The sequence below is a fragment of the Melospiza georgiana genome, chromosome 3, assembly GCF_028018845.1.
Source record: "Melospiza georgiana isolate bMelGeo1 chromosome 3, bMelGeo1.pri, whole genome shotgun sequence".
Taxonomy (NCBI): Eukaryota; Metazoa; Chordata; class Aves; order Passeriformes; family Passerellidae; genus Melospiza; species Melospiza georgiana.
In genome coordinates, this window is record NC_080432.1 from 32,795,202 (window position 1) to 32,939,380 (window position 144,179).

The 144,179-nt window shown below is 41.7% G+C and overlaps 2 protein-coding genes across 3 annotated transcripts; both read right to left on the reverse strand.

The window, feature by feature from the left end:
- Positions 1-16,059: 16,059 nt before the first annotated feature.
- On the reverse strand, positions 16,060-73,453 carry TGFB2 (transforming growth factor beta 2). 2 transcript variants are annotated; one of them, XM_058020160.1, is made up of 7 exons: positions 73,076-73,453; positions 36,299-36,462; positions 21,646-21,778; positions 21,417-21,527; positions 19,500-19,674; positions 18,789-18,942; positions 16,060-17,016 (listed from the first exon to the last, which is right to left on the reverse strand). In XM_058020160.1, exons 1-7 carry the CDS (start codon positions 73,416-73,418, stop codon positions 16,858-16,860), a joined length of 1,239 nt encoding a protein of 412 aa, XP_057876143.1. In that variant the 5' UTR covers positions 73,419-73,453; the 3' UTR covers positions 16,060-16,857. The 2 variants fall into 2 exon arrangements, with proteins under 2 accessions (XP_057876143.1, XP_057876144.1); XM_058020161.1 differs by lacking the exon at positions 16,060-17,016 and having other exon boundaries at positions 18,857-18,942; positions 19,500-19,562.
- A 13,038-nt stretch (positions 73,454-86,491) lies between these two features.
- Positions 86,492-107,363, reverse strand: RRP15 (ribosomal RNA processing 15 homolog). The gene is made up of 5 exons (XM_058020555.1): positions 107,297-107,363; positions 103,820-104,094; positions 101,916-102,013; positions 100,871-101,072; positions 86,492-87,065 (listed from the first exon to the last, which is right to left on the reverse strand). Exons 1-5 carry the CDS (start codon positions 107,361-107,363, stop codon positions 86,916-86,918), a joined length of 792 nt encoding a protein of 263 aa, XP_057876538.1. The 3' UTR covers positions 86,492-86,915.
- Between the last annotated feature and the right edge of the window lie 36,816 nt (positions 107,364-144,179).

The window sequence follows — 144,179 nt, forward strand, 5'->3', positions numbered from 1 at the left end:
CTGCTTGGTCAGTCCACTCATAAAAGCAGCTGAAAAGTGTGGAGTAGGTTAAGATGAATGTATGTGCCACTTGTACTCCCCTGGTTGGGAGATAAGCACAGTTCAGCATGAGAAAAGAGGCATTTTTATTGCAACAGTGATCCAGCAAAATCAGTCACAAAGGACCTGATCTAAAGTCCATTAACATCCAGTTTTTCCACTGATTTAATAGACCTTTAGTCAGACCTACTGCCTCTTCTACAGTATCCATCTCCTCTGATCTTAGAGAAGATTAGTACAAAGCAAAAGATCCGCACGCTGCCATGAAGGTCATGTGCACTGATCAGCCACAGCATATGGCATAGGCAGAATTTCATGTACCTCAAGCTGACATCAGGAGCAATTTAGAGTTAGAGGAGAGTATTGAATAACAGCCTTTTAAATACAGTAATTATAAGGTCTTTGAAACAAATACTGGCGTTGTGATTTGGGGAGCCTGAGGAATTTAATCAGCCATTCTTGATCTAATTGCCAGTGTGATTTTCGCTCTATCAGATGTGAGTTGTAATTGGTTTTGAAAAGTTTGACATACGATAGGCTTCTGGGCTCTCCTTCCTTAAATGATTTATTTGTTTTATCAAACAACTTTCTAAGCAGAATATGTACCCTGGTCTGAAACTCTCACCCTCTTCCTAGGACACAGTGAAGTAGATGCTGAAATGCCTGGAAGAATAGCTCTGGAAAGCTATCAGAGCTAGTAAGCTCTGAGGTTTTGATATTTACAAAGAGCCAGAAACCACTTTCTGCTAGCATCCAGTATTTTAATTTTAATGGAAAGAAAAATGAATCTTTGTCTTAAATCCCACAGTAGAAGGACAACTTCAGGAAAATGAAAGGAAATGCTTCTTCCCAGAGTGGAATTCATTGCTGCAGGAAACGCTGGAGTCAAATACTATGTCTGGATTTCTACAGGACTACAGTGGCACTACTAATAACAACTGTAATTTCAATTTATGAGTTCAATCCTGCACCAATAGAACTCTTGCAGGATCTGGGCTTAGATCTGCAGATTTTCTGAGGCAGGAACCTGTGTTCAGAATTATCCAAACAGAATTATCCAACAAAAAGGGATAAGAAAGGCTGAGCTGCCACAGGTGTTGTGGGAGGCTCCAGCAAAACCATTGAAATATCAATGGGCTTTGTTACCTGTCTCAGGTAAAAAAAGCTCCTTTTTAAGCTGAGGAAATTGCAAGCACAATTTTGATTCATGGTAATGCATCTCACAGTCTTTTCTTTCTGCCAAATTCAGCATGCTTGCATGGACTTTGGAAAGAGCAGCAAGCTGGTCACATTATTTAGGTCTGATCACGGGGCTGAGCCTCTTCCTCCATGGCAGAAAAAGGGCAAGTGCTTTCTGTCAACAAAGGAGTGCAGAGAGGGGAATGTAAGGAGGCTGTAAAGAAATGTGATGCAACACGACCTGGGCCTGATCCAGAGCTCAGCAGAGCCAATGGAAAGACTCGTAACGAGCCCTGGATCCTGCTCCAGAGGGATTGTAACTCTGCTCTGCAGAGAGCCCAGGACCCACCTTCCCTGGCTGCACAGCAGGCCCTTGTCCCCACGCCAGGCAGAGGCGAGCCCTGTCGAAAGGTTGTTTGTTATTGTTATTGTCATTGTTGTTGTTATTATTGAAAGAAGTATTTTCACAGCAGTGAAGGTCAGCTACAAATGATGACTCACTTGCACCGCAGATCTACACAAATAGCATGTGCTAAGATTACCATCTGGTATAACAATCTACATCACAAGACACCACATTTCCTGTTACCCAGGGTAAGTAAATTTCAAGCATGAGGGAAAATTTTAGCAAGTTTCCCCAAGTACCTTTGCAGAAAGAATAATGTGGCTTACACAGAGGGGGGAAGAGAAAGGGAAATTATGAGGTAAATGCTATTCCCCTCCCTCCTGCCCCCTCATCTCCCAAGAAGAAAAACATATTAAGTTTGCAGTTCTCATTTCTATCGTATTTAAAAAGTCAAATCTATGTAATGAATACCTGTCTGGAGGGAGTCCAGGTGATGCTGACAGTCAGGCTTTCTGGACACTGTGTGAAATGGAGGGTGTATGTTTCACTCTCCATCTCTTTTTTTACTATTTATTTAGTGTCAGGACAGTGCTGTGTGTGCAGCCGCCGTGAAGGGCGTTGGATCTCGGCGGTGCTGACGATGCTCTCCCCCGCACCCGCTGGCTCTCAGCTTGTGCTGGGAGCACAACTGGGCCCCTGCCAACCTGAGACACACCAAAAATTGAGGAAGGGTCCACTCCTTGCCCCTGGTGTGGTGTGAGTGCCAGGGGTGAGCCACCCAGCAGCCCCTCTCCTTGGAGGTGATGGTTGGGCAGCTCTCCAAGTGAGGCGCAGATGGAAATACCAAGATGAATCAAGCTGGTGTGTTTCCATGGATGACAGTGGCCTGGCTGTGGCAGCAGCTGAGAGTCTTGTCCCAGCCAAAATGGCACTGCTGGCAAGGGGGAAAGAAGCTTTCTGTGGCAGTGCTAAGCCTGCACATGCTAGGTGCTAAGGGCCACATTCATAGCCTGGCAAATTTTCCTGGTGCCGCTGAGCATTGCTTTTCCTCTTGCCTCCATCCAGTTTGCCTTTCCCATCACCTGTGTGTGAGAAGGGGCTGTGTCCCTGTTGGAAGATCAGCCCAGGGCTAAAGCCATGTCCCAGGGTGGTACTTCAGCCCCACAGCCTTTGCAGGTGCCAAACACCACATCTCTCACCTGATGTCTCTCCCTCCAGCTGTGGCACTGCATCCCTCTCCTCGAAGGTCCCAGGAGCTGGCTGCTGGCCAGCCTGACGAGGGAGAGGGATGGCTCCTCCTCCAAAGAAGCTAGCAAAACCAGTGGCCCTTGAATTTAGCAGGAGCTGAAAGAAAGACCTGAGCCTCGGGAGGAGAAACAGATAAGTCTTTTCCAGACAAAACAGAGGTGAATAAAACAAATAAATAAATAAATCTGGGCAAGCCACTGGATGCCAGAGGCACTGCACATGAGTGAGGTGGCTGGGAATCCCCTTTGGGATGCTGGCAAAGGTTTCTTTGGCTTCAACATGATGTCTTTTGCCATGACTCAGTGTTGTTCAAAATCAGCTGCAGAGACAGGCCCCGGCAAGGATGAAGGAGATTTCATCTCCTGCATCTCCTGCTCACATTTCAGACAAAATCCAGGCACTTTCTTTCTGACTGTTTGTTTGTTTGTTTGCATGCTAAGGGCTGCAGCCCTGGTGGAAATACCAGGAGACAGGCAAACAACAGAGCAAGAAACACAGAGATAAAGTGAACATAAGTGCCCTTTTTTCCCAGCCATGGGCACCCTTCTTGCCTTTCCCTGCCCTACCCAGCTCATCCTTTCCAAATTTGCCAACCAAAACTCTCCTTTCTGTGACTCACACTTGTTTTAAACCATCTCTGGGGTAGTACTGGTGCCTGGCCACAAGCACACATCCAGCAGGAGAATTAGAGCTGCTCTGTCAAAGCCTAAGACCACAGTCATTTGGGAGAAAGCCCTTTTAAGTGGTAGGACTTGTCTTGGTTTTCTCCACAGCCTGAGCTATCTATGCCTCAGTGAAAGGGCAAAGACCAAGTCTTCCTCTTGCTCCAAGTAGGTTTAGATCTGCTGTCAATGCTGGCAAAACAACTGCTGCTGTCTGAAATAAAAAAGCAGCAAGTAATGCAAAGATCATAAATTGTGAGCAAGCAGAGCCTGCTTGCTTACCTGACAAAATTGGGGTGAATATATGATGTTAACTGACAGACCATTGCATATCACCTTCTGAATCTCCATGAAAACTGCTGCCCTGTGGTGCCAAAGGAGAGATCTTCCACTCTGCATTGGCCATGCAGTCCCAACAGCCTGAAAATGCAGGGACTGCACCTCAAACCATGTAAGATACCAGCCAGCAAACCTGAGAAAAGACTCAATTGTTATAGCTGGATTAGAGCAGGCCATGTTTTTTCCACCCTAAAGCTCCTAAGGAGCTTTAGGGGAAGCTTCAGAGAGCAAAATACTCTCATGAGATGGTAATATACATAAAGCACATAGTGTTCCCTGTGACATGCAGCACCCACTGAATACATGATAAAATACTGTGGTGCCCCCAACCAACACACACCCAAAGTCAGGCCAACAACCCTTTTGCTTCTCTTTCTGTTTTATTGAGGCATGTGCTGACATAAATCAGACCTCCCACAAAATCACTGGACTGAACTAACACAGCAAATGGAGACCCAGCTCAGTGTGCACCAGGACAGCTTGAGATGTGACACAGTTGTGTGCAACTTCAAGTCCTAGTGGGAAAAAAAAAACTCTACAACCCCAATTAGTTTTATAACATCTCTTGAAAGGATGATACACTGGACACCACAGATGGGAAAAATTTTAAATCAGGACAACTGTAGGGCTGTTACATTTGCTGCGAGGCTGAAAACTGGGAGTGGGGGCTGCCTTCTTAAAGGTATTTGCTTAGTTTGTAAAAACTTTGCTTAAATCCATCTCTCTAAAACCTCTGCACGAAGAGTACAGATTTCATTAGTAACCCTGCAAGAATAAAAATGTGACTTCAGCACTTCTGAGTTATTCTTAACATATGAGCCATTTTCTGGAGAATCCAAACCTTTGATCAACTTTATGAGAAATACCTGTGACAGAAAGAAAACATTTAATGAGCCAGAGATGTCAATTATAAGCTTTCAAGCAATTTTATACCCTATATAACGCATATAAACCAATGCAGTTTAAAGCGTATTTTATCATTCTATAAATGTTTGAAATTATCCTTTTTAATTTTTCAACTTTTTTTTCCATTTATTTGTTTCAAGGCATGAAAGATAAACCCTTTTCAAATGTTCATGGTCCTTCATGGTATAAGGCAAAACAAATTAGGAACAAACCAGCAGAAAAGCACAGAGATTGTAAATTTCAAACAAATTAAACACTTCTGCATTTTTTATTTTAATCAAAATTTGTTCAGATGGATAAGTGGCTGATGTTGATTTTGTGTTTTTTGTGATTTGCTTCTTTCTTTAATATTCTCCTTTACTGACCCTTACGCTTCAGGACCTGACCCTGAATCACCAACATTAAGGAGAAACATACCTCTGACTTTAGAGATATAAGAGAAGATTTTAGACATCCTTACTGATTGCTGGTGTCTGTTTTTAGGTGTCTTTCAGTGCCTTGGTTTTTAAAGAATGCTAAATTCTAGTCTCCTGAACTGCACAAGCATTATGTGTCTTGAAAACAGACTTTCCAAATATCTGTTTGCTTTGGTAAGTCTTGATCCTTGAGTTTTGCAAAACTGTTCCATCAGAATGCTAAGAATCTCTAATTATCAGTATAATAAGGAGTGGTAAAATAATAATACTTCAGCCATTTAAAGCTCATGTAGACCAAATTCTACTTTTTTCCATTATCAGTACACTTTGACTGAGAAAGAACAGGATGTTTCCCTTATACAACTAGACAAATGTCCTGGACAGAGAAAATGTTACAACTTCCAATTAAACTTAGGTACTCAAGAAGCAGACAGGCTAAATCCAGCTGCTTTAAAAGGGTTTTCATTCCTTTGCAGTCTCTGGGCCTATCTGTAATACCTTATGCTTCCATTTTGTGAGGTTTCTTGCAAAACATATTAGCCTCCGTAAGAAATCTTCAATTCCCACGGAGAATTACATTTCAAAATGATGCTCCGTGCTAGTAAGCAATATTTTTTCCTGGGCTTCCACATATGGCAATATTTATCTTCAAAGTTTTCCTCTTTGGCTTGTAGGCTGGTTTGCAAACCAGATGGTCTTGTGTGGCCTAATTGTAAGATGATTTGTTGTGTGATTCAGTAGCATTGTTTATTTGTACAGTGGTTTGATGGAATTTGTAAACTGCATAATATTGTTTTACTGTGTTTTCTTTTATGACAGAGCCACATCTTGCTCTGGCATTTATGGCGGCGATTATAATTAAATGTAGTTCTCAAGATACTTTGATCTCTGTTTGCTTGCTGCACTAAACTAGTATCATAAAAGCACAATATTTCTCATTTAAGCAGTTAAATAATGCTGGATTTGAAGACTGAGTGAATGTACCAAATTTTATCTTAAACCCCCCCAAAAATACACCAATCAAACAAATAAAACATTAATTGAATGCTGAAAATCCAGTGGCTATTCAGCAGCATCAATTTAATGATTTATTTGGAGCTAATAATGGAATCACAAAATGGTTTGGTTTGGCAGGAACCTTCAAGATTTTGGAGTTCCAGCCTCCCTGCCATGGGCAGGGATACCACTCACTAAATCAGGTTGTCCTGGGCCCATCCAGCCTGGCCTTGGACGCCTCCAGGAACATCCCCATTTTAACCAGCCCTTTTCACTATGTGTTCTGCAGAGAAGTCTCCTTTGCTTTTTTGGGACAAGAAGAATTTTTCTTTACTTGATCATTGCAAATGGTTAGTTGTATTCACGTAAATATTCCTTAGCTAGTAATATATTTAGGTTTCCAAGCCTATAAGCAGATCTAAAGAGCTTTCTGGCCTTCCTGTTCGGTTTCCATCATGAAAGGTACCTCCTGTTTAGTTTCTGGAAGCAGACTTGAAGAGGGGCGACTGTAACTGGGAACTCAAAAAGCACTTTGGACTATGGACTCCAAGATTAGGAATTTGGAATGTTTCTTTCACTTTTAGGAACTCAGCTTCAAGCCAACACATTTTACTCAAAGACTCATTTGTCTCCTAGCTATCAATGGTCAATGTGGCAAACTGATGGACAAACTTCAACGCCATACACTTTTTCAAGAAACGTCAACATAAGGTACAAGCAAATCAATGCCATGAACTCATGGTATTGATACAGAGAAAGTCAGGAGACAGGATGTAGAATGAAGAGATAAAAGAAACAGATTTGTCCTTTAGCCTTTGGAAGCAGTTCCCTTAAAGCAAGTTGAAAATTTTTGGTATGGATTAAGAATTATTTCAGTACAAAGATGCTCAGCATGTAATCTCCAGTCAGTAATTTACAACAGATTTGGAATAAATCAAAAGAAGCACAGTATTCTAAACAAATCTCCTAATTATTCCAGCAGGAAGTATGGGTGTAATGATGATTCACATGAGAAGTGTCTGATTGACCTTTGTTTTTCATGTAGACATTTGCTGCTCTCATCCCTTTATACAAACACATTCTGTGGCAGATTACCCTTGAAAAGATTTCAAAGGAATAAATCAAGATTCAGAGACAGACACATACCACCAAACAACCCAAGTGCATGAGGAAGCTGAAACTAGACTGTAATGAAGCTACTCCCACGCAGTGCCTGGCCAGCCTAGGGATGTGTCATCATATTTTGTAGTGCCTTGAGAGTCACTGCTCCCACACTTTCCTAAGCAGGTCTTTGGTAAAAAACCTTCTCCTTCTGCCTCTTTGTCTCTGGAGATGCAGAGTACGATTCCTGCTCTTTGTGGTCACTTTTTTGCTGAATGAGATTCCTTCGCGCTTACATTTCTCTTAGGTCAGACAGTGGTTGAACACCAAGATGTGTCTGAACATAGTTTGTCTTCTGCATCTACCTTATTTCAAAGGGCCATTAAAGCCTTATTCTGTTGTCGTGTTGCCACTGCTCAGCAGTGAACAAAGGCCCGACTGCCAAAGAGAAGTGCAGCTAAAAGCAGTTTTAAGAGGGGTCTGTCATCCTTTCCATTAGCTGGTGAAGAGTATTGGCACTGAGGTGTTTGCCCTCTTAATACAGACAGGAAGGGGCAGAGCTCTTTTCAGAGAGGCTTTTCACTAGGACACTTACACAGGAGGACTAGTTCATGCTGCATTTTTTGGGGGGGGAAGAATATTGTCGAGGCTGAAAAGAGTTTAGCTATTTTTTCCTCTTTTTTTTTTTGTTTTTTACACAAAACAAGAACCTGAAATCCTGATGTTTTCATTCTTAAATTCCAAAGAAAAAAGGTGACAGTTGTTTCACTTGTAAGACATTCTTGCTGTATGCCAGAGGCAGGGAGAAAAGCCTTTCCTTTGAAAAGAGCATATTCTCCATTGAAAAGCTACAAAGAACAAAGTTTCACTCCATGGTCTGCTTTGGTAATTCTGCAGACTCAAGTAGATGCTGCTGTGTTAATTCAACACAGCTCATGGTTTCATTATTTTCTTTACAGTCAGGAACATTGAAAATCTGCTTTCATGTTTGAAATGAAAGCTGATATACTCATCTGACTGTGACCCCAACAAACTAGAGCACAAATGACTGAATTCTGCTCTCAAGCTGAGCTGTGTGTGATTGAAAAGTGTAAGGCAAATATACTTACCTGTTACTCTCTGAAGTCAAAGATATCTCAGCAAAGTCTGATAAAACTGTGTAGACAAATTTATCTCTGGGCTGGATTCCAATATCAAAAGGTCAGACTGAAAACTATTTGAGAGCACTATAAGCATAGTGAACACTGAAAAGGATAGTTTTCCCCAGGTTATAGTTATATATTACACCCATGCAATAAATACAGCACAAGAATTGATTCCAGCATTAGAGAATGTTATTTCCAATGCTGCCGGATGAGAGAAAAATGGCAGCAACACCTTGCACCAATCTAAATGATAAGAAAATCAATTTCCTTCTCCAGAATACTGCCATGTTCATCATCCTTCTAGATTTCAAATATAAGCTCAAATGTGCAATAGAAATGCCTTCTTGCAGGCTACTGTGGCAATCAGTGTTCAAACACTTCACGAACACATATGCTTTGTGTGAAGGCTCTAGTAAAATAGCAAACTGAGCCTGACTATTCTTAGGCAAATGACTTTAAAACCTGGTTTGTCCCTTGTTGAAATAGTTGTGCTGTAGTGAAGCTGAAGTAAGAGAGCTGGGAATAAGACCAGTCAGTTCAACCCTGTTGCCTCCAAAAGTAATTTCCTGCATCCAGCAACGCAAGTTACAAACCCAAACTGCTATTATGGAGTAACCCAGAAGTGAATCAGTCTCTGAAATTTCCTTTTTTTGCCTCCCTGGGGCCATACAGCAAGACTGCTAAGAATACATGTAGTGAAGCTGTCCAGAAAGTGGAAAGTTACTTAGCAAATAGAGGGAGTGGCTTATGATTACAGAAAAAAAAAATAAACCTTTCAGCCCAATGTAAATTTTAAAAAGGCCTTTAAATTTATATATACTACTTTAATTTATGTATCCACAGAAATGGATCAAACATGACTTGATTCTTACCTTTTTCACTATGTAAATTCTTGCTTGCAAGTGTATCATGGTTTAAACCAAGCTGGAGATGAGGCACCACACAACCCCCCACTCACCCCAGTGGAATGGAGAGGAGAATCCAAGTGACACTTGTATGTTGAGATAAGAACATTTTAATGGTTAAAAATAAATTAAATTAGAATAATAATGGCAAATAATAATACTGGCAATAAAAGCAAAAAAACAAGTAATGCACAATACAGTTGTTCACCACTCACAGACCAATGCCAGACCCCCTTCCTGAACCCAGACTGGCTGTCCTTCCAGGCAACTCCCACAGGTTATACACTGGGAATGATATTCTGTGGTGTGGAATATCCCTTTGGTCAGTTCAGGTCACCTGCCCAAGCTATGATCCCTCCTAGTTTCTTTTGCTCACCTCCTCACTGGCAGAGCATGAAACAAGGGGGAAAAATAGTCCTTATCCTAGGATAAGCAGGACTTAGCAAAAAGCCCCGAGCATCATTGAGTTATCAACACCAATCTCATTCTGAACTCAAAACACAGCACTTTAACAGCTACTCAGAAGAAATTTACTTGAGCTAAAAACCATGGCAAAGGGGTTTTCCTCTCTGCAAGCCATGACACATATTTTCGCATATACAGATTTATCTAAGGATAAATTTCCCCTGGCAGGGGTCATGGATTCCTCCTACATTGCTCACAGTGCTTGCAGTGGGAGAGGAGGTCTGATCAATGAGAAGGTTGTTTGAATGAGTCCATGAGTATCTTGTGGAGATGAAAACAGAGTATTTTTGCATTTACATGGGCAGCCCACTGTTGAGAGGGCATTTGAGGTCCTGCTTTGTGCACAATCTGGTGTGTTACAGCACTGCTTTAAGGGATCAGGAGCTGGAGACACCTGGGGGTTTAATGCTTGAGATCTCCTCCTCAGTCCTTGGGATACTTGCTGAGATTTTGACTATTTGATAGACTCCATCTGTTACCGCAAAGCAGTGGAAGAACTTTTAACACTGAAATAGGAGATAGAGGCCAGGAGAACAGCAAGGGGAGCTTAGCTACAGGAAAAGTTAATTAAGGTTTTGTTAACAGCTCATTTAAATTGTCTCCTGACTGCTAATGATCTCAAAATGTATCCAAAATGTATCGGTGACTTTCAGTTACTCCTAGGTAAATTCCTACCTCCCTAAAGATACCCCTTTTCTTAAAGCATGAGAAATGGGAACGGCCTGTTGTGCTATGGAAGCAGTCCAAAGCAAAAAGTACAACAAAAACTAGTCCAGTTTTCCTGTGGTGTGATGTAGGGCCTATGCTTATGCTGACAAAAACCTTCTGTTGTGTTCATCTTTCCTGCTCCTCTTTCTGTCACCCGAGCTTGTGTACATCAGATGGCTGTATCTGACACTCAGGATCTGCAGTGATGTACCTTTTGTGTTACACATCATAGCTGGGTATCACGGTGAAAAACGTCACTTCATTTGCTTATTTACAGTCTTCTGGTTTGGTTTTTTTGTTTGTTTGTTTTTTTTCCCCTTTTGTGTGTCTTATGGTAACTGAGGGTTTCATAGAAGAAGCAGAGGAAATAATATATTTCAGAGTATCTCCAAATGCAGCTTTCCCTCCCAACTGTTCACAAATTGATCCAGACCACCTCTTTGAGAACAGGTTACACACTGCAGAGGAATGCATAACTTGCCCATGAACTGCTGCATATTTTGTCTTGTATTTACATTTTTCCAAAGGGGGGGAAAAAAAGGGACTTTTTTTTTTTTTTTCGGATAAAGATATTTTCTGCTTTTGATGGATGAAATCAGTCTGCATATCCTTGGAGACTAGCAACAAGTTTACACTAGGAACTGGAATGAAGCCATCGATTCATTTCACGTGGGTTCCATCAGATGGCAAAACCCCATCTCACAGTCCCACAATGCTGGTCTGTAAATCACTCAAGAATGAGGTGACCTGTAACACTCCTGGCTCTCTGGAAACACCTCGATGCACAGGGACATTTTGACTCTTTCCAACTGCCGTTCATATGAGTGGCAATTATATTTGTGTGCCTTTGCTCTTGGGAGAAAAAACAGAAGACTGAGCTGTGTAGGACTTGCATCTGGCACACTCAGAGCAGCTCAAGTGCAAGAACTTCAGACATATTCAGCTCAAAGCCTCACACACCCCTGCAACAACTTTGGGGATCAAAGTTTGGTTACAAACCAGTAGCAGAGATTGGACCTAACGGGATTTCATTGAAGTGATTCAGGTTTGAACCCTTCTTCAGAGCCCCAGACACTTGATTTTTGATGAAATGTGAACTCACATGTTAACATTTTCGTTGCATCCATCTCTAATTAGCTGGACCAAACAGTGTGTGACAGCTCATGGTGTTTCATTGAACAGCAAGAGACTCTGGTCCCCTTTGCCATTTTTATCTTTTGTTCCCTTTCTCATAGCAAATATTTTTGGAATGAGTTTGTGAATTATTAAATCAGAATTGCGTATAGTATGTGCAAACAGTGCTGAGACCCAAAGATCAATGATCACTGCCATCATCTTGGCTTGGCACTCAAACACCCATTTATAGGAAATACTTGTTTCTTGGACCACCATTTGCTTGAAGGAAGGTTTATACCCCAGGGGTTCTGTATTAGATTCCAGCAGGTTACTTCATTAAATGAGCATATCAAATTTGATTGGAAGTTCTCATCAGCTTTCTGTTCCATTTAATTTTATTTTTATACAGATGAAGAAATTACTGTTACACCCATACCCACTGACAAGCCAACTACATTACTTCACATCTACTTTATAACCACATATAATTACATAACCTCTTGGTTTATTTTCTTCCAGAACTCATGGCTCCTCATAGAATCTGTTCTGTCTGAACTAAGAGGCAGATTTTGGCCTAAAAAACAGTTTTCAAGACATTTACATGGTTTGGTTTTTTTTTTCCTATATTGAATATTCCACATTTATTAACCACAATTCGATTCAAGCACAGTAAGGGCTTCACTAATACAGTCTGGAGAGGCTGTGTTAACAAAATGAAGACAAGCCCAGCATCAAAATACTCTGCATAAATCTCATTATCATGGCAAATCTTCCATCTTTTTAGCTCCATGCTATAAAATTTCTTTCAGCACACAGTGTTCCCTCCACTTTGCTCCTCCTTAGTTACAGGTACCATGACCACTTTCTCACCTACAATGTCCAATCAGCATTCCTCCTCAAACCTTCCTGTTCTTCACTGACTTCAAATACAGCAGACAGGGCTGCAAGGTATTCTCATCTCAGTGTGAGGGCTTCTTAGGGTAAGAATGAGGCTGGAAGATTACATTCATGTCAAAGCACATAGATGGGTAGCTAGACATAGACAGAATAAAAATTGGCATCTGGAAAATTTTGAAGGACTACAGTTTTATGCCCACATAAACTCACTGAAATCAATTAAGGTTGGAGCGTAACCATGGTGGAATTGTCCCTAAGATTGTTTTTAATGCTCATCCCAAGTTACATTCTTAAACATATTGACAGACCACAGAGTCTGTTTGTTAAAATTTATCACAATAACCCTAAACAATCTGGCATAAACATGCTCTTTCATTCAAGCCAAGAAATGCTATGCACTCCTTAGATGCCAGAGAAGGCACCAGGGAGAGCAGTCCCTGCTCTGGGAGAATTTTCACATATAATTTCATCAACTTTAAAAGCAGTGATTCAATCCTGAAATCCTTCCTGCCATCAGTTTTATTTATTCAAGTGACTAGAGCCTGACAAAGAAAAGCTGCAATTCCAGGCTCCTTAATTCTTATTTGCTTAGATAATGCAATTGCAAATTGCAGAGTGTATGGAAATAGAAAACAAACTAGGGAATCCTATTCTATGTCAAAACACACTTCCAAGTGCCACATAGCTGCTCCCGGTAAACTGATATACCGAGGCAGCTGTCTACAGACCAAGACATCCACTACAGTGGCTGAGGGGAGAGCAACCCCCAGAGCAGATATGATCCACCCTCACCCTGGGTGGATGTGCTTCACCTCAGCCTGCAGTGCACCACATCAAGGTCACACGTGCCAAAATCCCACACCAAATCAGGCTTTGCAGGGATTTAACATTCCAGGGCTGAGGAATTGCCTGTGCCAGAAGAATACTGCCATACGAAAGCAACACCAGCATATAATTGAAATAATTTATTTACCACTAGAGCACCACAAAAACAGACATACAATGTGTTAAAATACAGAGTAATCAATCACCAAAGTACAACACAGCTGTCCTTTAAGTTCCTTCCTTTTTTGCCTTTAAACCATGCCATCCATACAGTTGTATTGATGCTGAACACATCAGAAGTGCTGTCCTATCCCACCCAGCTAAGTGCTATGATTCCCCCTCAGCCCCAGTCAGCCCCCCTTGGGTCTGATCTTTCCAGATGCTGAACATTTCCCATCAGATCTCAGGGACTTTGCTCAGGCAGTGGCAATCACCTTGCCAGAATAAGGCACAAAGTCCTTGAGCTGTTGCAGACCCATCTGAAGATCATTTGAGGGGTAGTTACATCAGACCTGAGAGGTGCTAAGGACTCACGTTACCCCACTCTGCAGAGGGGAATTTCACCCATGAGTTCTGCATATTGTAGGATCAGGCCTAACACCTATGGTAATTAAAGGGAAATACATGCCTAATGAACAAGAAAAAATAAATTGTAGGAGCTTTAAAATAGAGAATTTCAAATACTATCAGTGCATTTTGAGGAACACTAGAATTTTTTTTTAAAAATTGATTTTGGGGCAATGACTTACAGAAATAGTGTTCTACGCTTAGAGAAAAACTTCAAATCCATGTTCAAATTTTCAGCTGCATCCAGCACACAGTGAGTATAGTTGGACAACTATGCTATCTCCCATCCCACTTCTTCAAAACTAGTCTGAAAGCTGCATTCCTGTATCAGAGAACTGCAAAAACATTTTTAAGTTTTGTAAAATGTGCTCACCCTTGTTTTCTCTCCTGTCCAACAAAAATACAGTTCTCATACTGAACCTGATAAAACTAATTTTGCTGTCATTATACAGCAAAATCCAGAGTATGTATTACCCTGAGGAGTTTCACTGAGTTCAGTGCATCTTCTCACTGGAGTTAGTCTGGCTCAAGCAAGTGTTAGCAGGACAGATTCTTCACCTGTTCACCTCAGCCCACTAAATAAATCAGAAGTCTAACACACCTTCTCCTCCTGGGCCAGTGGGTGGGATTAGACAATCCCTGGGGCTATGTTCCCATCTAGGCAATAAACACAGGCTCCACAGAAGTCCTGAGGAGCTGCCTCTGCAAGCCACCACGGCACCTCAGTTTTGCACCAGTATTCTGCTGAAGCCAGAGACTGCACTTCTTAAAACTGGAACTGACAACACCAAGCTCAGGAGCGTCCTCCCAACACTGCTCAGGACAATGGCAGAAAATGTCCCTCCCATCCAAGCAGAATCCTTGCACTGAAGGTTTCCAGCTTTGCTCTGCAGTAGCATCCATCACATGAAATGAAACGATTGTGCCTTCTTCAGTATTCTTTTCTTATTTATGTTAGGGGTTTTTTTTCAAAATGAAGTATGCGATGTGGTTTGTTTCTTTTCACTCCCTCTACAATATGAAAACAACAAAACCCCAGGAATCCCCATGTTCCTTTCTCTTTTTTTTCAAAAGAAGCTTTAGCATCAACTCAATTGAGAAAAAAACTGGTAAACTTGCAAAACTCAAGGGTCTGATCCTGCCAATCCTTACACACACCCCAAGAGCCTGAAGGGCCCTGCTGTGCTGCTGCAGAGGCCAAACCTGTGTTACCTGCACAGGAGCAGCCCCACGGAGGAGCTGCAGGAGTGAGTTCCCCGTGCCAGGTGGATGCATCCAGGTGTGCTGTGCTCCCGCTGCGCTGTGCACACACGGGCATCGCCGCTGCCCACGGCCCCTGCACAGCGCTGGGCTCATCCTCTGCAGGGCTGGGACTCCTCTCCTCTCCTCTCCTCTCCTCTCCTCTCCTCTCCTCTCCTCTCCTCTCCTCTCCTCTCCTCTCCTCTCCTCTCCTCTCCTCTCCTCTCCTCTCCTCTCCTCTCCTCTCCTCTCCTCTCCTCTCCTCTCCTCTCCTCTCCTCGCTCCCTGCCCAGCTGTACAATGTCCACAGCCGAAAGGAAACGGGAAAACGGGAAGGCCCAGAGATCTGAACCGCATCGCGATGCAAGCGCTGTGAACGGGGACAGCTGGAGGAGGAGCAGGGAGCAGGGGGGGAGATTGCTTTAATCCATCCTTTTTTATAAAACAGGAAAACAAATGGAGTCAGGTAGCTTATGTCATAATGATGAACAATATACAAAGCACATGTATAGCAATTATTATAAAACATGTATTTGTAGTGCAAGTCAAAATACAGGGACTCTACTCATACTGGCCAGCTAGAGGGAAACACGTGATTCTGAGCGATCAAAAAGAGCCCCAAATTCAAATTCAAAGTCATGAGAGCTGACAGTATTACAGAGTACAAAAATATGGTGAAAATTTACACATTACACATAAAGTACGTAATTTTTTAATAGTTTACAAATAGAGATCTACAGATATGTTTCCAATTAAGCTGGCTTTTACTACCCACCTATTGTAATACTCTAGGTATGGTTACATATACCAAAAGAACAAAAAAATTCCCATAGCATAGCTATACAGCAACATATTAAGGTCTGAAGATTAGACCAGTAAATGTTAAATATTTCACTGGTTTACTAAACTGACATTTTAAATCATTTACAGTAAAAAAAAAATCTTATAGACTTGTCTTTGAGACTGAAACAGAGTGTCCTTTATTAGTAAATCATTCAGTATTTAAAACAAGGGTTTGAGACCTTACAAGAAGTCTCTCTAGGCAGCTGGCATGAAAAATAAGGTATTTTAAAGGCAGAGTTTCTCAGTAATGTAATAACTGATTTCTATTTTAATTGAACTAAACTAACCATTACTTTTCTGATTGTTTTGAGCTCGTGTTCCTTTAGGCTTTATATGTATTTCTGGCAGCTTATTTGGTCTCCACCTTGTCCACATTGGCTGGTTTTCATTTTCCCAATGGTGATACAGAAATGTTCATTTGATAGTTTTTATACACAAATAAATAATGCACTGTTAACTCTATAGCTAAGAGGAATGGGTAGGATGCCTATTGCATAACAATACAGAGAGATCAAGTAAGGCACGGGACAGATACAGCAACTCCACTTCATGGGGTTTTCCTGTTTTTTTCCTTTCACATAGTAACACTAACAAATCTCTTCCAGTGTTTATTTTTTAAAAGGTTTCTTTTTTTCTTTAACTTTGCTTCTTGTCTATCTCACACTATGTGTAGGTGAAATGTAGGAAAAAGCCTTCAATGTTTTGCTTCAGATGCCAGTTTAAAAAAAAACAACAAAACAAACTTTCAAACAGTTCAGACTAGTACCGCTTTTTTTTTCTTCTTTTTTTTTCCTTTTAACACTGATGAATCCGCGTTTTTATTTTTCTTTCTTTCCTTCTCACTCTCTCTTTCTTTTTTCCCTTGGTTATCTTTATTTTTTATAAACACACGTCATGCTGTTTCAGGGATATCCTTTAGCTGCACTTGCAAGACTTGACAATCATGTTGGAAAGCTGTTCGATTTTGGGTGTTTTTCCAATGTAGTAGAGGATGGTGAGGGGTTCCAAATCCTGGGACACACAGCACGGGGAGGCTGAAGCTTCTGGATTTATGGTGTTATACAAGCTGAGTACCTAGAAGTAGAAACCAAAAAAGAGAGATTAAGGCAGCTGCCTCTCATGAGCAAACTGTTTTCTGCATCCCTTTCTCCCACGGCACCTGAGAGAATGCCCACTGAAAATGGTATAAAGATTCCTGGAATTTAGGGGTTTTTATGCTTTTCCACTTCAATTTAGTGATCACAATATGCCTGAATTTCCTAAGGTTTTGTCCATACAGTCTTAAGCCTCAAAGCAGGCAAGTACCTGGAGTCTGCCTCTAGAATGATGCCCTTTGGATCAACAGGCACACCATATTTATGAATACAGAGGAAATAGAAAGGTTTTTATCTGTTTCTTCAGGTTGCCATTTGCTGTTTACAGATTTTGGAATTACAAGTGACCAAAGAGAAGAGAGACCTCCTCAGAGTATAGGCACCCCTCTTCTTTTACCCTCTGCTATGCTAATTAAGTCCATTAATGCCATCCTGCAAGCAGCAGGACTCAAGGTGCAGCTACTCCTGCTGAGAGCCAGATGCATGGAGTCACCACCTATGTCACCCTGATTCCTATGCATGGTTCTCTGCAAGGGAAGTATGTAGGGTTAGCCACTGATGATGCATAGGTGCTCCCGAGGATGCCATTAATGCCTTAGCCAAACGCCAAGTGACCTTTTCCTAGAACTTCCACACAACATTTGCAGCTTAGAGAGACAGAAGATCTGTTCAGGACAGCAACACTAACTACTTTATTAGGCAACTTCTGGCTCCTGGGGCAATTATCCAAACCACATATTTGTGACCATGACAGTTACTCTTCCTCTTTCCTTTAAAAACAAGTGCAGTTCCAAAATGTGTACACCATTACTCCACACCAGCACAGAAACACACTCACCTTATTTATCCCTCTGCCTGCTGACATTGCTAACAGTACAATGTCACAGACAGTGACAGCTAAAAAGGGGTCTGTAAGCTCAGGAAGAACATGGTATCATGGTTTTACCAACCAAAAGAAACTCAAGCTGTCCCTTGGGCTTGGCAAGTTGTCCCTGCTAGCTGACACTGATCTGTCATTTTAAGGGAGGCTTGAAAAAGGGGAGACATCATTCTTAGCATGGACCCGAGGGTGAAATTCTCACTTTATGACAACTGTGATGCAAATGTCTGTCTCTTGCATTTACTGTCTAGACATCCTTAGTGACAGCTGAGAGGAAATTAGCACTTCACAGCAGAATACTACTCATCCTAAGGCATTTGGCTAAAATACCACATCCAATCCCTAAAATAAAAAGTCCCATCTCAGACAACTATGATTCAGTTTATCAGCATCCCATACAAAAAAAGTCCCTCCTTCCCATATAAATTTTCAAAGTGTAAGAAAGAATATGTCTTTTGAAGTAAAAGGAGGACAGCTATCAGTATGGCAGGTCATAAAAGAGGTGATAACCAGGTGGAAGAACTCAGACCTTTTGTTACTCTCAAAGTGCCTCCCTCAGTGAGTGTCTTTGCTGACCAAACTCATCGTGCCATCTTCCACTCATGTCTGTATTGAAAGGCCTTTTTCAAGCCACCTCCAAAGGCTACACACTCACAAGAAGTATTCAATCCAACCATGTGTTCATATCAATGAACACATAAAAGAAAGCAAATCTCTGGGCCAGTACATTTCTCCTGCTTCAACTAGCTTGAGGCCATGAGTGAGTTCCTCTATAGGGCCACATTTCATCATCCTTAGTTACTGAGACTAACTCTGGATACTGGTGCTGATGTCAGTCCCAGAAGCTGAAAATTAGCAAATGCATTACTCACTCTGCTGTGCTGAGTATCTGAGCTCCATAAATATGGGCAGGCTCCTGCACAGAAATTAGCATGGTATCCTTTAGGTTCATGAATCCATTTCCAGCCAAGATCCCTCTTGAAGTCAATATAAAGTGGACGCAGACAGCAATTATCCTGCACATTCCTGGGAAATAAAATACAAACACATCGGTCATAACAAAGACAACGCTGGGAATAAAAGTAATCCAGTTGCTTGCTCCCTGGAAATCATCCTTTACAGAAAGGCAGGTCTGAGTCACAAAAATTCTCAACTAAATCAGATCAATAGTAGCTTATGCTGTAACTGAAATTACAGTTATTGCAGGATGCTTGGACATGGCAGGACTTGCTCTTACAGACGAAGCTAATGGCTTCCCTGGAGGATTATTCAAGTGCTTTTTTCCAGGTCCTACAGAGGAGACTCTGAGTAGGTGAACAAAGTGAAGGTGATAATTTTGCTCTAACTATGGGGCAAATGCATCTGGGAATCATCCCACATGGAACTGAGCTTCTCCTGTCTAAGGTCACAACAATCTGTCTCTGTGGGATTGGAGACCGCTGGGCAGAGACCTGCTGCACACAGACCCCTGAGGATCTGCATTCTGTATAAAGGCTAACTGTAAAGAAACATGATCAACAACTGCATGACACCTCCAGTGTCTCACCACTGTGTAAGAATATGGGATGTGCAGGCATAGTTACCTAAAACAATAGGCAGCATCTAGAGCACGCTTCTTCCGCCGACTGGGCTGTTGCGACTCAAGTCTGTAGGAGGGTAACAACATTAGCAGAAGATGTGGGGTCTTCCCACTGTATTTTTTCCTATTGGACTTTAAAGCTTTCACATCACCACTGGAATATGTGTAGTCATCAATACCTTCAAAAAATACATTTTGGTGATAAACATTGTGTTGCTTTTTCTTCACAAATTAAATAAACCATCTCTTTAAAAAAACCTCAGAAACTGGGCCATGATGGTATCAGCTGGGCATGTTTACTGGGGAAGTGGGGGCAAATTTCAACCCAAGATGCCTAAGATACTCACAGTTCTCATGTTAGCTATTTTATCAACCCTCCCACATTCACATCTGTTTAATGCCATTTCAGTACATTTACTAAAAACGTTTCAATGAGTAACAGAGAAGGTAACTTCAGTCACTGCATCTTGCACGTCTTAGCTTCAAATGCCCCAAGCAGTGATTCTCTTGTTGCTTCAGTCAGAGCAGTACGCCCAACTTTTAGCAGGTATGTACCTTTTAAAACCTTTTAACACACTTAAAGATGCTCTGGATACTGCACCTTCATTTTCCACTCTTACTTCTATCCCATTAGCTTCCACCATCATATTCACTCCTTTATGATACTTGTAAATTCCCCATCTTTCATTACCAGTTTATTTAAATCTGCTAATTTTCCCCAGAAATTAGTTATTCTAGTCTCTTCCTTTATATGGGCATGGAAAAGACACTGATTAAAGCATTTCTTCTTGAAATGGCAATCTATGGCCTCACATTCTGTATTATCTTTTAACACTAACTGCCTTACTAGCTTCTTACCATGGCAATAGCACAGACAAGAGACTCAAGGTATTGGCCTTTCACAGGAGTCACATTATGCCTTTTGTTAACATCCTTTAGAAAATAATCTCCCCAACCAGATAATACCATCTAAACAGAAAGAGATACACTATTCTTCTCTTAACATATGCAATTCTAGTGACCAAACACCATACTAATCACTTTTTAAATGCACACAATGGCTTTAATCATATATACAGTACATGTATTTACTTACAGGAAAAAATTCCAATGCAGTGAAACAACAGTTAGAAAAACTTAATACTTGACAAGGAATATAGCCAAATACTTGGATCACAAGTGAACCAAATCATTATACAGTTCAATTAATGGGAACTTCAGGAACAGAATTTAGGTTAAAATTAGTTCTAATATAATATAGCTATAGATTCATGTGTGCTGGTGGACGGTAATTGTAGTACAGTCAATTAAATATAATTTCTCTTTTGTGATACTGAAAGTTTAATGGCTCAAAAAACACAAGAGAGCTTATACAAACTTCATATATTTACTTTGTATCACTTTGCCTGCTGTCCATAAAGAACACATATAGTCATAACCCTCAGTACACAGTTTTGTTTTTAATGCCCACTCATTCCAAACTTTTCAACTAAGTCTGACTCATTACAGTACTAGGATGGAAAGCAAAAGGATAATTTTGAAAATATTGAGCTATTTTCTCATTACTATCCAAGAGTGGATGGCAAACCGTGCAAGAGTCTGCACAAAATCCAAAAATGTACATATATCCTGTGAGCATGCTGCAAACTGTAACACAGATTTTTAAGGACATCAAAGCTGCATGCATGGAAAGAGACAGCTTTTTCATGCCTTGTGATTTTAGAATTGTTCAGGTGATACAGTTTTACCCTTGTGACTTTAGTATAATTTCTTACCAGCTGAGAATCACAATTCTCAAATGAGCAAGTTTTCAATCAGCTGAATGCCATTTAGAAGGCAGAAATAGCTTTTTATTTCCCTCCTCAATTAGTACATACCACAACATTATAAAAAGTTGGAGTTTTTTTTTTACTTTAATTACCTGCAAATCTTGCTTCAAGCTCCTCACTTTTATTTGGGATGATGTAATTATTGGAAGGCACGAAGGTACAGCATGGACAATGTAAGCTTATCTTAAATCCAAGATTCCTGTCTGCAAAACATAAAAGTGAGTGGAGTTGGTTTTCACATGTGGAATGACTCTGAAATACTCCTGAGTTACTGGAGGAGCAGCTGGGGCAGGAGTGAAGGCAAAGAGCACTTTTTGTCACCTCTGTGATGGAGCCATTCATGTACAGCCTCAGTGACATCAAAAGACAACCATTCTCCTTCAGCTCTTGTCTTAACTACTTTGCTGTCAATATAGCGCTGTCCTGGTGATGATAATTCTTTAGATTTTAAAACCTGAAAGAAACAACAAATAAAATTTCCTACAGGTTAACATTTACCTGGTTGCTTTTAAAATGGACCACTAACATTAGAAACTAGCACAAGAAACTATTACAGCTGAAACCTCTATGCAACAGATGAACATTTGTGCACATTTTCAGAAAGAATCTTCTCAGGGTGTGTAAGGAGAAGAAAAATATAAAAACACCCTAATGAAATCAGCTTAGGCTCCCAAGCAAAACATACCATCACATATTCCTTAGTGAGAGAAATCACACAGAAAGAACTGCCCTGAAAACCTATCCTGTAATACAACTGCTGAAGAGATCACAGTGAACACCAAAAGAAGCTAATTCACCTTCCTCAGTAGTACTTATACTGGCTAGAGCACAAGATGCCAAAGTCCAGGCTGTACAATGTAGTCTGTACACTGAAGAAATTACATTGCTCCCCTATAACTAACCTATGGTATTGCCTTATTCATGCTTTTAGCCTTCCCTCTGATTTTGGGTACTAATCATACATTAAACAGATGGCCATGCATAGATTTGTTCCAGGTGAGGCTGCTTCCATCCAAACTTTGATACAGGCCGTATTTGTATTTTTGTCAAATGTTTCAGCAAAGCTTCCACTGATCGAGGAATAAAAAATACCTGAACAAAAGAAACCCAGGCCCTGCATGACCAGAATTTCAAGTGTCCACAGTCCTCCTCATCCCAGGCAAACAATTCAGTGAGTGCCTTCCCATATACAAGAATAGCCTGCTATTATTTACCCTAAGACAAAAACAATTGGACTTCTGGCTGTTAACAGCTGGTTTCTGGTTTTCTCCTTATTACTCCGTTGATAGTCTTGTGAGGCAGGGAGCTGGAATGCCATGAAACATTTAGTCAACTCCAATCAAGATACCACACGATAACATCACTTTGTAACTTTTGGCATGCCAGCTGTGCGACTTCATTTTTGTTTCGGGTTTTTCCTTTCTTTAAGCACCCAAATCCATCTCCAAATGAGTAACTGACAACATCTCATTGTTTCCTCCTATTTTCTCAGCCCAGAACAACCTGACATCTAGCAAGCACTGCTGTAATAAAATCATGGTGAAACCACATGATACATGTAAAGAAAAATATTTCAAAAGAGGTGTGAAACTATGTCATCGTGATAAAATCAGGCTTTTCGTAATTAAACAGGCTTGAAAAGCTCAGATTCTGTCCAGCATGTGGAGTCAGCATGCAGAGTCTCCCTGTTTATGGCAAGGCAGTGCGGGATCTCTCATAGGCCAACAACGTGGCTCCTACAATAACATTTGTCTTATGAAAAGAACAGCAACATGACAGGCTCTTTGTCTTCTTTCTGATCAACACATTTAGCAAAAAGCCATGAGAAGATGTTGGTTCAAGTCCAGACGATTACTAAGGGCCCCTGGTAGGCAATGCTGAGCTCCCCAGTAGAAACTAAGGGCACTCCAACAGTGAACATTGGGACTCCTTTTTATGAGGTAACCTTCAAACAAAGTGTCTGAACAACTGTTTACAGAGAGTCTGGCAGCAGCAAGGGGACTACCACTGCTCAGAAGTGCCAGAGGGATGAGAGAATCAGTAATCAATGCTGGGAAAGTCCCAGAGAAGTACAAATATAACTTTGCCTTCCCTTTGGTCTTTATCGGGTCAAGTGTTTCTGAGGATGTAATGCAGCTGTCATTCTGCAAGGATGTGTTGGGGCTGGGGGGTGTGAGGCAAATGGGACACAAGAACTTGGCTCATTTCTCTTCCTTTCTGCACAGTCATATCTTTCCAAAGACTCCAGAAACTGCATACCTCAGTTTTGGCAGTGATGTAAGGACTAAAAGTAAGTAATGTGCCAAAAGCAATCTCCTCATGTTAACTATAATTGGTATTAGACATATTCTGAAGACACAGCTGTGCCTTGATATCAAAAATAAATGTATTTATTCCAGTGTTTATCCCAATTGCTACCAAAAGACAGAGTCAAGGGCTGTCAGTGTGTACCTGGAATAAAAGGCATTTGTAAAAGTACAAGAAATTATCACTGTATGTATCCAATGGTCCAAGGGAAATCCATCCCCACTGCTGAGCTGAATGGCAAGAAAATGCTTCTGAGCTGTATGGCACTGTGGGACAGGACGGACACCATGGATTGAAAGAGCTGGATATTATCCACCCTATGGTACCTACAACATCTGAGAGTAAAGTTTCTCTCCATGTTGTTTACACAGCATGCCCAGGAAGAAAATTATAAAGAACGAGGCAAAAAGTCACAAACTAAGTAAGAGATAATTTCCACAACTGACACCATGGGTTAAACAGGCACCGGCAGTTCTTAACCAAAAGGCTGTTAAGTGAGAAGAGTGTTACACTTAGTGAAATTAACTTAAACCTCCTTCTCTTGAGTTAAATATCTTTATAATGTTAGGGTGATGTATGATCTTAACAATCTGAGTACTTATAAACAAGAATGATCTTCTAGTCTCACCATTTCGATTTTCTCCTCTTTTCCTCTTACATTGTTGCAAGTGTGGAAAGCTAATGAAAGATAAAATCCGAGACTGGATCCTCAGAGTCTATTTTCTCCCTCAAATTAATCTGATTAAGTTTCTTTTCCTACACTGTTTTTTATTTCCATCCACACTGAAGCAATTGCACTCTATAAGGGGGATAAACAAAGGGGCTTTTTTGTGGGAATCTCTCAGAAATTTTTACAGCTGCAATATATTCTTCAAATGAGTCTTCCAGAAATCGCTACATGAAATAAGCATTTTAGGCTCTCTCTGCCATTTCTCCACTTTGGTTTGCTTCTTTTTACTTTGCCCTACATTTCTGGTTTTAACCTTCCCCATCAGCAACACACCTTTTTCTTCCAATACACCCTCAAGCCCATATCCTCAAGGAAAAACTTCTCTTTCACCATTCCAATCCTTTCTTCCTACTAGATCAACTAATTCAGCTTCAAAAAAGAATAAAAGCCTCGCAGCTTTTGTACTTGAAAGCTTGTCTACTTCTTCCAACCACACTTACTGGTCTTAGAAGAGATATTACCTTCACCTATAAACATTGCCTTGCCTTACCTATAAACACCACCTCACCTTCATGCTTAGCCCATCACAACCACATCAAACACGGTTATCAGAACTGCTGCTGCACAGCTTGTACCTGCAGGAGCTAAACAAAAGCCTTTGTGCAAAAGTTTTCAGTGCATTGAAAGTACTAACAGAAGGCAGGGGGAAAAAAGAAAATCCACAGAAGAGAAAGTCAACTGAGTTGAGCTTCCCCTTTAATCCTTTCTTACTTCCTTTTGGCACCTTACCCAAACGCTCCCTCTCGAAGAGGTACAAAGAGCCGGGTCTGACTACAGGCCATGATGGGAAGGCGAAGGTTTTCCGCTGGGGGAATCCTGTGCATCACCCACGGCGTGCAGAGACACAGATCCCATCATTTGCATCAGCAGCAGACAGAGTTTCCACAGAGCAGCCCCACCTTCCTCCGTGGGCAGGGACACATCCCAAGAGCCCCAGGTACCGGCAGGGTGATGCACGATGGCTGCGCAGGACCAGCTGTGAGCACGCACACCTGCACACGCCTCAGACACAGCCCAGAGGCAGCCAACACGGGCTCTGGACATGGACATGTCTGCCAGGGATATCTGCTCTCTCGTCTTGCTCCCACTGCCTGTTAGAACAATGATTACACAGGGAACGGACATACACGATCACACACTGGGGATGAGCTGAACTGGGAGAAGCGCTACCAAAGGGTGATCCGCCAGGCTTCTAGGCCAGTATACAGAGTAACTTTCATTCAGTAGCAATGCCCTAATTTCTTAGAATGATTTCAGGTTTTTTCTACCCCATTTTTGTGTTTGATTCCTCCCTTTTACACGAAAACCACCAACTAAAACACTTCTTAATCTTCTCTTGACCAATGCCTTGCACACTGCCTTCTACCCACCTTTTTCAATGCCCACTGCTAACCTACCTCTCATACATTTTATTTCAATTCTGAGGTTTCTTGAAAACACCTGGTGAAAAAATGATCTTACTCCATGAGGAGTCTCTAGATACGACATACATGCAGCTACTGCCAGCAGACCAAGGTGAAACAAACACATGAATAAATGAAAAATGCAGTTAATTGCAGGAAATGGCTCAGGAAGAAGCCAGATGCAAACAAAGCATCGCTCTTTTTTGTACAGCTCCATATGTTTAGGAAGCCCAGCCGGGGATCTTAGTGATGACAGCACTCACATGCCACCCTCATCAGGCCTGCCAGATTTCTGGTATTTTACAAATCCTGTTGAAATATACTCTTAATTCTGCTCAGTCTTCTGGGGGAGAACCTCTGCTTGGCTGGCAGGGACTTGTCTGTGCTCCTCTTCATCCATTAGAGGAGGCTGACCCATGATGTTATCTTGAAAGCTTTTCCCAAATCACCACGACCAGGGCATTCAGCAGTGAAAAAATTTAGTTTTGTCACAAACTGGTTTCAGAAGCATGAGGAGTTTCCAGAAAATACTGATTTGTAAATTACTTCTGTCACTTGCTATGCTTATTTTTCAGACTAACTGGAAAGCCTTGACAGATACATTTTTTAAAAATTTAAGTATCAAGTAGCTGAAATCTTCATTCAAATACTGGAGGATGAAACTGTTTATTTATAGGCACACACATTTATACCCTCAGGAAACTATCACACAGTAAAAGTAAGGATAAGGATTATCTTAGTCTGTATTTTATAAACTGTAAAGTACACTGAGAACACTACATAATTCATGATAACAAACAAAGCAGAATGCTTGCAAAATTAGCAGAAACTCTTTAAAGAATGGGACATACCAAAAGTTAACATGAGCAGAGCAGCAGCACTTGGCGTCAGGGTAATTAAACTGGTTCAAAAACAAACTCGAAAAAACTACTAAGCTCACGACTGTTAAAACAAACATTATTTTGTTCAAAGTTTCCTCTGCCTACTCCCCCACTCATATATTTAGGGAACTAAGGCAGGGGATAACTGAATCAACACATCAGTGTATGCATTCTAGACAATAACCACTGACAGCAGACGCCAGAACAGCCTGTCTTCGTGACTCATTACACAGCTAAAAGGAAAAAATTTGACATGAAGATACACTGGTTCTTTCAAATAACTAGAGCCCCAGAACAGCAACTTGTTTAGCTCATTTCAGATTTGGTATTCTGGCCAATAACTGCTTCTAGTCTTCTATTGTCACCACAATCAGATGCAGAAGAATGGGAAAATTACAATTAAGTATAATTTACAGTGGAATAGTTTTGGCTAATAAATTCACCACCTCCCCAGCAAGCAAACAAAGAAAGAACTGAATGTGGTTCAGCAGTGATGATACACAGGCTGATGCATCAATGACATACATCTGCTGCAGCCAAGAAAACCAAGAGCATTTTATGGCTGGGTTTGGGAATTATGGTCACCAACTCTTTGGAAATATTTCTGGTGACTTACAGTTTCTTAAAACAAGTTGATGAACTTTCTAAACATAGTAATAAGACCATATGGCTACTTAAAAATATCTATCCTATTTCCTGCACTGCATTAGAACTTGAAATGGTCACTGCTATCAGCCAGTGTGGGTTCTGCAGTCACTGAACAGAAGTAAATATGGCATTATCTTGTGAAAACCTGCTATTAATCTGTCTTTCCATTCATTCTGGACTGTCAGATCTCCTCCCTCCAGATGCTGTTGGCCCCCTGATAACTTCCTTCCTTTCCCTTCCTTTCTCTGTCATTTCAAACTCCTGTGATGTTCTTGTATTACAACATCTTGGCAGGCTCACTGCTCTTTCTCTCACTTATCAGTCATTATCCATGATTTCCATTGAAACTTCATGGCCCTTTTAAAAATAATGGAAATAACCTGACATGTGCTTGGTAAGCCTAAAGTAAATAAGCACAAACAATGAAATCCAGTGGTAAATGAGGTGCTTAATGCTGGTTAACATGAGAGCAAAGATAAGTTCAGCTATGCACACCATGGCTGAAAACTGCCATTTAGGATGACCTTTCCTGAACCAGAAGAAACTGCAGGGGACTGCAGCCTAACTCTTTACACTGGAATGACCACATTCCCAAGGTCTGCATACACAGCTGCTGGGAGTTTCCAAATTCCTACATCCGATTCACCCTACTGAGAGATTCACTCACTGCCTGGTTCCAAATTTCAAAGGTCTCCTCGGACAGCTCTCAGGGACTTCAGCCAGCTCTTTCTGAAACTTACAGTTAAAAAATGGCCACGCTAATTATCAATCCTTTCTCATTCCCTGGTTAAATCTGAGGCCTTTGATCCTATTTTGGACATAAGAAAAAGAAAATCCTTAATTCTGCTGCAAACCTCTCCAGTTTATCACTCATTATATGTGAAAACATATGGTGTAAAGTGCAAAGCTTCCATATAGTACCTTTTGCCAGATAATTGGGAACCTACTGGCTATCAAAATCTTAGCTGCTTCTAAGTGCAAGAGACCAGCTTTTTTAAAAAATGTCAGTGAATTTTTAAGCTCTTCTTGTAGCCACTCCTGCAAAGGAGTAATTCAGACTCTGCCTTCAGTGCTATGGAGTTAAAAGGGCTTTACAGTCCCCCTGCTTATCAATGAAGTCTTTCCATTACTTGCAATGGTCTCCGAATCAGGCTCAAACTGAGGGCAGAATCTTTAGAGACTACTATATGAGATGCAGAGCTCCTGCCAAAATACAAAGAAAGGTATGGAGTACTTGCCAAAGTTTGTAAAAAACCCATAGGTCTCTGATCCATCTGCTCAGAACTTGCCAGACACGTTCTTCATGCAAACTTGCAAATAAAAAGAACATATTGCACACATAACCCAACTGCTTTTATATCTGGATGGGCTACAGCTGCAGAAGGATTCTCTTACAGTGCTGGCTGATGCTCACTTAAAGGTAAAAGAAGGTGAAGTGTGAGGCAGGCAAAGAGATGAGCACTTGAGCAGCTCAGAAAGGGAGGGGAAGTCAAGTGTGCCATGGAATCACTGTGACTGACTCCTTGCATCACCCTGCAGTGAGGGGATGAGCTCTGGGAAGAGAATGGATCCTGGGAAGGGATTTCCTCTCCATTTGTTCCCCAAGCAGGGCCTTCCTCCTGATACTGAAGATACATTTGCAGTGTAAGTTGGGGACAGAGCCCTGAGGCTGTCCAGCCTGATTTATGTTTAAGCAGGCAGGAAGACTCTGCATTGTTTAAGCAATAAAGAAGAATGGAGGGTCTGGGGTCCTTCTCCTGGAAGATTCTGAAATATTGAGGGCAATTTCCTGCCATTTGGGAGATTTTAAGATAGCTCCAAAGAAAGATTTTATATAAAATGAAGCAAAACAAAAAAAATCCCGTAAACTTATCTAGCCTTTAGCTTTAACTTGCCAAAGGCACATTATGTTTTATTAAAGTATCAGCAAAGAGGAGCCAAAGTCAACAGAAACAGAGTGGGTTCTCCTGTCTTCTAGCCAAATATCCCAGATCCTGCAGGGTACTCCTGTGTTCATATCCCCTTTATGCACAGGTCTCCTAAGGCTTTTTCTCTTCCTTGGTCCTGTCCCTGACAGAACTATCTCATCTTCATGTACATTTTACTACATTCCGGCATGCAACTTTCTTGGCTAAATGAGTATTTGGACACAGTACTTGCTCCAAGATGTTGTCTTCTTCCACAAATCCCTCCTCTTTCTTCCCTTTCTCTTGCCTGCCTTGTTCCCTCACTTCTCCTTGTAGTCTTCTCTTCCCACCACCTACAGATTTCCACACAAATCACTCCCATTCTCCTCCATTTTCTCCCATCACCTATTCTTCTTCGCGTAGGCTTCTCTCCAACAAAGCTTCACATTGTTTCCTAAAGCTCCCCAGAACAGGAGCACCACCTTCCCCCCTCCAACAGCACATGGCCATAAAGCCAACCTGATGTTCCTCAGCCAGTGACCACCACGCTGAGCTGCTTGCTTCAAACTTGCTCGTGTCCCAGTGTAATGTAGGCCTGGCTACCCCAACAAACCCCAGCCCAAAGAACAGGAACCCAAAGCTAGCTGCTGTTTTCAGACCCATGCCCTGCATTCCCACGCCTCCAATAATGCACAGGCACAACAAATGGCAATACAGCCACCCGTGGCCTGCATTTCTACACATGGCAGTGTCCAGCTGGGAAGGACACACTGGCCCTTGCCAGAAGCTGACAGAAATATTATATATTATATTCCTTCAAGTTGTCTTCAGTAATTGCTCTATTCCTGACAAGAGGCGGGTGCAACTGAGATATGCTCCCAAATTACAGTGAAGATGATGGAGCCCTAAACACTTGCCCTCACACTCACAGAGTATTTGCCAAAGGTACTCTAGATATGCTCTCTAATGTTCTGACAACTTTTTGTAGGGCATATAGCATCTGGAACCAGAAAAGAGGGATTCAGGAACAAGAAGAAAACAGTAATTCAATTGAAATATACTGCAAATGAACTTCCTCTGGTCCTGAGCTGCTGGTGGGGGAAAGTGAAGGAGTTTGGTAGAGTGGAAAGTTATCATATCCATGCCTTATACTGGGTTTGGCACTTCAAAGAACACCTTACATTTGCCATTCAACATAACCTCATAACCCTTCAGAATGCAAGAGTCTGGTTTCAGGATAGCAACACATAAATGGTGAGATCCAAATGCACTACTTTAGATGTGGGTCACAGCCATGGCAGTCAGTTACAACCAAGTGCCCCAGGTGATATCTGTAATACAGACATCCTGAGCCAGCTCACAGACACAAATCCTGCTTCATGGTATTCTCTCCCATGCCATCAGAGACGGCACTTTTTGGCAAGAAAAGAGAGCACAGCCCCTCTGCTCCTGATTATACGGAGATCAGTCTGAAGGATCGCAGTTGCAGTCAGTGTAAATTGCCTCAGATTTGCACTGCAGAGATTTGGCCCAAATCTATGGTAGCTCACTCTAAACATATTCCCCAACTGAAAAACAAGACAAAGCACTGTCTGAATTGAAAGTATTTGAACAACCAACTGTGGTTTAAATTTAAATCTGACTCATAATGGGGTGTGTGTTCCACAGCATCTTCCTCCTCTTACCTCCAAGCAGGGAGAGAGGCCCTGGAGGAAATGGGGGCTACCACTGCCTAGAGGACAGACTGCTCTTCCTAGACCCTGAACAAGCTCCATGGGAGCTCCCGACATGGACTGGGCCCTCCCCAAAATGGAAAGACCAGAGGTCTCCTCCTGTTTGCTTCAGATTCTTCACTGCAATCTGATGTGTCTCGCCAGCTTTAACCTGGCACTGTTCATTTGCCTCAACCCTTGCTCTGATACATCCTGTGGATCCATCCCTCCCATCCACAGCCTCTCAGGTAATCCCACCCACAGCAGCCTCAGACAACGATGACAATAAAACACAGAGCTTCAGCTGCACTTTTTGTGATGCTTTATGACGTGTTAATAAAACATGGCACCACTTCCACAGGAAGTAATTATTATTTGTTATTGTTTGACTGCCTGTACATAATAAAAATACCTTAAACCCAATACCACAGAACTCTCTGAAGGATGTCTTTTTACCCTGTAAGGGTTTCTATTAGTTCTGCTTTGCAGTGGTGCCTATTTGTTTTTAGGAATGCTTATTCATAAAAGACGAGGCTTTTTTTGAAGGGTGCAGGGACTTTATTCATAAATACAGAAGCACCTTAATAAAAGAAAGATGTGATGAAGTCTTCAAAGCAGGCAAGAAAACTGATGAACAAAGACATTCCCATAACAACTGAGCTTTATCTGATCAAATTCCAATAAAGCCTGCATTTGGCATAAATCTTTAAAAACATAGCAAGGGCCACTGGAGGATGCTAAAACTTGTTTATTTAATATTATTTCTCCTCCCTTCCTCAAAAGCACTTTATCCTCTTAATATTTTCTGAAGTCTTGGTGCACGCTGGGAAGCGCACTGAGTGAGCACGGCGCGGTGGAGGGACGGGAGAAGCGCGCCTTGTCCGAGGTCATGCCGCTTCCTTCCTTCCTTCTGCCACTTCCCTCCCTCCCGCTTCCTTCCCACTTTCCAATGTACTCTGCTGATGATCAGCAGCATAACCATCTGATTAAGCCTCTCTTTTGGGCAGAAGAAAGAACAGAAAGGGTAGTGCCTTTAAAGAATTTAATTCTCTGCAGATTCACTTAACCAGAGCCAAGAAGAGACAGAAGCCTTCATACCAGCCTTTTAAAAGTAACTTAATTCCTACTTCTGTGAGTTTTATTATTTTCCATCCTAAGACTTCTTAGTATGTGCGCTGTACTTCCCATCTGTGCAGGAACACACAGATGTGACTGACTAATCCTTAAATACCAAGACAAGTATTCTGGGTGAAAACAGACATTTTCTGCACACAGGGATTACTAATTGCCCATTGGCTTTGTGGATGCATGCAGGGCACCTCCATGAGAATTAATCTCTAGGATTCACTGCCTGGAGAAATCCAGATGGCAGAAAACCTGACAAGCAGATTCATAACCATTCACTCCCAGCATAAATACGATGGGGTGCTCTCTGCTCCAGCTCAGGCTCTGAGGTGGGAATAGGGTCCTGCTGCTGCTGCAGCACCAGGGGCCTGGAACAAGGGGCCACAGCCCTGGCTCACCATGCCAAGCAGCCCCAGACTGCCTTCCTGGAGTCAGTGCAAACAAGGGCTGTAAGAAAACACAAAGTCCCTTTCTGATGTGGTTTGGAAAAGGGAGCCAAGTACAGCCTGAGGAAAGCTTAGCTGAAAAGGTGCAGTTTTGCGTTTCTTCTTTCATTTTAAAGGGTAGATCTGTAAGGTCAGAGGACCACACAAAGAAAGAATCAGGAGGAAAAACAAAATATTTATATTCTGCTTGCTTATTTTTTCAATTTACCCTGCACATCTGTCTCTAGCTGTTCCTAAAACAGTCCTTTAGAATAACGTTGTCCCTTCTGCATCAGTGGTATATATGCTACTACTAAACTGCCACTGGACTAAATCAGAAAGCTCTTGGAGGGCAATCAGAAGATGTGCACATGTTCAGGGACTATCTCAGTGAACCACAAGAGAGCTCTGATTCTCCCCAGAAGGCTTCTGCCTTCTACCCCTCTTCCCCAGAGAAAGATCAGGGGACAAAGGAACAACCATTCCTTGAAACTGCAGGTATGAAAGGAATTTCAAAAACCCTCATCAAGAAGAGCTCCACAACAAAGCAAAACACTAGGCAACCTGAAACTTGGTTGGAGGAGAAAAAAAAAAACCCTAATAATTAAATGTTGCTTATGCAAGATGAAAAACCACACTGTTCCTTCTGGGCACAACAGCCCTGGCAAGCCCAGCACGTATGTCACAAGACAGGAAGCAAAGCTCATGCACAGAGGAGGAGCGGCAGCTGCTCATGCCAACTCCACCAGCAATCCCCTCTGCAAGGCTCACTCCCCAAGGCTTTTCATGCTGGAGTCAGAGATCTGACTAAGTCTTCAGCCCTTACAGAAGATAGCTGCCTCTCCCACTTCCACTGAAATGAGGATCTTCCTGACTCTCCCCTTTTACCTCCCATGCTTGTACCATGTTCACCACTAGACAACTCTTACCTGCATTCTCAGTACATTAATACACAGCCCTGAAGCTCCTCCATGACCACTGGGGCACCAATGCCTCCTCTATCCATACCTCTTCACCTTCATCTGCAAATATTTTCTTCTTTCTAATCTCTAGAATTCATACAGTAACTTTTAGAATGCTTTCTATAGCACTGTTCTATAATACACCACAGAATCACAGAATATCTCACATTGGAAGGGACCCAAAAGCATCTTGGGTTCCTTGTCTCTGACTTCTCCCTGCTTTTGCTTTTCCTGCTAAACACTGCATCCTAATCTCATGTGCTGTGATGGACATGAGCTGCAGGAACATTTAGGGACTCGTGCTCCTGGCAGAAGAGCTCCTGCCAAGGAACTCATGCAGTTCAGACTGCCCACCACAGAGCTGTAATACCCCCGTACAAGGTTTTGGGAGAGCTGCATACAAGACTGCAAGAAACAAACATGACCAAAAGGAAATGATCCAGAGACAGCTTGCCTCTCTACAAGCAAAGGAACAAAGTAACATGCCTAAAATATGCCTGGCACAAACACACAGGGCATGCTGCCTTTGGCTTGCCTGTTACTTGGTGGAGAAAAGATCTAATCCTACAATAACCTGCACTCATTACTCACCTAACACTTCACTTAGTTTGCTCCACCCAGCCTAAAAAAGAAACTGCCTTACTCACCAGCCATATATTTATCCAGGGACCCAAGTACCTGCCCTGGATGCAGATGTCAGTCATTTCCATGGGCACAGGCTTGCTGGAGTCAGGCTCTTTCAAGTAAGCCCCAGCTGTTTCTCATCAGAAGGCAAAATCCCAGCCAAGCAAAGGCCCTTTCTTCCATACCTCTGCTGAACTCGTTGTGTCCCATGTTCCTCAAACACAGAAAGGCAATGAACTGAGCTCAGGCAACCACAGCTGTATTCTTTTCAGGTGGCTGACTAACAGCTCTCAAAAGTAGAACAACAGAAAGCCCAGAGATGCTATCAACTCCTTTTAGGGTGTCTGAGCAGTGAGGTCAAGCCAGAACACACAATTGTTCCAGCAGGCTGCTGTGGCAGCTTCACCGGGACTCACAGAGTATTTCTGTGGGATGGCTGTTCTATACAGGCAACACCAGTGATTCTCAATAGAGGTTCTTAGCTTTAACTTTTAACAAATAACACATTATCTGCTCAGCTTTTCTGCCATCCTGTTCTTGGAAAGAATGGCAGTCAGGTCACAGCCACCAGTGACCACCTGTGGACCTGAACCACATTCAAACGGGAATTAACTTTTCCTACACTTAAACAACTAAACAGAACAATGCACTTTTCCTGCTGCAAGCCTCCATGACTGGCTTCTACTATGACTTCAGTGAGCCCGTGAACCCAAAGTGCCCCCTCTCTCTGCTTCAACTTTACCAGACCAGGCAGGAAAAGCTGAACTTTCAAAGTGAGGGAGAAGACTCAAATTTGCACCCACTGGAGCCAACCTGCACAGTTAATGCAGGCAGTAAGAACAGAGCTAAACAAGGTCTCCACACACTTCTACAAGGTGGTATTCTATCCATCAGGGTTTTCGGCAGAACATGTCACAGGTTGCTGGGACAACCACAAGTTTTACTCAGTATAAAACTTCTGGGAGCTGGGCCTCTTTTAGTTGCTGTGTTTCCCAGTGAGGAGAACTATGCTTTAAATGAAATATGCTCTAGACAGTATTTGCACAAATGCACAGACTCTGTTAAATGAGGTTAAAGGCTTCAAAGTCCTTAAAGATTAAATGACATAAATCTTGTCAACACTCAGGAGTGAGTCATGGGGCATTTTCTTACTCACTCCACAATCCCTGAAGTGTCCACTCCCTCGCCTCAACCCTGGACTACTATACAGAAGCCAGGTTTGAAACTCCTTAGCTTTGCAATTCAGTTTTAATTCCATTTCTACAAGGAAGTCTTAAAAAGCTTCTCCTGAACATGGGCCAGAGACAGGAATTTGACCTCTGTGTAAACTACAGTTCAGGTCAGGTGTTGAGAGACAGAGATCTTGAGAATAACTTTTTTGATGTCTTGTTCTCTCACTTTTTTTTATATGCTGTGAAACACAGAATCACAAAGGTTGGAAAAGACCTCCAAAAACATAGAGTCCAACTTTTGACCAAAACCACCATGTCAACTGGACCATGGCACTAAGTGCCATGTCCAGTCATTTCTTGAACTCTTCCAGGGATGGTGACTACACCACTTCCTTGGGCAGCCTGTTCCAATATTTGACCACCCTTTCATTGAAGGAATTCTTCCTGATGTCCAACCCAAACCTCCCGTGCTGCAGCTCAAGACCATTTCCCTTTGTCCTGTGGCTGGCTGCACAGGAGAAGCCAATCTCCACCTGGCTACACCCTCCTTTCAGGGAGCTGTAGAGTGATAAGGACACCCCAGAGCCTCCTTCTCTCCAGGATAAACAGCCCCAGACCCCCCAGGCACTTCTCACAAGACTCGCTCTCTAAACCCTTGCCCAGCTCTTCTGCCCTTCTTTGGACATGTTCCAGCACCTCCTTGCAGTAAGGGGCCCAAACCTGGACACAGGATTTGAGATGCAAGCTCACCAGGGCTGAATAGAGAGGGGAAATCACTATGCTGCTCTTGCTGGCCACACTATTGCTGATACGAGCCAGGATGTCATTGGGCCCCTGAGCCACCTGGGCACACTGCTGGCTCAAAACTCTGGAGTCCTGGGGCTTTACTGCTAGAAAAAGTTTGCACATTTCAGCTTTGCATGGTTTCGAGTGAAGTCCTTTCTGGGGAAGGCACTGCAGTGAGAGGCTCCCTTGCAGAGAGGGGACCCAAGAGCTCGTCCCCAGCTTTGCTCTGCCGGCTGGATGGGTGTGCAGCAGCAGGGCAGGGGGAGCTGAAGCGTGGCAGGCGCCTCCATACCTGGTACAGCTCTATCCGCTGCTCCGAGACGCGCGCCTTGGTGTTCTGCAGGCGGAAGACGCGGAACTCGGCCTTCACCAGGTTGGAGGCGTTCTTCTCCATGGCCGACACATCAAACCGCACGATCCGGAAGTAAAGGCTGTAATAGCTCGGCGGGATGGCATCTGCAAGAAAGCACCGGGGGTTTATTCCTTTTCTTGGTGACAAAACACACTGTTCCTTCAAACACTTTAATACAACACAGCCCCAGACAGCAAAACACCTGAAGCGTGGTTCGGTTTCCAATGGTCAATTTAGTACTATTAACAATTTAATTAAAATTAAGAAAAGCTATGCCTCGTGTTTTTTATAAGGCTGCCATATTAACAGAGATTAACAACTACTTTCAACTCTACTTCAGGTCATGCATTTAAACCTCTCCTCTTTCAACCTACGGGTGGAAAATCCTGAATACTTATGAACTGAGGAAAAAACATAGCAGTTGGTTCATGGTAAATGCCTTCAGGCTGACAGAGAGTTCACAGGGATCTGCTAAGACAACAAATAACAGCAGCTCATCTGATCTATATGTTTTCTGAAACCCACTTCCCCTCTGAATATGGAGTATGAATTAGCCAGCTTCAGATTTTATTCCATACCTAGTTATTAAAGGATATTTTTGGAACAAAATAGTCATTCTAATTATAGTGATGAGGGCTGGAACAAGAGAGGAAGGAAAAACAAGGGGAAAAGGCAAGCAGACAGTAGACACTATGAACACGATTACTTCAATTTTGACCCCTGGAAAGCAGTAAAAGCCATAAACATAATACCCCTTACTATAAATTTGGTAAAAACAGAAAAAAAAACCCCAGAGAAATGGGCTCAAGTCTCCAGCAACAGTGCCAGACATCTCAGTTTAGGCTTCAAAACAGTGTTCCTGCCTTCCAGTGGTAAACCCTGACCGAGGGTAAGCAGCAAGGCAGTTCTGCACAAACCAGGTAAAGCATTCAGCCATCACCTGAGGCCCTTTCACACTGCCCAGAGCAGCAGCACCAGGAGAAGTTTGCCTGCAGCTCTCCTGCCTGACACCCAAACTCGCTGCAGAAGAGACGGGAAGAGAGTGGAAGGAGACAAGCTCACACTCCCTAGAGGGGAGATGAAATTACTGTAAGGCCTGATAAAAATCTCAGTTCAAATGAAGAGAACAGTTTCTTCTTTTCTTACAGTGTGAAAACTGAAGTGCATCAATTAGAAAACAAAAAGAAAAAGGAAAATTGCTTTTGAGGGCTGGGGAGGCATTTTCAGCTGAGGAAGCACATGTGTTCTCACAGTTACATGTTTAATAACCTGTTGTAGCTCTTTGAGGAAGTTCAAACTGACTATTTAATAAATGTAGCTATGAGAAAATCTTTGATGATAAGAAATAATCTCAGCCTCAACTGCAGATGCATTGTGAGAGATGACAAGTTCTCAAAGCACTTCAAAAAATTCCTCTGAAAGAGTACTTCCCAAAGCAGACCCTCAGTATGATCAAACAGGTACAGCTACGAAGAGGAAACTCCAGACTTCCTTATGATTCCACTTAATTTAAAAAAAAAAAAAAAGGTTCTCAGATTTTCACATCTGCAGTGCTTGAAAATAACCCCCCAGGCATCATAATCACTATTATTGGCTACCATGCTCATTGACAGGAAACTGCCACAATCTCACAGTGAGAACTCAAAGGCAAACAGATGCAAATTACTCCTACACCAAAGCTACTCCTCTCTCCCATCAGTAACATCAGTGCCAGAGTCTCTCAAAACACCAAGAGAAGGGGTTGTGAGAAACATTTAACTGTATGCCACTATGACCTAGATATATTTCGCAAATTCTTATAAAAGCTACTTGGTTCAGAGATTACATCCTTCTTTAAGAGAGAAATAGTATCTTCAGTTTATTTTTCTTGCTGTAGGAAACTCCAAGACTACTACTTGCTTTTCAGCCAAACCTAATCCTACTAGGAATATAATTTGGCATAATAGTATGTATATATAAGATTGATGCTTCCAGGATGAGTTGTAAGTTGTCCTTCCCTGTCATTTGTTTGAGGCATCAACCTACCATTTCGTTCACTGTGGACAAGCCAAACTAGCAGCCCTTCACTTGCCCTGGCACAGACAAACCCTGTCCATCTTGACTTTATTTTAGATTGAAAAGCCCTGTTTAACTGTCAGCTTGGTTTATATTTAGCCTCTTATTCCTAGAACCTTCCTGTGCTATATTTGTAGGCCTTCTTTCCAGTTTCTTTGTTTTAGATGCTGTGTATTACAAACCTCTGAACATGTATCTGAGTGGATATTCCTGAGCCATTCCTGCATTTACATTTTTTCTCTCCTTCATATATAAGGAAGACAGAGAATGAATACTCTTTCAGTGTGCCTGTTTTTGTGTGGCATATGTGCATTTGTATACATTGCAAACAAGTATTTACCTTCCACTGGAAGGCAGGCATGGGAAACCCTCTATGAGTAAGCAGAAATTCTTGTCTTACAGAAGTTTCATCTCTCTTGTAAGACAGTTTTACATCTTTATATATAAACCTCACATAAGAAATTTGATTTCTTTATCATTCATGACAGTATCCACAGGAAGTCAATTGAGGAAAAGGCATTATTCATGGAGAGATGAAAAAAAAGGCTGACTGCATAATTGGGGTTTATTTGAAAATTAATCAACATGAAGACTGAGAAATGAGACGTGCAACTTTCTTTAAAGGAACGCTAAGAACCCCATGGAGTCTACAGGCTTTTGGATTGGCCTTTAAGTGATCTCAGATGCTGCAATTTATCTCTCTTTGTGACTCCACCTCAACCTGACAGTTTTATCAATTCAGATTCAGTTGGATTCCTCTGCACTCCCCTCTGGTTTTCGCCCCATGACTCCAGCAGACACCAGGACGACTCTGGCCCAGCTAGTCTGCAGTCACAGTTACCCTGCTGCAGACTAGACTCCTGAGGTATTCTTTGAACTATTATCATTAATGAGTGGAATTAAATCAATATATTTCCTGTAGCTAGGAAAACACAGATTTCTTTTGTTTTGGTGGGATAGAGAATAGTAAACGCAATGAAAGGTTCAGTTTTTATCATTTTTAAATTAGCCATTAAATCAACCCTCAAAAAAACCTGAAGACTTCCAGCTGTAATAATCACAATCACCACAGCTGAGATGAGTTACACGACACAGCTGGAGAAGGTGAAGGCAGCATCCATCCTCCTCCTCCTCCCTTTAGGCTGCTAAACACCGAGCATCACAAGTATCACAAGGTTACTCTTTTTCTTTCCATCTTTTTTTTTCCTGTCTTGAACAAGCTGAAACTTCACCAGCTGCTCCATGCGGGACAGTCCGAACTGCCAGGTTGAAATGTACTCTGCTGTGTGAGTGATTAAGTGCATAAGGACACGGTGGTTTCTGTGCCTCTCTCAGACTTTGTTCAATATCCAGCATCCTCCAGGCTCCCCTGTGCCAGCAGCCGGGACAGAAAGCAGCCCTGCTCTGACAAAGCAGAAAAACACCAATGGGAGGGTGCAGGAGACCCATCCCAACACAGCCTGCAGTACTGCTCCAGGCTGAACACTGTCCATGAGAGAGACTGGACACATTCTCTGACCAACCATCCAAAACAGCACACAGGCCCCCCAGGAGCACCTGGGAGGAGAGCAAGGTGCAGTCAAGCACCCTGAAACTGAAACAGGGATAGAAAGTTTGTTTCATGCTGAAGATACTCCCCAAACCAGGAATAACCTGCACAAAGGGATGACACTTCTGCCTTGTGCAGTTGTGTTTGATGAACTGAGCCCTGCATTTCCACAGCTTTCCTCACAAGTACTGCATGTACTGACATTTCAGGAGAAACAAAACACTCTGTTTGACACAGCTCTTCTGAGAGTTGAGCTTTGGTTCTGGTGAGGAAAAAGACCTAAATTCAATTGTATCCAAATGAGGCTTTTTTTCCCCTCTGAATTTTCATTTCTGCTATTGAAACAAAAAGAAATCAATTACATGCACAGCCCAAGTTAAGAAATGTAAACAACTTTTCTTTTCTCGTTGGAAGAGGCCAGACAGGCCCCCTTCACACATACACCCACACTGGAAAGGCTGAGAGCTTCAATCTAATCCTTCCATCAAGGGCTTGTAATAAATGCTCCAAAGATTTATTTTTATTCCCTTTTGTGTTTATTAAACTTTGGAGGGTTTCTTTTCCTTTTTCCTTTCTTTCTGGTGCTTTGCCCATTCTTTATTATGGCAGCTACAAAACACGGAGTGCCCTTTTCTTCTCGCTCTCCTTTTTTTCCCCCTCCTCATCTTTCTAACTGCAGCACATGAATGACCGTGTAGTAAGCTTTGAAGCAGCACATGCAAATATTTGTAAGAGTAGCTTGATTGTTATTAAATGCAGTTGTTATGCTTTCCATGCTCTGGCAAGCTTCCCTAACCTCTCTGACTATTAGGACCATTTAGGCTGTTTAGATTTCAGCTCACTGATAGCAAATTCGATGTGTTTTTTTCCAACCAAGCAGCATAACGTGACATGGTTTCTCCCTCAGTGTGAATTTCCCTCCCTGCTCAGCTGTGGGGTCCCTGCCAGGAGCTGGGTCAGGCTGCCTCCAAAGACATGCAGACACGGTAAGTGAAGCAGCATGTGCTGGAAGGATGAACATCTTGTCAGCTCTGACAGCACATCTTTCCAGCAGGATCCCATCCTTCCTGTCAGGCACACTTCAGTCACCAATCCTCTCCTCTCTTCCAGGGAAAGTCTCTCCAAGAAATTAGAAGCTTGTTTAATACATCTGGGCTCCCAAAGCCCATAATAATCACTCTGCTCACCCCTCCTGACCCTGATGTGACTGCAGAATCCTGCTGGAAACTGCCTCTCTGCAATCAAAGGGGACCAAATAATGGAAGCCACAGGTCATATCCAGGAACTGGGACTGGCCCTCAAGGGCAAATCAGTCATACACCACCTTCCCATTACTCTGAACCTCTGTCCCACTATGACACTAAGCTATGAGCACATCCATTAGCTGATCAGTGCTCTTGGATGGAACACTTGTGCCACTCTTCCTCAGGCATCACTTCCAGACTCTTGCCGCAAGGCTTCCAAGTCAGACAGCACAGAAGTAGTGTAAGAGACTTACTCCAGTATTCCAGTTTTTATCTACCAAGTTGTCTCTGAGGTATTACCTTTATCTGTCATCAATCATTTGCTACTGAGGAGGGACTGTGCACTGGAAGTCAGGAAAAAACCCACTGGGAACACAGTAGGTTGAGAAAGAGTAACTACCAAATTACCAGATTTTGGGACATGTTTTTCACAGTTGAACCACTTGCTATTCCTTTTCTGAAACACATTTAAGATCTATGACAATATATGAAAAGTAAACAACCCCAGGACATACCAGGTTGAAAAAAAGGCACAATGAGGCAAAGAGGGAATTTTTGGAGGACACATTTATGAAATTATGTGCTCCTTACTTAAAATCTGACAAGAGCCTTCTGGTTCTGCTGCTGCTTCCTCATTGCTTCACCAAGCCTGACTCAAAAGATGACTAGCCAAAGCAATGACTTCAACAGCAAACGGATCTGCTAGCCAGGTTTCCAGCTACCCAAATAATTCATTCCCTCAAGATACTCCTACTGCTCTGGAGCTTGATGGACTCTGACACTTTTACACAACTGTCTTTTTTACTTTTACATTCTGTAATGGTGAAAAACATCCTGCAGTTGTCTTTGGGTCAAAATGCAACTGGCATAGTAAGGATTCTGAGACATTGTAATTATCCCCTGAAGAATCACAGGATTAAGTTTAGGTTTCAAGTTCTCACAAAGACAAGAAGTAAAACAAACTCAAGTAATTGGTGGTGGTGTAGCAAAGCTGCTGCATACAATTGTTGTACAAAACAGGTTTAAGTCCTGGCTTTGTGGGTCACCATAAAGATGCAAAGAGAAGGGCATCTTATTACATGCTCCCTTAATTTCTGTCACTTCTTCCCTAGCAGCACATTGGAGATGGATGTGAGTCTTACAGTGGGCAACAAACCTTGCTAGAAAAGCTACCATTGCTGTTTTGCTGTTTTAAAGCTGTAACAATTCAACACATTTAATTTTTTTTTTTTTTGTAGTTGTTTTCCCTGGGCTGAGTCAAATTGTGTTGCAAGTTTAACCTCAACTATGTTTAAATGCTGCAGCTGAAACTGACTGCTTTGGATGTTATTTGGGTATGCAGACCATCATTAGAAGAGCTGTAATTTTGCTATATCACTGATTTAAGTGAATCTTATCACCCAGAAAGCCCTCATTGAGATCCTTTTTTTCCACTGGACCTTCTGCCACAATTTCACAATTATTTTCAAGCTACTAGTCTTTGCACACTCAGTCCAAAACAGCACTTAGTATGAAAAAGTCCATACTACTCACACCAGCCAGAAAGAAAGAAGAGAAAATGTCTATCCTGATGGCTTCTTCTCTCCTCCCTCTCTTTCCATAAGGAAATAAAAACCCAGGCCAACATCACACATGTTTGTTTACCTCCTATGAGTGCAACCCCAAGACTCTGGGCTACAGCAGATGCCCCAAATGGATCCCTTCTGGGAAACGTTCCCAGCTATTCCATCACCCAAAAGGCAAAGGAGAGTCAAATCTAACACCAAAGAGAAAAGCTGCAGGAGCATTCCGCTGTATCTGAGATGACCAAAAGCATCAGACAAAGTCTCCAGGATCCCAGGAATGACAGGGAGGAGCTGCTGCCTCACACACTCCTGCTGCAAGGGGAGGGAGAGTTCAGGTGGTGCAGCCTGCCACAGAAAAAACAACTGTCCCCCATCACAGCGAACGTGTTTCAGCAATGGGAGAAAAATAGGAAAACACACATAGTCCTTCCAGACAAGGTACACAATTTACTTTGGAGGAAATCAGTAGTTTGTGTGGGATGTCTGGAGCAAAAAGGTGACAGTTGTGGAACACACAGGAGGACACCTAGAACTAAGGGCTACAGACTGCATGTATGAGTTTACATCTCCAGAGGCATGGTAAGGTAAATCAGTACAGAGATTGCAAAAAACTTGTAACTACTTTAGCATCACAGAGCAGTCCTGAGGCAACTACAAGAAACTATCCTGGTCCTTTACAGTCTCCTGTTCTGAGTGTGTTCTGTTGTGTGAATTCCTTTAGGAAAGTTCACTTTACCCCCACAACTGTGAAGAAAGCAAAGGCTGCCCAGAAGATCATTTCTGCTATAAAACAAAATTCTCTGAGCTTTAACTACTATAACAATCTAAATAAACACTGAGCCTCTCGAATCAACTGCCTGGATCCAAACTTCTGAAGCTGGAGGAGAATCAAAAACTTGTTGAAATCACTGAAACCTCTGGCTAAGATGAAAGGGGAAACTGTCTGGTCCCTCTCAGGAACACAAAACCAGAACTCCAACCCAGGCATATTTGATGTGACCACTCCCAAATACTCCCATTTCTTAAAAAGGAGCATGGAATCCCTCCTAGGGGACAGACTCTCTGGACACAATGTAGCACACAGGCCCCAGGCCTGGAATTTCTTTTCCCTATTTGCAAAAGCTGGAGTAGATGGGAGCAGGTAAACCAGCACCTCACATGACAGCACCTGCACAGTGCTCAACAGACACTTTCTGCCCCTGCCTTTATGACTGCTTGAATGTGAATTTCCTGAAGAGAAATTCCACCATATTCACTAGACCCTCCTCTCCCTGGAAAGCCTTCAAAGCTTTGAAGGAAAGTCTTCAAAGCTCTCCAGGCTGTTGGCTCATTTCCCCTCGTCCATGCTGAAACACAGGGGCTGGGTAGTGGGAACAACTCTGAAACATCACATGAGCACTGTTCTCTTGAGCACTGTAAAGTTTGAGCCATTTGAGCAATGCTCAATTGGGGTAACTTAATTACTTGGGATTATTTTGGAGAGTGGCAAATGCTGAGTTTTCCATTCCAGACCATCTTTCACATATATAAACCTCCAGGCATTTTAGGAAGTCTGAAAGGTCTGACCTCAATTCTCCTCTTCTCAAAGTCCTCTTTACACATCACCTGTCATGCAAAGCATCCGGAGAGGGAATGTAAACACAAACCCTACTGCTATCTTTGTTTCTCAACAAAGAAGTCTTAATCTTGTGGCAGGTTAAAACATATGGGGTAAAGGTACAGCAAAACCACTCTCTCTCTCACACATGAACCCCCTCTAATCTCACTGCTGTGTATGCAACACTGCAATTTTCATAGTGAGACAGAAAAACACATCTTCAGATGTGCCCCTCACTCCTGAGCTGGGTGCCAGCACAGCAAGCCCATGACCATTCTCAGGAGAAGCTGAGCCTTTTCTGCAGGCAAGGTGCATGACAAGCTAACAGGAAAGCTGCTGTGTCTGTCAACGGCAATTAGAACAACCTAAAAAGATGCCAAAGCCTCTCCAAAACTTGAGTAAAGTTTTGGTCCCAGTGAAGTCACCAACCAAACATTCCCAACACTTTCAAAAGGGCCAGGAATTTACCCCTGCAACTGCAAGCACAGAGAAGATTTTCAGCACAAGGAAACTGTCTCCAGCCTTCTCTGTGAATTTATCTGCCAACAAAAGGCCCTTCAGCTTTCAGCAGTTATTTTGTGAACATTCAGGGAAGAAGAACTCCTTTCAAATCCCCATCAAGATCCTTTGAATGAAATCCCAGGTTATCATGTATCACCACTGAAATCAAATATGTAAATAGATGTGTGTTGTGTTTGGAAACGTCTCAGGTATGTACTTCGCTATTCTACTTACACTGGAATGTAGGAAAAATACTCCTAGTGTCTTTCATCTCTCTCCATGAACGGCTGCTCCTCTTTCAGCTAGGAATCATAAGGAAGAATTGCAAGTACAATTGCCTATCTCATCTCAAAAAAAAAAAAAAAAAAAAAAGGTGGGGCAAAAAGAAAAAGCTCACCAGGGAACACAAACCTTTCTCACAGGCAGAGTAAGACTTGATTTGCTGGCACAGTTCAGCTGAGGTTTTATGGCTGCAATGACCTCAGCAAGTGAAAACAGAGCAAACCAACCTTCTGCTGCTCACAGGACTGACCAGCAGTTTTCCCTGTAACAGAGACCTTTTTTCTCTTGCATTTCCCAAACTCCTTCTGCTTGCATGCTACTGAGGAGACCTCTCTGCTGGCAGGCTGAAGAGGCAGACATGATCACAAGTCCAGCTGCACTGCTGCGTATCCCACTGCTTTACACAGGCACTGGGATGCTGACTGCAGGGCCTGAAACCCCCTAGCAGCCACCAGTGCTCCAACCTCCACCCCCAAACCCGAGTCATCTTGAATAATTTTTATCTCAGGAAAACCTTTTGCCTTCTCAACAGCAGATTAGGTGTAAAGTTAGATTTATGTGTGTGTGTTTGAGAAAGTCTATATATGTTTATTATTTTTTTAAATCCTTCCTCTTCCTGACACCCTTCTGATGAATTTCACTTGCACTCACAGCCCATCCAGCAGGATTCAAACTGGCTTCACCACGTTACTACTGTTCCATTTTACTACTGAACTACATTTAAAAAATATGCTTTGTTCAGACATACTTTTATTGAATCCCTCAAATTCACACAGAAAATTATTTCTGTTGTAAATCCATCTTCCCTGTCAGTCTGTGAGGAGAGCCTGGCATGCCTGCACGCAGCTCTGCACACTCTGCATCTCTCCCTCCTCTCAGCTCCAGGGCTTCCACAGGCAGGAGACCAAAGCAGCAGCATCCTGCTGCCCTGGGAGGGGACCTGCCATCCATGGTAAGGTGAGAACTCCTCACTCCCTCAGCAGTGCCCAGAGCAGAGAAGCCAAGCAGCCCACAGGGTCAGGATGCTCCCAAGAGCCATGGGACATTGGTCCCACAGGGCCAGCCTGGCCAGGTGCCACCAGAGCTGGGACCAGGGTGGCCTTTTGGGGACCTCCAGTGTCACAGACTGTGCTTAAGCCTGATCCTTGGACAGAAGCACAGGCATAGGAACCAGGCTTTACAAGGCTAACTTCTCTAAGGAGATGGACTCAGTGCCTCCTTTAAGGCGAGCTGTGGTCACCCATCTGTCTTGTCTGTCTGTCTGTCTGTCAAACCAGGCTGCTGCACTCTGACAGCAAACATGCTCCTCACAGGCTCCGACCTGTGTCTTTAGTGCTGGATGACTTGAGCTGCCTTTTAAGCCCTGAATGCCATCTCCATTTTAATCCTCTGCGTAGAAGGGCTCCTAATCACAAGCTTTGTTACGAAATCCATGGGGATGGCAGGAAATCTCTTGGATATGTCCTAAGGATTTTACTATGCCAGGGCAATGCAACTATACAAAAATCTACTTTACAAAAATGTACTGCTGCAGAACAAAGCTGCACTGGAGAGAAAAAAACAGAACTGGAAAACATTCTGAATTATTTAAAGAACTAAGAAAACTTTTCCCAAATCCAATTTTCTCCAACAGTGTCACAACAACCACAAAGCCGTCATACATGACAAACTCAGTAGTGTTGAAATCAAGGAAATGGCAGCAAAAAGACATTCTCAGGCTATTTCACAATTCACTTTAAGCTGCTGTGTTTATGTGCCTCTCTACCTTAGCAGAGAATAATCCAAATATCACTTCTCTTGATCTCAAGTCCAACGTTATACTTCTCCTCTTATACATCTGCAGGGCAATTCAATCAGCTGGAATTCAATTTAAGTGATGTAAGTGGTAAAACCAGTTTGAATATTTAGCACAGTAGCAGGGCAAGAAGCCCACCACTCTGCTTCAGAGAAAGAGTACAGGCACAGGTTTCCCTCTAAAAAGAATCTTCTCAAAGTCACCCTGTGAGCTTTTTAAGCAGCCATGTGCTTAAAGGATTTCCTGCCTCAGAGCCCGTAGCAGTGAGGGAGCACAGGTTGAACCCAGTCCTCGTGATGCTCCTCAGACTGAGGAGAGCCTGCAGGATCCAATCCTACATGCAGCTCACATGTGGAATGGGATTTTTGTTATTGCTTTCCCAACCTACCCAGCCTGTGTTTTGAAAGGCCTCCCTCAGCAGGAGCACGAGTAGGTAAGAGCGTTCCTGCTGTTGGTGGCCTTGGCTGCTCACACTCCTCATGAGAGAGGTGAAAATGAGCGCCCACCTTCTGCAGAGATTGCTCATTCCACCCTTCTCAGGCTGGCCTGGGGACAGTCCCCTCCTACTAACACTCAGGCCTCCCAGCCTGGATTACATTCCAGGCTAGACAGAGTCATCCAGCCTCCCCAGATTTTTGGTTTCAAACGGGAAGAGAGTACAGTTTCCACTGACAGAAGTTGGTCAAGGCAGGTCCCTTGCACAGAGATGAAATTAAACAGTGCATCCCACAGAAGCCAGCAGGGCAGCAGTCTTTGCTCAGTCACAGATGATACTGAGTAAGAGTACACCATAAACCAAGCTGTCCTAAGCCACTTTTCCTTTTATGCTGGACACAGAAAGAGCAGTGTCCCTATGCCAAAGGTCTGGAGCACCAAGTCCTGTTACCTATGGCTGCAGGTTGCATGTAAGGCAATGCACCTCTGAAACTGTGACCTCTCCTTTTCCTCCTCCTATCTGCATATTTATGCAGCCCCAGAACCACAGTTTTAGGTGCACATCTGTCATTCATCACAGTTGGTGGTAGCTCTTTTACTTTTGCTGCCTCATCTCACATGGAGCTCTCCCACCATTTCATTCCTTTAAACCACTCAGGCATTTTCCCTCTTCAATTAGTCCCTTAAAACTTTCCTTCCTCTTTAAGCTTATGATTATTCTTTCATTAGTGCATTTTGTGGTGCTCTCTAAGGAGAACAAAACAAAATAAACCTCTTTCCCCCCAAAATTACACTGTCATGTTCTGAACAACTTGTAAGAAAAGAAGCCAAGGCACAGACTGATAATGAAGGTAACACTACCAGGTTTCACCCTCTTCTGGAAGAGGAAGAGACTAAAATTGAATATACAGCCATAAACCATAGGAAATCAAATAGGTCTCAAATGAAAGTTGCCCGTGAAAATAGTTTCCAGGTTTATGGTTTTAATTACTACATAAATGAATGGAAAACAGGATTAAGGAATTTGTACAATTGTTACACACCATATTTGGAATCACAGCCTTTTTTTTCAGCTACAATACCATGAAGGCATAATCCAATAAAGTCCAACAGAACTAGATCCAATTTCTCCTTGATACTTAGCTTGGTAGACAAAAGTCTGAAATAATTCTCCAGCAGCACTCCTGTGGGACTGAAACATGCAATATCAGAGTGATTTTGCTAAGCTTCCTCACTTATACTCAGCCTTTGGATTTTATGATTTGCACCCATTAAAAATGTCTATGACTTCCAGTTTTTCAGCTTTGTTCATTTACTAATTCTGTTTCTAAACAAGATTTCAAGCACCAATTGAATCATGGACCTCTACAGAGGTCCTCTGAATTGATAAAGTCATCTGGGAATCAATCAAAATGTGCAGAGGAGTAGAAGTGTTGGAAACTCTTTTTGAAGAATCCATTCATATTTGTAAACACAAAAGCTTGGTGCTTTTCATTCACAGCTAGAGCAAGCCTTTCCTTTTTCCTTCCTTCCTTCTTTTTCTTGTTTTCCTTTTACATGCTGATTTTAGCACGGACAAACTGCCCATGAGTGACTGCTCTTTACACATCTCCATGCAAGTCAGTTACCTAGGGAGAATTTAGTACGCTGTACCACCTCAGTCAAGCTTTTCTTCTACAAGCCTGAAATCCCCCAAAGGCCCTTCTCCTTCACAGGCTTGGTGCTCTTCATCTCCAGCTGAAATGAAATATCACACTCGCAAGGTAACAGGTCTGGAATGTGAAGCATCTCAAGCTCAGCAGTCCCTTCTTGGAGTCTCATTCGTACCTTGTAGCCTAGTGCCAAACAGTATGTGACTGGCTTTATTCAATTCAAATAAAGACGCTGATTCCCATGACTGTACAAACATCTCAAAAAACAAAACCAAGTTAAAAGAAATGCCCTCTAAGAAATGCCACTAAGGGAAGATAAGAGTGCTACATGCCTTGAAAAGAGCAGCATCTCAAAGAGACCTTGCCATCTGGAATATACTCTTACATTTTTGTTATCATCCTTCACAAATCACAGACAAGAGAAGGAAGATAATGGCTGGGGTCTCATACTTTGTCCTACAGGATCCTTGCCTGTCACATTATGAACTGCACAACAGCAAGGACACCCATGGGCAAACTTCTGTCATTCTGTAACTGAGTTTACACAACAGCACTGAGAGTCAGCTGATATTTAAGTATAAGAACAGTCACAAAACAACAACTAAGTCACAATCCTCTTTATAATCAAGCCTTATTGATTGGCACCATGTAGCATATGTTGGCATGGATAAACTCTAAGCATTTCTCACCTTCTAACCTAGGGCTGTGCCCATACAGACTCAGTCTTAACTAATGCTAACTTCCAATGCTCTGTTCAGAACTGCAAGACCCCTAAGGCTGGAAGAGCCCTTCTGACTTTAACATTTGCTTCTACTAATTTACTGGATGTATTAGATGCTTTGTGTCAGCACAAGTTAGAAAGAGACAGCATTTCCAGCTTCTCTCCCATGGGAATGCAATGGCTGGCCAACCCAACAGGCCCAGGTTCTGAATGGTATAACTTGACTAATTTACAAGGTTATGCCTTGCTAACCGAATTCTCATAAGCCTTGGACCAAAATGCCTCTCAAAATTTGAAACAGAAACAAACAAAATGAATCTGAAAAGACACCAGTATTGATCACAGATATTTATGCAAGAACTTCTGACTAGTAGCAAGGTGTACAACGGAAGACCATAGCTTCTCAGACCCTCTTGTTCCTACTTGATCTTTTTCTTTAATCCAATGCTGGAAACATTCTAGGTACTTATGACTAAAAATGTTTTATTCCAACAGTCTCCTTTATAAGCAAACCCACCTTTTTCCAGTCTGATCTTAACTGTGGCCTCCAGTTTCTACTGGTCCAAGCACAGGAAGAGTGAGTAAACAATGGCCTTAATGAGCACATGAGAGCCCCCCCATATCACTCCTCAACAGCGAAAGAATAAAAAAAATCTAAAAAATTTTAAAAATGTACTGCCAGAAAAGCTTGAAAAAAAAGAGGAAAAAAAAAGAAGGGAAAAAAAAAAGATGAAAAAAAGAAATTTGTTTTCCTGAATAATTTCAAGTTAACATAGTAAGATGTCCTAGACAGTTTTCTTAGTCTTAAAACCATCCCATTTCAAATGTTAGTTTATGTAAATCTGGAAAGTTGCCTTGTCTGGAGTAAAATCACATACAGACTGAAAAAGGATTAAAGTTTTTTTTTGTAACAATATATTCAGTTTTTATACTTTAACCTTCTAGTGTCTGAGATGGAAGAAAATTGGGAGAGTTGGGAATAAGGAGAAGGGGTATGGTTCACTGCAATGGCTGCTGCAGGTATGGACTCTCTTTTTGCATTGCACAAGGTAACACAGGGCATTGCAGACATGAAAATGTCATTTTATAGCGTGGCTCCTCCTTGTGACAGGTTAACACACAAGGAAATGGCAGAAGTTCGTATCATAGTGGGCACTCAGCTCTTGTCTGTGCTATTCTTGTCTGTGAGTGTTCAGGTTACAAGGCTAGACTGGCTTTCCTGCGTCCAAATAAAACAGCCAGATTGATCCAGTTGGATTTTCCAAAGGGCAAGATAAACGTCTTTCCCTGAAATACTACAAATACCAATCACTCCGAGCGCCGCCACCTGCCTGAGATCCATCTGCAGAGAACTGGCTTTTGGGCAGACAGCACCACGAAGGGGTTCCTGATTGCTTTGTCCTAGGTGAGCCTCCTCACACCCTGGAGGAGACCCTGTGATAACAGAACCGTGGTGCAGGAGAGCTGGGCGCCAGAGGTACCACAGTGACAGGGGCAGGGACACACACCTCCGGCAGGTACCACCAGGACCACGGAACTACACCCCAGCTCAAACACAGATTGCTTATTGCCTCCTATTTTAACGACAGGTTTTGCTCAATTCATTTCAACTCTCTCCCTCCACCTGAAGTTGCACCTATTTTCTTTTAAATTGTTATGGTAATACCCCCCAAAATTTGCTTTACATTGGCAAGCAACTTTAGTTTCTGCTCTTTTGGGCACGCATAAATGTTTGAGGCAAAACTCTCTAGAGAAAGAGGCGTGCATACAAACAGACACACTTATATGCACACGAAGTAACAAAAAATATAAAAGAATATGTTTCAGACTAAGAAAATGACATCCAACTAAATATTAGAAAAAGATGTTCTGACCATTTATGATTCGGAAGAATCCAAAACTAACGCAGACTCCAGACAGAGATCACATTCAGTGAAAGCGCTCCACAAATTGCATCATACAACACCATGACTGCGATAATGAATATGGATAACAACTACAGGGCCAGCGTCTGCGTTTCTGAAGGATCAAAACGGACTAGGAATGCCTCAGCAGCTTCTTGGAATAAGCTACAGAATGATTTGAAAACACTTTAGTTCAAAGGAGCATGAAAACCATGCAAGTTTTAAATTTTCTGCTCTACATGCATTATTAGTCATACTTCCTACTGGTGGGACTGCACAGGTTACTGAGCTGACCTGTGCCTGCAGAAGCAGGGCTCCAGAAATAAGTCTTTATTATTAAAGACTTATTCTCCAGACATATGACACTGACACAAATTACACATGATACTTAAGTTTAAGGATCATATTCAGAGGGAACAAGCACTGGAAAATAGCTGTGAAACAGGGAACTGTTTGCTGTTGAGTTGGGTGTTTTGTCTGAAGTACTGGTTGCATACTCTGGAGACAGAGTTGTCCTCAACAATGATACAAAAGAACAGGCGCCAGTGAAATATCACACCTATCTATACAAAACTTAGAATGCTTCAGAACTATTCCAGCTCTCCTCAATCCAAGGCTGACCCTCTATCAAAAGCAAAAGCTCCACATTTCAGAGGTGAAACTTCAGAAGGAATTTGTCTTCCAAATGCACATGAATGACATCAATAATGAGGTGACTCCTTTGTCCTGGCTCTGTACTCTTGACACACAGGTACTACCAGCACCTGAGTATCACAGAGACAAATGAGAATTACGGGACACCAGCTAACCACCCGACAGTCACGTCAAGCAACAAAGAACAGTTTTTTGCCACTTTCAAATTTACACAACAGGTTATTTTACATGAACAAATGTATTACTAGAACGCACAAAATGATCCTAAATATTAAAATCTCTGCCAAAAAAAATTTGAAAAAATTATTCAACTGAAAGGACATGGCAAGACAAGGGTTGACGGTGTACTGCAGATAAACAAGCTCTCAGGGCATCACTGCAGCAAAACTAATGTGCTCTCAGACCGCAAGGAAAAGTGAGGTCTGTTACTACAGAAATTAACTGGGATCACACACACACACAAAATATTTCCTTTCAGTACCGCACATCTCTTTCCAATAAGACAGAGTCAAAATGGACAGAAGTCAAAGCTAAGCAAGGAGATCCAATGGCTCCAGGGTGTAATGAAAGGAAACAAAGACTGAATAGTTCATTTTGGAAATAAATTATGAAAGTGCTAATCTAAGGATTACGTGAATAGCACCTACGTATGATAAACCAAATCTCCAGTTAATCTGTGGCACCACTTGCCTAAAGCACTGCAAATACATAATGCCTCCTTCTTCCTTGCCAGCTACCCCAAGGGTGGAGGGAAGGGCACCTGGATACAGCAAGGGAGCCACTGAGACTTGAAGCAAAAAAGGAGAGAGGAAATGTAAAAAAGGATAAACTCGTGCAAAGTAACATAATCCATGGCATCAAATACAGGCCACTGGAAAAAAATAATGCTTGAAAATCTCTGTTAATTAGAAGAGATGAAATACCACTGTCCTGGAGACCAGGGCAGAGTACTGTGCTAGCATGAAACTTGAGTAGTCCCTACCCAAAGAACAAAAGCCCAAAGAATGTAGAAAATTATTTTTCTCGTAAATATCAATTCTATGTCTGGGATAGCAAACCTTGCCAACATTGTACACTGAGTCAGAAAGATGATACAGCCTTATTTTAATTTCTTGAAAAGAGTAAGAAAAAGTTACTTCTTAATTCATTCAGTTATTTTAAAAGAGTAGCCAAAGAAAAAATGCTTAGAAGTTGTTTTCTCCATTCTTTTCATAGCTTCCATTTTTTTGAAAGGGCATCAAATCCTAATTCCATTTTTTTGAAAGAACATCAAATCCTAATTCCATCTGAAAAAAGGAATCAAAATAATAATAATGTGAGATGGGGAGAGCCACAGCTGAGCTCTATTCTTCTCAGCTGACAGCCTCCTGTAGGCACTTGAGTAAAAGATACTACAGAATACTACTGCACATACTACAGATACTACCTATCATTTCACAGGTTGGTTTGGAAAACAAAAACAGGTATGATCGTGACACTGTTCAAATTTGACAAGTGACTTTAACATACAACCAGCAACTCAGTTGGCTGTTTACAACATATTTCAACAGGCTTCCCAAACTTTCTTTTGCTTCTCCAAAAACATAGCAGGCAACAAACCAACTAAAAGGCCAGCTGATGAACCAGGGTCACAGCACAGTGCAAAAAAACCCCAGACACAGACCATGATCAGAGGCAGAGATCCATGCACAGTCTCTCTGATACACACATTCAATCCTTCTTTTTTCTGCCTTTCTTATACAAGCAATGCAGCTCTAGTGCACAGCCTTGCGTGCAAGGGACTATGGACACCTGCACATTCTTCTACAGTTACCTAACCTTCTGCAAATACCTGCCACACTACTCTCACAATTAGGAAAAGATAATTTTAAATACAGTGTCAAGCACTAGAAGATTGGAATGGAGCAATCTATGCTATCTATTAAAAGAAATAAATTAAAATAAAATGGGAGGTGAGGGAAATGAGGGGTAGTGAGAAATTAAAGACAGAACGGGAGTGGAAAAATATTCAAACAAGCAATTTGTTAGCACCTGGAAGAAAACAAGGAGTTGAATAACTGCTCACATGGACTTGTCAGAAGCAATTAGTGTCCAAACAACCTGAAGTGCCTTCAGGACTGGATAACAAACTTTACAACTAGAGGAGAAACCACAGATGACATTTATCTTGACTTCAGTAAGTTTGGACACTGACGAGCCTGTGAGCAAGTGAGGGAAATGGGGTCTAGACACACACAGACAGTAGGCAGGCTGCAGGACTGGGACACTGCCCTGAGCCAGCAGTTATCAGTGGTTCCCGGTTAAAACAGAAGCTCTACCCACCTGGGTGCTGCAGAGGAATGAGATTACTACTGAGCTATCAAACACGGACTAATGAGTTGGGCTGCTCAGCCAAAAAGGGTGTTACATAAAAACAGCCCCCAGCTACCTGAACAGCTGCCACAGAAAGCAGGGGATGACCCATTTTCCATCTTCATGAGGGACAAATCCTGAGCAGGTTTGAGCTGCAGCACGGAAGGTTAGCTCTAGGGATCATGAAAACCATTAGACAACAAGGGCCATGCACAGAAAGCTCCCACTGCATCCAGAGTGAGGGGCAGGCTTCTGAAACCCTTCCCGTGGGAATGATTTTTACAGGATACCAATTACACACACAGAGACCAACTAACTTAAAAATTTAACAATGTTCCTTCAAAGCATTCTGTTTCCTGGGTAATGCACTTGGAAGCCTGCTGCAACTATCCTGGAACTAACTAATGAATCATAGCAGCTCCTTATGTTAAAGAGATAAGCCTTGTGTTAGAGGAATTTATACCAGGATACTTGACATGTATAATAATGCAAGTATAATGAGTAAATTCTCTCTGGTATTAAAACCAAGTGTGTGCTCAAAACAACACAGTAAATAATTATAACTGATACTCTATTCCCTGATTGTGAATTCCCCAAACTAGGACGCTATGCTGCATGACACTTTCCTCCACTGGTGATTCATTATCTTGTGATTCCTTGTTAGATTGCTTGAAAAGTTACATTCAGTGTGAAGAGTGATGGGAGAATTTTTGTAAAATTACTATGACATGCTTTTTTTTTTTTTTCTCTCCTTAGTCTTTGGCATTATTTCATGCTAAACTTTGAACTTGCTCCTTTCATTGATATGCATTTCAAGTTTAAAGTGAAACAGTCCAATAGCTGAAGCCAAGAGTTTGACCTCCATTATAACTGCTGTAATCTTCTGGGAAAATATCCTCATGACTCTAATTTCTCTTTTCAGACTCACCATGCTGCTGATGAGAAATAATAGTTATTGGGGCTGTAAGGCCAAGATTAATGTCTGGCTCTGTAAAAAAAGCCAACTCCAAACCAAAACAAAAAAATGACCAGTAGCAGTGAATGAACACATGAAAACCCTCCATTTCTCATGTGTGATCACTTCCTAGATAAGCAATCTGGATGAGATGATGAACACTCTCACATGAAGAAATATTTAAGATCACATGAAAATCTCTGGTTTCAAGCACGCGTGCCTTTTGCAGCGTAATTGATAATACCACAGAGCATCATTATCTGACTTGTCAGCTTAAATGGGAAGGTCTGTAGAGCTGGGAAAAGCACTGTGAGATCAACAGCGCCTCACGCCTCACCAGGGCCCTGATCTCTCACTGGGACTTCAGGAACTACTGTAATACAAGTATTACAGCATTCTCCACTTTGCCTCAATTGGATAGTGTTGTTAGATGGATGCAGCATGTTTCTATCAAGAAATACTTGGCTGCACTTCTGGAGGAGTGAAATGATCCCTGTAAATACACGGACAAATTGTGGTTGGCCCTTGGCTCCACACATCAGAAAACCTCTCTGTCAGCAGCTGCAATATGGGGTGAAAGTTGGCTAGTGCACTAGAAGGACCAGAATGGGAGCAAAGAAAAGGATCTCTGTTATAGGAGCTGTGGAGAGCCCTGACTCACTAAACATGGGTAGTTACAGCCTCCCCAGCTGCACCCTTCCTACCCATGGATGTTTTACTTAGCACCTCTCAATAACACCAAAGGGAAAAAAAAAGTAACATCCATAGTGAACTTCTTTCTCTATTTTTCACTTTTTCCGGCATAGAAGAACAAGACTGCATTCATGTAGATTTCTTCCCTTTGGTGGCATCAATAAAAGTTTAAAGCTCCTTGTCAAAGGCAATGAAAAGGTTACAAACAACACAGAGCATCTGCCAATGCCCCTGAACTAAGAGCGCTCATGCCCACCTGCTTAGCTGTCAATACCCAAAACCACAACCACTGCCTCATAATGCTAAAAGTAAGATGGTATTTTTGTATTTGTAACAAAATCTCTAAGGCAGAAGGATCCCAAGATCTCATGGGGTTTCCAAATTCCAGGCAGGGACACAAATTTTTAACAGAAAGATTTTGGTGGAGCAAATGCCATTTGCACAGCACACGAGATGTATTTGCTCTTGGTGGCACTGGCTGCTTTTTGTCAAGTCAGCCATCAGCAGTTTCTGCATCCAGCTGCAGGATCATGAATTGCAACAATCCAAACTAGAAGTTGTAAAGCTCACCTCGCCATAACCAGACTTTCACAAAAGCAGATAAAAAAAACCTCAAACAAATTGTTTCTTCCACCTTCAAAAACACATGAGAGCATGAGCAAAGTTTCCCCATGACACTGAGGTTTCGTACAGCTTAAAGATTTCACACCACTTTTGATGCAAGTGCAGAATCAACTCCTCAGGGGAGGAGCTTTGTCACCACTGGTAGGTCAGTTGTGACTTCAAGCAAAATCACGAATCTCTCACTGTTTGCTGACTCCACTTAAGGTTCATGGTAAAAGCTGAACTAGTACAGATATAGAGGAATGTATCACTTAAAAAGGTGGCATGAGGGTCCATGGCATCTCCAGGTAGCACTGAAGTGCCTTAGGAAGAAGGCAAGCAAACAGTTACAGATTTAGGCAAGTCAGTCTTGGAGGCAAATAAAAGAAAGGCTTCTCCATGGGAGTCATTTTCACACTGGGACCTCTTCTGAAACATGTCTGTGATGAAACCATAAAAGGGATAGATACTTCCAAACTTTTTCCCAGAGGCTTAAGGCTTTCTTGCTTGTGTATTTCTGATAAAGGCCCCAGCAATGAAGACCAAGGAATTAAGTTTAATTAGATTTTACCGGGAAACCTGCAACATTTCACTTCACAGAACACTCCAAGAAGTAAAGCATTTGCAGTGTTGCTGACAGCAACTTGTCTGCAGGAGTCCAAAGCCAGAATGCAGTGCACTCCTCCTGCACAAGACTTCACCTCAGCAACAGGGCTGCGGTACTCTGCAACACTCAGTGCCCCCAAAAGCAAACCCACAAATCCAAACATGCCAAGAAATTTGGAAAAGAAAAAAAAAAGGAATCAGAACATTCCAGCACATCCAAACCCACCTATGATAAATAAAATGGAATAGGATAAACCATACTTGTTTTTAACAGAAGAAATGTATGTGGATGATTATACAAAAAGGACACTCACAGCAGGTGAACAGTGATGGTGACCAGACAAGTGGGAGCACCCATCTTCCCTTATGAGCATTTTTAATCCATTGCTGTTTATAAGAGCAAGCTGCATTTTCTCCCTTTATAACTTTTTTTTCTATACAAGTGGGCCTCACTAGTTAGATTAAGAAGTGGGAAGATTTCAGAGTGGTCAGGAAATTTCAGGAGTGCCTTGCAGAGAGTGGAGGAGATGAAAGCAAGTTCCTCCCGCCCCACCTCTGCCAGGAAGCGCTCCTGTTCCCCTGGCAAGCAGCACAGCTGGCTGCCTGCTCCTGCTCGGCCAAGGGTCCAGGCAACAGCCCTTCCAAACTATTCCCTGGCTGCAGGAGGAAATGAAAGCAAGCTATTCTCAAGAAAAGCAGATTGGGTTGTCCAACCCTCTTACTCTGCGGAGAAAAAAAAAAAAAGAAAAAAAGAATTATTTTTACTTACAAGAAGTAAAAGTATTATAAAGAAGGAAAAGCAAGCAAAGGAAAACTACGTTGGGGTTTTTTTTCATTGCAGAGAAGTCAAGATTCTCAGACTCAAAGCACAGGCAACACATCTTTAAACGATTAAGATAAAGACAGCAGACAACAGATGAATGCTAGAGACAGAGCGAAGTGAAAGTTTTAAACCACATTAAAATTGTTCAATCCTTCCTGCTTTGTAACAGTAATTACAATTAAAATGATTTACACCCTTCTGCAGTGCAAATCAGGAACAGGAAAGCACAGAGATTTTAAGCCTCTCTCAGGACATCCCTGCAGCCACTGGAAGTGCCACTGGCTGCCCGCAAGCAGGGAACACACACCTGTCTGCCCATGCAAAGGCGCTCAGCTTTCAACTCCTTCCTCTGCTTCTTCACTGCAGCTGGCCAGGAAGCTCCCAGGCCACTTCTGAAGATCCCTAAAATGCATCATTTACTCCATGGGAAATGTGTCTGCTCACAGAGCCCAGAAACAGCCAGAGATGGACGTGGAAGGATTAGAAGTTGTAGCACAGACAGGAGAGAATAGTACAATAAAACCTGGAGAAACTCCTCTGCAGAGCTTCAAGTTCAGCTAGGCACAAATCCTGCTACCATGGAATCATGGCTAACTCAGAGAGGATTAATGCAGAGGAACTGGTCACTCTCTTTGGCACAGTGACTTGTAAAAAAAAGAAGCTACCTGGATTGCTCCAGGAAGATACTTGCTAGAGTTGGCTCAAATTTAGTGCTAATGAGCATATCAACTCGTATTATTTAAGTACAGATAACGAGCAAATGCCAAAGTCATTTACTAAGTAGCAATCACTAGGATGACTTATGATCCCTTATGCCCTCTACACTATTTTTGGTACAAGTGAAATTTCTTTATAGGTTAATGGCTCAGACCTCTGGGTGGGGTAGGAAGAACACATCCACTAACTACTTTGCACATGGAGTCACCAACTGAGTCAGTGACTTGGAGGTCTCCCATGTCTTGTGCTATTGAACATGGAAAAGAAACCCAAAAATATTATTTGCCTTCCAAAATTCTGGTTTCTGGCAGGAGAACTAACCTCCCAGCTGGAGTGTCTGGCCCCTTGCTTCTCAGAGGAAGGGTTGCCAATGGTGCGAGCCCCAGATAACCCATCCCCACCCACCCTGCAGCCTGGAGCACTGGGTGCCACCTCTCCTCGTGCCACCAAATTCTGCCACACCACATCTTTGCACCTGGCTCCTGAGGAAATATGGTGACTTTCTGATGAGCTGGTCTCTACAGAACCCTGACTTTAGATCGCTGGCGCTTCAACAACTAAGCAACTTCAAAGAGCCAGACATAAGTACTGATTTATTTCTAAGACAAAGCAAGGTGCTTGACAGGTAAGATTCAAAGCTTAGGTAGAAGACAGTACCTCATGTTTGGCACAAAATCGGGAAGTCCCTGATTTTGGGAGAACTGAACATATGAGTTTAGTATTATGAAGAATACAGTCATACAAAGATGATACAATGATGAACTGAACCAAGTGGACAGAAGTGTTTACAGAGAAAGCAGGACAGGAAAATGGACTGACAGCTTGCTGGACAAGTAGAAATGATACACAATCAACAAAGACCACTCAGACTAGAAAATTGTCTGTGAACCATAATAAAACCACAAGAATGCCACCCTAAGAAGATAAAATTAAAAAGTGCAACTACGTATTACCAAAAAGCCTAAAACTAAAACTAATAGCTGCTGAGAACTACTATAACATCAGAAAACAAGAAGTGCAGATAACTGCATGACATGAAAAAACAAATGGGAAGAGCAGCTCCATGGCCGAGAAACTTAGACATGAAATTTACCTTAGTACTGAGAAGCTTAACAGTGATATTCCTCCATTACATAAAAACTACTGAAGTACAGAAATATGAAATATACTTCTGTAGATACAAAAGCTAGGCAAGTATAAGATTAACAGATTTCTTATTTTTAATTCCAGCAGCAACTTAGAAGGCCTTAAAACAACATCGTAAAACAAGTAAGACTGGATAACTTGCATAAGGACTTTTTAAAGAGCTGTCCAGGAAAGAATGGAAATTATTAAAACTAGCTTTCAATCAATCCTAAACACCAAAAACTACCTTAAAGATTTGAGTCAGAATGTAATTGTTCATACACAATCCTAACCAGGCAATCCGTGATATCGCACTTACACAGTCAGCCTTATACTGATCCCAGAAAAAATATGTGAAGTGTGGGAATGAGGATGAGCTCAGAGGAACTAAGGGAGTACAATCCATAGCAGCTCAGGCAAAGAGATCCCACTGGTCTGTACCTTTAAGAGCAAAAGAGACCTTTTTGCTCTTTACCCTGGACTTTACTAGCAGCAATTCAAGCTGCACCAGTGAGTGACATGGGCAGGTAAGACAACTGTTTTAATATAATGTACTTGGGCAGCTGCAAGACATTTAAGCTGGTGCTACATAATGGCTTCATTAGGAAACAGGAACAACAGGACACCAACAGGGCCAGGCAGTAAATTAATCAAAGCCTTGTGTTTTTATGAGACTTCAAATACAATGGTAGACAGCAAACCATTATTGAGAGGAAAGCATCTACAAAGGTCCCACTTTAATGTACTCTACTATCTAATATTTTCATCCATCATCAGGAAGGAAACCAAACCATTACTAATCAACTGCAGATTCAACAATGATATGGGTGTGTTAAATAATGAAGAAGATGCACTGAAATAGAGTGACTTGAATCCTGAATTATCAAGATGTCCATGTTTTTCGGTATGGGAATACAGCTGTAGGACAGAGAAAGTGGACCATACTCACAAAGTAGGAGACTCCATCTGATAGTCAGCATCTCTGAAAAGAACTTGGGAGAGACCCTGGTGGATAATTACCCAAGCATGAATTTTAACTTCTCCTCATAGAGCTCCTGGCAAAGTTACTGCCAAAGTTAGCTGCATGAACTGTGTAGTATTGAATTAAAGGAATTTGCAACATGCATGTAACTTGATAATAGCACAGCCACTCCTGAAATACTGTGTCCAATACTGTTGTCCACAGTCTCAGCAGAACATGAACAAAGCAGAGGAGTTTTAGAGGGGAGCCATGAGAATAACTGAAAAGGCTAGGAAATATCTCATGGATTACATACAACACACTTAACTTTAAAGAGATGTGGCTTGATCCCAGTCTACAGATCTGAAAGACATCTGAAATTGGATAAAGCAGCCCATGCCAAGCTCCTGGCTGCTTATTGCAGGGTCTTCCAGCAGCCATGCCTGCTTACTCTCAGCCAGATCTGTTCCCCCTCCAAAACTTCAATTTTTTGTGGGTACCTACAGAAAGCCCACAGATCTGACAATGGGTCTTCAAAATAGCAAATGAAGGTTTAAACCAGATTCAAATTCTAGAACTTGAAGCTAAACAACTTAAACCACAAAGATACTCATTTTTAGTCCCTGTAATTACTCAATAGAATAATTTACAAGTGTGTAGTGAACTCTCTTTCAAAAATGAATTAATACAAAACTCATTCGCCTGGAATATGCAGGTAGAGAGATCAGAAGACCATAATCAGGGCCTCCAGCTTTTTTAACCTGTCCATTCTATCATAACTCAAAGCTTCCCAGAGCAGTATCAGTCTCATCCTTTCTGAAGTATGACACCAACTGTTGATTAGCAATGAGTGTGAACAGACCTGAAAGCATTGCACCCTGAGAAGAACATCTCATTCTTGCTGAGATGAGCACCTCCTTCAGCTGCCAGGCAACATACAGGCTCAATTAGAAAGCTGTCTGCAGGTCTGGCTGTACTTAAATTAAGGCACTTTATATCCTGCGACATTAAAATATCACCTTATATTAAACAAGAACCAAAACACTTGGATTCATAACCTGAATCAAATAAAATCTCATCCCACCAGGACACAGGAAGTACCACATAGATAGAACACAAACCAAGCTTTTTGCTTTGCTTTTTTGCAAAAAAGAAAACACACAAACCCCCGACAACCTATGCTGGATGTTGAGTCCTTTCAGGCTTTGAGAAGTGTACAGTACAAATATGATACAAAACAGCATTCAGGACATTTCTTATCAGCAAAGCAGATTGAACTGCCTCAGTCTTCATCTGAACAAAAGGCTGGTATTCTCCAAGGCTACAAAGAAACCACTCCTTTCGGTGCTGCTTACAGCCCTGGCCACAAGGACTGTTCCTCTTGCCTAAACAATCGCTGCACAGAATCCAGTTTCAACATCACAGGAAAAAATCTGGAGTGACTTTACTGACTCAAATTAAATTGCTCCAGTTCTTCATCCATGCAAAAAAATGTATCTCAGAAGTTAACTCATTATTTTGTGAGCTTAGAGACACATCAAGTCAGAGAGGCTTTATGTAAAACCACATGCACCTTCATGCTATAAGCACAGCTCCTGTTCCCAAACTCCTTGGCTTTCCAGCTTGTAAACTCAGAATATATCATGTAGCAAAACGACTTTCAGAAATGGTCCTCCTGGCTCTCGCTCCATGCAGAACTGACTTCTAAGATTTTATTGATAACATAAAAACATCTTGTTGGCTTAGCCCTGACCTTTCTCTACAGTCCACTGCACAGAGATTTGCCACATTCTCAGTCAAAGCCTTTAGATTCTTGCCTGCTCTGGGCGCTGAGGTCTGATTTTGCACATGTTTCTAAGAAGCCTCTGGATGTGGAGTGATGAACTTCTAGACAAAAACTCGCTGTAGGGAGGATGATAAAGATATATTATGGCATGTTTATTTGCCAAGACCTTTGCAGTCAGATGGTCATTTATTTTAGACCAGGGAAGATGTGGAATACCTAAGAAGTGCAGGACTAACTCATTCCCCCTTCTCTGCATTCTGCAGTTCTTGCCATATTGCCACCATATGCTGATGCCAGATGACATCTGCCAACAAATGTAGTCCATCAATAAGACTAACTAAGGTGTTTATTTTCAAACGTGGTGTTTGTTTTTCAGGGCCTTAAGCAGAAGAATGTCTCCAGTGGAAGCTCAATAAAGGGCAAAGCACCATATTACAGTAATACACCCCAATATATATTGGAGATGTGGTCACTCCCTGAAACAAAGGAATGCCACTTAATACCTGACAAAAGACTTCTGCAGCCAGTGGAAAGACTTCCAGCAGGCTTTGGACCAGGGCCCTTAATCTGGGGAACATACTCTCAAACAGCAGAGAAGTGGAAAGGTTTGAGTGCATCATGTATAGTTGGCCCAGTGGTGCCAAGTGCGTATGAGGCAGATTCCTATCCAGACTCCACCCCAACAAATACACTTCCAGCCAGAGAAAATTAGGTTTCCCAATACAGTGTGGTAAATAATGGGACTGCAGCTTGGAAAGAATCAAGTTTCTTCAGACACATGATATTGTTGTAATAGACTATGGCCACCTTCATAAATATCTCTTTTACTAGATTTTTTGGGGCTCTTTTCTTCTGTGATTAGCAAGGGGAATGCTAAACTTCCAAATACATGGCTCCTAGCATCAGGGAGCAACGCAAGCTGGAATCCAGATTCAAAGAGGGAGAGAAAGGTCAGGCCCCCAACAATCTGTTCCGAGCCCATCCAACTGGGCCAAAGCTGCTCACTTAGCTCCCTTGCTTTGCACACTGTATATCCTGGCAGGGAGCCTCTCAGCTCCTATCACACCACCAGATCAGAACAGCAGATTGATTTTCAAGAAAGCTGGAACTTGTTCCCTCCTCACAGACCTAGGGATGTATGTCTGCTGCAATACCCTGCCATCATGGGCTGGATAAACATGCAACGAGCACGACAAGCAAAACCTACAGACATCTTTCAGCAAACCTCAGTGTTGAAATGTGGCTACTTCACTTCCAAAGCGTGCATCAAGAAAAATCTGAGCATAAAGCAGTGATTGGCACAAGACATACAAGGCCTTGCTCTGCCAGGGAGGCCCAGAGCCAACTGCTACAGCCAAGAAAACTGGGTTGGATCTCTTGGAGATTGGGCAAGAATGAGAATATCAATGATCTGCACAGATCCAACACATCTCCAGACTGTTTACAATGTCCTATCATATTGGAGAATACAATATATCATTTATCCTTCCCTGAAGGCAAATATCCCTTATATCCCCTGCAGGCATTTGAAGGCAGAAATGAACTGCCAGTGGACCTGAACTTTGGCATTCATAAATTTTGCTTGCTAGGCATTCATTAATTGCTCTGCTTAACTATTCTCCAGTCAGCTGGATCAATTCCTGCACCAAAGCCTCCAAGCACAAAGGGCAGAAACTATGATGCAAAGGGCAGAGCTGCCCCTCCATAGTCAGGGAGAGCAGAGATGTCTCTCAGCTTTGCTAGTCTGGGCCACCCATGAGACCAAGCAGAGATGGGACCAGGAGCAGCAGCCTGCCCGAGGCTCTGGTGAACACCAGGCTCTGATCACCACTTGTGCCATTGTTTCAACCCACTGCTGCATCAGAAGAGGCAGAATTTGCAGCATTGTTTTTACATGCTGTTTGGAAGATGTAAAGTTTTGCAGGTGTTCTTTCAAGTGTACATCTTGGCAGGCCTAGAGATCTTTATGACTGTTTGCCCAAAGCCCAAAAGAAGTAATTTTATACATACTAGACAATGCCCACGCAAATAAGCAAGGACTGCTCTCTCAATCTGGGATACTGGACATCAGCTGTAAACATAACTGCAGGCTCAGGATTAATAAGTATTATTTTGCAGAAGCCTCCATCAAATAAGCAATTGTGAGGTGTTTTTCTGACCACTTCAAAAGAGTCAGTGCTGCTCACACCTATTAGTTTTTCAGCCTTGTGATTACAAAGTTCACCCACAAGGTTGGGGGATTTTGTGGATTGTTTTTTTTTTTTCACCCCAAGGAATGAAAACCAACATGTTCTGATTCCTATCTTTCAATCATCACTATGGTAAAGATATATTACCATCACTATTTCAGCTGAGCTAGCTGCTGAATTGCAAATGCTGTAAGTAAACAAAAACAAGTATAGGAGAAGGAACTTCAACAGGCTTAGCTTGCCTTTTAAAATTCAAAGCAGGGGTTTAAAAGAGATGAAGCCAGGGAAAACATTGGATACTAACACCAGCCAAACAGGGAAAAATAACGAAGTTGTAAGCCTGAAAAACTGAAATGGAAAGAATGACAGATTTACTGCTGCATTTGATGCACATAACCACCGATAGACTCTCCCCAGGAAGTGTTGAAATTACCATCACTGAAATGAATCCAGAAGCTAAAAATTAAATTATCTTTCCCAGAACATTCCAATTTGGGCTTTGGCAACAACAGATGTTTCAATGCTGTGAGACGCATGCACGCGCGCGTGTGCACGCCTGCACACACGCACCGCACCCCGAGCACAGCATCCCCTTTCACCAAGACCTCCCTCCGAGCCCTCACAAAGTCAGCCTCAATTCACGGGCACTCTGCAGAGTCTCTGCCTCAAAGTCTCTGCTCAAATGCACAACTGTCAGATTAAGCAATCCATAAGGAGTCTTACAGCAGCTCCAAGTTATGAATGAATGGTTATTTGTGAACTTGCCTGTCAAGACAGATGCGGTATTTGTCAGTGCAGCGTGGGTTAGATACGATGGGAAGGAGCCAAACAAGCAAAGTGAAAGGTCAGTATCACAACATTTTCCTTCCCCGCCCCTCCTCAGTTTGCCTAAAACTATGCCACAGCTTCTGCTGAAGTCCAATACAGTAGTCTATTTTTATGCAACTTACCACGCTTATTTGAAAAGCAACATTCAAGCAAGAAAAACAAAATAAAAGTGTGCGCAGAGGGAGAGAAGAACAGGAACATTCTGATGCAAGAAAGCTACAGCAGAGGGATAAATCCAAGACTGGCAGAAAACAGCATACCTTTAGAAATGTGGTGACACTTGAATCAAGACCACCCTGTGGAAGCTGAAATACAATGCATTGTTTTCCTTGCATTAAAATGTAGTATTACAAGGATTACAGGTTAATTCATGTTGGAAGTCCAACCTCCAGCTCAAAGCAGGGTCGGCTATGAGGTCAACTTATGTTTTATAATTTATACAGTTATTTTTAATAACCTGAAGTCAGCACCACACTGTACTAAGTATTATATAACAATAAAAAGAGGCTCCCTCCTAAGGGGGATTCAGAGGAAAAGCTCAGCTCTACAATGAAGAGCCTGAACATGTCAATGAGCATCGCACCTGAAATGAGAAGCACTTCTCAGTCACTGTCCAAACTAAAACCTGAACAAGGGAGAGATGTTTCAAAGATCCTCTCCACACTCTGCCATAAATCTGCTGCAGGAGTGCCTGTGAGGTTCAGCATCTCCTGAAACCAAACATGGATGCCAGAGAGCCCAAACACAAGATGTATTTCAGCAGAGCCTGTCTGCTCACGGTAAGCGAGCAGTCTCTCTGCACAGCTGCCTTAACCCATCCAATGGAGCCTCCAACACAAGGAGCCAGAAGCTTTCCCAGTGGCATGAACTGCCACGTTCCCTTTGGAAAACCTGGCTGTTTGAAAGAATGCTCCTTAATCCAAAGAAGCAACTTCTCTACTGTGGACCAACTTGTATAGCATCAAAAACACGTAAAAAACTGTTCAGACCAGACAGGTCTAACAAAGCCAGGTCTAGCACTTCATTTCTGCAAAGCCAGTCCTGTGCCATTCAAGCTAAGAGAACCACAGCAGTGAACAGCCTCATGAGTAACTCATAAATCCAAACACCACTGGTCACACTGGAAGGAGATAAAACACAACCCCTGACACTAAGGCTTTTTTCCCCCAACATTTTATTGTCTTGTTACAGACAAATCTTTCAGTTTCTCCTCTTTACCTTGCAGCTGTGTGCTTTGTGCAGTCGGGTGCCCAGCTGCAATCACTTAACACGGCACAGACAGCAAGGACAAGCACGGGGGAGATGTTTTAAGAAGAAACATTGCTGCTTCAGATTGACTACTACAGGAGGCCAAGTGAGAGTGATGCCGGAGCTAGGCACTGACTATCCACAGCACAGACTGAAGGGGAAGCAAGCAACAGCCTGTGGTGGAAAGCAGGGTGCGAGCTTTCCCTAAACAAACGACCAAGCCAATCCTTTTAATCAAAACAAACCAGCAGAAACATCCGTAACACATTATTACATTAAATAATACCTGGGGAGCAAATCATCCTCAAGCTAAAAGCTGCCTGCTTGAAAACCTGCTGCATGTGGTTTCACAACAGGAACAAAAACATTTGTGTATCTTCACTCATGACTCGTTTTGTCACCATACCCTGGGGTTCCTCTCTTTATCCGTAATACAGGAGCAGTCTAGCACATCACAGCAGCTGCCCAACAGGGCCAGCCTTCTTCAGGATCACTCAAGAGTTTCTTCTTTCCCCTCTAAAATATGCTGTAAAGCATTTCCTTCTCACAGGGCTCCCATGCCCCAGTGGCAGATCTCAACACAGTGAGAGGGATTTGAACTGTCTGGCTTTGTTCATCCCTGCAAGTGCACCATAAATTGGGCCCCAACTCAGGAAGCTAATTAGGCATACACAGAGCCCTAATGCTAATGAGCCTGTTCATGTGTGTGAAGCTCCGTGCGTGTCTCAGGGCTGTGCTGAAGAAGCTCACTGAGAATGACAGCCAGTTCTCACATTCATCCTCTTCCTCAGTGCTGGTGCAGATAGGAATCTCAAGCTGACAGCAAAATGCTGGAAGTAGTAACTTCAAAGTAGCCCAGCCATCCTGATGGCCACTACAGATCTCACGCAGAGTACCAAAGAGGAGCAAGGCTAAAACCAGTATCTAATGAAGATGATGCTCTGCTTCACCAGTATCTAATGAAGATGATGCTCTGCTTTCCTCACTCAATCACCCACTCACAGTAGTCCTGGGCACTCCCTGCACATCTCCGGCCAGGAGCTCCCTGCACATCTCCGGCCAGGAGAAGAAGACAAGGGCACATTTCCAGAAAGGTCTCTGGGACTATAAAACATTCACTGTCAATGGCTGGAGGGTGGGGAGCAGCAGGGCCCTGCTGCATATTCACCAAAAGGGCTTTTAAGTATGGGAACAGGCTGCCCAGAAAGTGGTTGAGTCACCATCCCTGGAGGTATTTAAAAGTATACCTGTGGCACACAGGGACATGGCTGAGTGGTGAACTTCACAGTGATAGGTTAACACTTGTACTCAGATGACATAAAAAGTCTTTTACAAACTAAATGATTCCACGATTCGTTCAAATCTTCTCACTCACCAAACTACAGTAAAAAGTGCCTCTTTCAAACAGACACAAGAGACGAATTCCAGGAGGGTTATGGAAAGGACTTGGGAATATAGCCCTGTCTTGTAGCTCATCTGACCAGGCAGTATTAAAGAGGGGGGTCACGGGTGTTTAGCTTTTCTGTAGGCTTCATCCTCTGGAAGGAACTCAAGGACCATGTATCACTCCAGACTGCCTCCTGGACCTTCCCCCTGCTTCCCAGCTTGGCACCCTGCTCACAGCAAAAGTGGCTGGTGATTCAGAAGCCAGGCAGGAAGCACATGTGGTGCTGCCCTTCATTAGTGCACCAGAGCATGTTATTTTATTATCCCTCTCAGTATGTAGAGGACTACTGTCTAGAAAATTACCCTGTGCCTTTCTAAAGCCATTTGCAATTTCCTGGGGTTTTCCACCTACGAAGACTGCATTAAGTGTCATTCCTTATGGAATAAGGAACTGTTCCCCCCAGGTCCCTCCTTGGGAAAGCCTTCACATTGCTGTCTGTAATACAGAGACTATGCCTGGCAAACACCATCTCCACCAAGAGATGCTTCAGAGCACAACCATAGGTCCAGCATAGCTAGAAATTTTTAAAATAAGTTGTTCCTTCTGAGTCTGTTCCCATATAATTAATAACATGGGAAAGCCTGTCAGGTTGGACTGTGTGCTGTGCCAAATGCAAACACAGGTGAGCTGTTAACATTGTGGTAATGATGCAGTCAGTGCTGGGAGCCGTCTGCAGGAGCTGTTCTGGTACCCTGAAGACAAGGAACCCACATATGTGTAATTGCTGGTAAATTGAGTCCTTGTTGATAAAGCAGAAGCATGTCACTGTGCCCTGACAGCTTATAATGTTGTCTTTCATGGGGCAAATATTCAGCAGAAGGATGGCCTGTGTAAAGCAATATTCATGGGACAGAGCTCCTGAGAAGACTAATCCTAACCACCAGGGCAGGATGGAACCCATAGAGGCTCCTTCACACTATGACAGCTTAAAACTCATGAAAAAACAGGCCCAAACCCAGAAGAACTGTGTTTTCTTAGGCTAGTGAGTACTTATAAACCTATCTTCAAGAATGCAGAAAACTTGAAAATTTACCTGCATTGGCCTTAAGCTATCTCTGCAAACCAGTTCACTGACTGTAGTAGAAATTGCTTTGAATTAAGATGATAGAATGGGCCTTTGCCTCCAAATACAAGTGTTGCCTGTTTTTCTCAAGTATGCCTGTTGTTCATTAGCATTACAATTCACAATCCTTAATTGTGTTGGCATTTAATTTCTGTTTACTCTCAGTGCAATAGCAATCATCACCTAGCTTAAGTATCAGGCCCTAGATATTGAGGGAACAACTGGTAAGTAATAAGCTTCTAGTGTGATCCAGGATTCACAGTAACCAGTTTTAAGCATTTACTCAGGTAACTTTGCCTAGGCACAAAACTCCCAAGAACTCTGTGATGTCATGCTCAGAGAACACCATATCCAGCCTTTCTCTTTAAACTCCTCTGAAAAACCTTTAAATTCTGGACTTAGGAGAAATTCAGACTCACACAGATGCATACTGTCCTGAGCACAAGACATGTTTGACAGACAAAAGCTTTCTGTTTCTTCCAAGTGTCTTTGTAGAACTTTTTCTGACACTTCCTTTGCATCTGTTGCTTTTGGGTCATGCAGTCCCTGACTCACTGAATTTCACCTATATCTCGATGTGTCCTTAACCTCAAGTGGACCCTCAAGCCAGATGCCCGCTTAATTCCTCAATGCAAACTATCACTAAACCTTAGCACAACTTTAGTTTGAGGCTTAAATTAACAGCATGTGAAACGATTAATATGAATAATTTCAAAACTAATCAGATCCCTTCTTTAAATGTTGACACAGTATTATTTATATCCTGTAAATACCTTCTTGACTAAAATTCATCCCAGGAGATTGGCATCTTGCCAGTTCTATTCATATTTACTGTATTTATACAGTACAGTTGGCCAAGGATAATATTTAAGACAAAATATGCCTTAGGGTATATACAGTATCTCTTATAGTTTTCCTTTTAAATCTCTTCATTGCTAAAAATATTTAGTCTGAACTTTAGAAAATGCTCCACGAAGACCTATCAGCGATCTGTAGTGATATATTGGTGACTATGAGTATAATTAGAGCATATTTGTAATACTTGGGTTGTAGTCAGTTTCTGAACATTAACAACTTGTGGTAAAAACTGAACCACTGATCTTTCCCATGCCTGCCTTCCAGCAGCTTTTGACCTCCAGTGCATTCACACTGATCCCCTTCTCCCTCCTACCACTCTCCAACACAGCAGACACTGCAGAGTTAAAAAAATCCACTCTGAAGTGCTGATGAGAAAGTGCCTGTGGCCGCCAGAGCTGCGCTTTCAATTTCTTCCTTTAAAATATGGTGGAGTGATTTCTTCCTTACTGTCTTTTTTGGAAAGGTTCGCTCCATCCAGCATAACTAGAGAGCAGTGGAAAAACAGTTAACCTACTTACTCTGATGTTAGCGACAGCCTGCACAGTAGTGCTGGGTGTGCTGGCCCTCGCATCCCAAACGTCTGATGCACTCTGTTGGTAGATACCTGCAATCTCCTGCGCTCCTCCACAGCCTCCATCCATACCTCACACCAAACCTGGCCCCTGACAGCATTTTAAAAATAGATCCTCTTTTGCCAATACCATCCAATTCACACACCACAGATATTTTAATTTTCTGGGAAGTATGCAGCTGCATTTTGGACTGTTGGGTCTCCGCAGTCTGCTGAAGCAAGGAGGACTGATGTGCTCAGGACAGATGCACTTTACAATTCTCAGAGACTCTCTGCTACAGGGCCAACTCCCCAAACCAAGGCACTGCTAGAGGTCCTCCCAACCTTTGCCCATAGGTGCTCCTCTGCCCCGGGTATGATCTAACAGATCTCAAAACGAAATGCTGACTTCTACCAAAACCACCAGCAAAATAATACAGCACATCAACGTGGAAAACAAGCATGACTTCTGTGTTCTTGCTATGGCTATGAATTATACTGAACTGCTCTGCTCATACCCACTTGGCTCCAAATATGCAGGGGTTTTTTTTAAAAATAAAGTATTTCTTCCCCAAGGGTAACAAGGGTGGAGTGTATTTATCATGGCTATTAAGGATGGTGCCATAATTACAATAATAAAATGGCTCTGACTGCCAGGATGTCCTGTACCTGATGTTGTCATTTAAGACTAAAGGAAGAAAGGGAGGCAGCTGCACAGAGCGTGGGGCTCAGATACCTTGGCTGGCATCCTAGGACTATCCCATGCAAGACAGAGCAAGCCCCAAAGCTACAACTTGCTAAACTAAAAATAAATAAGGGGAAAATGCAATTAGAAACTCTAGGATAAAGTTACCAAGATGGCTGAATTATCTATTTAAGCAAGAGCTATGTGCTTTTGAGAAACAGACAGCAAGTATATAGGGCATCAAGTGGTGGGGGAGGGAAGCGAGCTAAATGAAATGACTAGGGACTAGGGTTTGGTTATGTGAACGGTGAAGTTATTTTCTGCTTCTGGTATTTCACTTTCCTCGGTATGATGATGATCTAGATTCTTTTAAGGCAGTGCGGTGCTTTTTCTTTCTTTTTTTTTTTTCTATGCACTTAAGCTTCACTACCAAAACAAAAAGGCACGTCATTATGATTATTAATCACTCTAAGTGGATTTGGTCAGCACAGAGCATTTGTACCCCTTTTTTTTTCTTTTTCTTTTTTCTCTTTTTTTTTTTTTTTTTTGTGCTAAACGTGGCATGGATCACCAGAAGGTCGTTAAAAAAGGCAAAAGGTAGACGGGCTGAGACAGGTTCCAAGAACCGAAGCTACCCAGAAGGGAAAAGTTTTTCTGTACCTGAAATGAGAAGTGCCCACGAACCGAAAGGGGAGGTTAGTTAAAGTGGGAAGAGGAGGGAGGACGTCTCTGTCCTTTCTGAGCACCTATGCGAACAGCAGTCCGCGGGACAGCGTTCTAAAGGGACACACACAAGACGAGCTGGCAACCTTTTTTTTTTTTTTTTTTTAAGACCTCCTCTCCTTTTCTTTTCAGTTATGGAGAGATGGAAACCTGCCCGTTCCAGACACTCCAAGGGAAACAAGAGCAGTGGAAAGATATTGGCTCTTTCTGGAGGCTGCACACGGGGCTGCCGGGGAGGGAGCGGGATCCCGGCAGGGGGAACTGTGCCCAGGTACGGGGGGCTGGCAGCACAGGCACCCCCAGGAATCCCGGGGTGACCCCACAGGGGTCTGGGGCAACAGGTGATCCCCCAGGACATACCCACCCAGTCACGGGTACTCTGCCACCTAAATTAAACCCTACAAGCCGCCACCTAAGCGATGCTGAGCGTGACAAGCGAGCCGAGCGAAGAAGGCAGAGTTCGATGCATGGGGGTGCTATTTAAAGGTGCTGAGCACCGCTAAGCCTCGGGGGCGAAATTACGCACGCATGCACACACACAGAGGACTTACTTTCGGGGTAAAAAGGCTGCATGTCTATTTTGTAAACTTCTTTGGCATAATACTCCTCGTCGCTCCTCTCCCTCTCGCAAGTGGCGGCTCTGTGGTTGGCTTTTTCCTGCAGCAGGTCCCTGGTGCTGTTGTAGATGGAGATGACCTCCGGGGGCACCTCCTCGGGCTCGGGGTACTCGTCCGGAGGGCTGGTGAGCTTCAGCTTGCTCAAGATCTGCCCCCGGATTGCCTCGATCCTCTTGCGCATAAACTGATCCATGTCGAGGGTGCTGCAGGTAGACAGGCTGAGAGCCACGGTGGCCAGATCCACGGTGAGGAGCACGCTCAGGAGATAGCAGTGCATTTTAAGTGTTTAAATACAGCGCCCCCCCCCCAAAAAAAAAAAAAAAAAAATGACCTCAACAACGAACGACAACAAGAAAAAAATTTCAAAAAATAAAAAGGGGATCTGTGCAAACAAAGGGGAGATCTGCAGACAAAATGCTCTTAAAAACTCGGCTGCGAGAGCGGCTCGCAATCGGAAAACGCACGGGAGGCGCTAGTGAAAAAAACACCACTAATATGAAAAAAAAAAAAAAAAAAAGGAGAAAAAGAAAAAGCAAGTTGCTACAACTAGATAAAAATTCGGGAGCGGAATGAACCGGACAGCAAAAAAAGGAGGAGGAAAAAAGCCCCCAAACAGATACAACAAACCTGCAAATCAAGTAAATGGCAGAGAGGCTGCTCTCAGCGCGCTGTAAAACAAAAATCTGAAGTGGGGGAGGAGAGAGGGGGGAGGAAAAACCCAAAAAAAAGGGAGGAGGACGAGAAGGCGCAGTGATGGGTATCGCAGGGCGCTGCCGCAGCCGGCAGAGAGAGGGTGCCGGCGCGGCGCTCAGCCCCGCCGTGCGCCCGCGGCGCCCGACGGCTCCCGGAGGGCAGCGGCAGCGGCACCGCCCCGCGCCCGGCGGCGCTCAGCCCCCGCGGCGGCGCGGGCGGGCACCGAGAGCCGCGCACGTGTGCGCCCGGCCGGCGGCGCCGAGCCCCGGGCCCCGCGCGGCGCGGCGGCAGCGGCAGGCGGCGGCTCCGGCCCCGCGGCGGCGCCCGGCGCCCGCGGCGAGCGGCGATCCCCGGTCCGGCCGCGTCCCGCAGGCTGCTGCGTGCGCCCCGCGCCGCATGCACCGACCCACCCCCGCCCGGGCCGCTGCGCGCCGCACAGCTCTTCCCAGCTCCCTCCTCTTCCTCCTCCTTCCGAAACGCCAACCCCGCGCCGCAGTCAGCGAGGCAGCGCCGCCGCGCCCCGGCAGCCTCCCGCGGGTCGCAGGCGCGGAGCCGGCCGCCCGGGGCTGGCCGCAGCGCAGCGCCGCTCTACCCGCCCGCCGGCCGGCCTCCCCCGCGGGGCTGGGGCTGGCCCCGTCCCCGGCGGCTCTAGCGCTCCGCCCGGCACCCCCCGCCTGCCGCCCCCGGCCCCTCGGCTCTCCCTGCGCGGAGGGGACGGGTGCCAGCAGATAACATCACGGCCGAGCAGGGAGAGGGAGATTTATACGATCTCCCCGCCCCACGTGCTCGGCTCGCTGCGAAGTGACGTGGAGGGGCTGCGGGAGCGGAGGGCTCCGCGCCGCCGCCCGGCTATTTATTCCCCTCCGCGCCACCCGCCAGGGACTCGCCGCAGCTCGGCCGCTGCCGAGGTGCCTCAGCCCGGGGCGAGGAGAGGCGAGGCAGCCCGGAGCCGAGAAGGAAAAGCAAGTCCTGCCAGGCTTTTATTTTACTTCTTTTTAAAATAAAGGCTTTAGTGCTTCTTGCACCTATTATTAAAGTAATTGGGCCAAATAGCACTCTGGCGTTAGAGGAGGAATAACACGCCTCTTGGACACCGCTCAGACGCGTTCCTGTTCAAGGTTGCGGGGCAGCTCTGCCCGCTGCTCTGTCACAGAACGCTCTTCGGCACTGCCCCTCGCTTTCACTTCCAAGCGTGTTTTGGGCAATGCTCGCTGTTCCCCGGATCCCTTGGTAATGGGTACTACCTTCTAAGGAGGGAGAGACCACAGATGAGGCGGATTTGCTCCTTCGCAGAGGTCTCCTCTTCTGTCAGAAGTGTGCAAATACATCCTCATCTGCACTTGACAGAAACTCTCAAACCCCAAATGCTCTGGCTATGCCTGTAATTCAATTTTTCCGCTGCCTCTTTTGGCCAACAAACATCAGAGCCTCCATCCATACCCTACTCTGCCCCAGGGAAATCACTCCACAGTCTACTAGGCATCCCTCAACTTAATGCCATAAAGCTTTTCCTTTACAGTTCATTTATCACCACTGTACATTAACTTTAAAAAGTGATCAAGTAGCCTTTTTCTTTACTCTCACCCATTTTACATTCCCTTCTGAATTAAGTTATCACAGGTTTTACTTGCCAAAACTTTCCAATAACATCATCCTAAGTGGGGCAAGGGTGTTTTTGAAGAACCTCTATTTTCAGAGATGAAGAAAGATGTACAAAAGGTACTCAAAGGGCCATAGGTGTTCCCAAGAACAGCTCAGCCATTGCCAGTGGTATTACGGGTAAACACACCCAGGAGGAAGGAGGTAGCATGACTGGGACCTAGAAGCACACTGAGAATCACGCAAGACACAAACCAGCCCAACACCACCAAAGGCTTCCTCCAGCTGACCACACCTCAGGAACAATCTTCTTTCTGCAAAATTTTCAACTGTTTTCCAAAGCTGGAGAATGCCAGTCCCCAAATTAAATGTTTTTCCTTCCCAGCAAGGAAAAGTGCTTCCTGTGAGCAGCTGTGTGCTGGGATGATGGAGGCACCCAGCAGCACGGAGCTGCCACATGCTGTTTGCCTTGGCAGGGCTCTGCTGCAGGGGAATCTTGTGCCAACACGGCCAGCTAACCTCGGACTGCTGTGGGTACCAGCAACGATGGCATTCTCCGAGAGATGGAGGAGCTACGGAAATATATTTTTGACAGGTATGTGTACACACAGAGACCTAAAATAAACTTCATTCTTTACCAGCACGTGGGTATGTACAGCCCTATGTGCAACCAAGATTGCATCCTCATGATGCAAGAGTTAATAGTGCTTTCCACTTAAATCCATGAATTCCTGCAAGGCCAGATTAAACCTCTCTGCCACAACATCACTCTTTTACTGCTGTACATGTCAATGTCCTGCTCCGACTGACCTCAAAAACACAGCTGCAGTGTCAGGAATGGCAATGTTTCCAAAATTACTCAAATAAACAAGCAAGCTCAACATGTAGACTCAGCTGGTTTCACTTCTGCAGCACACCTGCACAAAACCAAGGGGACAGTTCCTCGAGCTGTTACATCTCACAGCTCCACTGCTAGCCAGCTGAGGAATCAGCTCCGTTACACGAGGTACCTCAACCGCAAATACTTCTAAAGAAAAGGGTTATTAAATTATTTCCTCCAAAAGCTACAGCTGAAACCATGAAGGAATTCCTTATACAGCAACTGCAGCCCTGTAACACTTGGCTTTGCATGCCACTCACCTTGAGGGTTTCAGAGCAGTGACTGGGACAGTGCTGGACACCCTCCTCAGGGAGGGAACTCACCCCATCTCTCAAGATCCCTCTGCAGTAACAACCCACCAGATTACAAAGTGTTTTGATCCTTGAAAGTTTATTATTGGTGGGGGAAAAAACCAAAATCCCAACCAACCCAACCTTTGCAGTGCCTTTCACAAACCCTGTGCCTCAGGGATGCCCTGCTAGAGGCCATCAGCCCCCATGTGTTCAGTGCCCAGCTGGCCACGCTGCCCAGGGAGATGCAGGGGGTCCCAGCTCCAGAGAAGCTCTCCTTGTAAGCTGCCAGGGACCCAGCCAGGCTGACAGCAAACCAGTCCGACTAGATTTTAAAAGTTGCTGGGATTCCTTCTGATTTGGCAATGATTCCTAAGTGTCCTTTAGACCATCTAGGAAAAAAAAAATTAATATAAATCTTGGGTTTGTTCTCACCAGAGAAAAACCCTTTGCTTCTCTTCTGACCCTTTTAGTGTGACATGGAGCGTCAGGCTTACCCAGGTGCATGTCTCCATTTTGCCTTACGACTGCAGCAAAGCTGGATTCCCTAAAACTTCCCAACGTCACCATGCTGATGTTTTTGCCATGCAGAACTTCCCGGGCATGCATACTCCATTCCAAAAGCCCTGGCCACTTGGGATAAATCCCCAGCAGCAGCAGAAGCCCACCACACATGCCTGAGCTGCTCCAGTTTGCTCCAGGAAGGGACACCTACCTGCTAGGCAAATCATTCAAATACACATCCACATTCATAAACATCGACTTTCCATTATGTAATCTAAATGGAAAATACCTGGAACATATACATCATTATAGATCTGGTCCTAGTTCTAAAATCTCCCCCTTGCACATTTAAGGAGGCTTTTTTTGCCACAGAAGTCCTGCAAACTAGACTCAAACAGGTGTCATTTTTTACCTTGCTAAAATGAGGAACACACGGAAGAGGCTATCAAAAATTGTCAGAAATAGCACAACCAAACTGCAGGCACTCAACAAAGCTGTATAAAGTCTTATATCACAGAATTCAATATAACATGACCTTTTACAGAGGTAATTCTGCTTCTACATTCTACTGTTCATTTTCGTGACTATTATCCCAATTATGGCTTTGTCTTTTATCTTGCAAAGCTTTTTCATTTTTATTCATTCCACAACAGCTTTTACTGATGACTACCTGTTAGTTTCAAAAGTTGCTGGGATTATCAGACACTGAAGGTTAACTCAGCTTACTTTTATCTCTTCCCTTGTCCTGTGGGGCTGCTCTCAGTGGAAGCTTTGTAAGTCAGAAAGTGGGAATGGGACCTTAGTGTGCCTATGGGAAAAGAACAGACCTTATCTGTTTTGGTGCTTTTAATTCAATACAATACCGTCTTTTTTACATATTCTTTTTTTTTAATAAACACTGACTGTTTATTAGAAAAACAGGGACACCTGGAAAGTTACTTCACTAAATGTAAAGGTTTCATGTTTCCTATTAAGTTAAAAATTACGTGGTCGGGATTTTACAATTTGTGGTTTCTTTTTAGATTGTTTTGGTTATACGCAAATGCGCTGTGCAAAATACAAAGGCAATAATCTTTCTAAAACTGCTGACGACCAGGCCATTAAGTAAGGTGGCTGGTCACATTTCATAAACTAAAGAACATTGTTGGAAGAGGAATAACTTTTAAAAGTTAAGAGGTGACTTTTGTAAATTCTCACACTGATGACGAGCGTAGGATGATTGCACAATTAATTCTTTGTGGCACACACAGAAATCTGCAGCCATAACTGTGGTCGTGTAGAATCTCAGTCATTCTCATGCAGGGTGCTAGGGAAAAAAAACTTTTGAATTCTCCTTTTTATAAAAATACACGTATAAAGGTTCAACTCGGAGAGCCAAGGTGGCACCTAATAAAGGTGAGGCAAAGAGGAGATGACAAATAATGGAAAATTGTAATATATACTGTAATAAAACCTTAGATTTTACTGTTTATTATCCTTAGTGAAGTAGAAGTCCATACCCCTGTGCTGCACATTTCATTAGTGCGCGCTGTAACGCCTGGATGAATTTGAGAGCAAACCCTGCTGACCTTACTAACACAAGCAGCCCCACTGGCCCAGGATTGCATTTCACACAACCTCAGCCCATTCCTGCAGCACTCCTGTTCCAGAAGATAAAGGCCATTTTATAGAACATGCTGTTTGACACGCTAGACTGCTACCCATATATACACATGCAACTACTTGTCAACTTGCAAATCAAAGGTATGCTTCTGATATATATATAAAGAGATAATTTATTTGTGTGAGCCAGAACTTCTTTTAAATATATATAGAACAAATATCAAACGGGAATAAGAACTTTTATTTTAATATTTATTTATAGACACACATACATTTTTGTGTGTTTATAAATATATATATTCATACATAAATATCTATATACAAAAAAGAAGTTCTCATTCCTACAAACAGATTTAATTTCAGTGGAAACAGCCACGAGTAGTCAACAGGATCGGATCCAAAAAGCCATTCAGGTGTCATCTCTGAGAACTTATGGAATGGTATCATCTTCCACCATCAAGTAAGAACACAAAGCTGTAATGTCCACACAGCAGTGTATAGTCTGTGTTTAAAACTGCAGCTTAATAAAAGACATCTAGAATGCAATTAACCCAAAAAAACCTGTTACCAAAGACCACCAGAAAAACTCCAAGACAACAGCGCTGGAACTTTAGACAGGACCTCAAGCCAGAATGACTAAAATCTGAAGGAAAAGGGAAAAATTCTTATGGAAAAGAAGAAAAGGGAACAGAAAGGAACATCACCATTAGTCTGTATTTCAGTGCTATGTTATTCTTCACATTTTTCAACTCCTAAAACAGCTTCTCTCCAGAAAAGTTGCACCCTGTCTCCACAGAGTACAGCCAGACATTAGGGGTCTAGGGAAGCATCAACAGCCTAAACCCCATATGCTAAAAACATACACATTTCCCATAAAGGCTGCAGACATCACTGCTGCATCCAGAGAGGTTTCTGCTTCCAACAGCTGATTTCCAGAGTTGAATAAGTTCAGATTCAAGTATTCATAAAAACTTTGCCAAAGAAATTTCCCCATGGTTACACCTCCCAGAGTTTGATCCCCTCCCGTGCTTTCCTAAAACTGCTTGTCAGCCTTGAGGATGCCACACTAATCTTCTATGTATCATTCCAGTTTTAGTCTGTATGCCACTGAGGAAAAGGCCTTCCTTAATCCTAGCACCTGTGGTTTTAATCACCACAGGAAATCCTGTTTCCACTTAAGTCAGTAAGACTTAAATATCAGCAGAGGCAAATGATCAGATTCACTAACTAAAAATAAAAATAATTAAAATAAGACAGAGAAATATAAGCTCAGTGGTTCACAAACCAGAGGGACTTGACATCTACTTATAGCAAGCATGACAAAGTAAAGACAGTAGGGTAAAAGTCATCCCTTTAATCTCAAGGTTTGAACTCGTGACCTGCATCTCCTTCTCAGAATTACAGCTGTTGCGTTCTATTTCTGAACTGCATGGTGATGATTTGGGTTATACCTCATTAAGTAACACACAAATGATATCTGTAAATATTGGATTCCTAACAGAGCATCCACTGGAGTTTATTCAACAAATTAAAACCATGTAACTCAAGTTAGAATGTGCACCCAGACTGCACTGTTACATGTATAGCAAGATTAATTGGCAGCAACTTCATTAATGGGCCAGCCAGTAGTAATGCCATATTTAAATCATATTCTGCAGCTACAAAATCAAATAGCTCTGGGTCTGGCATCCTGACTTCTTCACAAGCTGCCTATGCAGTCTGCAGAGATGAAAAGCTCTAATAAGCTAACACAGCTTCAGAAATGTTTTTTTCCCTAATGGATTTTAAGCAACACGTGTTCAAGAACACCCTACAAAGCTTACAGAGAGCAATTCATTGTTTCTTATTACCTCATGAAACAAAACCAAACCCACAACCAAACCAGACCTCACGCAGTACCAAGATTTTGTGCTGCACCCATCAGATTAGTGCAGAGGTCTTTGCCTTTCAGCCTTACAAATTTTTAAACCAATTTTCTATGCCTGGCTACTGAAATCAATGAATGCAGTATTCCTGAATGGCTGATCAAACTACATCCTCCCAGACAGATGGTTTGAGCTTGGTGACTCCATCTAGAATTAGAAAAGAAAGATCTATTTCTGTATCAGTACTTTTGATCCATATCCAGATTATTTTAGAGCTGGATCTTGAACAGGCCACCTGTGTGGAGTGGCAAAGATGTTCAATATTTTCTTCTCCTCAATCAATGATCTTTTAGATGGGAATGGAATTAAATAGGTTACTCCCCTGATTTTAGCTAGGCTCTAAGGACCAGTCTCTAAGCTTCCCCATCATGGACATTGACTGACAGCTGAAATGCCTCCTCTCACAAATTCCAGTGTCATTTGAACATCCACCTTATCAACAATTAAATCAGAATGTAAAAATGCCTACAAACTGGCTGCAAATGTGCATCAGACCCAGTAGTGTCCCACATAAAGGACCTGAGTCCACAAGCTCATCCCTGCAGTCCTGTGAAATTAAAAGCAATTCATTCACCATGAGACAGATAGTCCAGCAATGTGCTTCAGCAACAACTGAAGTGAATGAGAAATCAAAGACAAAAGCCTGTGTCTGGGAGGCACAGTATTGTCATAGAAAGTTCAAGTAAGAAGGGAAATGTGTGTCTTGTCTATCTTCTTCCCATAAGATATGTTCCACTTCTTTAATTCTAGGAAATGATACTAAAATTTAAAATAAGTCCAGCAGTTAAAAAAAAAAAAAAAAGGCAAAACATAGCAGATGGAGAGAACAGCAGTGGCACTGGCAATCCTGGTCTGACCTGCTGGCTGCAGTGCTACAACATAAGAAAGATGTTCAGCATCTTGCAAGGCCTGACCAGAACCTTTCTAACACAATCCACAAGAAGGAGTATCAATATATCATCCTCCCAATTTATACTTGGGTCTAATTCATTGTTTTGGCTGAGTAATGCATCCTTAAATTGAGGATCTTGTCAGTTCTGAAAAATCTCCAATCTTTTTCTATTAATCATGAAGAGATAATTCAGAATTTTATGAAGTCTTTTCTTAATTAAGTATAATCATAAGGATATAGCAAATTCCAGTAGGTAGTGTCAAATACTTCACTCCTTTAAAAAATCCACATAAAAACCACACTGTTGTTACCTTTTGTACAAAACTACACCGTTGCAGCAATATTGCACTACTGTGCAAAGTGAACTCTTGTGAAACTCGTTGGGGTTGTAAGTGGGGGTGCAGAGTAGCCTGTGCTGCAGACTGACAGTGTGTGTTTGACTGCCCTTCTCCTCCAAGCAGCCCTGCGAGGTGTGGCTGGGAAGGAGCCATGGGCAGGTATGGCAAAGGCTCAATTCCCAACAGCTCAGGGGCTCAGCTCTCCAGTGACAGTTTTCATTCAGCTGCCTGACCTCAGGCACCCTTTCTGAAATGGACACAGGCCAGCTCTTGTCCCTGGACACAGGCTACCCTAAGTTAAAGGCTGCTTCACTGCCCACAAAACTTGCAATTTATGGATCACTTAAAAACCAAAGAAAATCCTCTTGAGATAAACTGTACTCAACCTGAAAGTCAATGCAAAATCCACATAATCAGGAAAGCCTGTCACTATCTTGTTGCTTGAATCAAGCTACACTTTTGAGCTTTTCTGTTCTGAACAAGATTAGAATGTCCTCCTTTATCAGGATAGAAAAGCAAACTTCAAAGTGAGAGTGATTGAATAGCTATGAGCCTTAAGTCACAATCTCCATGATTATATTCCTAATGCACTTTATAATGGGCTCATAAGTGCCTAGTTGAATCTTTATGTACTTCAGATTTTTAAATTATGGCAAACGACCCCTTGTTACCTTCTACTTATGATCATACATGCCTACAACACATGACTTAAAGAACTACTAACATAACATCAGCAGGTTTTATCTTTAACCATTTCTTAATTATGGCATGAAGTTTCTGATAAGAAATGTAACTAGCTTATCTTGTAGGTGAACTGTTTCTAATAATTTATTCAGCTACTTCTGAGAACGCTAAGTAAGAAATGCTAGTGGTATGAAAACCTCAGAGCAAGTCTGATCCTGGTTAGCAGTTCACAATGAACACCACCATATTTACTGAAAACAGAGTGAAGAAACACAAGGAAAATGTTGTAAAATTATGCTCCAAAAGTTCATGCACTGGCATGAGAGAATGGGCTACTGAACCAACTGTGGCATTGGGAAGAAATAATGCTTTTTATGAGTATTCCTAAAATAACCCTCCAAAGTGCCCCTTGGAAACTGCTTGTGCTCATGAGTTCACATCCAAAAGCTTGATGAAAGAACCCTAATTAATTTAACAATTTTGTATCCAACAGGTTAAATACATGGATTTAAGCAAAAGGAAGTAATTTCAAGGGATGGAGTATTACACACGACCTTTCGTGCTGAAGGTATTCAGTTTGACTGGAGTTTCATTTTTAACATGTCCCTTAAGACAGAACACCAATTGAAAAAGATGCATTTGAAAACAAGTGCTTTGTCTAAGAAGGATCAGCCATTGTTAAAAGTCTGAAGAACAGTGGTTAAGAAAAAGCCCTTATCTGCTAGATCACTTACAGAGGTGAAACACTGGAGGTTTACACGCTGCAAGAGGTTGGCAGCCACTGCTTTAGAACAGCAGTAAATGAAATGTAGAGTCTCCCACCATCTGTTAATCAAGACCTTCTTCAGTCTCCAGTGTCTAAGGTCTTAGACTCCCGAGTTTAACAACTTATTTAGCACAAGGACCCAATCTGTGTAACATGATCCTGAGCCTCCACTACCTCAAGCCTTCTCCTGGCCCTCTCACTCCTTACCTCAGCAAGTCTTGAAGAAATCATTGAGCAATTTGCAGGGATTGGAAGTGAACAACACTGATGACTGCTCTGTGTGTACATTAACTGTGCCAGGACTCATTTCATAAGAATGAGAAGCTTGTCATTTTCAGTTGTGCAGAGTGTTTTACGCCAGATGACTTCTGCCTTCCTCCCTGGAGACAGCTACTGAGCCAGCTCTGCACAGATGCAGGTCTACAGACCACCTTCTTCTGGAAGCATCAGATAGTCAAAAAACTTTTATGGCCTCCAAACATTTAATTTCTCTCTTCAAAACAAATCAGACAAAAAAGCCCTATCTTCACTAGGAAGCAGCTTCCAGCTCTTTTGTCCTGTTCAGCTTGTGAACCCAGGATGATTTGCCTCACAGCTGCAGAAGTGGCAGCTCTACCCTCCAGGTTTCAGCAGAGATGATGCTGTGGTACAGTGGCATCAGGCACAACAAGGATATTCCATCATCACTCCCAAAGTGTTTCCCTAACAGGAGGCTGAAGAAAAGCAGCAGCAAGACAGTTATTTTTTTCCATAGGCCAACTCATGCTTTCCTTGCTGAAAAAATGTTAGCACAATTAATGTGAGGAGAAATTAGACCAGGGGACAAGAGACATGGGGAAGAGCTGACCCTGTGCCTTCTCTTATTCAACAAAACTCCTGCTTTGCGTGCAATCCATAGAATATTAAACTTTACATACTCTGGAGTTGGCTTGAAGCCTAACAAAACTGGAACCACCCCATCCTTATTGGCTTTATATAGATAGGTACAGAAATATACAAAGTTGAGATGATTCATGCTCTCTGGAATGAAGGGCAGCAGCACAACTTTGCTTGAGCAGAGATATTCATGGGAGCATAAAAAACAGAGTGAGCACTCTGACTGCTGGGAAAGGCTGCTGAAGGTTGTTCTTGGTAGCTGTTGAAGAGGAAGAACATTACTGAAAAAGGGGGTAGGGCAGCCCAGAGAAGAGACTGGAAGGTGCCTGGGCCAAAGAAGATCTTTTGAACTTCTAGTCAACAAAAACAGAACTTTTGAAATAAAGCAGTCTAAAATCAAAATATGTAGTTAGCAATTTTAGCAACTCTTGGAGCTTCTCAGCATAAGGCACAAAAAAAGGACAAGGCAAAGACAAGGTACAGTATAAAATTTAAAAACCTACTCAATATATATAAAAATGTAATTACTATGCTTCTTAAAAGGCAAGAAATGCTCTCCCCTTATAGGCTATGCACTGTAAATGAAATGGAAGCTCAAAATACTTTTGGCAATATTGATGGATTCCACATTTTTCTTAAACACACAAGATTCACTTCAGTGCTTTAATCAAAACATTACTCCAAAAATACACAAATAAACACCCAAGCATTCTAAAAGTATTTGGAAAGCATTCTGAAATTTTTAATAATCACCTCAGGATGTCACAGTTCCTAAGGAAAACTTAAGATTATTTTCCAGAAGTTTGATTATGGAAAGAAACTGCTGATATGAAACTAGAGAGCAACTGCAGATTTAAGGCTGCTGATGTAATTTTTCCACAGAAAGCAGCTGAACTCTGTAGAGAGAGAGAGCAGTGTCAGGTTAGACTGTTATGCTGCTTCATGGACTCAAGCCCCATTGCAGCAGTTTCTGCACTGCACTCATGAGATGGTGCCTCTCACTGCACAGCTGTACAGATGTGGAGCCTTCAGAAGCTGGGATAACCATATGTCAAACTTGTGTGGTTTTGCCACTTGGTATTTTGGGTGTATGCCTTCATTTGTGATAATAAATATCAGGCCACAAACTAATGTCTCCTCAGATATCTAATATGTTTAAGACTCAAAACAGCTTGAAAATCTAAACATTTCTGCTGTTAGCTTGGAGTTCTCCTGGAAGAATTATGCTACAATATATACCAGATGAATAGGCTAGGGATAAGACAATGATTGCCAGTTGTTGGGATGGGGTTCTCTGCCATTTTGTACCCATAGTTTTTATCCTGCAGTACAAAGTTCAAACAATGCCTTTGTTCGGAAAATCTAAATCCTACCTCACATTTCCATGCTGAAGACTGAAAATTTCAAAGTAGCTCCTAATCATATCTTGGCTATAAGCAGGTACAAAGAAAGGTTTGTCTGTAAGGCATCTGTTGAAATGGACAGAACAGTGCTATGCATTTTAACTATCAATTAATGGGCCCCAAGGCTTTTTCTTCATGTAGCAAGTGGGGAAACGTGATAGCAAAGCTAAACAAATGACACAGCATCAGACAGTCAGTCTGGAACAGCAAAGGCAGCAGAATTCAACCCCAGCCTCTCATTTAGAACACCCTTATCACCACACAATTCCTTCTGCATATGCTTACATAAAATATATTCTTATGTGTGTTAGCTTCTGCACCTCTGCAACCAACAACTACTGAGGAGAAATTGCTGTAGCTTAAAGAAAGGCAATTGTGTTATCCTGACAGATGACTTCCAAATTTGTTACTGTTAGGCCCACACTAAGAGGAAGGGCTTTGGTTTGACCCTTTGCACACCTGAGGAATTAGCATTAGAGCTGACTAAACCCACAGGATCAATCTCAGAGCTCTGGCTCCTCATTGAAAAAGGCCAGAACACCATAACTCTAAATGAAGCAACACTGAACACCATTTTCTGTGGTATTGTCAGAAAAGCTCTCCCTCCCCAGTGAAATAGCAATGACTGCTCTTTCCTACCAGACTCTTAGCCTATACAATCTCAGACTCGCAATGCAAAAACCACATATATATATATATATATATATATATACTAAACCTTATCAGTAGGGTCAAGTCTCTGTCTTTACAATTATGTTTCCAGAGTTGTCTCCAATCAAACTAATGCTCCTAGACCAGAACTATCACATGAATGGTTACTTTCCTTTATTATCTACAGAACCTTTTCTGGCCAAAGCAGTAAAGACTCTATAGGAGCCCAATAACTTTACAAGGTGAGGGCATTTCTGTGTTTATTCTAAGCCATTTCTATTGCAAATTGCAACAGCTTTTCAAAGTGCAGCGGTGATTTGGAAATGCAGGCACACTAATACATCAATTGCCATGACTAATGTGTAAACTTTTAATGACCTTGGCAAAATCTATCTTTCATTGGGCAAGTGCCACTATTTTGACTGTACAAAATGTTTTGGAAATATGTTGAAAATTATACTTGTTTTGGAAAATATTTCAGGATTTCAGTATAGCAAATGGAGCTATATTAAATAAAATGTTGACATGGAGGAGAAAACACTCCAAGGTTGTGCAAGTCTTTTTTTTTCCTTTTAAAAGAGGTATCCTCCAAGTGTTGTACATTCATAGAATGCTGACTTTTTATCCAAACAAACTTAAGAAGATAAAACATTATCTTGAATGATTTTCATTCAGTCACTGTCATCTTGTTTCAGACCACCTCCTTCTTCACTGTTGCCCTCTCCATCGCTTTCCTTGTCCCAGTCCTTCATAGATGCTCCCATCATGAAGTCATCACGCAGTATATTCCATTCTGGCCCCTCCTCAGACTTCACTTCACCCTGAATGGTTGAGGGAAAGAGAAGAAAGAACAGAGAAACGAGATAAACGCGAAAGGCAGTAAAAGATGCAAGGTCTCCATGCAATCAAAATAACACCTCCTACAATCAGCAGACTGGGGGCCAGGTCTTTGTGCAAATGGTACAGAAACATGCAGAACAACCAAAAATGACTTGATGCTAAAATGCGAACTTGTTTTAACCAACCAATAAAAGAAATATGGAAACAAAACAATTATTCCTCACGGATGAAACAGTCAACGCTGGGCATGGCTTCCTTTATTAAAATCTTTCTTGGCAATCAGAATGGATTCATGATATCATTTATTAACCCCCAGGTGCTGCTTCATTAGAACACTTCTTGGCACATTTCTAAAACACAAATATGGATTTAATAAAGGCTTAACCCCCCCAAATTTAATATTTAACATATTCAGTGATATGTGAACCAAATCCCCTTTATGTGAATTATTACCTCACTACCTGGGCTTGTCATATGGTACAAAGCTGCCTCTAAAAGAAACAAAGTTGATCTACTCTTAGCAAGCCAACAACACCTTACTCCAAATTTCCTAGCCCTTGGAAGTGGATAAACTCGAGGCCCGCTGCACGGGCTGGTGAACAATAAAGAGAAGGGCCGGGAGCGGAGTTTCAGGTTAGCGCTGGAAGCAGCGCTGGTCGCGGTTCCCGGAGGTGACAGATCCCGTTTGGCAGTGCAACAGCCCCATCCTGTGGAAACTCTTCCACACAACAGCTGAAAGCTGCGCTTCCATGCTTCCCGGAGGAAAATACCCAGAGCTGCTCGATGCACTGAGGAAGGATTTATTTCAGTGTTTATGCCTTAGCAGCGAAACATGGCTGAGGAATAACATGGCTCTGTGTCCAGCAGGCAAGCAAAAAACTGTCCTACCAAAGTGGAATTAGGGGCACTGAAAACACAAATTTAATTCTGCCAGGTCTTTGAAAACAAATTTAACACTGGCACCCCAGGGAGGCTTTCCCCACTCCCCTGCTCCATGTTGTAGCATGCGCTACAAACAAGATTTGCCTCCTGGATGCAGAACCTGCAGTACATGTATGATCACTGTAGACATCTGTCCACACCTCTTCTCTGCCATGCATCTAGGAATGTGATACCACTGCATGTTTAAGCTGAAGCCTGTGGGAATCAAGATTTGGGATAGAGCAGCATATAGCATTTGATTTCAGGAGAAAACAGAAATGAAGAATGCGAGTCCATTACTGTAAATAAAACATGTCCTATCACCCCATCAGAAGTTATCTGAGTGCAAAATGCCTACCAAACAAGGTATGTGTTTTTAATAGGTAATCAAAGCAGAAACGCTACATGAGACTTCTGCAGCTCTTTATCAAACACTGCCCTCACAAAAATAGGATAGCAAGTCTTAACACTTTTCTTCCCAAACGGAATTTCCCAGGGCCCAGCTCAAATAAAGAGAAACTCTACAGCTGTTCCTCAAGATGTTTGCACTGGGTTTCAGTTTAGGGTTTGCTTTTGTGCCTTCACAGATGCTCTCATTAATGACTTCTCCCATCCAACAATTCCCCTTTTCCCAAGGGTAGCGCCTCCTAACCACGCACCACTCTTGCAGCAATTTTCTTTAAGTGATACACCCAGTAAACCTAAAATCATCTCAGAAGGGGCAATCAATTACCTGGAATTAAAGAGCTAGAGATAAGGCAGGTTCCGAGGCAGACCTTAAAATTTTCACAAGATTTATCTGCATTATTATGTTAGTGCAAACACAGGTAGTCTGTTCTGGGATGCAAGGAGAGGGTAACTATTGCTTTCCTCCTTTTTAACCGTATTGCAGTTGTACATGTTTGCCTTTGCAGAGTAGAGAACAGTTTAAAAAAAAATCACAAAAATCACCAAGGTCTTTCTTTTTTAATCCCAGATCCTTGATAAATCAATATTTGAACAGTGACATTTAGGAGAGTTGAATCTGAAATACTTAAAAGGAAACATCCCATATTTCTCATAAAACAATCTACATTTTTTGTTTTCAATAATTAACCCAACAGAATTCCTTTTCTTTCCAGATGTGCAGAACAGGGAATTTTTTTTTTCTTATTTTGTTTTGGTTTTTAACAGCACAGAAGGAGTAGATTATTATCAGCAATGACAGTTGCAAGCTCAGGGTTTGAAAAGCTCAATCCTCAAATTCATCCCAAGCTGCTATTCAGCAACCATTAGCCCTTCTTTCTGGCTATGTCAAGTGAACAACAGGACAAAAGCAGGACTTGAACAAAAGAGGGATGCTGATCCTCCATAGCATTACCCATTCTGTAAGGCACCACAAAGGCCTGAATAGAGTTTTACAACAAGCCCAAAGGGGAAAGACAGAGGTAGCATGTTTATGCCTCAAAGATGAAGATTAAATGCTTGAAAGCAAATATTTAATCAATTTTAAGCATGCCTCCAAGTGAAGAAAATGCCTTATTTAGTATCTTCATTCCTAACTCATTTACTACTTATTTTCCCCTCAGAACAAAAACTCTCCAAATCTACTACATCACAAAACATTCCCAAAGTCTTAAGAAAATATGCAGTGAGAATATTTGTATAATCAACAATTAGTTGAACTGTAACATCACTTCCCAACTTGCTTTATGTAAGAATGTTAATACAGTTGGGTTTTCAATGCCATAATCTAGTTTCATCTAAATAAAACAAAACTGATTCTTGGCACGTGGAAAATAAACCAACTTTCAATCTACACAAATGCTTTTGAACTCCCAGTCAGCTGTTCATGCACATCTCACTACAACACTGAAGTCCCCTTTGAACATCCCCAAATGAAAACAAAGCAGATTATATAAACAACAGAGTGTAATGCCACATAATGTGAATCCTTCAGTAAGGCAAGGAGTGAAAAATTCTCGTGTTGCTTTTTTTCCTCACCTCTTTTATACATTGGAATTGGGTTTTCTTTGCCAGAAGGGTCTGCCAACCTATTTCAAAAGGTCTGAGAGGCAGCAATTAGTAAAATACCTCAAGAGTCACTGTTGTTTTACTAACTGCTGGTGATGAACTTGTTATCATGAGCTGAAATAAAGCAGACCAAAGCATGCACTGTGGTTACTCTAGTGTTGATACTTGCTCTGATGGACTCATAGTCCAGTTGAAAAGAGTATATAAATTAAACAAAAAACCACAAAAAAAACTTGCCTACTTGCTAGGCTATCACAGCATTAGCTAAAGCCTCTCACAAGTAGGGCTCTGTAGTGGGGACATACTTCCTGAACTAATTCTGCTCTGAAGACACACTCCCTAAAATCTGCACCAGGAACCAGGACAAGAGGAACTGAAATTCTTGGCCAAGTCCTAATAAAACCACCAAACAGAGGTCCAAACTAAGCTTCAACTAAGCTTAGTTCTGTCACTTAGAACAAGCAGCTGACCCTTGCAGGATCCAGGCTCGAACTGCCTCCTGGATGCTTTTAAAGGAACTGGTCTATGAAAGCCTTGTGGTAGCAACAGCAGCTATAAGATCAAGTTAGAAATCTCCATGGGTTTGTTCATTTCTTTACCACCACAAAAAAGTGGAGCTACAAAATTTGCTCTTGGTAAATGACAAGACAGTATATTCAACTGAGACCTGCCAAACTCAACACTGGAGCTGTGGCAGACAGCACTGACAGCAAGGTGTGGGATCAATCCTCTCTGTCTCAAGCAGGATGATACCTGCCTGAGCTTTTCAGAACCTTACAGTCAAGCAGACCAAAGTCCACAGCGCTTACTGGTAAGCAATGGCATTAAAAGAAGATATGCCTTGAAATCAGGCAAAAGACAGCATTTCACTCCACTGCCCACCAGCTTGGGTCACTTGAGCAACTCCAGTTTCTGCATCTGCAAAACAACAAACACACCTACAGCACCAAAGAGATTTCCCAAGAGCAGTGTCCAGAAGAAAACAGGAATTCCAGGCTTTTCAAAAAGGAACATTTTTCAGACCTAGGGATTACAATCAGCACACTGGATCCCCACGCCTTTGCTCTGTGTATAAGATGAAATGCCAGAGCTTGCAGGGGCATCTCTCTTTACCATCACCTACAATAAATGTTTATTTGTACCTGTCAGGGAAGGAATTTCTAACATAAATATCTCTCAAGCAACAACTTTAAGCACTGAGAAAACAATTCTAACGTGTCTAATTAATCTGAACTGCCTCCCCAGGTTCCTCTGTTTTGCTCAATACAAACATTTAAGACCTTGAGACACAGCGAAGCTTTTGTCATGAGGAAGAAGTTAAAAAGCGTAACTGCCAGAACACATTCTCACACACATCTGACAATTACCTTCCCTGTCAGCCTGCATCTTGCTCTGAATGACTGCTTCTATTCTGGTTCTCATCCCCAAGCAAGTCCATGTAAACTGAGCTCAAAAAAACCCAATCAGGCAGCACAGGCATACACTGAGCTGTGTTAAATCTGAATTTAAAATAACAATAATAATGATAATAAAACCCCCAGTTTGCAGAGGAGCAGGAGGGAATGAAAAGCAAAGAACACGAGCATAATCATTTCTCCTAAGTTAATTTTCAGCAATATGCGAGCTCACAGGCTAAGAAAATAAATTTCCTCCAGGCTGGGAAGAAATGAAAAAACTGCAGCCAAAGTATCTACAGCAGAAATGTAAGCAGAAAACAAAATGTAATGATTTTTAACAGGAAAACGATACTTGGGTTTGATCATTAGTGCTGCAGCAACTTCATCTGATTTGAATTGCAGCAGGACTCTAAGAAAGGCTCCTATGTAAGCCTGATCCCAAACAGCCAAAACCCCACAAATGTGCAAACTGAGAATACAAACTACACTGATATTATCTTGAACTTCTGAGCTCAGTTCTCACAGCAACTCACTCTGGGAAGCATTTTCAGCTTGCAGAACATGTGAGCTGCACAACAGAAATCTATTCTACTACAGTAGAATTCTGCACAATCATTTATTCCTTAGGGTGAGAGTTATTCAATGCCCATCTGCATTCTCTCTCTGAATGAGAAATTAAAACAACTGCCCTGGTTTACTTGAAGTGACCTTACACTGTGGGTACCAACAGTGGGACAGGGTATTTACCCAGATCACAAGCTTTCTCATATACACCAGAATCTGCTCTGGCAATTCTAGTAAATAAGTCTAAGAATGAAATTTTTTTACAGCGTGTTTTGAGACCTGCTGTTCCTGTTCAAACTTCTCTGTAAGTAACACACTGGAATTATTACTACAAGCACAACAAATAGTGATTTTCCTTTTGAGCACAGCCACAAGACCACCCAGAGTGTAACGACCTGCACGAGGAATCTCCCCATCCTCACATCCTCCTCTAGGGTTTACTACAACTGGGGATGTGTGAATGAGAAGGAATGCTTTGGGTTGGCACGCAGAGGCTTAAACACGGCCCAGCTTTGGAGGGGTCAGAACTCAATTACAGAATTTCTATAAACAAGTATAAACCTGGGCCTAAGCAACGAAGAAAATTCAGAAGCGTTATTATTAAATGCTCAGTTGCAAAGAAGAATCTTAGAAAAAGCTTATGAGCGAACAGATTTCCTCAGGCTTGGTTCACCAGAAACCTCATAAATTATTATTTCTGTCAGGAAAAGCAAAAATATTTTAAGAATTCAAGCTTAACACAGGGCCCTTCTGCACACAGGACGCTCGGGAACTCCTCAGCCTGCGCTGTACTCCAGCCATTGACAGCAGCCATCTCAGAAACCCCTGTGCTGCACAAGGAATTCCACCACATGCTGCTGCATGACCTGTTTGGCCATACTGGCATCAGGACTCCCTTCCCATGTTTTAATGAGCATGATGTATAGCAAGGGCATGCTACACCAGGAGGAAGCTGCACAGTTCCTGAACCACCAAGCTGTACCTGGAAAATGCACAGATATAGCAAGAATACCTAGTAAAAAGTATACAGTCAAGATTAGGCCTCCACTGTGCTATCCCTCAGAAGTCACATCTTAATGTCTTTCAACAGTTTACTTTAGACAAACATTTTTCAGTCACAACAGATTCTTCTCAGATGTCACCATTTATGAAAGACACTTATGCACTATCTCAGCTGGGTACCTAAAATTTTCTGCAAGTTGTTATAAAAGCTTGCCTGCTGGCCCAGTAAGTAAACATGCAGACCTGCAGCTGTTTGGAGTATTTCTGGTTTGCTAACAATAAATTAGCAGCTTGCAAATTTTTAAATAATATGAATATCATTCAAATTATTTCCAACAAATGATGCTAAAATCACCCACTGTCTTTCATTATGATTTTGCAAGAGGCATAAGGGAGTGAGTCCCAAAAGGTTGTCTCAAACAGTAAGGGCTACAGAAATGACCATGCCTGTCCCTTCAGCACTTGAGAAATCATCTCACAGAACAGCTGATGAGAAGGACGTGGGGCAAGGAAAAAGCCTCTTCCTAACTCAGGATTTCCACTTTTGAGTCCCAGAAGTAGTTAAGGATTCAAAAAAACTTTGAGGTAGGAGGGTGAGGAATAAAAAACCACCAAAACAGAGTCTAGAAGGAACTAAGCTTTATGCAATTTTATTATTAAATGTGAAATAATGATGTTTTCATGTCTGCTAAGCAGCTTGTTTGATTTCACCTCTCTACAGTCATTGCCCTTGCTTTGGTTTTGTGACATATCCTAGAGGTCTCCAAATCCAAATTTCTCTGATCTTATATTCCTGTAATTTCCCCTCACATTGCCATGTATGAGTGGCAAGCTCATTAAGGAACAGACCATACCCCTCAACACTCCCAGGCTGCTTTCTAAAAGCAGCTTCATGAAGGAAGATGTAAACTGCCCAGGATCCCAATCCCTTATCTTAAACATCTGGCTACCCTTTCTCTGCATTTCTGACCTTTGCATCTCTGTCTATGTTTCTGTATGGGCTTTCCCAACAGCTGCAGGTGGAGAAGAAATTACACAGACCACCTGCAGACCACTGTCCAAAGTTCAGCAGCAAACCAAAAAGAGGTCAGACCTTTCCAAGAGGCACTTTCAGTATAATCTGTAATACTAACCAGGTTTTAGAAACCTGGTTTACATTTTCTAATCTTTCAGTAAATTTCAGAAACACTCATTAAAAACTGGCTGGAACTTCCCACATTTCTGCAAAAAAAGTTACTGAACTCAGCAACCCTCTAACCATTGCAGGCTAGAAGGAGTTTGATCCACCGCTCCTGAAGTCTACCGACCAAGATAAACAGATGAGTAGGTACTCACAGACGTCATTTATAACACACACACTCTGGAAATCACAACATTTTATACCTTAATAAAACTTCAAAGTAAAGGAATCACTTTCCTTGATAATTTCCAATAGCAAATGCTCAGATGGGGAAAACAAATTTATTCAGATAGACAAGCTCCACCCAAACCTTCCTACTTCCAGAGAACATTTTTCTATAAAACTTTATGAAATGTTTAGATGTATTTTTCTCTAAGTACACTGCCCTGCCTATAAGAGCTATGAACAAAGCCAAGAGTGGAGAGCTGCTTTTATAAGGCTTCCAACTTGATTTACCAGATAAAAGTCTAATAGAGTTTGACTCTGTGCTTTGTATACTCACAGGAAGATCAAAAGAAGATGTATGCCACAAGTTTTTTCAAATGTGGTTGTTTTAGACATAGTTTTACTGAAAAAAAAAAAAGCCTTGCAACATCTTCTGGGAAAACAAAACACATCATAGTATCCTGTGCACTAATAAACAAATAACAAGGCAAGATACTCTCAAATATGACAGATGCAGCTGTCTCAGCATTGCCTGACATTTCAATCACAAGTCCCTGTTTATATTCACTTCAAAATTTGCCAAACTTCAACTGCTTCATGGTGAAAGATTTTGCCATGTTTCAAATATAACCACTTCATTCCTTTTCACAGAACGACAAAATTAAAGTATTTTGTCTTCAGCTCTAAGGAAGAAAGAGACGTTTTCTACAGGAACCCATTAAAACCTTGCATCATTCATTCTTTTTAAACTGAAAAATCAGTTAGGGATGTGTTTTGGAGCTGGCAACATATCTTTTGCTATCTCCATTAACATTTGCCTGGATCTGGACAAGTTATAAACATCTGGAAGATGGCCCTCCCCAAACCTCAGGTCATCACCTCAGCAAATGCAATAAGTATTTAGCATTCAAATTCGCTAAGATATCTGTCCTCACTGATCACACACTATCTGCATCTTAGCAGGCAGCATTCAGCTGAACTGAGAGTGACTCATGATGACACACAGGGGACTGGCCTTTCTGTGCAAACAGCTGTCAGGGCTGCTCCTGCATTAGGCACAGGATACTTGCCTGGCCCTCAGGCGCAGGGAGAAAGAACCTGTCAGGGACACAGAACAGCAAGAGGATAAAAAAAGAGGTAGATGGCAACAAAGTGCAAAATCACAGCCTTTTCCCTTCCTGATTTCTGATCAAATATCTGATGAAGAGGACAGAAAGGGATATCTGAGTATAATACCACAGGAAAAAAGGTAAAGCTAGTGAAATACTGCCCTTCACATGACCCTTAATTGTCTTACATGAAGTTGAATTTACCGTGTCAACTTCTTGACACCGAATCAATCAAATTTAAATATTGAAATGATGACAAATTTAAATTGACATTTAAATATTGGAAAAGGTCTACATCCCCATGTTAACACAGATTTGCATTACCTGGTATGACAACAATCAGGGAACTGAGCTTGCACGTCTTAAAAACCCAATCCTGTTGATGACCTAAACTCTGTAAGTTAATACAACTTCTAAACAAATTTAAAGTAAAAATGTCCTAATCAAACAACCTCTAGTACTGCACAACAACCCTTTACCTTAAAGAACATAAGGAATATAGGATAAAGCAAACTGGTGGCAGGCTGCACTGCATTTATCCCTAAGGATATTCCTAAGAATACAGCATACAATTAGTTGTCAGCAACTTTCTGGTACAAAACCAAAAAACTTCATTAAAAGCATCAGCTCCAAACATATATAGGGTGACCTTCAAGAGAATGTACATTCAGTTAAGAAAAACAGATAAAAATGCAGGATCCAAAGGAATCCAAATTAAAAGTTTTTGTGCATGTGATGGGAAGACATTTATTAAAACTGGGAGAATACATCTACTCTGGCTACAGCTGAACTAAATTAATACTTGGCTGCCCCCTCAAATCTGCTGGAATACATGCATGCCTGGTTATTCCTTCAATTAGGTCTGTAAAACCAGCATACAACAGCTGTAGTAATAAACTTGTGCTACTCTGCAATGCCATTATCACCTAAGGAAGTTTCCTGTTAAGATTGAAAGAGGTGTTGATACACCTTACCAAATTTCCTTGTCATCTCTGCCTTCATCCACACTTCAGAAACAATTTCATAACACAGACTGAAGCAACTGTTCAGACTATTGTCACTCCAAAGAGGTATATGAATGAAAGCAGTTGTTGTTTTGTTTTTTCACCCTCCCCATTTCTACACTGTGAAAGCCGTGGAAAGAAACAGACCAAGCTGATGGCCAGTACTCAAGAAGCTGCAAGGAAAAGAATGCAGTCACTCTCAGTTTTTAAACTGATGCAACTTTTAATGTGGAAAGCACAATTTATACCCCCATTTAGCTTAAAAAATGAAAGCTCCCATGCCAATCCTTGTATCCCAGCAAGAACAGTGGTCGAAGTTGGAAGCATAACATTCCTCCTGCCCTTGAACAATCTTCAAACTGCAGCTTAAAATAAAGTCTCATGAACAGAAGAAAAATCTATAGCAAGTCTGACTCTAATCACTGTCCTTACAAATTACTTACCAGATACTTGGAGCATTTATAAAATTTGCTTGAGGTAGGAGTAACTTTTCTGGAAAAGCACTTTAAGTCCCATATGAGCAATCGCTGCTATGAAATAGCACTTATATTCTTCCCCACTCATCTTCCTTCCCATCAATAATTTATTTTAGAATAGACACTATTTTGAGACCAACACACCATTTTTTTCCAGATGCCATCCCAACACAGGAATGAAACTGTACCTTGGGGTCATGTATTGAGCCTAGCTTACAGAAAGATTACCTTGCAGAATTTGGATCATGGTTACTGAAGTAGAAATCCTGCTCTTACTTTCACCACTGAAATGCTCTGGTTTAAGAAAGTTTACAAGTTGAAGCAAAACCAAAGTCCTAATAAAAAATGAAAGGTCAATGAGCGCAGGTTATGCGTGTCATAAAGAGCATCTGTAACTTTCATGCCAGTTGTTTATGTGTCACTAAAAAATGTTGTACTACACAGTAAAATGCCTAACAGGGAGCAGCATGAATTACAAAAGTCAAGATGAAATTGTAACTAATACACAGCAAGCGTGGAGAATAACTCTAAATTTCCTCTGAATTTCCTTGTTTTCCTCCAATTAAGATTTCAAGACCTCATGTAGTTTGCTACATTAGCCAACATATCTGTGCAACTCTAGGAGAATAGAAACTTCACTCGACCCTTGAAGCAAGGCTACTTCCTAAGAGCACCCTGTATTAAGGACCTAAAGAAAACAAAAGGTTCCTACAAGGAATCCTTTAGTGCCACTACCTACTTCTGTATTCTTTCTATAGACATAAAATAACTTCAGGCCAGAAAACTTTCTCCAGGCCAGAAAAAACAGCACTTTTGACACGTACCCTTTTTAAACCTACAGTTTATTAAAGTTTCTTGTAGTGTCTTACAAGAAGATATGACCAACACATTCTGAAATGAAAAGCTGATGTATAAGAATTTTGTTGAACAAATTGAAAGCTCTCATATCTGCCAATGAACGATTCATAGAAAAGCCCAACCCAAAACTTAAAAAAAAGCCCATCCGAACACAAACAAGTGGGATTTTTATTATTTTTTTTAATGACTACATTTTTCTCCCACATTGCAAGGCTTCAGACAAGGTGGTGAGGGGAGAGAAATTAGATGATCTTACCCAGAGGCAAGCATCATGCACAGTAACTTGGAAAAAAAAACAGGAAAAAATATTACACAAGTCAGCTGGCTCAGCAAGGATTAAGAAATACTTTGATAAACAGCAAATGATATGAAAGGCAAAGCTTTTGGCTCCAGCTCAGAAAAATAATTACTCCCAGCTGGGCACACAGAACTCCAAGAAGGGCTACAATTTCACAAGAAGGGCACAGGAAAACTTACACAGCCTTACAGTCTTTCCTTCATAGTTAAGTTGGTAGGTATATGCCAAGTAACATTTAGGCCAATGGCTAAAAGTAAACAAGACTGTGAACAATGTTCTAGTGGGGCACAGGTTACCTACCCTTCCCAGGCATGCATAAAGCTGATGGAAACAGAGAACAAAATTTAAAAAGTGGTCATGCTGCTTTGAAATTATACTGCTGCAGATGGGCCTTTACAGAGCATTTAATTTCTTTTTTTCACACATAAATATACTTGGCTAAATAGTCAATCAACAGAGCTTTATAAGGGGTTTCTTCAACAACCGCTGACACTTGAAAGAAATTGCCAAACTTTTAAAAATACAAACCAAATTTTACATTTAAAAACTCCTGCAGAGCAAGAAAATGCTTTCACCCATTCTCAAAATACAGTCAAGTCTCTTGTCACAGCACAAGGCTTGAGTCAAAAAAAGTTTGCTTTCACTGGTAAAACTTTTTTCTGCTATTTTTCCTGCTGACTGCTTGTTTTATGTGGGTGGGGTAATGTTTTTATTGTTCTGGACTGCCTTTTAATTGATGGCAGAGTGCCTGGATTTTGGGATTGGCATCTCTTCCATTGTTTTTGCTGAGATAAATAAATGTATCTCCCCCCCCTTTTTAAAAATGAATACACTCTATACTCTCGACTGCTAAAAACAAACCCACAAAACAAACAAAAGCTTTCAGATGGCACAAGCAATCTGCTGAAACCCTGCTGCAAGGAATTTACTACTGAAAAACCTCATCCAGGCTTCCTGCCCTCTGAAACACTCTCAAAGACCAAGCAGCAGAGATATGACAGTGGAGGCCAGCAGAAGTGTTCAGTGGCTAAATATTTGTGTAATTCTGAGAAAGAGAATGAAGAGCAGATTTTGGCCTCAACCTCAACCCTCAACAACTACCAGGAGGGGAGCTTGCTAAATGAGTAAGATATGTTCTCAAGAGAAAATAAGGCAGATTAGGAACAGCTTGAAAAGGAGTTATTGAAGAGTTTGGTTCAGTATTAAACTGAATGGAGAGTCACTGAAGCAAAGGCTGAAGAGTCACTGAAACAGGGGAGAGAGGAAGGGGGGTGGTCTGTCTAGGCAGACATACAATTAAAAAACCCAAACAAAAACCCCAATCCCCACCCCAGCTTTTGTGCACAAGCAATGTGAAAGCAGCACCTACATTAATACCCAAACCCAAGACTAACCAGCCAGCATCTAAAGCATCTCCAGAGGTCTTGAATGGAAACATGCCATTACTGATGCTGCTAAAATAAAACTTTTCTTTAGCATAGAAACATTTGCAATCTGTGTTTTCTGACCTAGTAATTAAAAACTTGCCCTGCTACAATGCGGCACAACACAAAGGTCCTAGTTCTTGCTCAGATATTGATTTAATGCTGACTACAATAGTAGTTGGCACTGCCATTCTTCCAATATTTTGCCATTCCAAGGGAGGAGAAACAAACAAATGAACCAAAAAAAGGGAACCACACACATACACATGTCCCCCCACCCAAACAAGCAAGCTGGAATTATTTAAGGAGAAATAAAGTGTCAGCACCAAGCTAAATTGTTCTCATTATCCAAAGAATTTAAAAAATACTTTAATATTGCACTTGCATGAAAATTGTATGAGCACTCCATGCCAGGCAGTGTTTCAGCATGTTCCCCAAGTGCACACAAACAAAAAACATATGACAAAATGTTGTCTCCCAACTGATCAAAGTATCAAAGTTCCTGGCACAGAGAAGCACTTAGTTAACTGCAGTGTGTCTGTGCCAACTGCAGTATTCCACCCACCACCAAGCACAGAGTTCAGACCTGAACACAAATACGCTTCAAAAACGTGCAGCTTCTGAAATACGAGAAAGAGTTGTCTGGGCAACTTGTTTTCAACCCTGAGCTACTTGGTGAGCTGAAAGAACTGATGAAGAGCTGCATGTGTCCAACTACACTGTGTCTCAAACACATTTGGGAAAAGTGGAATGTATTTCTTTCCAAAACATCTCAAGAGCAAGGAAGCCACACCAGCCCAACGCACACAGAGAATCAGGGAAAGAAAAGCCTACATATAAGGTTTAATAGGCCTGTGTTTCTTTCTGTTGTGGTATTCATTTTGCATGGCAAATCCTTCAGTTTCAGGCACCATAATCACCCAAAGGAAGCAAGTTTGACATGACCAGACTCTGGGGACACACAAGTACAATCTAATACACCATGTAAGATGAACAGCCTCCAGGTCTTTAATGATTTCAAGGAGTTAACTATTGTTGGCCAAATTCCAAATGTCACAACCCACCAGAATCTAGCAGTTTGTTCCATGTCTGGTGTAAAATCCAAGAGAAAATCTAGTGTTTCATAATCTTTTTTTAAACACAGCTAAACCAAGTTAAGTGCATAAAAGGCTCCATGTCTTATCAGAAGAGCTTCCAGTGTTTTGTACTTTGATAGTCAAAAGACCGGGAAAATAGGCTACTTGTTCCCTTCCAAAAGTCTCAAAACATCCCAGCCATTTGGGTCAGAGGTTTATGAAGAGCAAGCACATTGACAGAGAGTCATTATATTGAGAAGGTACCTTGTAAGCATTTTTTTCTCACAGATGAAGCCTACCTGTTTACTTTTAGTGGCCTTTCCAGCAGGATTCTTGGCTCCTTTAGCCCCCTCCATGTTTCTTAGAACATCAATGAAATCTCTCTTTGAAACAGAAGACATCAGTTTAGCACGCTTCCTCTCAGAGCCCCCTGCTTTCTTCATCTCCTCTTCCATTTTCTTCTGGTGCGTCCTGACAGCGTTGAATAATTGCACAACACCTCTGGGACAGGGAAAAAGACAACAAAGCAAACCTTTTAACTCAAGTTCCTTCCACAGAAATGAGCCCCCTACTAAAGCTGATCAGTGCAGATGCTGGATGGTTTCTAACTCCCCAAAATGGTTACCTGGAACTTCAATTTGGTTAAGAAGTAACATTTACTAGAATATAAAGGACTTTCAATTTTTACTCCTCCTTCATAGTTATTGCTAGGAACCAGTAACAAACTAGGAACCAGTAACAAACAAATCTACTATTCAGACTCTGAAGTAAGCCTGATAACATGGCACTGAGATCAGTTTCATCCTTGAGCATGTTTCATTCTTGGGAGCATGTTATTTGTCCTAAAATCAGTTATTAAATTACTCAGGCAAGTTTCTTAATGGCAGTTGAAGCTGGAGGATAGGGCAGAGGAATGAGTAAGACAGCAGCACATCAAAATGTTCAACTAGTTCTGTGACACCAAACTACCACAATGTGAACAGGTAGCTGAACTTGACAACTGTGGATCTGGTGAATCCTCTGTGGAGAAGCAAAAAACCAGAACAGTAGTAACAACTGTTCTGCATTTTTAAAGCATTAAATTAACAAAATGAGGGGATCCAACAAAGCACTTCTGCTAAGCAAACATTAGATTCCCATCTAAATTTTTACTCTTTCATAAAGCTTCTGAAATCTTTTGTTGAACTTGATACTGTACAATGCAGACCTGTCTATAAATCTCTCGGCTCCTGCTAGTCACTTCTTAAGAGTTCAATCTGATTGGAAACAGATTACCTGCACAGGCCTTTTCCTCCTCTTTTAGATATACATACATTTAAGGAAAGCATTCAGAAAAACTTATACCTTGTGGCAATTCTCTGAAGATTTCTTTCCTTCTCTCGGTCTTTGACAACATCTGGCTTCACTCGGCACATCATTTCCCATTCCCGCTTTTTATCAAGCTGCATTATAAATATTGTTATGTGAAACAACATGGACATTTGAGAATGCAGCATGACCTGACAGAGGATGTAGCAGGAGGAAAAAAAGATCTGCAAAGTTCAGTCTGGTTGAAAGTAAAAGGAACTCCAATATAGGGCTGGACAAGTCTCTTGCATTGACACAACAGGGGCCACACTCAGATCTCAGTCATCCACTTCCAGCAACAAAAGCCTAGGAAAAAGATGCTTTCACACTGATTGCCTTGAGCAAGGAAATTATTCAAAGACAGTCTCCAAATCCCAGACTTCAGAAGCTGATGACAGAGAAATTTATACATAGTAAAATCCTGGGTCCATCAAGACTGGCATGTCACATTTTGAACAAGGAGAATTTGACTTCCCCCTACAGAACTGGTCCCAGTATGGCTTTGTGACCAAAGCAACACTCAGCAAGGAGTGCAACAGGCAGAACTCTAACACAGGAAGAGCACCAAGTGGCCACCAGACAACAAGTCATGTGTACAGTACTGGCTTTTGTCTATTTTTTGGAGGCTCTCCATTTCAAAACCAAATTGATCCCCTTTTCCTACCAGCGGACACGAAACCATCAGCTTTGTTTCTGCTGCAATAGGAGACCACTGTATTTCATGACCTCTGCTTCAGGAGTAAGTTTTTCTTCCCCTCTGAACAATTTAACAGTGTGTTAAGCCTGGTGATGTTCCATTAAATCTGTTTTATGCAAGAAATCTCTAATGGAATTTCAGAGTCCTTATCTTTACAATTACAGGCAGACTACTATGAATTTCTGAGTTTATGACCATGTTTTGGCCTTTGATCAAAAGAACCTACCTTTCATCAGCAAGAACCTACCTTTCATCAGCAAGAAATCAATGAAAGGCAAATTGCTTTCAAGTTTTTCTAAAGCAAACAAGTCACTTTGGGGACCTGTGGCCCATCTCTGTTCTGCAGTATTCTCACATATTTACTGGATGAGAGCAGGTATTTAGGACAACCATAACTGTGCAGATGCTGTAGTGAAGCTCTCTGAATTTAAAAGGCAAGCCATGGCCCAACTGCAGCATGTCCCAAACTGTCAGGTGAATAACCTGGTTATCCCACAGAAACAGAACTGGTAGGATGAGACATTAGAACTATTAATGTATTTCTAGCCTGAAGGGAAATCAATCAGAGCCTGGAATTAAAAGTTCCACTAAAAGCACAAACAAATGACTTACTTGCCAACATGGTTTCTTCATACCAGTCTCAGAACCAGAAGCAATTTAGGGCACAGACATGGGAATAGAAGGCTCCAATCAGGAGTTTTCTATTAATGACTGAGGGGAGCAAACAACAATGCACAACCACATCAATGATTACTGGAGTCTCAACCTAGAGGCCTTGATTTTGGAAGTCACAGCACAATTTAAATGGAAGCAGTTTTCTTCTCTTTCTCACCCTTACTTTCTATGGTAGATAACTATTTCAATTTGTAATGCCAACAAAGCGAATTTCACTCCAAATTAACAATGCCAATTAGAGAATCAAGCTTAAAGTAGCTGCTTTCAGCCCCTCAAAAGAGAAAACACCTTAAGCTGACAGACTGGAACACTCCTGCTGCCAGTGTTCAGCCTGCCTGCTGACCCAGAAGAAGCAGTAAGAGAAAAAACCTTACACAACATGACTGAAAAGTAAACAAAATTAATCTGCTCAAGACCACTGTGAAGGAGAGACTCCAAAACAGAGAGATTTGGGACAGTGCTCTGAGACTATCTTGCATGTAGCCCATGTCATAGTCACTGCACATGGAATACTGCATCTTTTTCTTACCCTCATCTTCTTTTCTTGCCTCTCTTGTTTTTTTTTCTCTCTTTCCTTCTCCAGGCTTTTATTCTTGGCCAAGATGGTGGACTTATTCTGTGGAATCTTTTTGTTGAGCACTTTTGCCATGGCATCTGCCCATCCTGAACTTGGGCCATCTTTGGAGCTTGTTGCCTCTTCAGCCACATTGCCAGGGGCTGCTGCTTCATCCTCATCATCACCATCCACGGCTTCACCTCCCAAAGAGTAGCTGTCGTCTGGAAGTTCTGAGCTTAACTCAGAATCTAGGGATTAAAAAAGAAAAAGAAAATAAGCAAAAAAAGTATCAGGAATTGTTTCTAGAATCCTTCACTAGTGCCATTTGCTCCACATGTAAATGTTATCCAAGTTTAGAGCGAAGTATTACTCTAAGTGTGCTGTTACAATTAATTCCTCAAGCAGGCACACACCGTTATACTGCATTTATTAGAAACTATGCAGTGCAATGCTTGCTCACCTCAGTGATGATTTAAAGTGATTGAAACAGGCTGGGCAAAAGGGAAAGGGCAGCCTTGGACATTTATTATTAGATTACTGAAAATTTTTATATTTAGGGCTGGTAATTGTGGTGGGAAAACTTGTCTATTTTCCAGTTTTAAAAGTGTAACTTAGAAATGCCTGTCCACACAAATATGTGCACATATGTATGTACACACTCCCAGAGAAACTGCAACAGTGACATCTGGTGTTGGACTGCAACAGCCACAGGAATTAAACTGAACCTGGGGGGCATTTCTTAGGTCACAGCAAAACCTGCTCAGAGACAACACTGCCAGCAAAAATACAATTACCCAAGCATAATGAACCCAGGGGAGACTGCTCTGTGGAATACAGCATCAAGACAGGCAGCTCAACAGAAACCAGAGGCACTGAGCTTTTCTGGGTAAGCCACTGCTCAAGTTACACAAATAAAACACCCCTAAAGTCAAACTTCCTTACCCCTATGAGCCCTTCAAAATAAAAGAAAGAACTGAAGTTACAAAACCAAAGTCTGGAATTAAGACAGCTGAAAACAGCCAAATTGATAGCACAAGAAATACATGAAGAGCTAGTCCTCATTACTCTGTTCAGGGGGTCAAACTGCAAAAATAAAAGTCTTTAACAGTGATTAACTAGATTAACTAGAATGACATGGGCTGCAGGTTTAGGGTGTGCTGAAATATGCTGGGTTATTTCACTTCACCACATAATCAAGAGCAGAGCATACACAAAGTCCTGCCACCATTAGCTACTATTCCAGTAACATTTGTGCCACATTAAATTTTAAATTAATTATCTTACATACAACTTTCAAGACTGCAAAACCAAATGCTGAACAGAAGGAAGCTGGTTTCTGATCCCACCCAGTCCCAGATTCCTCACTTTCATCCATCTACCACTCTCAAACGCCTTACAAAAGAAAATTTAAATTTTAAACCACACTACTACTGAGCCAAGTGCTTCACTTCATAAGCACTCCTATATCCCATGAAGTACCTTTATCAACCAAACCATTAAGAGAATGAAGCCAGGAGTGGTTCACAAGATCTGTTCTCCATGAAACCATGCAGGCAGCTATTAACAATATTCCCCATTAATCAGCTATTTAATTACTAAGCAACCATAAACATGCACTAATTCATTATTCTGCCTTCTCCATGTGCCTGTTTCAACCAGAAAAAACCCTAACAAACAACATAGCAGCAAAACAGTGTCATTGATCAATTTAAAACAAAACCTCTACTGCCCAGGCATGTTTAGAGGCCTGGGGAGCATTTGGTTATCCTGATGGATATGTATCCTGTGGTTACAAAACAAATGTGGAAGAGAAATAATGACTGAATACTTGGCCATTATCTCTATCAGTATGACTTTTACCACCACCACGTGGTATGTCATGCTCCACTCAAAATAAACTATGGGAGTGTTTTCCAACAGTCCTTACTACAAATTGGAAATTCAGAAGTGGCAAATTTTCTCAACACATTCAGTAACTATTTAAAGGCATCCTTTTATATCCTTCTAGATATTTGCATCCATATTCTGAGTTTCCAATAAAAAATAAATTCAAACCATTGCCAGCAAAGAAGGAACTGCAGCACCACGTGACATTTGACATGTAGGAGCCACATCCTGGTTCCTACACGTAAAACAACGTCAAGTTTCCCCCCTGGGCCTTGTCCATGCTGCTCTTTAGCTTTTAAACAAGGAATCAGCCCCTGTTTGTGACTTTTTTTACACACACAAAAGCAAACAACTACAGAAAGTCCAAACCTGAATCCCCCACACTGCTTAGGACCAACTTCTGCAGTTAGCCATAAAAAACAGATCAGATTTATAAAAAGGAAATTTGCAAAAACATGTATCATTTCCTTCACATAACATCTTCTGCCAATAAAGTAGGAGGATAATACCAACAACATTTTGCTTTCAACAATTACAGAAAAATTAACACGGTTTCCACTACCTGCCATAATTTAATGCATCAGAGTATCAGTCAACAGCATGAGATAAAGAAGAGGTACTTCAAAATAATTTAAATCAGATTAACTCAATCAGAAGTAGGACCTGGGGCCCTATTCTGAATAAGAAAAACTGATATCTAGTACACTTTTAATATAAAAAAGTTTTAATTGCTTCTGTGTGTGTTGTTGTGAAATACACATACACATCCCTCTATCTCACTCTTTCAGACTCGCTCGGTGACCAAGGTGTAGACACTCAGTTAAAACACAGCGAACATTCGGCAAGGAGCTCTGAAAGAAGCTCCCACACAACGCCTCCCTCTGGGTTCAGCTCCGGCGCTCAAACCAAACAGAACCAGGGCTGGAGCCACAGCTCCAAAGGGCCACAACCCGGACTCCTCCCAGAATAAAGAGAAAAAGAAGTGCAGACGCACGATAGAATGAAGTGATCACAGCTGGTTAGGTACACAGCACGCAAGGAGGCGAGAGCGATGCAGAACCGTGAGCTCAGGGTTAATCCCTGGAACGAGAACGTCCCCGGGCTTTCCTTCGGAGAGAGGCAGTTCCCGGCTGGCACACAGGGAACTCGGGCAGCTCACACGGAACTCGGGCAGCTCTGCACAGCCGTTCCCCTCTCTCCCAGAACGGGGGCAGCCAAAGCTGTTCTGGCGGGCCGAGGGGATTCAGGAGCTGTGGGCGGTACCCCCGGGCTGAAGGGGAACAGGCCACGGGCCAGCTCAGGATCACCCAGCAGTCCCGCGGGCATGGCAGCCACGGGCCACGCCGCTGGAAGCGGCCTCAGCAGGGGCCGGGCCGGGGCCGGAGCTCCCGTTTTCCCCACGCCGACCGGCGCCGGCCTCGGCCCAGGGTCCGGAGCCACGGACCCACCGGCGGGCTCGCACGGGGCAGAGAGGAGAAGCCTCCAAGGTCAGAGACGGCCCACAGCGGCGGCCGGCGATGCCGCCGAGAAGAGAGGGCCCCAACCCGTTCCCGCTGCCGTTACCGCTGTCCGTGTCCGTCTCCGTGCCCGCGGCCCCGCGCCCACGTGGGCCCGCCACGGCCGCCGCCATCTTCTCCACGGCCCGCCCGGCGCCGCGCTCCGGCCCGGCCCCCGCGCCGCCAGGCTGCGTTCCGGCTCCCGAGGTTCCGGGCAGGCGGGCGGCGCTTCCGGGGCGGGGCCGGGGCTCCGGGGGGCAAAATGGGCCCGAGGATAGAGCGAACGGGGTTGGCCCGGCTTCTACTGTCCCCCCAGGCCCTGCTCGCTGCTCCGGCCAGCCCTGCGCTGAGCTCCGGCTGTTCCAGGCCCCGATCGGGCCCTCCCGGGGCTCCCTGCGCCCGGAAAGCTGCGCTCACCTGGAGCATGGAGAGTACCCTCGGAACCGCTCAGCGCGGCAAAGCTCGGGCTCATTGTTCGCTTCCTCCCTGGGGGGCTGCTGTGGAGGGACATGGCAACGATAAAAATAAATTAATGCTCTATATATGTATATATATATGTATATCTATATATATGTCTATATATATATGTGTGTGTGCGTATATATGTATATATATACACGTATAGGAGTCCTGGTGCGAAGAGGAATTTGAAGGCTCCACCACAGTGCTGGTGTACCCAGGAAAACTAAGAGAAACCAGAGAAAACTTAGCCATGCTTTCAAACATTGCTGTAAGGCCCCAAGGGAGGGGCTGGAAACGCTGGCAAACTCCGATTGATGTGCTGAAATCGCTCTCTCTTAGTGGGGGTGTTTGTTGTTAGCACTGGCTGGTTGGAAGAGCAGACCACCCGCCACATGAAGGAAAACAAAATTTCTTCTATGTTAGGTGAGAGAAGTCTTAGTAGCCCTAATTTTCTGTCACTTCACAAGCTCTAAACGGCTACTCAGATTTTAGGGCCAGATTGTAACTGCCAGCCATCCAATCGCTCAATTTGGTGCCTCTGTAAGAAGCACATCCTGAAAGCAGCACCACCTGGAACGTCAGAACTGTAAAAGAAGCAAATCTTAGGCAACTTCTTGCATAAAAGCACTCTAACCTAAAGAAATAAAAATGAGTTATCAGGACCTGCTGTTCTTGCAGCAATAAAATGTGCTGGGGGATAGAAACTCCAGCATTCCTTGGAACCCCAAAGTAGCACCATAGAAATAACCACAAGAACATTTATGAATATAGGTAGTACAGGGGGAAACTGTTACATGTAGGGTAATCTTCAGTATTTTCCAGGTGTTTAAAAATGTTTTTTAATTTCTACACCCTATATTTTTGTATTTCTTTTGTTGTTGCAGCCCTGCACAATAAGTGACCTATGTCTTTGCACATCTGTCATTCTACCTTTTTCCTCAATAATGTGGATTGCAGCTAAGATAGCAAATTTCTTTTCCTGCCTCAGTATCAGGTGGGAGAATTAGAAGTTGGAGAGAGGTCAGAAAATGGTGACAGATATTCTGACATGACTGGGGAAACTGTTCCACAAGGAAAGATTAAAAGACTTTTTTTTTATTTGGTTTAGTGCTAAGGACTAACAGGATTGGACTTCTTGTTTCTGTCATGATCTGTGCTGCTGAGTGGAGCTATCTGGTACAAATTTCAGTCCAACTCACTGTTACAAGCAAAGAGAAAACTTGTGCTGAAAGTCTTGTGATGTGCAGAGTAACAAGGAAACTACAAACGCCCCCATGATGTTTAATGAAGAGGCCCAAGCATTACAGGACATGTAATTCCTAATGTTTTACTCTGAGGGGCTCAAATGCTACGGCGCCCACCAGCAATAAGCAGTAAGCACTCGGTCCAGTCTGCGGTGTGATGATAAAGACCCTTTCCATGATTCATCTCTGAATCCCATCGTGTCGGAAGGGACACTGCCAGGGGAAGGTCATTAAACTGCATAGACAACAAGCTCTCTCAGCATGGCAATTACAGCCCTCATTTCCTACAATACACACCTTATTGAACATGTCTCACTCCTGGTTGCCTATTTGTCTTGGAAGTATGTCAAAATCTTCAGATTAAGTCCTGTAATAGGTTCCAATAAATGACGGCTCTGAATCTTCTTCCCTCAGACTGAATTAACAAGTCACATCTCCGGGAGCACAATTCTCTCTGCAAGCATTATCCCAGAGCATTTGTCAGAAAATCTGTTGCCAAACCTCATTTCAAATGACTGTCATTGTCTCCCATCACTCTGGTCTGAATGTTTTCTGTGTTGAAATTGTGGTCTGAGGAATGCTGGAGATGTAACCAGACTACAGAATCTTTCCAAACCAGACAAAGCAGCAGTTACATCCCAGTTTATCATGAGGAACTGTGGCTGAAGAGCAGCACAGGCACAAGCTGGCATTCTGTGTGTACAGGTCTGTAGTTAAACCTTGGCTAATGAAACAGAGCACAAAACTTATTTATGTGTGACCATGGCCAACATCAGGAAAAAATCCAACCCAAAAGTGTAAAAGGATGGTGCAAGAATTTGCAGTCCTAACTCTTTTTTTCCTAAGATTTTAAATATGTTAATTTTATTTTTTTTTCTTGGGTAAAAGTTTAACTATCAACAATAAAGCTCAGTTGAAGCAGTTACTGTGTATTGCTCATTACAGAAATAGCAGCAGCAAATTCTTAGGATCATAGAATGGTTTGGTTTGGAAGGGACCTTAAGGTCATCCAGTTCCAGATCCCTGCCATGGGCAGGGACACCTTCCATTACACCAGGCTGCTGAGAGCTCCATCCAACCTGGCCTTGAACACTTCCAGGAATGGGGCATCCACAGGTTCTATGGGTAACCTGTGCCAGTGCCTCGGTATCATCACAGTAGAGAATTTCTTCCTAATATCTCATCTAAACCTGCCCTGTATCAGTTTGAGGCCACTCTCCCTTGTCCTGTCACCACACAGCCTTATTAAATGTCCCTCTCCAGCTTTCTTCTAGGCCTGTTTAGGTACTGAGAGGTCTCCCCAGAGCCTTCTCTTTTCCAGGCTGAATAACCGCAGCTGTCTTGTTCTGTCGTTTTAACAGAGAACAAATAAAGACAAAACTTTGCTTTGGTTTCTCTTTGGAATTGTACAATTCCTGTGTCCTGCTGTGTTCTAGAGTTACAATGAATTTGTGGATCCCAGCAACAAAGTGACCAACATCTGCATAAGTCTGTTGTCAGTTTGTCTCTAGGAAAGAGGTTTGTGTGATGTTCTTCAACACAAAGGCACAGGGGAATGTGCAGTGGGTGTGTATAAAGGAGAACAAGGACAGAGTAACATACCTTGTGCTTAGCAAGGCAGTAAGAGTTTTGCACTGCCCTTAGTTCTTGTGGGAAAGCCTCCACAGGCTTGTCTCATTCTGTGCAAAGGAACTCTTGCTAGGCAGGCAGGATTACCCTTCCTAAAAAAGTTCAGTCAGGCTGTAGTTCTCAGCTGTGATCTTCATCCCAGCATGGAGCCTCTCGATACCCTGGGTGCAGGGCACCAAAAGCCTTTAAGGTAGGGCTCCAGTTTTGGCTTAATTGGATGGGTCTGGAAATAAATGTAGCTACTTGCTGCCTCCAGTCTTTGGATCAAGTTCTTCATGCTTAAATTTCAATAGAATAGAAATTAAAAAATAATGTGATAATTACTAATGTAGCCCCCCCCCCCCCTTGTTCTGTGCTAGAAATTCCTACTGGCATCTGTGAAAATGGAGAATTGTAGCAACTCTCATGTATTCATGTGCCATTATCCTCAGCTTCTCAAGGTCTGAGCACATATTATCCCAGCTGAATACTAAGTGTTTCAGAACTTTCCAGCTGTTTTTTCTTTTCCAGCTTTCTTCTTTGGCTGCTACCACTCTCTTCCTCTTCCCTTTCTGAACAAATTGCCTTGACTCAGAGACATCCCCCAAATAATTGCCCTTTCTGTTCCAATGAAGACTGAATTCCATGCTAGTACAATAAAATTACAAATCTTTGCCACACTTGTAGGTCATATTCATAGCCTGATTCCTGCACTAAGAGAGATCAATAACGCCAGAGAGGAGATGAGCATGATAAAACTCTCCAGTGCCTCAAGATTTAAATATGTTTATTTCCATTTCCATTTCTTTGGTTTGGCTGATGCCATGTTCTTCCCTCAGCTCTGCAGGGTATTTGCAGATGAAGAAAAAAAGAGCAGTTCATGAGTAAATCACAGAACACTGTGCTGTCATATAATAACTACTGCTCTAATCTCATATTCAATAAAACTCATATAAACTGACATTTAATAAATCATAATAAAGTACTACCTGGTCCTCTGCAAATGTTTTACCTCCTGAAAGTTCTAGTCTAGCTGCCAGAAAAGTCAGGTGGAAACTTTCTGCTTCTTTCCATGTCAATTCATTTGATCCCTGATCCTCACAAATGCCAGTGCAGTTTTTAGGAGGGAGACACAGAGTGGTAAATATGACTTTTGCAAAACTTTATGCCTGTAGTTTTAAACATAAACATGTTCATGGACTTAGCTGAGTGCTTGTGCAACTGTTAGCTACCTCAGCAATGAAAAACAGAAAAGACAAGGCCTTTTGTGTACATTAAAATACCCCAAGCTCAGAATCACGGACTAAGAAATGATTCTAAAAATAAATTGTGAAATCTTGCCCACTGAATGCAACAGGTTTGCACCCTGTGTACGCATGAACTGATGCTGGATAATTTTAAATCTGTGTTTTCTGAATTTAAAGTGCTTGAATTTGAAATTATCCCTATTATTTGACACAATTTATTCTGTGTGTGATTGTTGATTTTATTATTTTATTATATATCAGCTTTCAACCAATACTGCAGTGTCATTTGATAAACAGCTTCCTGGTTTAAGAGATATGTAAGTTTATGTGTCATGTTGAGGAACAATTATTATTTTCTGTCTCATCAATATAAGAAAATGAAAAAGAGATGAAAGGACTTAATTTACCTAATATGTACCTAAATCTTAAACTTTTCTGTGTTTGTTCTTCTCTAACTCCATTCATTCATTTATTCACCCTCAATAATTATTCTTGTTCCTATATTTCCCAGGAAGGGATTATGGTAGTAATGTATTACCTGAAATAATCAAGTCCAAAACATGAACTGACTGTAATTTTAGGAAATTCATGTCAGATTTTTTCCATTTTATCAATACCTGCATCACAGGAGTTGGCTGGAGCTGCGATGAGAAACTGAGAAAAAGAGCTTGTCTCCAAAAATGTGTCCTGAGTGGATTTTAAATGTTTAAGGACTTGTCAAGGAGGGCAGGTGGGAGAACAAGATGGTCAATGAATATTGTATCCAAATCTTTAAAGCTTTAGGGGTGGGGTTTTTTACATTTAAATTATTGTCAGCTATGTTCACGACAGCTGATAATTTTTAAGATTTCCCAGTAATCATTAGTAAGGAGAAGAACAAGTTTCCATGTATGAGAAATCAGAAAAAACCTTAGGTAAGTGCAGAAAGTTGTCTCCTGCTCCCTGGGAATTACAGAAGAGATTGTGGCTTGAGCCTGTCTCTAGTAGAAGAAAATCCAAATGGATTAATGCCCAAGTTGTAATAAAACCTCCAAGTGGGACAAGGGTGCCAGAAAAGTGACTTTGTTTTTATGCATTGAGGGTTGTGCAGGGACACAAGTTATAAAGCAAGAAAATGCAGAGAAAGATAATTCTGTAAGGTGAGTAATTATGAGTCATTTCCTACTACTGAATAATCTCAGGGAAGTTTATACATATTTTCAGTTGAAAGGTTTATATATTTGTCACCTAAATATTTGTAAGCTGTGCTTAATTATTGCCTCAAAGAGCAAAATTTTCCAGATCTACTTTGTTCATTATTATAACAGTCTTCACAAAACCGCTTGAAGCCTCACTGCAGTGATTTCACATTTGCCATAAAAGTTATTATAAAATAGAGATGCAGAGGGGTTAGCCAAAAACAGTATTGTAACTACAAAGCAAAATTTGTACTGGGATAATTGAGGAAGATGAGATAATATCCTCGTGCAATGGTGTAAGAGCCAAAGAAAAATCATGTTAAACTAATTTAAAATTTTCATTATATATATTTTTTACACCCTAAGACAGGAAAATTCTGGGTTTTAGCTGGACTTGGCCTTTACTTCAAACTTGTTTGCCCAGGATCAGCAAGTGCATGAATTCTTTCACTTCATTTAATGTCAGATTTTGATACACCTCCCTTCAATACCACCTGACACGTAAGTTATCCTACGCCAATCAGTAAAAAAAAACCAAACCCAAACAACCAAATAAAATCGAGCTTCAAAAAGCTTCTAAGCCCCTCTTCAGCAAGACTTCTATACCTGTGACCTTTCAGAATATAAAATCTTTCCAAGAGTTCTTAAATCGTGCTTACTAAGCCAATGTGTAATTACCTTGATGGAGCCTGAATACATGAGGTTGCAGGCACAAGAGCTGTTACTGGGGTGCCCTACTTGCACCCAATTGCTGATGAAAAGCCATAATTCTCATTCAGCAAATATTCTGTACTTAATGATTATTTTTTTTTCCTCCTGAGAACTGAAGCACCATGGGAATTGGTTTACAACTGGTCTCCTGTCATACTCTCAGATTTTCAAGTAATGGTATGCGTTCAGGAACCTGAACTTTCCTAGAAGTAAGGTCACAAGAACACTTTGAACGAACAAAACTAGACTTTGCATTCAGATGTATTGCTGCAAAGTAATTTATTCCTAAAAATCAATTCCTCCCCCTTCTACACTCCCTTCTCCTCAGAGTGAAAATCATCTACAAATCAGTGAATTCAGCTGAATGTGAACTTGGCCAACAATAGTAGTTAGGACTCATTTAAATGAGGTGAGATTTATCAAGAGTCTTACCAGGCCTGGGGCATATTTAGAGGGACCTATACTCTTCAGTGAATGAGTGTTTAGATATGTTGAAAAAAAGTTAAAGGAAGAGGTGGTTCTATCAAGCCAGAAGCCCATTCTGTTAAGACACTTAAGAGATTCATCATCCAATCTTCAATTGTCTTCATCAAGTTTTCCTGTGTTCTAACAATGGGCACCCTCTCAATTAACATTGGGATTCTTTTTCAAAGTGTTTTAGGAGTCATTCATCTTTAAATGTAAAAGACAAGTGCATTCCTAGTTCCCCAAGTTCAGTAGCAGATCCCTCAATGTGTCAAGGCAAAATAGAATTACATACAATATTTTTGTTGCCTGTGCAAAACCATAATTACTAGTCATTGTTTGTTAAGTTCATTATCTTGCCTATATGCTTCTAGGGATGTACCTTAATGGCGGAATTGCTAATGGACAAACCTGTTATAGAGGTAGTCTTTCAGTTTAGTTTTCATCTGAATGCTGACATTAACTAAACTCAAATAGTTGTGTTTTTGTTTTTTTTTTTAAATTATCGCAAGGTAAATCCCTGAGTTTCTTTTGATGCAATGAGTTTGGATGTTTGGAATGGGTCTATGGAAATTATTGAAAGAACTTGGAGTCAGAGAAATGAACTTTACTTTTAACCTCAAAAGCAGTGGGTTCTGTAAGTGTTGTTTGGTTTGTTGTGAGATGAAGTCCTGTGCAGTAAATCAGGCTCATGGGGCCGTTCAGCCTCCTTGCCCGAGTGAACCTCCCCATGCTGGCAGGATCTTCGTTTGTTCTGCAGGATGGGGCTGCCTGGGGTCCCATGGGGGCAGCAGGAAAAATTACTCACCTTTCTTAACAGGGACAAAAATATTTACCTAAATCTTGGATTTGTTAGGAGCCAGACCAGAGGATTTGTGGTGATCTTAACCAATAATTGGACAGACTGATGAGTTTTATATAGTAGTAACTCTTCAAGTTGCCCGTCTTCTTTTCTGGATTTCATTTCTGTCTCATTGTTGCCCTTTAAAAGGAAATAGGTGATGGTGGTGGGATGTGGGAAAAACACTAGAAGTCTGGCAGAAGGATATGCACTTATTTTTACTTGGTTTTGTGGGTTTTGGGGGTTTTTTGGGTGGGAGGGGGGTGGTTTGGGTTTTTTTTGTTGGGTTTGGTGGGTTTTTTGCATTGATTGGAGATGATCTGGGTTCTGTCAACTGGATTTTTCAGGTGTGAAGATTCACAACTCTAGGACGAGCCAAAATAGGATATGTGTGTCCATTGCTACTCAAAACCAGACCCAAGGTTTTAGTACTGTTGATAACAATAAAAGAAAGATACTCATGTCTGAGGAGACAAATGTAAATCCTACATACATGTGTGAGTTTCTAATGAAGCTCTTTCTGCCTTTAGAAGAAAATGTTTCTGTTTATCTTTAATAGAAATCCATTGTGTGTAGCTATGTAATGGAATGTCTCATTTTTTATTTGCATCTGTTGGCTTTTTATTGCAAATAGGGCTCTAAATCTTACTTTAGAAATGAGTATTGCACTATATGTCAGTGCATGTGCAAAGGAAGCCATTAATAATGTTCATTATGAAAACCCGATCATAAGTGTTTTTAGTCCATTAGCCATTCATTTTTATTTATGTCCTCTTTCAGGAAGAATTTGAAGCCAGAATGCAAAAGATGAAGTTTGGAAAAGGAGCCACACATGAGGTCATAAAAAGCTGTCACTTTCAGGATGCTAGAAAATTCTTTTATATCTGCAAGGTTTTCAATAACCATTAGAAAGACAAATGAGTATTCATCATGTGCTGCTTTGCCATCATTAAATTACAGTGCTTTTAGGAAACAAAACTCTGGCAAAGCAAGCCAAAGTAATCTGCTAATTTCACGAAATTAGAATATATCACACTTCCTTGGGCTGTTTAAATGTACAGCAGGTAGCAGCTCTCTCAGAGTCTTAGTCCCTTCCCCTCAAGGCTTAGATGATGTAACTTTATTCTTGACTATTTTTCCTAACTGCCAAACAGTGTAGCTTTCTAATTTAAGATAGAAAACTTTTTAAATTGAACACTGGAAAATGGGTAGCCAACTTCCCATCTTCATGGACTTACTCCCACTGACCTGCATTTCTTAATATATGTTACTGAAAAAAATTAGGCCCTAGCTCTAAAATGTCCTGTGATCCTATTTTCAGCAGACATCCTCAGGAACAAAATTTTGATCTCAAAAGATCCTTATGAGCTAGGTGAAAGCATAATCGTAATGAAAAAGGAAAATACTTTTTCTCTCTCAAATAACCATTAAATTTCTCTTGCATTTCCTTTCTTTCTAAAATACTGTGGCAATTGCATGATTTATAACTATAAAACTGTAGTTTCTATTTTATCTGAAAGTGAAATCACCTTGTACCTTTGAGCTCAGAAAAAAATAAAAAAGGTTTCTTATGACTTCCTTGGAATATAGTTACTGTCAGCTCCAGAGATTTCTCGTGTATGTTTACTGTTTTAATGTATCCCTGAAGCTATGACTTGATCCTTTGCATTTAGAAGTTGTGTTTGGGATTTGAAATGTCAGGAGAGGAGCTGCTCTCAATGCATCACCGCTGCCATAGGTAGCGGTGGCTGTGGCAGCCACTTCCAGGGGCTGCTGCTGTTCATATTTCACCAAAGCCTCCAGAAAAGAGGCTGTGTGAGAAATAGGGCAGTGTAAAAAAGCAATGATCTCAGCTAATCTGTCTTCATCTTTGGTTAACATAGTACCAGGCAAGTTAATTGTGTATGATACAAATTATTTCATGATGTATAGGGAGAGTTTTCCTCCTGTGATTTGCATTAAAATGCGGTTGTTAACCTGATGTAATAATTTGGCATTCAGCGGTTTTCGATCGCCTGACGCTGAAAGGCTGAAGTGGTTTTTGCATGAAGAATAGGTCGCTAACTTCTGAATTAATTTCTGTAGGAGGCAATATGGATGCAATGTTTTTAAAGCTTAATTTAGATTCAAATTAATGTGAAGACAAGCTCCTTGAGTCACCTAGTCTTTCTCTGTGGAATCATTTCTAATTGAATGTTAAGATCAAAGTTTAAGTTTATAAGAAAGAAAAACAAGTGCAGATAAATAGTTATTATCTGACATCCTTATGAAAATTCATGACCTGCCGCTTTATCAGAGACCTTTTAAGAATTCTAATTGTGAAGTATGCATAACTATTAAATGGCTGGAGCGCTTCAGTCTCTTGATAAGAAGCGAGTTAAATAATTGTCCTGTTTAACTTGTGCTTGTTAACCTTTAAGGTCAACTAGTTTGAACATACGTTTAATGAAATCCTGGAGCCAGAATTTATGATACTGCTGCTGAATGTTAAATTGGACAATTTACATAAGCAGGACATTAACCTTCTGAGCACTAAATAGCATTTTAGCACTTAGCCGCTGGGGACAATAAGGGACATGTTCTATATATTTGTGATTAGCTTGCCTGGAAACTCTCATGATGACCAATTGGCCTACCAAGTTTAGCAGCATAATTAAATGAATGGACTCAGCCTAAGTAAATTATCAGTGCTGTGTACAGTATATCATTATAGTCCTAAGGAAAAAAAAAAGATATGAATAATTTAATATTACATTACTAATTTATCAATGCTAAGTGACTGTGAGGGGGCTCTTTGTAATTCGTTGTTTTAAATTTGATATTTGATTTACTGCTGGTGTGATTAAACTTGAACCTACTTCATTTCTTTATCAGAAATTTATGGTAAGAGTAGACTTTTTTCTCAGGGTAATGGATGTTTTTTTCATTTTCTTCAGCTTTAACGATAGCTGCAAATACAAAGTATTACATATTGCCAAACTTGTAATTAAGCAATTTATCATAACAAGACGTGCGTGTCATCTTTTGGCTGGCAGATCTTGTAGCAGATAAGGGCAGCGGACCTGGAATTGTCAGTGCTCCAAGCTGCAGGAGCAGCAGCAGCTCAGGGTGTGCTTTTCTCCGTGAGCTGAAAGATGGAGCAGGATATCCATGCTCTGCCCACCTGCTACTCTCTTGGGGCAGCTCAAGGCCATGGATGGCAAACAAGCAATGTGGATTTTTTGGGACAGGTGCTGTACTTTTTAGAACAGTTACAATTTTTATGGGATGGTGCCTCATTTCTGTCTTGTGTTAGGTGGTGCTGCACAAACATGAATAAAGACATGTTTTAAAGGACAAGATGGGACCTGAGCTATTTGCTCAGTTGTTTGTTGTCTGTGAGATGCCTCCAGATGGATGTTACCTGTGACCATTGCTCCACTGCTGTTCAGGCCCACACCTGCAGGCAGGAGCCACCCTGGAGCACTGACTCACGTGCAGGTGCTGCATCTCCAGCCCAGCCCATCACCTCTGCCCCAGAGGTTACCTTTGTCAGCAGAGATAGGAATGGGACTTGTGTTCCAGGAACTGGAGCTGATTGCCATTTCTGACAGTTGCCTGCCCTGCCTGTGGACTGGAAAGTGCAGGATTTGCAGATGTCACTGCCCAAAGGCATTGCCACCTGTGCAGTGCTTGTGTTACAGTCCTGGAAAAAGGACACTAACTTGTGGCACTCTTGACAAAAGAATCAAGACAGTGATGGGCATATAGTAAATTAATAACCCATGGATGTTGCAACACAGAGAGGAAATGGCCCCAAGATCCAGCTCTGGAACTGCACAGTAAAACTGTCAGGAAGATGCCTTGCTGTCCTTCCCTTCTAGGATGGAGCAAGGGAGGCTGCTGAGCTCTGCTCTGTGTGCCCTGTGGAGTTTGCTGAGGGTGCTGGAGAGGCTGAAAAGTGCCAGCAGGTCAGGCTGTGTGCTTGTTGGTTCTGTCAGGAAAGAAGCACTCAAAAACAGATTTTCTGGCACCCCAGTATCCAATTTCAAGTTCTGCACTGACCAGTTTCTTCCCCTGTATGTAGTACAAACTTAATTGTTCTGTTCACGTGCCAGAGGAGAGTCAGTCTGACCCAGTGGTGAATCCTGTGCTGGCTGTCTGGCACGTGGTTGCTGAGAGCTAATAGTGCTAAGGTAGTGGTTTGGTCCTAATATGGGTCATTCACTTAGACAGATTTGATGATTCTTGTGGATCCCTTCCAGCTCAGAATGTTCTGGGGTTCTCTGTACTTACAGAGCCTATATGGATTTAGATCTTTGTGCTCATTCAGCTCACTGCCCTAGAAGCATCTGTTGTACCTGAGAAAGTCATGGAGTGTGAGAGAAAACACAACATAGTTCATAACCCATGGACGTCCCTAAATACTGCCTCACCAAGGAAGAGAAGTGGTTTAGGTTCATGTATGCTGTGAAGCTGCCTTCTGTCATCCAAAAGTAAATGAGAGTGTGTTATGAGAGTGTTTTAACTTTCCCTCCTTTTTTTGTATTTTTGGCAACGCATGAGATGCACTTGAAAAAAGCTGCTTTTCATTACAGAGGATCAGACTAGTTTCTTAAGTCCTGCTTATTGCAAGTATTTTTGCTAGAAGGGAAAAGGGAGGAAACCTATGACCTCTAGTCTCTGAAAGAGAACCTCTCCTTACAATTGTAGTTCTGTTTGTGTGAGGGGTCAGGTATTCATGGGCAGGAATGAATTTACAAGATTCCTGCCTGTTTCCCCTGGAAACCAGTTGAAATTGTTCCTAAGGATACTGGTGACTAGCTAGAAAGGTTTTGTGCTTGAAAAAAAAAAAAAGAAACCCTGTGTTTTCAACATGATAGACAATTACTTCTCATGGTATTTTGTATGCTAGGGCTCATAGCTCTTTTCCTGGCTCACCAATAGACAGCAGCCTTTTCAGTCTCACTTACTGATTACACCACAGTTAAAAATTATTAGTAATAAAATAGCAGAACAGGAAAAACCTTAAAGCCATCAATAGACTTCTTAATAAGCCTGATAATAGCATCCTGAGGTTTTTTCAAGGTGTCGTGTGGTAGCTATAGACATTTGGTAGACCTAAGAAGCAATTAGGAAGGGAATTAGGTGTTTTCAAAAGCTGGTTTGTCTGAGAAGAAAACTCTATAAATTTCTGATTTTTCCATATAGACAACCTCAGGTGGCCCAAGTTCAGAGCCTCGTTGTGGCAGAAAAGTTTATGAAATATTGAGAAAATCACTGAGGCTGAATGTACCAGCTTCTGAGCTCAAGTCTGCCATTCACAAAGAGCAGGTAATAGTCCTTCGAGTAATTCTGTGATGATGAATGCACCAGGACTGTGAGCTACTCTGGCACTGCAGTCATGAAAACAATGTATTTCCCCTTTCCAATAAATAGTAACACTCAGTGGAAAAAAGTTAACTTTTTGTGACAAAAAGGTTTCAGCTTGCTGAATAATAAATACACTTGCATCTGAGTTGAGGGGGAAAAAAAAAGAGACAAAGTCACACACCAGCCCTTTTTGGCCCCAGAGACTCAGACTGTTAAAAAAGATACATTATCAGCACAGCATGCATCTATTTTTCTGCTCTACTTTTGTGGCATCAGTGCTTTCAATCAGCCATCACTGAGATTGCGAGGTGCAAGGTTCTTCAGAAAAAATTTTAACTGAGTTCTTTTATATATGAGAATCACTTTTCCCCTCTCCTCTTCCTTCTTCTGGATATTTGTCATTTGAGCCATTTCTCCATACATTTTCAAAACAGTTTTGCAAATACATTCAAAAGTTCTTGGCTCCCCACTACTTGCTGAGAAGGAGAGTACAGCCCATACAAAACACCAGCTGGAAAGAGAGGGGGTCCCAGGGGGGAAGGAGAGCAGAGGATTGCCTGCAGAGGAGGACAGAAGCACCTGCCAGCCCCAGACCTTCAGTATTTTTATTCTAGTAGGAAGTAACTTGTGTGAATGGATCAAAATGTGGGTTACTGTACACATTTAAGGTTGTCCTTAACATTGTGCCTGAGTTGTTCTGCGTCTGTGCTGCTCTTTAGAGCCTGGGGTGTCAGTGACAGGGGGGTGGCAGGGACACCCAGCATGAGACCTCAGCAGTTATGCCACTCCCCAGGTGTTACCCATGTAGCCTCTTTTGTTCTCATCAGTCACATGTACCAGTCTGAAATGCTGAAGAGACTGGGGAGGGCTCTTCACTGGTGTTAAAAGTCGTGGTTTTTCATTTTGTGGTCACAGACAATAGGGTTACCTTGGTGAGATAAAGTCTGGTTCTAATAAGGAGCAGATGAAAGAAGTTAGGTAGTCAGGTAGTAGAGCCAGTACAGATGGAAAAAATTAAGGCTATTGTAGCCCTCAGCTGCAGACTAGCATAAATCCAAATGGGAAAAGATGAATCTTTTAAAAGGCTTAGTGGTTATCTATCATTTAACCTCATCAACTTTACTCATGGCAAGATTCATTTATGCCTCTTTTGTTTCTCTTCTTTTCATATTGTTCAAATTCAATATAATCAGACAGCTATGTGGTTTTGGGGTCTGCTTCCTGTTCAAGTGAATTCACCCTTTGAATTTTTCTCTTTTGGTAAGCCTACAAGATCTCCTGCTGCCCCTCTCTCCTCTATCACAGTCTCATTTTAGGATGCTTAGCTTGTCTTCACTACACTGGAAAACTTGTGTTTTGGTTCAGTTGTCTTTTTTCCCCCTCCATCAAGAAAAGTTTTAATTATTCTGAAACAGACAGTCCCTGTTGAGGATGCAAACTCACAGAACTGTGAGCATTGCACCAGGTGATACCAAGGAAGAACAGAATAAAATACATACGAGGACATACACACACTCTGAATATGCAACCTGAATAAATGGAAAGGCAGACTTTTCCTTCAGTGGACTACATCCCATCAGTCATGGCGCAACCTGTTTTGCTCAAATCTTATGCTATTTGCAAGTATTTCACCTTTTTAGTTTTAAAAATGCAGCAGATACATTAGCTGAGTGCATTGGGAAGAGACTCTTCATCACGTCTTTAAAATCATGTGCACTGATTTACACCTACAGGAAGCTGCACATTTAAAATTACTGGCATTGTTTCGTCTTCACTTTCATTTGCATTTTAGTCTCCCTAAGTCTCTCCTCAGTTTGATGATATCATCAGTTCATTAAGTGCCCCCCAGCTTCTATTTAAGCCTGCTAATAGCAATATATGTGCAGAAACTGGTGCATATGAAGAGTTTTGTGTTGCTTGAGGCCACAGAGTTTGTCTCTGTAGCCTTTACTCTTCCTTTTACATTTTCTGCTTAGTAAAAGTTGTATGTACTATTGCTAGTCAACAGCTCTATGGAATGGTGTATTTTAAACAGGCTTAAAAATTCCAGTCTTAAAAGAACCTCTGAAATGAAATAATGGATGTAGCTTGCTGGCAGACTGAGGAGATTTAAATGTTCTTTCAGCCTGGCTGTAGCTGTAAGACATCTTCCCACAGAACAACTGTTATCTTTTAAGAAAAAAGAAAGACATTTCTCTGGCTTGTTTTCCACACAGACATTTGTAAATATAATCCCTTCTGTTGCTTTGGTAAGTCAATCACACTAACAGGTACCAGTTATTCAGTGACTGCCTTGGGCTAAAAAGAGCAAATGACAAAAACACTTTTAGGTTGTCATGTGTTAATGCAAAATGCCCCCAGACCCCAGTGCTTATTCATCTTCATCTAGTTGACTAATGCTTTTCCCATGTTGTTACATGTTGGTAAATTAAAGAAGCCTTCCAGACAGTTCTGTCAACAGTTTACTGAAATGTACCTCATTAGTGAGGTTGAGCTGTCACATGAGTGTAATTTAATCCTATTGAATTATCACTCAAAAATGCTTGAATACCAGGCCTTTATACAGTGAGAAAGAAGGAATACTGTCAGGCTGTAAATTGATTAGATGTGAAGCATGCAAAGGAAAAACCCCAGAATTTTTTTTATACTTGCAGTAAGATTTGTGACAGCTCTTGCACTGCATCTTGTGTTTTAGAGACCTGTATAGAGCCAGGTACATTTCTTTTCAGCATTTGTTTTTCATATTCATAGTAAAGCTGAGAGGCTGAGTGCCATGCTTAAGATGGAATGTTTCTTTTTTTCACTGAAACAGAAAGGAGAGAGAGGGAAAAAAGAAGGTAACAAACTAGGAGAAGGATGGATTTCAGTTGGTGTCATGGTAAATTATATGTGTTTAGCCCTCCTTTTAGAGAACACTAGGCATTTAAAAATATTTGGAAATGGTTCTTGTTTTTTGACCAATGGACATAAGATTTAACACATGAAGTATAGGATCTGGCTCTGTACCTGTCTGTATGGGGGCTTTAAAGCCCTTTGTTCCTACTCCATGGAAATGGGCTACATCTGCAGACTGAGTGTGACATGTTTGGGAAAGTCCCAAACCAGTATTTGTCTGAAAAATTTATTTGTTAATATTGAACATTTCCTAGACTTAGCATTTTAATAATGGTCTTCTTATAGTTGGGAGGACTTGGGGAAGAATTTAATGAGAGACAAGAGTTAAGTTCTGCCCAGTGATGGGCTTTCCTGGGCTGTGGTGGATCACAGTTCACAGGAGAGCTACATTTCCTACACCCTACCTATATGCTCAAAACACTAGATAATCAGATCTATAGCAGAAACTGCAAAAAAAAAATCATTGGTACATCACAGAAATGGTTTTTAAATGCAGTGCACTGGGTAATGATTTCTCATTCACCCCAGCAATCCCTGCCAGCAAAGGAGTGGCACAATGGACAGATGTACACACAGACCCCACACCTCATCCACTGCTGATGCAGGGGAGGGTGAATGGAGAGGTTTCCCAGTAGCTTGCCTTGCTGGAGAGCATCCCACAAGACTTGAGCAGGAGGGTGTGCAGGAGAGCTCCCTGAGACAGTCCTCTCCCCACTGAAGGTCACCGGGGAGTCTCTTGGAGCGCATCCTCTGTGCTTGGGGCCAGCCCTACCCAGTTCCCTCTCCTGCTAGGTGTGCTGCCTCTACATATTTAATGAGGTTTTATGGGTTTAGGCGTTGTAAATTATATTCACTTTCTCAGACCTCTAAGACCTTCCTCCACCTACCCTCCCTTACCTGTCAAGTTTCACTGGGTATGCTTTAAATTCTGCAGAGGAGAATCCTGACTTTGCATAACATAAATGAAAGAGCTGGAAAGCATTACATTTTCATACAAATTACATGAAACCCCCGAGATTCTGCCCTTGAGGGGAGACAGCAAAGCAGCAAGTGTGCAGAGAAACAACAGCTTTGGGTTTTGGGGTTGTGTGGGCAGGGAGTAGAGTTTCATGTACTTCACATAAGGAAAGGAAAGCTCCTGTGCTTTGCAGGTAGTAGTTTTCAGGCAGAGATGGATTTTACTTGGTTTTATAAAACCAAGAATCCTTGATGTTACCCTACATAGGAAGAGTTGTATATGTCTGTGGGAAGAATGTCTATATCTATAGAAATGCAGCAATTTCTGTTTTGGACTTCTGCATCAGTAATTTATTCCTCAGTGGAGCAAGTGCTCCCTTCCACAGGGCACAGTGAGCTTTTCTTCTGCAAGGAGACTGGAGTCTTCTGGCAGGGACTCCTACAGGCAAAGAATTTTTAGTAAAGAAAGTGCAGTGTTGCATCTTGTATGTGTGGCTGAGCACAACAGCTGAGCTCAGTCGACTCCTACTGAGAATGTGTAACCTGTATGGAAAGCTTTCCTCTTTGGGGTTACTATTGGAGATGAAGTGAAATTAAGACTGGGCAGAGGGGTTATCAGCACAAAGTGAATCACTTCCTTGGTGCTCCTGAGTCATTATTGCCACAAATGCAGTCAACTTTGGTCTTTCATTACCCTATATGAGACTAATGTCTGATCAAAATATGCCTAATAATTTAAAACACTTACAAGCGATCACTTCTTTACTATTTTGAACACTAAGTCAGGAATAAAACAAAAGGGTCAGGTGTTTTATGGCACAGGCCAAAGCATATGGGGGAAGAGTATATTGCTCCATTGTCTCTGGTCATGAGGCATTAGGTTCAGGAACAAATTGTACACATAATTCTGAGTTCATACACAGAATAGAAAAAGTAATATGAATTGAAATATGAATCCTTATGGATAAACTAGTTTTATGTCATTTGGAAATAAAGTAGTATTCAGTAGAATCTGTCCACCCAGTTTGAAGAGAAAATGTTATTTTGGGGTTAAATAGAGTCAGGCCAAGAAAGCACATCCTGATTCCTATTTTCATGGTTATCTTTAACTCATAGAAGCTGTTAGGGCCACCAGGGCTGAACCAAAACTTCATATAAAAGGGATGCTCTGTTTTTCAGGGGATTTTGGAGTATGATGGGGTGTGCCCTGCTTCCCTGGACATGGCTGAACATGTGCCTGCCCGTGGGAAGCAGTGAATTCATTCCTTGCTTCTTCTTTGCTCGTGTTTTCTTTGCTTTCCCTCTTAAACTATCTTCATCTCAACCCTTAGGTTTTCCAGCTTTTACCCTTCTAATTTTCTCCCTGATTCCTCTGGTGGAGGAGTGAGCAAGCAGCTGTGTGGGACTTGAGTGCTGGCTGTGGTTAAAACATGACAAAAAACTTAACAACCTTATGCTTTCTTGAGTTTGTTTTCAATCTGCCAGGAGCATTACATGCTATAAATATGTGGAACTCCAAACCAGTATTTGTGTTCTGAGCTCAGCTGCTTTCTAGCTCTGGCCACAAAACCATTCTCTAAAAGAAAAGCAATGCAAATTGCATAACATCTTGCCAAAATGTACCTAAAAAAGCACACTAAAATTTGCTGTTAGTTTCAGAGCAAAAGAATATTGAAATGTAAAAATGTATTTTTACTATCTTGTCTTGACTTCTGGTATTTCAAATCACAAAAAGTGATGCTAAACTAACAGTGTGAATGTAACTTTTTAAACAGTAAATATTTTTAAAACAGTTATGTCAAAATTTTGTTGGTCAAACCATGCATCTTTCTGATTATAAAAGTCTTCTTAATTGTCTAATTTTCTTTATAGCTGTGTGTTTTCTATTTATTTAGGTTTTCATAAAACTATATGTATACTTTCACTGAACTTCTTCATAAGTAAATATATCAAATTCATTGTGGTTTTCTTCACCTTCTACTTCCTAAAGAACAAAACATAAGCAAATATAAATCTGATAAGTGTTATAAGAGTAGGAAGGGGGTATTTCTATTCATAGAAAATGAGATAGGAAACCAGATACTCTTCTGCAAATGATGGGGTACCAATCCTGGGATTTCAAAGATTACTTTGATAGTTTTTGGAAGTAAACTTGGAATCCTAACAGCTTTATTTTCTGTTTCTAATTATCTTAGCAAAAAACCTGCCTCTTAAATTCAGACATTTCACTCCTCACAAAAAGGCCATTGAAGTCAAAGGAAAGATTCATTCACTCCATGATATTTTGCATCAAGCTTTTGTATGGAAGCATCTCATCATCCTTTTTTTAAGCCTTGTACTTCTGATCACTGTTGGCACAGTGCTATTAGTGTCCTTTCTCTTACAAATAGTTAGTTTGCCAGTTCTTAATCATGAGATGAGCTTATAACTTCATATGCAGAGCTTTGGGTTTTGTTTTTGTGGGTGGTTTTAAATAATAATTAGAAATGTGGTTTTGAATATTTGGAATTCTTGCAGTTTCTGAGTGCAGTGTACTTTGTTTTCAGATCCACTTTGTATTTGCCACTACTTGGCAGGTAGCTTGGAGTTAAAGTATAAGGTGCAGGTGCAAATCTCTTTGTGTCATCAAAAATCATGTGATGATGCTGGAACGCTTACAGTCTTGTTAGGTGTTTACCCTATGGTTTTTACAAAGTTGGATCACTGCCTTTTCTCAACAAATTACATCTGTGTTTTATCTTTCTATTGAAGGAGTGCTGGACAGGTGTGTTCATGTTTCATTTCCCATTTAGGACATAATTTGATGACAGCAGAAGGCTCACTGCTGTTGAAGGAGACCATCCTGGTCCCAGTCAGAGTTTTGTTCCTTTAGGCCAGCTCTGGGTTGTCAGATCCCTGAGTGAGCCAGCTCTGCTGATTGTGCAATCAGAAATCTTCCACCTTGCCAAGTTAGATGTTTATTGGTGTTATGGTCAGACTCTGTAGGGTGTAGGGGAGAGTGGGATCACATGCCCAGGAGAAAGTGAAAATTTTTATTTCATTGCTACAAGTGGCTACCTTGGCTTAATGATTAATATGGCATCCTTAATACAATCCTTCAGCTTAGCTATAACTGATGTATTTGAATAAATTGAGTGAAATATGATCATCACTGCAGAGAAGCAGTTTCCTACACTCAGGCTTTTACCCAAGCTTCTAACCTGTTTTCACGTTGACTAATCCTGATGGGCACTGCAAGAGGCACAGAAAGGCTAAAAATTTATATTTCAGTATAGATTTTGCCCTTGGCCATGTAATCCACTACATTAGAAAGTCCTTCTGCAGAACCCAAGGAGTGAAAATTCTGAATAGTTTCAAAACAGGAGTAAAAAGAGAGAGTGTTACCTGAACCTTCTTCACTAACTAGTTCACCTGCAGCATAGATGTATAGCAAAATAATACACTGGAGTATCATCCCATGATGTCAAGATCATGTGAAAAAGCAGAAACTGAATAGCTGGGCACAGAAGTGTAACATAAGAAAAGGGATAGCCATTATTCACAAAGAAAAATGAGAATATGGAAGCTGATACACCTAGGAATTTTTGCAGAAGGTAGGCATGATCCCAGAGCAGGCACATGCATGACTGGAAGAGGGAATTTTTATTTTAAGGCAGATTTTGCTGCTTGTTTTATTGCTCTGCTTTCAAGTAACAGTAGCTTGCAGAGTTGGGCAGTTTGAAAAGGAAGGTTCAACTTCCACAACAAAAACCCAAGAAAACCAAACTATCTTGGAAAGAGTAGCAGTGTTGGAAGGCATGCTTAAAATGGATTATACTGAAAAAATTTACTAGAAAGACTACTTTATTTTTTTTTTGTCCTGACATGCTTGTAGATCTAGTACTTCAGAGAATCCATGGCCTGTCTTCTTCCCCACCATCATTCTTCTGGAGAGGGAATCTGTACCTGCTTGAAGACAAACTGAGGGATTTTTTTTCTCCCACCCTTCACAAAAGGATGGTGCAAAGGCAACAATGTGAGTGTCATCTCCCCAGTGATAGCTTCTAAAACCTTTACTTCTTGGTACATGGCTCTGCTTCCCAGTGGCTTAATAGCATTTTACTAACATGTGGGTGAAGTGAAATGGTGGTATTTTACATGTTCTCCATTTGCCTTTGTAAGGATGCCCAAGAGCAGATAATCGGATCTTTTTTCTTTGATCTACTACAATTTCTACTAGAAACATTTCTGTGGTGCTCTTCTGAGGCAGCACTTTTGTCTAGATTATAAAATGTAAATGCACTATATGGTACTGCTTTTGGGTTATCAGGACAATACTTCTAAAGTTTTATCTCATCTCACAGGTTCGGTGCTGCAAGCACCAAGTGAGGTGCAGAGCACCCCTTACACTGTTACAGATTTCACGTGCTGAGGCATGCAGGCATCTTAAACACTGAAATGAGGTCTGGCCTACAAAAGCTCTGAGGGTGCATGCTCTGAGTGTCCATACATCAGCATGAAACCATCAACAGGAACTCAACAGTTACCAGGAGTCAGACTTGCCAGGCATAAAGAAAACAAACCAAAACAGAACCCACCACCAAAACCTACTAAAAGAACCCCAATAAGCCACAAAACCAAATCCCAACATTTTGTACTGACCTGCCCAGAAGCATCAGGAGCAGGGTACTTCCCAAGGGCTGATGACACCAGAGGCAATGGTAGCAGAGAGAGAAAAGCTCAGGCTTTCTCAGCCCCACAGCACCTGAACAAGAGGAGCAGATTGGGTCCAACAGCAACAACCAGGGTCAGCCAACAGCCCAGGTGGGCTGGTGGTTACAAGGGGACAGAGCAAGCCCATGTTCCGCTGAGGGAGAGGGCAGGCACCCACTGCCTGAGAGGCTGCTCAGGGCACTGGTGATGTGCTCGTGGCCCTGGCACAAACACCTGCCCTGATCTGTTTGTGGTGTCTTGTGTCAAACCGAGGTGTTAAACTGTGTGGATGCCAGCGGTGAGAAGGACACTGGTGCATGCCTGCTCTGGCACAGGAAACATGGGAAGAGCAGGGAGTAGTAGACTTCTTCTCCCAGCGACATCTCAGCTGAGTCTGTAAGCAGAGTAACTTGTAGATTGTCCTAATTTACATCTAGATAGGAACGAAGGCGTTTGAAAATTAAAAGGGAATAACCACAATCCTGATGGCCTCCCAGTTTTCCTTTCTCAAATAGACTTTGGCAAAGGAAATAATCTGTCCTTCCTGCTTCTAAAGGGCAGGTTTAAAAAGGCTCCAGCTTTGTCACAAATTGAGTAGATGTTGAGGACAGACTGTTTTTTCCAGCAGAGAAATCTTTCAAAGACTTGGAAACAAGGCAGTACAGTTTAAAAGATATCACTTTTCAGTTCTTCATTGGGTTTGCTCTTGTTTTTTCTCCTTCATTTTTATGCCCATGAAAAGTGCTAGGTTGACAGACTTGGAGATGAACTTCCCTCTTTATCCAGCTGTCCTGACAATGTGCCTCTTCCCTGAGGGACCACTTTTAAGGGGACTGGATGGTAGGCTGACTCCTACATTATGCGTCTCTGCCAGTAACTAACTGCCTGTGAGGAGATGACCTACTTCTGGCTGTGAAGGTGATGAGATTTTGGCAGGCCAAACTTCTGGCCACAAAAAATTTGAGCTTTAATAATTACCTTAATGTGTAGATGAGGTGCATTTTTTGGTTTAAGTATAGAGAGAAATCTATATGCACACAGATATAAAACACACATATATATATATTCTTAAATGCTATGTACTTGCTTTGCCTTATAGTGCTTTTTGCTCTGTGGGCACAGCCCATGGAATTATTATCTTTACAGCTATTTTGCAGTCATGACACTGCTATTACCATGCAGGAATGGAAAAATATTATCTTTTTTTGGTGTCAGTTTTCATTAAATTGCTTACATTTTTATACCAAATAAAGAGTGGAGACTGTCAGCCACTTCACGCTTTTTTTATCATTGCTAGGTGAACATGAGGGGTTTTTTAAAGATACTGAACTGTGAAAAAAATGATTTTTAAAAGGATAAACAATTTCTGTATAAAATACAGTACATTAATCCTGCTGCAGCAGCTTAATGTAACTACCCAAAATTGATCATTTCTTTTCTTTAAATCCTGAAATCAGTTGGTTCTCAGTTACTTTTCAATGACATTTAACAGTTAGACTTAAAAATACAGAAGAATGCATTATAAGTTTTATCCAAAATGATTATGACAGTCATTTGAATAAAATACAGATTTTGCAAGCTGTAAAGCATATCATTATACTATATACTGGTCTAACTAAGGTTTGGTTCACAAACTACAGTGCTCTAACCAAGTCATTAAATCTATCTAAAAGGGCCTCATTTGAGAAGCAATAAAATTTTTAATCATTTTATTATTAAAAGAGTGTTTAATATGTAGCTAATTAAATGCCAAAGGCAGGTTATCTGAGTTTAACCTTCAAAAAGAAAATGATGTATCAAAGTCTGCCTCTGGCATCATGGGATAGAAATGTCATCCTCATAATCATTGCATGACAACTAGCTGGTGGCCTTTTCTAGAGCTATAGTTAAATTACCTGATTAAATTAATAGCCATTTAGATGTTTTAGGAACTGCACAGACCTATACTAAATGAAAATTAGGTCCATTACATTTTCTGAGTGGGCTAGATAGACCCTAAAATAAAACACGTATGCCATTGTCCACATTACTTAGATTAAGCAATTAAAAGCCCTTTCTTAAAAGCTACTAATTTCCCATAGTGTGCCAAGAAGTAGGTTTACACTAATGATCAGAGAGGAAGCTTTTCCTCTGCTTTCCCCCACCTTCCTTGTTTATTTTAGTATTTAAAAAATAACTTTCAAATGTGCAAATGCTTCTGGCTTTTGTGTTGACTCCTCCTGAAGCCTGACCTGCTGGAGAGCAGCAAGGGAGGTGGTTAAGTGTTCAGAACCCAGTGCCACAGAAATCCTGGTGGTCTTCTCTCTTCAGCTTGGCGTTCTTCAGCTCTGGGCTTTGTCCCCATGACAAGAGAAGGCCTGGATGGGCACAGGTGTGTGAAATGGCAGGTAGAGAGCAAAGGGCAAAATACTTGCTCTGCCACACAGAGCTTTCAGCTACAGGAGAGGGACTTTTAGGACTCCAGTAAGGATGTTTTCCTTGTCTTGGTAGTCTGATTGCAGAGAGAGAAGAGAATTCTGCAGATGGTGTTCAGATTCTGCACGTTGTGTGCAGTGAAGCTGGAGGCACTCACATTTCCTTTTGACCCCTGTCTCCAAAATTAACATTGTTTGTTGTCCATCAGATTTCCATGTCCCCTTCCCAATCAGGTAGATTCCAACCACATTTACTCCTAAATGCCAGGTATGTGTTCCCCATACATGATTGTCCAAGTACATAATGCTATCTAAGTGCTTAAAGCAGTTAGAACCATGCTAAAATTTTGATTTAGATACTAATTTTATGGATGTTTATCCTTTAATCCAGATGTTGATATTGTTGTACAGCTCTCATTCAGCAAAATGCTCCATAGGAGCAGTGCTTTAAATACATGGAATCTCACTGTGTCCAGCAGGACTGTATATGCATATTTGAGTTGGTATGTATACACTTTTAAAGTATTTTTCAGTGATACTAGATTTCCAAAAACAAAGAAATCTGTTCCAAACCAGGCTGTCACTGAGTGGAGCTGTGTGTTTAGTAGATCAAGTTTGACTGTAAGTCAAAAGTGTTCTTCAACCTGGTCTTTCTTAGCATGTGAGATAAAAATGTTTTACACATTAGGCTTTGAAGTGAGGCAGTTTTAACTGGATTAGTAAATTTAACTGCAAAGGATGATTTAAAAAATCCAAACTGCTTTCTATTTTATTAGTTAACTCCAGCAGTGTTTTCAGAGTTAGTGAAATGAAACATGAGACAATCTTATGGAAAAGTAGATATTGTAGAAGCTATGGTTTAATAAAAAATAGTTTAGCATTTCATTTTTCTTTAACAATTCAAAAGGCATCAACACAACATTTATAATAATTTTTGCAGTTTTAAATAATGCTTGTGTTTTTTTCTGTAGTTTTCATTTTTTAATTCTACTGTGTAAGCAACAAGTTTTACCAGTGATGTGTCAATAATATAAAGCAGCAATTCCTACAGAAATGTTTAAAATTTGTGATCAATTACATATTATCAGGTTGTTAGATGCTGATGATATTAATAGTTTTACAAAATACCAGTACCAGGTTTATTTGGCATTTAAGCTTGAATGAAGTTTAGGTAGCTTTCAGGGGAGTAGACTGCTAGGGGACAGTGGCATATCTTCTGACTGTTGGAGGTCTGGTCTGGCCTGGCCAAGAAGTGGACTCTTGGTGGGCTGAATCATATTAGGTCTGTAGGCAGCTAAAAACAATCTAATTAGAGGCACTTTCAGTATTTACAAAAAGTGTCTTTTTGTATCTATCCCCCAAAACCAGAACAGCCCCCAAAACCCCAGTATTTTTGCAAAAGTGAATTTGGCTTGGCACACAATCACTGCTATTTTGAAGGCTACAGGAACTGTCACTCACAGTAGGTGTGGATGACTCTTGGAAGAGAAAGGCATAGGATAAGGAACATACTTGGGTTGAGAGTGGATCTGTAGAAGAAAGAGTGAATCTTTACCTCATGTCAAATTGTAACCCATGTTTCCATTTGTTTTGCACCAGAAGTTCACTGCTGTTACTGATTTTGTTGTTTGTCTTGTGTGAGTATCAATGTGTGTGTGTTCAGTGACTAACATGACCTACACCCTTTGGATTATCTTCAGGAGCTTTTGAAGTAAAAGAAAAATAGTTAATAGGGATGATTGAACAGTGATCAAATAAAGGGTGAGCTCAACCAAAGAAAGCGAGCTCCTTAGAGTCCCCCTGCCCACCTCTGGAGTCGCTGCTGGTGGTGCCTCAGTGTTTGGCTCTGAGCAAGGACGCGTATCCTTCTTCAGTACTTGCAGCAAACCCCTCCTTTCTCAGCACAGCTGCTGGCTCTCCTCACAGAAATTTAAAAATCAACATATTGAAAGGGGTGCTAAATAACATCTGATTTTAACAAGCCTTTTCATTTCATGATGATACCTACGTGCTTCGCAGCACTTCCCCACCAAAAAAGAAAAGAAGGTGTTTGTTTTGTCAGCACAGCCATGCCCAACTCCCTGGTGGAGCATCCTGAGGAGCCAGCTGAGAATAGAGGTGCAATGTGTGCCTAAACTAGCTGAATTAGGCACTCAGGCCATGCTTTTAAGTGGGAAACATGGAATTCACAGAGCTAGGATTTGGCAGCAGTGCTGCCCCTGTCTGATCTGTAGGCTCATCCAATGTTTTATGTCTTGGAGAAGCCAGAGCTGCTGGATAGGGTGGCAATATCAGAAATAGTTTCAGTTTTGAGCTTTCAGAAATCTGGTAGGTGAATTAGAGGTTTTTCCCATACTGAGCAGTGGATTTATGCTGATAACCTATATATTAGCATCTGCATAAATGTTTCTCTGTGGTGTGTAGGGAGGTGAGAACCACTGAACAACTCTGATGTTGCTCCAGGATGTGTGTCTTGAAACACCAGCAGTGAGTTGTGCTAGGCCCTAGAGGACCTGAGGTTTTGTGATGAAGATTTGTTGTACAGATTTATTGTACTGGAACTATAATAAAATAGCGATTTTACAATTTTAAGATATCTTTTGTCTGGAGAGCCCAAATGTTTATGGAATATTGGAGCACTAATTTTAACAGAATTTAAATATTACCCTTGTTTTAGTACCTTTCATATTACTGCTAATGTGTGGGCTAAGGCATAGAAACAAATTACCTTTATAATAAAGTTTTGAGTCATTTCTAAACCAAATTGTTTAGTGGAAGCCCAGACACCACAGGCTATACAGACAGAATCATAGAATGGTCTGGGTTGGGAGGGACTTCAACAACATCTAGTTCCAAGCCTGCTGCCATGGGCAGGGACACCTTCCACTAGACCAGGTTGCTTAGAGCTCCATCCAGCCTGGCCTTGAACAATTCCAGGCATGGGGCATCCACAGCTTCTCTGGGCAACTTTTTCCAATTTTCACTGCCCTACCAGTAAAGAATTTCCTCTGTATATCTAAGCTAAGTTTCCTATCTCTGTTTGAAGCCCTTCCCTCTATAGTTGAAGAGTCCCTCTCCACTTCCCTGTGGCCCCTTCAGATACTGGAAGGTTGCTATGAGGTTTCCACACAATCTTCTTTTCTCCAGTCTGAGCAGCCCCAGCTTTCTCAGCCTGTCTCTGTAGGGGAGGTACTCCAGTGTCTCAGAGTAAATAAAGACAAGAGCCTTCCCTGGGGCTCTTCACATTCAACATAGCACTGATGCTTTTTTCCATGAAGGAAATTAATTTCTTAAAGGCACCAGACAAAGGGTGAGGAATACAAACCAGTAATGAAGATATAGAAGTGCTTTTTCTAGGGGAGAAATCTATTAAAAAAACCCAAAGATTTTAAAGACTATTACAGCTCCCAGCTGGAGAAAATGCCATTGTAAAGAAGTTCTAGCAGTGCAATTGCTTCAGAAATACATATTTTAGGTGATTTTTCTGTGTTAGTAGCTGGCTGACATTTTCCAAATGTTACATCCCTGACTTTAAATCTTTCCTTAAAGTCCCTGCCTTATGGGGGCAGGGCTCCACCAAACCAAAATTATACTGGTGGTACCAGGCTGAAATTTAGATGTCTTTACTGAAGCATCCCTTTGAGAGCAGCTGAATATCTGTTCAGGAGGTCCTTTTTCAAGTGAGACAGACTCTTTCCAGGTCAGACTTTTTGCAAAGAGCTTTCCCACATCCTTTTCAAGAAATCTGCATGTCTTTCCATTTCACAGCTGCTTTGTGAGGAAGGGAAATGAAAGAAGGTGAGCGCAATTTGAGCCTGTATAAAACTGGTTACTAGGCTTTGTCTAGAGCAGCTCCCACTGCCTTCAGTAGAAGTTGAGCTTAAGAATGACAGCAGTAATTCAAATAAAGTTCTTCCAAAGTTTCTGTCTTTTTTTAAGAATCATACCCCTGTAGTACACTAAGTCTTGCCATTCCATTGGCTTCATTGCAGCAGCTCATGATGAGCAAGGATAACAGAATTGACCACCAAATCATGCTTCTGGTGAGGAAAATGTGCTTTAAGCTCTAAAATATTAACAGTAAACACAAATCAATGTGTTTTTATGGCTAGATAATGATTTCAATAATGGGATATTGGATTTGATAAGCAATGCAAGCTGTCACAGCTGATGAGTTAAATACTAGAAAAAAATGCTCATGGAAAAAGAACAGTGGCAGACCTATTAAAAAACAAATTTTGAAGAAGACTGGAAAGGCAAAGGGTGCAATTTAATGTTTATAATATGATTGGAGGTTAGTATCAGCAGGGTGCTGAAAATGCTGAAATAAAAATGTAAGTAATTTTTCAGTGTAATTACTGTGATTTTGTCACAGCATCTCATTCTCAAAGCCCAATCATTGTTAAAACAGGCTTGCCTTTTCAGTGGGAAATGAAAAGCACTAGTCCAAACTTCCAGATATAACTGATTTTCCTTCTATTATGAGAGGAAAACAATAAAGAAAAATCATATACACACAGATTACATATTTGTATTTGCTTATTTCTTCCATCCATGTGGTTAATTGTGGATTTACAGTATTACAGCAGAGATCCAAATTTCTCCATGACCTAAGAACAGGATTGTTTGGATGCTGAGAGCTAACTAACTCCTCCTTTTAAGTTCAGCGAGCAAGGAGGGGTTTGCCTGTGTGGTCTGGGCTGAGTGAACACCAGCCCAGCCACATCCCACTGCCCAGGTGGTCTGGGCTGAGTTCACACAAATGTGAGGGCGTGGGATCTTCCCAAAGGGCTGGGAGCTGGCAGCGGCACGTGCTGGGAGCTCTGCCCATGTCGGAGATGGAGGCATGGATCTGTTTTTCCCAGCTGATGCAGCTTTTTGGTGAACTGTCATTGCACATTAGAGGGGGCCATACAGGAGCAGAGCACCTGGAGGTGTCACTGAAAGGTGGGCTCTGCCACCTGGCTACTGTTCCTGGGTTGTGGGGTTTTCTTCAGAATGCTGAAAATAGGCACTTTCACTACGTGACAGAAACAAGGACACTTCTTTCCCCACTATAATATTTGAGTATTGAATATAAAACCTCCAGGCTTCTGAATTTCCTTTTTATCTTCTTTTTTTTTTTTTTTTTTTTTTTTTTTTTTTGAGGGTTTTTAAACCTTCTAGTTTTCTTTGCTGAATCAACTTAGGTAGTCCACAAGTACAGCCAAAAAGGGTCTGGAGCTGTTAAGTTTATTTCCAGCCTTTACACTGTTTACAGCTATGTGAGCCTTTGGGGTGAACCCAGTAAATGTGTTGACCCAGCACTGAAGACCAAGCATGGATTCAAGCAAAACATGCCACAAATAACTGGCCTTGTGTTTAGACCTATTCTAAATGGAGTCAGTATTTTTTTCTCTTATAGTTAGCCCAGTATTTTCCAGTCTTCCATAAAAGGCTTATTTTGATTTTTGGCATGAAGTTTGAGGGGAGTTTTTGGAAGGCAGTGTTGTTTGCTTTCATTTGAAACTGTCAATATCTCATAAATTTCACTATGTGGGATAAGCTACCTATCTCTTTGCTAATGCAGAATATTGCTTTGTTTGAATCTGGTTTTAGGTTGGGGGTTTTTGTTGTGTTGATTTTATTTTATTTTTTTTAAAAGCTGTGTAATTTTTTTAAACATGGCATTTGCTGGTTGCCTGCACTTCTCCTTTAAATACTAGCTGGGAGATAAAAACGTGCATTACCTTCCCCATTTCTGAACAGTATATTTATCATTTTTATTATTTATGTTTCTGGCTTGCAGTGTAGATGCAAATGTATTAAATGCTGTTAAGACCTGTGTGCTTTAGCATCTGTGGAATATCATCACACTTCCAAGGCTAAGCCTGCAGCTAAAGTGTTTAAGAATTTATATGGCCATTCTTTTTCTCTCTCTGTGGCATTAGAGGGAGGGAAAAAAAAAAGCAATAATGAAATGCATAACCTACATCCACAGAAAATATAACTGGTCTATTTATGATTATGATTCACAGTTTGGTCACTAGAAATATACTACAGTTCTGCAGGTTTATGCCTTCAGTGGTTATTTGTTAATGGCAACTCCTGCACACATTTTCCTGCAAGTCTTTTGGATTTCAAGAGAAAATGTGTCCTTCAAACAAGTAGTTTCTTTGAGGGATCTTTCTATAAGTGATTTCCACTGTGTATTGAGTACTCATAATATTTTCTGTTATCATCTTGTCAGGGTTCAATTCATTACTCCATTCATTATTCAATTTGTTGGGCCATGAGCATCTGAATAATTGAAAACTGCAGAAGTATTATAAATTATAGTGTCGCCATGAAATCCCAGTTTTAGGGTTTATGGCTTGACTTTAAGAAATCACTCTCTGTTGAAAGTTGGCATATGAGGTTTCATCTTTAAAGCAGAATCTTATCAGTGTGATGGTTTTTAATATCTCTATCACTGCACACTTAAGAACTCTCGTTGCCTGTGTGCATTAAGTTATGGACTTTTTTAACAGTTTATCTGTTTTTTAATTACTATTGCCATCTCAGTGATGTGGGCTAGGGACAGATAAAGAAATTAATTTATTTTGAGGTTAATAAGCAATTTCCAGTTGTTAATTAAAAATCTTTTTTTTTCCTCCCTTCACAAAGTAGAGTTAATATAGGTCCCTATACAAAAGACAAAATATTTTTGTAGTGTTTTGCTGGTTAAAGCTATTTCTATACAGAAAGATAAACTGACATTTAGCTGTTATTTTAACAAAGTACAGTATGTTTTAAATGTATTTTTTTTAAATTTTATTCTTAGCTCTGGTGTTTTGATTTGGAGTACTATTATATTTCTACTCTCTGGATGAATTGTATCAAATGGCATATTTTTTTAAGGCAACAACTATTTCATTCTAAAAATATTAATACCTCATAGACTACATTCTTCTCTTGATTATGTTGCTGAAAGATCAGCAGAATTGTCCCAGGGTAGCCTGCACTTCTTGTTTTGAAATTTTAAGCATTGCCTGTCTTTAAGTTATAGACCAAATTTGGGGAGATATGCCAGAATAAGTGAATCTGTCATTAAGGCTGCAAAACTAATTTTTGTTTATTTTGGTGCTGGTTGTGTGTAGCCTCATATGCTTTCTCATCAGTAAATGTCAGGATCATCTGATTTTGCTACTATAATAGATTTTAGTCATGCTCTTGGGCCAGCCAAAAAATTGAAAGAGAGATGCAGAGATGAAGTCTCCAGTATCAGCACTCTCATTACCATGTCAGCCATGTTCTGGGGCTTGGCACAGCCCTTAGCAGAAGGCAAGAGAAGGATGTTTTCCTGTACAGTGGTCCAGGACTCCCTGTCAGCTCTCAGAGCTTGATCCAGCAATCCAAACCTGGGTCTGTGGCATCCTTTGAGGAACCTTGGCTGTCCTGTGCTCCTACAGGTTTGTCCAACAGGGTACAAGGCTCCTTAAATCCTGAGGGATACCAGCCCTCTCTGTTCAGGTGCCTCAGGTCCCTTACAACCCATTCCTGAGCCAAGATCCAAAGGGATTCAGCCTTGCCAGCTGCATGCCCTGTGAAGCATCCCTCATACCCTGCCCTGCTTTTGACCATTTCTTGTTTCACTGAGCTCTGGCTCTTCTGTGCTTTGCCGTGCTTGAGGGCTGCTGCAGAGCGACGCCTCGCTAGAGCTGGAGGTGATTTCCTACAGAAAAATAACTCACCCAGAGGAGGCAAAAATGGAATTCCATAACAAGCTTTAGAATCTGACCATCTCCCCCAAGCTGGAATGAAAAACCCCACTCTTGAGTCTTCTCAGTGACACCACGCAGCAAGTGGCCCCAGGTGGCTGTGGCTGCCCGGGATGTTCAGCTCATCTGTCCCAGAGCTCTCTGAGCAGGGTGCACAGGGGTGGCTCTGTGGGAAGCACAGCCCTCCCAGCACAGCTGGCCACTGTGTGGCCTTCACAGCTGGGATGGTGCTGCAGCTGCAGGGAGGCTGAGAGCCAAGAAATGCAGGGTCTCTCCTGGAAGCAGGGAATTCATTTGGGATCTCAGTGAGGTTTGGGAGAGTTTTATTTGTGGTCCAAATCCAAGCATGCCCTTACCACTTCCATAATTTGGATTGTTTGTATAAATTACCTTGTGGGGCTAAGCCTTTGTACTAGGCAGGAATGAGTAATTTCATTGCCTAAGAAAAGGGCTAGAAAGTATGTTTAGTATATTCTTATTTCCTATGAGCATCTAGAGCTCCTTCTCCATTCTGCAGGAAGTGAACACAGGCAAAATTTGTCCCTTTGTGAGTTAAAATCTGCAGCTATTACCACAGCTACTCAAAACTTGGATAAGTTTTTTTGCCAGATTGAGGAAAACAACATCTGGGTTGTGGAAGAGCTGGAAACAGTAGCTCAGTGTTAGTGTTAAGGTGCCAAGTAGTCTTAATGTGTGTGTTGTGCACGTGCCCACGGGGCTGCCAGCAGCCCGACCTTAGTGCAGCTGAGGCCAGCTGGAGTTTTGCTCACAGCCTTGTCAGATCCAGGGATTCACTCCTGTATCCTCTACCATGAATCACTGGAAGAGTAAGGATCAAAAAGTGTCTTCAAGGCTAGTTGAGATGCTAAAGGCTACCACAAAGAGAGCTGATGCCCATGGTTTCTTATGGACAGGTGCAAAAAGGCCAAGTAAAGGTGTAATGGTCAGACCACATGGAAAACTCACCACATTCTATGCTGTGCTCATGCATAACTAAATCCCTAAACACATGTGTAGTTATTCAGCCAATTTATGCACATTAATTTCAGTGAAAGTGAAAGAGGAGAAAGTCTTGAACCCTTTAGAATCATATATCTCTGTAGAAACCACATATCTTGTGGTAGAAAAAGGGCAGATTTGTTTCTACCTTCCTCTGAAACCCTGATGATCATCTTAATGGCATTTTGTTTGGATATGCTGTAGACAGGCCCAAAAAGTCCCAGGGAACATTATCAATACTGTGCATTTTGGAGAAATATTTAAAAAAAAAGAAAAAAAAGCAAGAAGTAGATGGGGGACACAAAGACACATGGCATCAGTCTGGTTCCCAAATTCATCTATTCCATTATTCCTGTTACGTGGGGATGGTGACACAGCGGTGTAAAGGTGTTCCTGCATAGCCAAACCCCAGAGGCTGGTTCCTGATGATGCTCCTTAGGTCAAATAACCAGAAAGAAGGGGAGAAGCATCATTTTGGGTGGGGTGGGAAGAACCATTTGGGCACATGATATTGCCCACATTAGGAGAGGGATCAGGACCTAGTTTGCCACTTGTGACCGTGGTGTGGGATCCGTGGGGTAAGTGGAGGAGATGACCTCTTCTGGCAGGGATGTCAGGGCTGCCCAAAGCCCCTGGAAGGCAGGGGCTGTTGAGAGACAATCTGGCCCCATGGGACCAAAGTGAAGTGCTTAGAGAGCAAATTCCTGGTGCATAATGGAAGAGGAGTGGAGAAATAAAGGGGTTTGGATCTGTGGGGGTGCAGGTAGGGGCTGTGGTAGTGAGCAAGTGTCAATGGACCTTGGAGCTGGGGAGTGCAGGCAACATCAAAAGGAGAGGGGAATGGGAGGAGGGAGGGTGATGAGCAGGGGAGAGGGTAAAAAGGTTAGCAGTAAAGTATGCAACATCCTACTTGCTTTATTTTCTGTCCTGTTATTGACAATCTTATTTTCAGTCATTATTTAATGGGCAGTTAGTCGGAGTAAGAAGAGCGATTAGGTGTGGTAAGCACAGTGATTAAAGCAGTGGGGTAAAAAACTGCTTTAGGAAATCTGCCCACGAATATTTTTTTTTAATATATCAAAGGAGGTAATGATATTTTCTAGTAAAGTAAGGGTTTTATCTGAAAGCTGTTTATCTTCTTTGCTTTCCATATTGTTAAAAGCACAGGCTTTTCAAAGTACAGCAAACAGTTCTCTAACCAAGCTACCACATATCCCACTCCACACTGACAAAGTCTAGCTTGGATTTGCAAATAACTGAGTGGTTTTGAGAGCTAAAATATTTTATTTATGTTTTAGAGTGAACAAACCTGGGTTTGCAGTGAAAATACATTCTCATCTTCAGCAGTGGGAGAGCTGCCTTTTTGCCTCAGTACAACTTAGAGCACAGGATCATATTTAATAAAGAGATATTTAGTTTGCTATTGGAAAAGGATTGCTGCAGAAGATATAAAAGCTACTTGGATATTTTTATAGAACTTCTGCATAAATCTTGTATCCATAGCCTGATCTAGTGACATAAATATTAGCAGCTTGTTTCTATTTCACCTGCTGTAGAACCACTGCTGTCCTACAGCAATAACCAGCAAGGGAATAGAGCTATTTGCTGCTGTCATAAATAAGACAGGGTGTCACAGCTGTTTTCATTTGACTGAGCAGTAATGGAGTTAATTATACTTCCAGTCTCTTTGTTTTTGATCTGTGTTTCCAAAGTCATCTGAGCTTCTAGAATTCTTGCAATTTTTTAACCCTTTTTTCTACTCACCTGGATTAGACATTTTCTGTAATTTGCAGGTGATTTCACTGTTATAATTTTTTATGGTATTTATACATGCTTTTCCGATGAGTTACATTGTATTGTTCTATGAAAATCTGTCCTAAACATCAATGTATTTAGTTTTCTTGAGCAACATAACAGATAGAGAGTGTGGTCTTTTTGAAGAGCAGGCACATGGATGAACTTTTGCTAGAAAAAAAACCTATTTTAATCTCCAGCACTGCAGATAATTTGCTTGAAGAAAAAGAGCAGCATAATACTTTGATCCAATCAATCATATTTCTGAAAGAATTCATGGCATTAGAGTGTCAAAAGGACAGCTAAACTCACACAAATAGGGAAAAGGTGATTCATATTTAGGAACACTAGTCCATATAGCTGCTTCAGAGGAGCACATAAGGCAGAACAATGCAGGAAGTCCTCTCTGTTGTTGACAGAGCTTCACAAGTTGCCTGCAATTTTATTTTTTCTTTCCCCCCTTTTTAAGTTGTTTTTTTATAATGCAACAATAGTAGATAAGAATAAAGGGAAGTATTTATTTTTAGGTATTTATGGGAATATATTGAAAGTGTCCAAGTTTTGCTCAAAGAATTTAATAAGTCTAGTCATGCAAAGAAGTGTAGTTGTTGAAATGTCTGTGATGGAGGCTCTGATTCTGAGCCAGTTTTATAAAGTTACTGGTTTTATGGAAGTTGGACATCAAGCCTGTGTGAAAATCACACTGGACACCTATCTGCATATCTCCATGGCTGAAAACAGGCTTTGAGATGTGCCTTCAGTGGTTTGCAAGCAAACAAGTGATAAAATGAAATGTGGGAGCAGCAAGTACTACAAATATATTTCTCTAGTCTTAATAGTCTGTCGTTGCTAAGTCTCTGAAATACCCTTGGAATGGAAAGCAAGGAGGAAGCTTCAAGAGCGAGACATAAATAAAGTTGCTAATACACACTTAAAATTTCAAAGTTGCTTGTAATTTAGCATGACAAAAAACATGATCAGTGATATGTGCCAGCATAAAAGTGTGTGATAAGTAACTTTGCTCTTAGTGTGGCTGCCTAGTTCTCAGACCCAGTTGCCACACTGTTACTGCAGCATTGCAAGACAAAGGATTATCTATATTTTTTATCCCCTTGTTTACTCTTTTTGACAAATAAATAATTAACTGAGCAGACAGGATGAGGGGAGATTGAGATGAGATGAGATGAGATGAGATGAGATGAGATGAGATGAGATGAGATGAGATGATGAGATGAAGAGATGAACTTCCTAGAAGTCCTGCCAGAATGTCCCATCACTGGGACACAGTGGTCGTGACACAGAGTTTACAATGTGCAGGAGTGATACTTCCCATGTGTGACAGCGAGAGGTCAAAATTTCCATTTGCTGCTGCCAAAACCTTCAACCACTCTCCACTCCTCAAATATGGCTCTGTATGATCCCCAAATATGGCTCTGTATGATCATGGAAACTCTTCTTGTTGATGGAAATTCTGGGATGCTGGGAAGACAGTTATGCTTAGCTGAAAAATAGAGAGAGATTTAGGGATTGGTTTTGTTTCAGATTTGGGTTTGTTTTGAAGGCAGGTAAAATTTAAAACACAGATTTCAGTGTGAGGTGTGTAAAATCTCTACTTTGAGTAACAGATTTAGCCAGATACAGCCTTTTACTACAGAAGGTCAAATCTTTCACTCTGAAGTCTTTCAGACTCTGAAACCAGTTTGCATATTGAGCTCTCAGAACTATTTTCGACTACCAAGGGCATCTGAGCATGAAGAACACATTTCTTGATGTCTTTAGTTACAAATTGGCACACAGATGGGCTGCAGTAGTATGATGGGGGGGGGGGGGGCACATCTTAAATCCGCTCTGTTTATTACCCAGGAAGTTTTGATCAAGTTTATGGTGTTAAAGACTCCAACATATCAACTCCATTGAAGAACAGGACAAGCTATTGTAAATATGAACCATCAAAGCATTAGCCATTTCAATGAAATGAAGCAAATCAATTGTTTTCTATAAAGGTGCCTTTCAGATCTCCTTTTTCAGGTTCTGGGATCCCTTATCAAGTTCAGCATTATTAAATGTTGGACTATGGACTGCAAGAGTAATTTTTTAGGACTTCTAAAGGGTCACTTTGCTGCTAACATGCTTGTCTTTGCATTTATTTTACTTGGCCTAAACAGAATGACTCACACACACACACACACACAAATATACATAAACCAGAATTAATTCTGTTGCATATAATACCTGTTTGAACCTTAACCCAGCAAAGAATTTGAGGTCATAAAAAAAAAAATCAGAGATGTGCTCAAATGCCATTGTAAGATGGGAATAACATATCCAATGAAATGTATCCATTATGGTGAT

Bases quoted from the DNA above. Each gene is read 5' to 3' on its own strand.
- RRP15 (XM_058020555.1), bottom strand. From the start codon at position 107,363: ATGGCGGCGGCCGTGGCGGGCCCACGTGGGCGCGGGGCCGCGGGCACG. The intron at 101,073-101,915 runs GTATAAGTTTTT...TCCCTGTCCCAG, and splicing joins CTTCAGAGAATTGCCACAAG to AGGTGTTGTGCAATTATTCA. The intron at 87,066-100,870 runs GTAGGCTTCATC...TCAACCATTCAG, and splicing joins AGGCCACTAAAAGTAAACAG to GGTGAAGTGAAGTCTGAGGA.
- TGFB2 (XM_058020160.1), bottom strand. From the start codon at position 73,418: ATGCACTGCTATCTCCTGAGCGTGCTCCTCACCGTGGATCTGGCCACC. The intron at 36,463-73,075 runs GTAAGTCCTCTG...GCTTTCTTGCAG, and splicing joins GCAGCCTTTTTACCCCGAAA to ATGCCATCCCGCCGAGCTAT. The intron at 21,779-36,298 runs GTATGGAGGCGC...TGTTTCTTTCAG, and splicing joins AGCGGATAGAGCTGTACCAG to GTTTTAAAATCTAAAGAATT.